A 126,419-nucleotide genomic window follows, 5' to 3' on the forward strand; every position below is an offset into this window, starting at 1 on the left:
GCCAAATTCCAAGCCTCTATAAACTTTCCAAGCCCCTCAAAAGCCACTTCATCTTTCATTTTGAACCGTGTTGCCACCAGGGTGCGCCGTTCAGTTTAAAGTCACAATTTTTGCACTGAAGCATCACGAGGGACTGATGGTGATATTCACCGCTTTTGATGTGGCCACGATGAACCTGTGAAAATCAGTACAACAAAATTAAAGCCATGACATTTCCTGTTGCCACTAGGTGGCGCTGTCCGTATTTCCGACAATGGGCACATCAATCTGTTCAGGGCGGGTCTGACATCATGCCTGTAAAGTCTGGTACTGATCAGACTGGATTTCATTGAGTTATACTAATGTGTTTCTTCATGGCGTGACATCAAAGTTCGCCATGCTGCTGGGGTCACACCCTTTCGCGAAAACTCACAGTTTTCACTGTAACCCAAGACCAACTCCTTAAGGCTTTCCTGGAGAAATTTGAGGCTGCAGATGTCACCCATCACTATACTGTACCCCAAAGTGTAAAACATGACATTTCCTGTTCCCACTAGGTGGCGCTGTCCTTGATGTCAAATATGGCAGTTGAAATATGTTCAGGGGTGGAGCCTTATCATATGTGTGCTCTTTGGTCCAGATCGGAACATGTATGACAGAATGAGAGGCAATAAGATTTTCATGGCGAGTCATCAAAATTCGCCATGGCGCCACGGCCTCATAGTATTGTGAAAACTCAAAAGCTCCGCAATTTAACATGGCCCAGGTGTGTAGTTGACACTGACCAAAGATGAAGCTTATACGACCAAATCCCAAGGAGGAGTTCGAAAAAGTTCGAGGCATGGAAATGGCAAAATTAGAGCCAAAATGTCACCTTCTCTTCCAAATGGCGGACTTCCTGTTGGGTTTGCGTCAATGGGCCCACAGACTTTTTTGTTCGTCTTGGCATGATACACATGTGTGCCAAATTTCATACATGTAGCTCAAATTATATGGTCGTAGGGCTGCATTTAACAAGGCATAGGTGGCGCTGTAGAGCAATTTCCCAGTGCTCATATGTAAAACCATTAAAATACAAAATTTTTCACCAGACCTGGCATGTCTGCAAAATTTCATGAGTTTTTGAGCATGTTTAGGCCCTCAAAAAGGCCCTTGTTTTGCCTGAATAATAATAATAATAATAAGAAACGGAGCAGATACAATAGGGCCTTCGCACTGTCGGTGCTCGGGCCCTAATTAAAGCTGCAAGCAGCGTTACGAGGGCCCTCGCACCCCCGGCGCGTCGAGCCAAGCCCAACACCTAAAACCAGCACCTCCGATCTGATGTCACATTGATGGAATTCATGCATTTAACCACCAGCTAACATTTCAACTCATTCATTCATGATTAGTTAGTCGTCCCACTAGGTGGCGCTCTAACCATTATGTACAAATGGCATAACAATCACTTCCGAGCTCGAGTCTCATCACACCTGAGACGTTTGGGAGAGATTGGACATTGTGTTTTTGAGTGACAGCAGATTACTGCTTTTTGGCGAGTGATTCAAACTCTAAGTGCCGCCATAACCACCCCGTTTCACTGAACGTAAAAAGCTTCGCAATTTAACATCACAAAGGTCTTTAGATTCCACACACTGGAGGTTGGTTCAATATGATGAAATCCCTTGGAGGAGTTCGTCAAAGAACGGTGCCTGGAAAGAGGGGAAAATGTTGCCAAAATTGCACATTAATTTTAAAATGGCTGACTTCCTGTTGGATTTGGGATATTGCACCAAGAGACTTTTTTGTACATCTTGATATCTCCTATAAGCTTACCAGGTTTCAGAATCATACATAGAACACAGAGTAGGGGCTGTGGTTTTGAAATTTTGTAGGGGGCGCTGTGGAGCCACTTCGCGCTATTCAATGAAAATGATCACATGCCAACAAAGCGTTCATCCATTTGGAGGTGTGTGCCAAATTTCAAGCCTCTATAAACTTGCCAAGACCCTCAAAAGCCACTTCATCTTTCATGTTGAACAGCGTTGCCACCAGGGTGCGCCGTTCAGTTTAAACTCACAATTTTTGCACTGAAGCATCACGAGGGACTGATGGTGATATTCACCGCTTTTGAGGTGGCCAAGATGAACCTGTGAAAATCAATACAACAAAATTAAAGCCATGACATTTCCTGTTGCCACTAGGTGGCGCTGTCCGTATTTCCGACAATGGGCACATCAATCTGTTCAGGGCGGGTCTGAGATCATGCCTGTAAAGTCTGGTACTGATCAGACTGGATTTCATTGAGTTATACTAATTTGTTTCTTCATGGCGTGACATCAAAGTTCGCCATGCTGCTGGGGTCACACCCTTTTGCGAAAAGTCACAGTTTTCACTGTAACCCAAGACCAACTCCTTAAGGCTTTCCTGGAGAAATTTGAGGCTGCAGATGTCACCCATCACTATACTGTACCCCAAAGTGTAAAACATGACATTTCCTGTTCCCACTAGGTGGCGCTGTCCTTGATGTCAAATATGGCAGTTGAAATATGTTCAGGGGTGGAGCCTTATCATATGTGTGCTCTTTGGTCCAGATCGGAACATGTATGACAGAATGAGAGGCAATAAGATTTTCATGGCGAGTCATCGAAATTCGCCATGGCGCCACAGCCTCATAGTATTGTGAAAACTCAAAAGCTCCGCAATTTAACATGGCACAAGGGTGTAGTTGACACTGTCCAAATTTGAAGTTTATAGGACCAAATCCCAAGGAGGAGTTCGTTAAAGTACAAGGCATGGAAACGGTAAAATCAGAGCCAAAATGTCACCTTCAATCCAAAATGGCGGACTTCCTGTTGGGTTTAGGACATTGCCATAATATACTTTTTTGTTCGACTCTGAACGTTATATAGGTGTACCGACTTTCAAACGTGTAGGTCATACCCATACCGGGGGCTCGCGTTTTTCATTTTTCTAGGTGGCGCTACTGAGCTAATTTTCCCTGGCCATGTCTGAGAACATTAAAATACGTAAATTTTCACCAGACCTGACGCGTGTGCAAAATTTCATGAGTTTTCGAGCATGTTTAGGCCCTCAAACGGCCAATTCATTTGCCGAAATAATAATAATAATAATAATAATAATAATAATAATAATAATAATAATAAACAGAGCAATTACAATAGGGCCTTCGCACTGTCAGTGCTCGGGCCCTAATAATAATAATAATAATAATAATAATAAACAGAGCAATTACAATAGGGCCTTCGCACTGTCAGTGCTCGGGCCCTAATAATAATAAGAAACGGAGCAGATACAATAGGGCCTTCGCACTCTCAGTGCTCGGGCCCTAATTAAAGCTGCAAGCAGCGTTATGAGGGCCCTCGCACCCCCGGCACGTCGAGCCACTGCCAACACCTCAAACCGGCACGTCCGATGTGATGTCACATTGATGGATTTCATGCTTTTAATCACCAGCTAACATTTCATCTTATTCAACCAGGATTATAGTCATGCCACTAGGTGGCGCTCTAACCATTATTGACAAATAGCATAACAAACATTTCCGAGCTCGAGTCTCATCACACCTGCGACCTTTGGGAGAGATTGGACATTGTGTTTTTTAGTGACAGCAGATTACTGCTTTTTGCGAGTGATTGAAACTCTACGTGCCGCCATGACCACCCCGTTTCCCTGAACGGAAAAAGCTTCGCAATTTAACATCACAAAGGTCTTTAGATTCTACACACTGAAGAATGCTTCAATATGATGAAATCCCTTGGAGGAGTTCGTCAAAGTATGAGGCCTGAAAAGGGGGGAAAATGTCATCAAAATTACACATTAATTTTAAAATGGCTGACTTCCTGTTGGATTTGGGATATTGCTCCAAGAGACTTTTTTGTACATCTTGATATCTTACACAAGCTTACCAAGTGTCAGACTCATAGATGAAACACAGAGCAGGGGCTGATGTTTTGAAATATTGTAGGGGGCGCTGTGGAGCCATTTTGCGCTATTCAAGGAAAATGGTTACATAACAACAATGCCTTCATCCATTTGGAGGTGTGTGCCAAATTTCAAGCCTCTATAAACTTTCCAAGCCCCTCAAAAGCCACTTCATCTTTCATGATGAACCGCGTTGCCACCAGGGTGCGCCGTACAGTTTAAAGTCACAATTTTTGCACTGAAGCATCACGAGGGACTGATGGTGATATTCACCGCTTTTGAGGTGGCCACGATCAACCTGTGAAAATCAGTACAACAAAATTAAAGCCATGACATTTCCTGTTGCCACTAGGTGGCGCTGTCCGTATTTCCGACAATGGGCACATCAATCTGTTCAGGGCGGGTCTGACATCATGCCTGTAAAGTCTGGTACTGATCAGACTGGATTTCATTGAGTTATACTAATTTGTTTCTTCATGGCATGACATCAAAGTTCGCCATGCTGCTGGGGTCACACCCTTTCGCGAAAAGTCACAGTTTTCACTGTAACCCAAGACCAACTCCTTAAGGCTTTCCTGGAGAAATTTGAGGCTGCAGATGTCACCCATCACAATACTGTACCCCAAAGTGTAAAACATGACATTCCCTGTTCCCACTAGGTGGCGCTGTCCCTGATGTAAAATATGGCAGTTGAAATATGTTCAGGGATGGAGCCTTATCATATGTGTTCACTTTGGTCAAGGTCAGAAAATCTATGACAGAATGAGAGGCAATAAGATTTTCATGGCGAGTCATCGAAATTCGCCATGGCGCCACGGCCTCATGGTATTGTGAAAACTCAAAAGCTCCGCAATTTAACATGGCATAAGGGTGTAGTTGGCACTGACCAAATATGAAGGTTATGAAATCAAACCCCAAGGAGGAGTTCGTCAAAGTTCGAGGCATGGAAATGGTAAAATCAGAGCCAAAATGTCACCTTCAATCCAAAATGGCGGACTTCCTGTTGGGTTTAGGACATTGCCATAATAGACTTTTTTGTTCGACTCTGAACATTATATAGGTGTACCGACTTTCAAACATGTAGGTCATACCCATATCGGGGGCTCGCGTTTTTCATTTTTCTAGGTGGCGCTACTGAGCTAATTTTCCCTGGCCATGTCTAAGAACATTAAAATACGTAAATTTTCACCAGACCTGACGCGTGTGCAAAATTTCATGAGTTTTCGAGCATGTTTAGGCCCTCAAACGGCCAATTCATTTGCCGAAATAATAATAATAATAATAATAATAATAATAATAATAATAATAAACAGAGCAATTACAATAGGGCCTTCGCACTGTCAGTGCTCGGGCCCTAATAATAATAATAATAATAATAATAATAATAATAATAAACAGAGCAATTACAATAGGGCCTTCGCACTGTCAGTGCTCGGGCCCTAATAATAAGAAACGGAGCAGATACAATAGGGCCTTCGCACTCTCGGTGCTCGGGCCCTAATAATAATAAGAAACGGAGCAGATACAATAGGGCCTTCGCACTCTCAGTGCTCGGGCCCTAATAAGAAACGGAGCAGATACAATAGGGCCTTCGCACTCTCAGTGCTCGGGCCCTAATAATAATAAGAAACGGAGCAGATACAATAGGGCCTTCGCACTCTCGGTGCTCGGGCCCTAATAATAATAATAATAATAATAATAAACAGAGCAATTACAATAGGGCCTTCGCACTGTCAGTGCTCGGGCCCTAATTAAAAAAAAAAACCCTCACCGAAAGCTGTTTCCCCGTCCTTCCCAGGCCTTTACTGCAGCCACCTTCGGTTGCTGCTTGTTTGTGCGTCTCTGCTTGTCAGGTTTGTCTCCAGCAGTGTAGAGACGCGTTATTAAGTAACTACAGTAACTACGTTATTATTGTGGTAACGAGCACGATAACTAGTTATTATGCCAAAATCAATAACGCGTTTATCGTTACTGGGATATAGGGTCGTTATTCGTGTGTTGCGTTCGGTTTACCTCGGAAATCGGAATACGAACCTGGGAATGATGTCACACTCGAGTAAACGGCGTTCTGGTTAGTCTCGTCAGAGAAGCCGGGATTTCAATATGGCGACGCCTTCGAAAACGGTTGTTTTTCTAGCCCTCTACAAAGACAAATTACTACTAAACACATATTCAGCTCATCTGAAGTCTGGATTTACCTACATCTTCCTAGTCGGAAGGCCGAATTTCCGAGTTCAGAGCACAATCGAAAGCACCACGACTGCAGTTTCCGTGTTGGACGTAAAAAGCGCACGTGACGCTATGACGTAGGCTAGAATCTTAGACCACTGAAGCACTTAATCTACCATCATATTTTACTTATCTACATGGCCCGACTGGAGGAAATATTATTTTGGTTAAATATTGACTATTTGTGAGGCTGAAAATACTTGTTATTTATTTTATTTCTCTTTGTGAGGCTGAAAATCCTTTTAAGTTTGCCCGTCAGTACTGAACTGACGGGCAAACTTGCACAGTTGATGCAGTTCAGCTGTTTTCAGTTAAGTTTACAAAGAATGGACAAACTGTGTGACTAACTGTGTTTATGTTGAACCATTTTTGCACTATTTTGATACTTACAGCTCGTAAATGGTCTGAGGCATAGTTTAATGTTGGCACTGCTAAAAGTATACTTTCTACCCATTTCAATGGCAAAAATAAATATGCCTTTCAAAAGTTTCAACACACTGTATGTCGTGTTTTGCGATCCACTGCTGCTTCCTAGTGATACTACGTACGATTACAGTACTGCTGCATCAACCCCAAAATGATGTGTTTGCATTTATAGACGTTTGAAACAATAGAAATAGATTAAAAGAGAACGATAAAAAGTGACACATAAAACAAACATTGTTCATTTCCAATTTAGTTTCATTCCTTTCATCATTAACTTGCACTCACACTACTACACTGCCATTTTAGGTTCAGGCCATTGGGTGGCACAGTGCACTTGTGGCAGGATAGTGCTAACATGTAAGCAAGCTGGCATCCTTGCTGGGTATTCAGTTAGTCGAGCAACACATTAATAAGAGAATTCTGAGTAAAACCAAAGTTACTTTCCCTAGTAACTAGTTACTCTGAAAGTAACGAGTAAGTAACCGAGTTCAAAATGTCTTCAAACCCATGCCCCAAAGGCACTCTGTAACTTAGTTCAGCATGAATCTACAGATCAGAAAAGGAGATCATCTTAAATAATCTCAGTGTCTCTTGTTGATCTGTTGTGAGGCCAAAATGTTTATGAAGATGATCTTTATTAGCCATTACACTAAAGTTTTCAGAAAGCACTTCCATTTGCAGAAGAAGTCAATTTTGCTCGTTTTACCTTCAAAGTCAGAAAATGACACCATAAATGGCTCCTGAGTGAAGGAACATACACATGTCTGCACAAATTAGACTCATTTGATAACTCAAATAATTTATACAAAACGGGGTCCTGGTGTATCAGGAGTGTGATCTCCAGCCTCAGAGCATCATCGTTTGAATTAACAATTGTTCGTCCAAAAACGTTAAGAAACTGTAGCCCTTGTACAAGTACATCCAGGTACATAAAGTCACAATGTGTGCTCAAATAACGGTTGAATAAAACACATTTCATGCTGACAAACACAGTGCCGTACAAAATGACAGCAGTATAAGAAGAACAGCAAGACTAAAAAATATTTTTGATATAAAACACCCTAGAAACACGCTCTAAATAAAAAGCTACCAAAATGGCGACATCCAGTTCATGAGTGTTTTTCAGCTGCGTGGGTAATTTTTCAATTCTGTACACTGAGTAAAAAAAAAAAAATTAAGAAAGAAATGAAGCAAAAACTACAAAAACAGTACATAGCACTTCAATTTAAACACATTACTCTTTCACATTAAAATTTGTGTTTTACTTCCGAGTTTGAAAGTATATAGGCACAGTAATTTCATCCGTGAGCCATGTTTCGTCAACACCGTCCCCCTTGTCCTTCCCGGCTCTGCTTTACTTCTCGGACAAGGTCGCGGTCTCTCTTTTCCAGATGCCACTGTGGAGCCACGAGCTGCCAAACATCAAAAAAATAGCGGGCTCTCAGTCGCAGCTGAAGTGAGCTTTCTTTTAAAAAAATTATCAGGTCAGTAAGACAATAAAACATCACTTAACTATTCTCAAGAGTCTCCCGGATGGCAACCAGGAATATTCATACAAAGATGCCGCCTGTTATGCAGGAATATTCCAACTCTGAAGGGTTTCATTCCAAAGCTCTGTGTTGAACGCACATATTTTGTCTGAATTTCAGCACAATTAAGATACTCCTAAATCTCTATTTACAGGCACACACAAGAACATCTTGGTGCATACTTGTTTTAAACATTTGGGGTATATTAAATAGTCACATTTACACTTTGATAGAATGGTACGAGGATCGGCCACAACATTAAAACCAGACAGGTGAAGTGAACAACATTGATCATCTTGTTATAATTTTCAGCAGGAAGATTTTAAATTTACTTTGAAACCCACCCACTCATCTGTTTTCGGGTCCGGGTCAGAGCTTCTAGCAATTCCAGGAAGCTCTGACCCGCTACATGGTAATGGCGTTTCCCGATGGCCGCGTTCTCCCACAAAAAGTGCTCATAAGCATATGAAGAAGCGCAGAAAACAACCAACGGTACTCAGTTTGGGACAACAGACACCTGAAGAGACCATAGAAGAGTAGTCCCTCCTCTTAAAGGGTCTCAATCCGAACTCTCAATCCAAATCGAGCCCAACTCAAAACCTACAGAAAACATGCAGCAATCCGAGGACCTGCAGCAGGGCAGATCCGTGAAGGTTTTCATGGCTCAAGAGGGTCGTGCACATTATTCAGCTGGTGGTTTTAATGATGTAGCTGACCAGGTTATATAAATGTGTGCATATATACCAAATTTATTATTCAAAATTTTTTTTCTCCAATAGAGACATTTAGAGAAACAAGTTCATTATCATAACCACTGAGGCTTTGACAAAAGTCTGTATACGAATTTCTCATCTTTCTATAATCATGTTTAGACATGAATGTAAATAATGTTCACAACTCCAATATTTGCCCAAAATCCGTTAAAGATTTAAGTCTAAAATATGGCCTCTTTTTCAAAGAAAAGCCGAGACGATGAAAAAAGCGTGATGGCTGATTTCCAGTTTCAGAGTCACGTGGTTTGACTGTCATGACTGACTGAGACACCGGAACAGAAGTCAGCCACTGTTTTCTTAATTTTATGATCAGTACCTGTACTGCTGGACCTCAGTGATCATTTTGTTCTAATAAATACTGACAAATAGGGCTTAAAAAAGATATTACTTTGAATCTTCTTGTCAGTATTGCAGCAGATCAAGAAAACTCTGAATTCTTACACATCTGTAAGTTTAACACATGAACGGACTTAAATAATGTTGTTCGGTTAGTTTTACTTTCATGCCAGGAGTTAAACTGTAAAGAGCGGTTTAATTAAATATTTTACAGCTGCAGCAGAGAACCTGTCAGTGCCATCTTCCTCTGGGCATGTCCACATCGGGCACCAGGTCTTCATTCAGATAAATCTACTTGGTTTGTATCTCTGCTGACACCTGTATTTGTATTTAATCGGGATAAGTAAACCTTTTTTGTTTTCCTTCAAAAAAATGACCAGCTCTGCATATTAGATACCTCATTTTGGAGTGAAACTCTTCGACCTGTGATGTGGCAGAAAACAGGAAATATACAGAATAATATCAAGTTAGCACCATCAGTGCAGCAAAAGGCATTCGACTCGTGGAGGCTTGGCCTGGTTCCACTCATGGCTGGAAGTAGAGGACTTCGCGGTGTTGTTTAGCTCTGTGATAAACTCGTCCGGATCTGACGAGTTCTGATGAGGTGTGAAAGCTCTGGGACGTCCCCTATTTCTTCAAACACTGGTACATCAATGCTCGTGGATTCAACACGTAGCGCTCGGAGTTGAGCAACTTGGTGAGATTCTGTGGCACGTGGGGCCGGGGCGCCATGTAGGACATGCCGGGGCTCACCGCCATCACCTCGGCAATCTTCTTCTTCATCTCACTTATCTCCCTGTCCTGCTTCATCACCTTATCTGTCAGAGGAAGGTGTAGATGTAAGGAGATAGATACTGAATGAGCTGCAACGCATAGGATTTCTGTTATTTCTGCACTCGAATGTAAGCTGAGCAAGATTTTCTCTGTCCGTGCAAAATCCCCTTAATCTTAACCTTAAACTCAAATCGAGGTAATAAGCTAGATGGATTATTCAAAGAAGACTTTATCTGAGCAGAAGTAGTCTAAACTCATCGCTAAGATTTGTGGTATCAAGGGTGTTATCTACATTTGGCTGAAATTCCCCACAAGGAGGAGAAGTGGTCGTGTGAGGTCTGACAACTGAAATGTTAAAACACCCTCTATTAAACCACAAAATCATTGGGTTTAATTTAATGGATTTTTGGTCGAATGCCTGAAATCAGATCTGCAGTTTAGCACAGCTCTGACATTTCTCCAGCCCTGAGACTGGCAGTAGGATTACAGTAGCCTGTCACCTCTAGAGGCTAGGGTTATGTCTCCACCTGCTCTCAAACTGGGAACATTTCACATGTTAAGTGAATGTGTTAACCACTACACCACAGAGCCACTTTCATAGTCTCTCACTAACCATTAAAAGCATTTGCCAAAGACAATACAAAGGAAAAAATTAAGCTAGTGCAAAACTTTTTCTTTCTAATGGCCAGGAGGGGAATGCACGGTGAACAGCTCTCAGCAGCCTCGCTCTGTCACCTCAGCACACACTTTCTGATGTATATGCAGTCTCAACTGATAGTTTCAGGTCGTACTGATGAAACAAGAAGTTCACTTTGTAAATAAAGGTCCATGTTAGAGTCAGACAGCAGCATCATCCATGGTACGCTCAGAGGCTTGACCATCTGGTACCCTCAGTTTTTCAGGCAGATCAACCTTGAGGTTAAGGTAACAGGGATTTGAACACCTACTGTATCTTGGACGTCTATGCTGACAACAATACCCCATCAGCCTTTTACGACTGATGGGTAAAAAGCTGAAATGCCAAAACTGCTTCAAATCGGGACTTCATTAACCAATCGGTAACATCATGGCTGCATCCATCTTTTATACTTTCTATGCTACTGACAAGTGGCTTAAAGGAAGATTACAGAAGTTCTTGGGGATAATACGCCTCATCGTATTATCCTAATCATACGCAGTGGCACTGATGAAGCCATGTAAGCATGGTCTAGTAGTTTGTATATTACTTAACATTAGCTTTTTACTACTGCCAATTCGATTCAAGCTTCCAAAATACAACATATAAACAAAAGTACTGGAGCAACTACACACTACACCTACAGGAACTGCTCAGCAATGGAAACCCATGCCATGAAGCTCCCACTATCACTAAGCTCTTTAGAACAGCTCATTCTTTCTTTTACAATTGCTTGTAAAGGCAATGTCACTGAACAAAAACTGAACTCAAAGATTATGAGGTGTGGCCCAATACTATTGTCTATGTAATTTATCATAACTGGCATCAATTTGTGAAGAATTTGTTTCCAAATGTTTTTCTGTATTTAGTGATAACCCAAAAGTAATCAATTTGGCTTCTTTTTTTTTTTTTTGAGGGAACCACGACAATGCTAAAAGAAAAACATTAAATAAACAATTTTTAAAAATCCCAGCAGTCACACGGTGGTGCTGTTCAATCCGACTCACAATTTGCCCCACATATCATAGTTTACTTTTCCTTGACAGTAATTTCTAATCTAATGGCAGTTTGCAGATCAAACTGAAGAAGGGGAAAAAACACAGTGATGTAAATCAGGGATGTCAAACTGATTTTACAGTCCGTTTAAAGCATATCATATTTGATACATGCGTTTTTGAGACTTTTACATCATCAGTATGATTTTTAACTAATTAATATATAACATTTTTCCCCAGAGGGTTGACTAAACACTTCATTTTCAAACAAATTGAATTTTCTGGCATTTATGTCATGGTTCAGGATTTAACGGATTAAGTGTGAATAATTTTAACTAGACACCGAATCCCTCAGAGATCTTAATATAAGAAAAACGGTAGATCTTCTACATGATAAAGAAATTGCTGAAAGTCATCTGACGACTCTTTGAGCATAAACTGTAAGAAATAAATGTATAAAATTACAGAAGAAATTCTGGTTAGTCACTGTCCAGACTGTCCTGTAATTATAAAATAGGTTTTGCTAAGTCACAGAAAATATATTTTCTTTTGGTTTTACATTAATGTGGACCCCTTTCTGTCATTTAATAGTTTATCTATCACTTAAGTACTTTGGTGTCGTATGAATGCCAGTGGGGGAGGTCTTTATCTATATGAAAAACCTGTAAAACCTCTGAAAATACAATAAAAGTCCCAAATTTATGTCATAGTATCCTTCACATTTTCCAAAGCTGTCAGGTGGGTTTGACACCCCTGATCTAAATTAATATCAGAAATAAGTATATCAACCTTGGGCGATTTCTAGCTGTCTGCGGGCATCTCCCAGCGCAGAGAAGAGGTCCAGTTTGATGCGAGTCTCAGCGCTCAGGTTGTACTCCAGATGTTGAGCCTTTTCCTGCATGGCTGACAAAGTGGACAGCAGCATATCTGTCTCTTTTTCCACACAGCGGTACTTTCCCAAAGCCTGAGTCCAGAGAACACATTAGCGGTAAGAATAAGTGCAAAACATCAAAATGCCAGTAGTAATTCCTGCAGCGACCACCTGTGGGAGTTGGTGCTTTGGTTTCCTGAGTATCTTTTTCTTTTTTTTGTATTTCAGACAGGCACAGTTTACGCTCAGAAAACCAATGCACCACACACATAATTACTTCCAAACAGTGATGACGGCCAGCCAGCCATTCAAAAAACATAAAATCCGCAGCACATTATCATTAAGATATTTTGAAAGATGACTCTTTCTAGGTTAACAATTTGCCTTTTGTGAAAGGTGATAAAAAAGTGTAATGTTTTTATGAAAGACCTGGCTTCTAGTACAGCATGCTCCATGGAAAGTATGCCACTAAAATGACATCAAATACCACACAGAACCACAATTTACACACCTAATGTCACACAAAAACACCCATACAGTAATGCTGCATACTGATGTGATGACAGAGTGCATTATGGTGACTGCAGGCCAAAATAAAATGGATTACAAAAAAAATGCTCAAGTTCCTCAATGAAAACCATTCTGTTTTCTTAGGGAGTTAAACACACAAAAATCAGAAACAGCAAATCAAACGGCAAAAGAAGGACTTCATGACCAAACTGAGGACAACCGAGCACTGGATCACTTGAGACTCACAGACACTTAAATGCACAAGTTCATTCCCAAATAGAGTAAAAAGATACCTCAACATCACTCTCTAGATCTACCACACGACTGTCTTTCACTTGATACTCCAGTTGTAGTTGTTTGTACTCTGTCTCTAGCTCTTTAACCTTTTTCCTTAACATTTGGGTTTCACAGTGTTCCTGCCTGGTGTGGGAAACGGAGAAAATGAGAGCGTTTGAGCAGTGACAGAGAGGCTTTGGCGGGAACTGAAGACCAGTTTCCACAGAAAGAAACAGAACATTTGATTTGCATTATAAACACTGCTGTTTTCTCTTTCAATTATTTTGAACACACACACAAGAGATTTCTTTAAAAGAAGTAACTGCTTATGGTAAATTAAAGAATCATCTGTTTTCTTGCAGAGAATTAGAGGAAAAGATCAATGTCACTCTTGGTTAGCTTAGAGCTAAGACAGGAACGCGGGAAAAGCAGCTAGCTCGGCTTTGTTCGAAGATAGCATACGCTCTTTGGCCACTCAAGTACGCCTGTTCAACAGCTCATTAGTGCAAATATCTCATCAGCCAATCACATGGAAGCAACTCAGTTCATTCAAGCTGGCAGATACATTCAAAGAGATCAGAATGAAGAATAAAAGCGATTAAAGTCACTTTGTTTATAGCACAGCGAATGGTGCCTGTATTTCAGAAAGTGATGATCTACTGGAATTTTCCCACACAACCATCTCTAGGGTTTACAGAGAATATCAAGAAGAGAAAATATCCAGTCAGTGGCACTTGTTTTTTAAAACGTGTCAACCCTGTATTGGACTATTTCTTGGCTAACCTTTAGCGAAAGAATGCCAAATTAAACGGTAAAGTGTCGGTTAGCATGGTTTTGGTCCCACAGGTTTCAAGACTGGTAAATGTATTCCCAACCAGTTGGTGAGTGGTTGTAAAGCTGTTCACAAAGGATGCTGCACTGAAAACCTCTTTCAATTGCTTTGATTACTAGCAGGTTGCCATGGTCGCCCCTAGTTTACATGGAAGTCGCTGACTTGCCTGCAAATGCTGGATAACTATTTACTGTGCTGTAGTGGAACTTCAAAAACTGCGACATAACCCAGAAATGGAGTTCAGTGACTTTCTAAGAAAATGTTGTAACAACATATGTTGACCCAACATGTATTTATGTTTCTAGGGAGGTTACACCATAGGCTGCAGTATAAGATTTCAGTGGAGGTTGCAGTTACGACATACCTATGGCACAGACGTCCTGCTGAATCATAATTCTTGCTGTAAGGATGACCGTGGCAATCTGTGAGCAACCAAAGCAGCTGCAAGGTAGTTTTCGTTGTAGCACTCTCTTTGCAACCGATTTCACTGACCGACTCCCAGCAACTTCATGCTGAGCAGTTAAGGAATACACATTTTTACTTAGCAAGTGCTGGTTGCCAGAGGGCCACCGGCTGGTCTCTGGGCCTGCGTGACTGAGGCTTAAGGTCTAAGTGATGACTGGCAGCCTTCTTAACCTCTGAACAACGCAAGGCTAACTGGCTAAGGAAGGCTACTCAAAATAATGTTAATCTCCTCATCTAACTCTCAACAAGAAAGCAAGTAAACATCATTTAAACCAAATGTTTGGCCGCATGCTTACAGCAACATTTAACTCAGAGCATGTTTCAGGAAATATAAGAGGGAATTTAAAAGTGTGGGTTACCTGTTTGTTAGACTCCGTGCTGTGCTCGCCGCCTCCTCCAGTTTTTGAGCCTGAAGCTCAGCCAACTGCTTCTCAGCAGAGAGTCTGGCCTCTGCCTCTGCTCTGGTCTTCTTCTCCAGCATCACACAAGTCTGCTTGTCCCTCTGCTTGTTTTTAGTTAGGCACAGAATCCTGAAGGGATGACATTAAAGTGGTTTTAAATAAGTTGCAGAAAAAGAGCAGCAATATGTGGGTTACTGCCACATGCAAATGGACTCGTTTGAGATCAGCGTCAAGCATACTTCAAAAACAGACATAAATGTTAAACAGGTTTCTTATCATCCTTGTAGTTGTTGTAGTCACTGGAGAGCACCTTCCTTTAAAAAAACTGGAGCATGGCTTATCAAAGCTGGTGGTGCTGATCAAAACTGCATAACATGCTCTTCTCAAATGCGATTTTATAGCCTTTGGCTGCTGGACGTGGCTTTGATGTGGTAAATGTGTTAGGAGTACCTCTGTAGTGGGATAAAATAACTAACTGAGCCTCCCTCCCCCCATTTTTTTTTAGCTCTAAATGTGCTTAGAGTGATAATCTGAGTCACATATTGGAGGAAAAGGAGGAGTGGAAACATAATTTGCATAAAAAAACATAAAAAAGTAGATACTGTGGCAACGTACAGGTAATAAAAATGGTTTGTGTGACAAAGCAGGTCTGCAGCAGTGCAGCTGATCAGCAAAGTCAGTGATCTCATCATATTCTCTTTTATATAGTGATATACTATACTTCATTCATACAGCACATTCACCTGATCTGATATTGTAGCTTTACACACAAACCTTTTCTTTTTCTTGTGCAGGTTTTTAATTCTACAGTGACAGTTAAGTTCAAATCTTTTGCTTTGTTTCATGGACAGAAGAAACAATTTCATTGTCACTTTAGGTTTGGATAAGATGGGATAAACATTTTTTCATATTTACTGACAGTAGCTACAGTATTTTAAGTACTATAAAATCCGGTTTTGTGTGATAACAACTGGACACTCACTTGCTCTGGAGAAGCATGTTGGACTGTCTGAGCAGGGAAACCTCTGGTCTAAGGCTCCTCTCGCTGTTGGTCAGGTTGCAGATGTGACTTCGAAGCTCCTGTTCGGTCTGCCTGCTCGACTGCAGCTCACTCTTCAGCCTCCTCAGCTCCTGCTCCAGCCTTCAAGATAAAAAACAACATTTTAGCACTGCTGTAAGCATCACCCGAGTCAAGCTTAGCTAAATACTTACTTGCTTGTCTGTTCAGTGTGGTAACTCTGAGCTGCTGTGGCACTCTTTTCTGCTGCATCCCTGTTGGGGCTGACTGTTTTGGAGCTAGACCTGTGTTTCTTCTCAGTCCTTCCCGCAGGAGGTGAAGGAGTATTTGAGCTGCTTCTTCTGACTTTTGGTGAGGAGTTCTTAGCTGCTCGCGTTGCTTTGCTCCCGTGCTCCTCTTGAGGTAGATTTTCTGGAGTTGTTGATGATTCCGGTCCTCCTGTGCTGCTGTGCAGCAGATCTTTGGACTCACCCACACTGGGTTTGGATGATGACGACGATGACGATGGTGGCCGGCGGTTTGGTTCGGCTGACCTCACCTCCTGTGACCCTTTCTCTGTTGCTCTCTCCTCACTGCGGATCTGGAGGCAGTCCACGGTGTGTGCCTCATCTTGGGCCAGCACAGCACCGTTCTGACACTGATACTGACTCGACTCAGGCTTGACTTTCCATTTGGAGGCTGTAAAATCAAAACAGGTCAGTTTTAGGAGTCTACTATGGAGCTCAGAAACATCTAGGATGAGTAAACATTTATGGCTATCCTCACTTTGGTATGAACTAACATTTAAAACTTTAAACAGGGCCAGCATCAGTCACTAGAATTACTTATTAATCACAATGAATTCTCACTGACTTAACCCAACCAAAATATTTGCCTGCAGTCCTTTCACTGATCCTATGGAGTGATAAATAGGTTCTCCACTGCTTTGCACAGTTTACACCAGGGATGTGTCAAATCCATTTTACATCATGGGGCACACACAGCCCACTTTGATCTTAAGTGCACCCGAAACACCCCTTTCTGTCAGTGTAAAGAAGTTTAAATACACATTTAATCCCTCAGATACCTTAATATAAGAAAAACTGTGTTTTTCTTATATTAAGAAAATCTCAGTTCTTCTATATGATAAAGAAATGTTGCTATAGTGAAAAAAAGTCACTTGACAACTCTTTGAGCTTAAATTGTAAGAAAAACATGTGTGAAATTACAGAAATCATTCTAATGAATGCCAGTGGGGGAGGTCTTTATCCATAGGAAAAGCTGTAAAACTTTTTAAAAGTCCAGCATAAGCTGGTTGAGAAAATGGGTGGATTTATGACGGGGACCACATTTTTTCATATTAGCATTATGTTGTTTTCAGTAAGACACGAAAGAAATAATTTGCTCTGTAAAGTGTGGGGTTATAAATTAAGATTCTTATTTAGACTTACTTTGGCCACCACAGGATTTTGAACCACAGTGGTTTCGACTTGCATCTTTTATATACAGTCCAAATCTCACCAGTACTGACTAGTAATGTGTGCCGAGTTTGTAATTAGTAAAATAGCCAGAAAATGAAAACATGGGGAGACATGACTGTTTAAAAAAAAAAAAAAAAGCAAACAAAATCTACAACTTAAAATGTCAAATGTATTTTTTATAATGCACGTATTGAAATTTTTTTTTGTCAAAATTGTTTTAAAAATGTCAATTTTTGCACCTTTGCTTCTTATTCCTTTCCCTTCATCTCTGTCCATGTTAGTTTCTCCCCCTATCATGTAATTACCATATTAAACGATACATTTATACATCGGTATGCAGCACTTATCTATTTTCAGAAGCACTCTGAAATATTTTGATAGCACAAAGCGTCAAACAGTTGCAGTAACAAGAAGATTGCTTACTTTGTTGTGCCAGCAGCAACACATCATGTTCTAGGAGGTTATTAAATACAGTTTCAGCTTGGGACTTTTACTGTCTGCGTCTTCTCAGCGAACTGACTCACAAATGTATGTTGTAATCACCTGACTGAGTGGCTCCATAAGTGGAGACTGTAATAAACTGTCAGCTTGAAAACAAGAACGACCGAAACCAAAAGAAGAGTGAAAAACCCTCCAGATAGTAAGAATGGTAGGTAGATGGTGCAGGTGCACAGACTCACTGCTGCTGCCATCTGTGCCTGTCTTGGGATAAACCTGCAGGCCTGGGGGGAGCGAGTGCTGAAGGAGGTGCATGTGGAAGTCATTCTCACTCTGCACTGCTTTCTGTATGCGCAGCTTAAAGATGTTGGTGAAGTAGCAGGTGGCATCAAACCCCAGATAAACTACAGGATATCCAATACTGAAAGTGAATACAAGGCAGTTAGAATAGAATAGAACAGCCCTTTATTGTCATTGTACATGTACAAGGAAATTGTGGGTGCTCCACATTAACTGTGCCGGAATAAATTATAAATATTAGAAAGTAGTCAGTATATAATATTTCAGTGATGAAATATTAAATACTAAATCTAAACTTTATACATTTTGTATCAAATAAACATACCAGTGAGCGGCAAAAAGATGGGACAGGTTGGCATGTGAGGTTTTAAGGTCTTTGAGTCGAAGTGAAGCCTCTGTGTACACGAGCAGGATCCACAGAGACACAGTTGATATACAGATGCCCTTCTCTGAGGAAAAATAATCAGATGAGAAGAAAATTACTAATAAATTTAAATAAGAGAATATTTTTAATTTTATGAGATGAAGAAAGTTGGGCAGATTTTGCCAAGTGGATGATAATTGTCATACTCACCTGTGTGCCATATGTAATTGAATAACACATAGGTGCTCGCCACAAAGAACAGCCAGTGCAAAGGAACAAAAATTAAACAAAAGATGTCCAGAGTGAAGGCAGCGCAAACAAAAACAACACAAATAACCTGCAAACAAAAAGGGAAAGAAAGAAAAACAACAACAACAACAGGAAAGTAAAATGTGAGTAATTCACTGAAAATAGAAGAAAAGCCATGTTCTTGTTCACTGCGTGAAGCCTACTACGCATCACTAGCTGGCTTATCATCATCAGGGCCAGTGCACAGAATATGAAATCACACACAGCAGGAGTCCTCACCAGCCCATGGCAGTGGAAAGTGGTGTACACGCTCCCAAAGAAGAGCCAGCACGGCCACAGGTACTCCAGTCTGAATTCAAGGATGAAGTCTGCCAGCAGCACCAGTGTCCACATCACCATAAACTTCAGGAAGGTGTACGCGCTATAAAGACATGCAGACATTATTAAAAAGAAGAAGGAAAAAATCAATCCTCCTTCATTATTATTATTTCACTTTGAGCTCATGGCAAACAAACGTGCCTCTTCCTCTGAATCCAGTAAATAAAGGCTGTCAGATAAAGCACCAGATACTCACACACAGCCCAGTATGAGACCAAACTGCAAAAACGGCATTAACCTCTAATTGAGCCAGCTGTGTCTTAAAAATACAGTCCTTCCTTTTAAGCAGGGCCACTATAACAAGAACAATGACTGTTCCCTCATTTTATTAGGCAGCCGCAAGCCAAACAGGAGCTGTGGTTTTCCTCCTTTGTTCTGCTCATCCATAGGCTGCTATCACATCACCCCTTCTTTGTTTGGTAACCATGGCAATATTTCATCTGGAGGAGAGAGGGAGCACCACAGCATCCTTCTGCAAGTCGACAACAGCCTTTTAATTTTACTTATAAAGAATGCATTTCAATTAATCTCACTTGTATTTATATTATAACTAACTGCTAACTGTGCAGGTTGTTCTACAAAAAATTAAAAAATAAATTAGAATCAGCTGGGAGAGGGCTTTTAAACAGCATATTAAATCCATCCTAGAAGCCCAATATAGTCTTTTTTATTATCTTATTCTCCTTGAGTAGCATGCTTAATTGGCCTAATAAAACTCCCAAGCAGAGCTGATGTAACTTTAGTTCTCTATATGATGTTATTGAAATAGCGCCCTTTATTGTATTTAGCACTATCACTAAATATAATTACCAAACAAGCTAGTGAAGTGTAAAGGAATCACCACAGCGTCTTTAATTCTCCAATCAAGTTCTTATCTGCTTTGTAGTATTTCCAGTAGTGTAATTCAATTATATGTGTTTGTGTTTGTGTGAAATCACTGCACACAAAGAGCAAGAAATATAATATGTGACTGGCACACAAAATAAAATAGGACGTCTAAATCTCAAAAATAAACACAATCTCTTGCATGTGTTGTTTTTTGTGGAAAGAAAGAAAGAAAGAAAGAAAGAAAGAAAGAAAGAAAGAAAGAAAGAAAGAAAGAAAGGTGCACAATGAACAGAAAAAGTGGTGTTCCGTTCTTATTTGCGTGTCTTTTCTTGTCTGGACTCAGTCTAGACGCTTCCAGATTTTGTGTGCCAAATAAGCCAAAGAGGAATGCGCGTTTGTTTCTATTTTTCCAAAGGACGAATGGAAATAAATAAACAAAACGCAATGTGGCCGTGTTAATTTCACGCGCGATTAAGAGTGGGGGATAGAGCAGGCAGTGAGAACGCAGATGAGACGAAAGTAGGCCGACGTCAACTTGCACAGCTTCTGTTTTTATTCTGTAAACAAGGCGGGCTGAAGTAACCCGGTGCAACATTTGCGCCTTAATTCCGCCGCACTGAGGCTAATCAAAGCGCCACGCTGGCTCATTTAGGATGTGAGGGGCGGATGGAGGTGATGGGATGCGAGTCAGACAGGTGAGCGGGATGACGACGGCTGAAATCTACACAAAGACGGCCACCACAACAAAAGCAGCCGCCGGGCGCCGCGGCTCGCTACCTTTCAGACAGCTTCTCCGTGATTTTCAGCTTTTTCATCTTCCGTAGCCTGTTCGCGTCCACATAACGTTTCTTCATCTTATGGCTTCTGCTCCCCGCGTGCTGACGTTGGACACACTGCAGCAGAGGCGACAGCGACGGGGGATAAACGACAGAGCCGAGAGGAAAGACAAAACAGCCCGGCTCCCTCTTTGTGGATGAGGATGCTCACTTCAACCTGTGATGATGTCTGCGAGCAAATGTAGAGGACCGACACTTCTGCGCATGCTCAGTGGAGGTTGTACCTACAAGCGTTTATCGCAGAAGGGGAGCAAATCAACACACTGTACACATGTGTTCTGTTAATTATGACACACACTGCACAAAAATACTAACCGGGCTCATTATAAGTTCGATAATAAAGGTAATTATCATTCAACTCTCAGTTTTTTAGTCTCTTTCAGTTCCTTGATTTGGCTTTAAACTGCATAACTTTACTGTTTCAATCCAAAGCGTGTCAAACATCAGGTCCGGGGACCCGGCAAAGACTCCTGTGCAGCCCACTGGACAGTTTGGGAAAATGTGATGGAGGGACTTCTAACTGTATTATAGCTTTCAGGAACTCCCCCTGCAGTAATTAAGTGAGAGATAAACACCGTCTACTATAGAAATTGCTTTTTTGTTTAGTTTGTTTTGTTTTGTTTTTGTTGTTTTTTTTATTTTGGGGGGGGGGGGGGGGGGAACGGGACCTTGTTGAAATAAAAGCACGAGATTTTCTGCCAATTAACAAAAACTTCCGTTTTTTAATTAGCTACAGGACAGGCTGGGCAATAAGCTATTACAACTTTTTTTGTAATTGTATACAGTATCTTACAATGAAAGCTCCAAAAGTTGTGCTGGAAGATGATTTTCATTTACTACAGCAGCATGTCTTTGTCATGTAGAAAATACGGTTGAGACTGCATTACCTTTTTATATTAAAATATCTGAAGGATTAAATGTGGAGTCTACACTGATTTTTGCTGTTTTCACTGGTCTGGTCTACTTAATATAAAACTGATGTTAAATGAGTTGACAGGTGAGACGTTAATTTGTTATAGCAACATTAAGTTAAACGCAAGTAACTTAAATGTCTGTGAAGGTTCTCACAGAGCTCATTGTGAAACCTGGACCCACCCTATCGTGTGGTTTCCTGAGGTCAGATGGCCCAGGGTGTGAGTGGGCGTTAAGGCGTCTGGGAAGGGATCTCAAAACTGGATTATAGATGGCAGACAGATACAAACACACCCTATCACACGATAGGGTGTGTTTGTATCTGTCTGCCTGTCTGATCCTCTACCTAATCACATTAGGTAGAGGATCATCAAGGGGTCCTTTGTCCCTCTTTGGGGGGATACTCCCACTGGGTTTAAATCTGGGACTCTCCACCATTTGACCTTTAAAACTGAAGAAGCTTCTCGGATGAGAGGTGAAACATCTTCAAGCAACTTAAAGAAGTCCAGACGCTTTTCTTTCAAAACTCCTTAGACTAAGTAACTTAAATACACTCCTCGACTGATCTGAAAACGTGAACATCAAGTCAGTTAAACTTCAGGAAATCACTCAGTCTAGTAAGGAAATATAAAACAATGTGAATTTGTTTCACCTGCGTGGATGTGAATGAAAGTGACAACAAGTGCACTGTAGAGGCAAACCGTGAAATGGACACAGTGGACCTGCATGTTTATTACACACTTTGCCATGCTATCCGGTTGACCTGGTGCTAGGAATGGTCAGCAATCTGTCAGCAGGGAAATGGAGTAAAGTGACTGCTAAACCATTTCTGCTTTGGGAAGTTTTCTTTCTTGTTGCCTCTGTGAGAAAGAAATACTTTAACTTCATTTAAATGTAATGTTTGGAGATTTTGTAATTTAAAAAAAAAACAATACACAAACAAAACAGGGAGATGCAAATAAATGACACAGAAACCATTTAAACAGTAGAAAATCTGACCATGTAGAGCATGTTTTGTAGTGAATGGTCTTTACAGCTAGTTTTTATTCATAAGTCTGAATACAGGAACACATTTTGTGCTCCACTGAAATGTTATGAAACAAGTGTTTACACTGCAAGGGAGTATATTTATTTTTCCTCAACAGAAATAAACCTGTTTTTTCAAGTAAGATAAGATTACTTTTGTGGAAAGAAATGCAGAAAGTAGAGGAAATAAAAGAGAAAGACTCCCCCTAAATGGTTGTGAATTGAATCATGATGACTGGATATACCACAGATGTAATTTGCCATACGTTGACCAACACCCTGTGTTTGATATATCATTAGCTTGCAGTATTGTTATTACAATTTCTTCATATTTTATTGTATGAATTGTGTGTTTTTGCTTCAAAGGAGAAGTTTGCGGATCTGACCAGTTCTCCATAAGCTGACAAGGATATAGAGAGGAGAAATATTATCAATGCTCTTAATCGCATTTGAATTTTGTAATACCATTTATAGTCATGTTAAAAAGGTCTTCACGGGATTTCATGCAGTTCTGTGGAAAACTAAATAGATACCATGATTCAGTATTTTACAGCAGTAAATTGGAGCAATAGTTTCCTGTATGACTTTATCAGTTACATCATTGCAGAGGAATTTTGGCCTTTGATAATGTTGATAATTATGATTTGCTTCATTGACATTTGGAGACATTGATTTATGCATTGCTCTCTTTAGGTCCCACCACAGCATTTGGACTTTGACTAAACCATCACATCACATTGATTGTTTTCTTGTCCAGATGTTCTGTTGTAGATTTGCTGCTGTGATTGAGATCACTGTCCTGTCACATGTCCCCAATTTTTTCAGAGCTCTTTCCAAAGTCAGTAAGGTTTCGATAAAAGTCAAACAATTTGGCGTCTAAGGTTTAAAATTATGGTGAAAGGGTTTTTATTTGTGACTCACAGACGTGAAGTGATTGACTGTTTTGAAAAAGGTGATATGAGTGTCTTTTGCGCGGATGAGATTGCGCTATGAAAAAAGTCTTTTTCAAAGCATCGAAACATATGGAGAAAAATTCTAACACAGAGCTGCATGTTTCAGACTAGACAAACTGCCAAAACCTCTGCTTTTACATGGATGGTCACATTTGTTAAAGTTCAGTTAGAATTCATTTGATTAGCAGCACCTGGCTAATTATCCTTTTATTTCCCGTGGAAGCAGTAAGGATGCACTTAAAGAGGACTTTAATGCAATCTTCTGTTTGATATTCAAAATTACAGCAAAAGGAAACTATGCATAGAAAAAGAAAATAAACACAGGGGTGCAGTGAAAACACACACATGCGATCCACAGACATGGTAAATGGCCTGTATTTGTATAGCGCTTTACTTAGTCCCTAAGGACCCCAAAGAGCTTTACACTACATTCAGTCATCCACCCATTCACACACTGGTGATGGCAGCCACATTGTAGCCACAGCCACCCTGACAGAGGCGAGGCTGCCGGACACTGGCGCTACCGGGCCCTCTGACCACCACCAGTAGGCAACCAGGTGAAGTGTCTTGCCCAAGGACACAACAACCGAGACTGTCGGAGCCGGGGCTTGAACCAGCAACTTTCTGATTACAAGACAAACTGCCAACTCTTGCGCCACGATCGCCCCACATGACCAAGGACTTGTCCCATGTGCGAATCGAAGCAGGTGTGGTTATTCTCTCATTAGTCCTTGAATTTGTCTGTTTGTTTCACTCATGTCTAAGTGGTCCTGCCTGTATAAATCACACATGTGGGGGTCTTGGAGGGTGACAGGTAACCGCGATGATGTACAGCTCTACCCTGCTGTGCGCTCTGGAGTATTCGTGTAATAATTTCAAATATGCGATTGACATGAGTTAATAACGTTTCCTCTGAAAAACCTGCTTATTACAGCTTTAACAGAGCTTGCAATAAGCATAAACAAAAGAGTTTTGCAGACAACAATGTGTTATTTAAACATTAAAGATTAAATGGCCATTCTTCTGCTCTGCTCTCCAAAGAGATGGAACAAGGCTGGGGCCAGTGCTGAGAAATAGGACGATACTTGATCCATTAGTCACAGGCCAGCCAGTAAGTTCCTGTTTCTTTGACTGTTTTAATGTAGTAACTAGGAATCAGTCATTTTTTTAAGTAGTCGAAGGGCACATACAGAAAATCACAGAAGCATGCAAATAGCAGCACATTATAAAATCCTTATAGTTGGACAAATAAAAAAAAAAATTAACCTTGTTTCTTGTGACATTTTGTTGGCCTAAGTTTTAGTGTTATTTCATTTAGTCTTTTTTTCTGTACTGTAATCATGTTTCATTTATTTGACCGTTTTCTGAAGGGGCGTGTCGTCGTCATCAATTTCTTAGATTTCACAAGGCAAGACAGCAAATTTCCTTTGGGTTCTTAATGTGAGCACTCATTCATTTTGGGATTTAAAAAGTGTCACCACACTGATTAAACTATCTCACTCCTCCTCTTAGCCAGCGGCTGTGGGGAAAATCTGTACATGTCCAGCTTTCAGAACACCTGGAGCAACGTAATCCAGACTTAGAACGACGAGGTGAAGGACTTCAGCTATGGAGTGGGATCTATCAATGGAGGAGTGATGGGACACTAAACACAGGTTCTTCTCCACCTTCTTCTTTGGGCTGCTCCCTTTAGGAATCGCCACAGTAGATCATCTGCCTCCATCTCGTCCTATCAATTCCATCCTCTTCTGTCACACCAACCCTTCTTCCTTCTTCACTACACCCATGAACCTTCTCTGAGGTCTTCCTCTTTTCTTCCTGTCAGGCAGCTCCATCTTCAAAACCCTTTGTCAAGTATATCCTGCATCCTTCCCCTGCACATGTCCAAGTCATCTCAGTCTCACCTCTCTAACTTTATCTCTAAAACCCTGAAACAGACATATCCCCCTGATGCATTGATTTCTAATCATGTCCATCCTGGTCACTCCAAATGAAAATCTTAACACCTCCTGTCTTTTTGTCCAAGCCACCATCACTAAACCATACATCGTATCAGGTCTCACTACCAACTTGTAAAATTTATTTTTTAGTCTTGCTACTATCCTCCACAGGTACTGTTTTATATAAATATAGAGACATATAGTATATATAGTATAACTCAGGCACCCTTACTTGAGGTAATGCCACTGGATATATGTGTCCTTCCACAGGTGGTTTGGCACAAGTCCAATCAGATCAGCTGTGCTATGGCCTGCTGTCCCAACTCCAAATACAAGTACTTCTATGTCTGCCAATGCTGCCCACCATGAGTATAAAGCTTCCTGTAGTGATGATGTTTCTTAAAATTTTATTCACTTCAAATGATTGTTGAAGAGTAATTTGCAGTAAATGGATCCAAATGCTTTGGAGCATCATGCAATACAAAATGAATTTGGAAGCAAAAGTAAAATATAATTTCCTTTATTTTACCCTGAATGCATTCATTTTCTCTTTCGTTATTATCTTTGTATTGTGAAACCTGTTCAGCTACTCTACTGAGTGCTTTCTTATACACACAATAATGAAATTATCATTAGAAGCAAAGGTGATGGGTGAAATGCGAGCAACTTGCATCTACTTCAAACACGGCTTGAGGAAAATAGTGACAACTTTGGGCTGATATCAAGTGTTTGCTGTAATGTTTAGTATTTGATGGTCTGACCTACAAGGTCCCTAGAAGAAGGGACCTTCCTGCGGTGACTGCCCCAACGCCTGTAAAAACAAACTATGCAGTAAGTAGCATCCAATCAGAATATAATTTGTACAATTTATTCATGATCACAGATTAGCTCTACTTTGAGCAGTTGCTAAACAATGACAAAATAAATATTCTTAAATGGTGAGGAAGGTTACAAAATATATTATATGGTTTATGCTACTGTTTAATGCTTCTGTATCAGTCTGATGAGTACATTGACTGTTGCGAAGTGAAGCAACAGTGGCGCTACAATCACCCAACTGTGACTTTGTGGTTTCCCACTTCTTGCGAGTGCACCAATCAGATCATCTAAATGCCAAATATCTGCTGATTGGTCAGCTTCAATAAAGATATGCTTATTAAAAACTTGCATTTGTGTTGTGTCTCTTAGCTTGGTCACCTAAAATTGCTACATACAAAAAAGTCAACTTGTTATGCTTTTATAGAGTAAATTGTCTATTTGATGTGTTCAGTAATTAGCAGAGATTGAAGAGGAAATTTACTTTGGTCTATGCTCCTACTTTTCTGCATCTGAGGCTGAGAGTGCTTCTCCTCAGGGGTCAACCCCACATGTCCCAGCTACACAGCAGGTTCCTGGTTCACATAAGGTTGTGTCTGTGTGAGGCAGGCTCATGCAGTCTACCAATGAGGAGCACAGATAGAGCTACAGACTCATATGGTTGGAATTCATCCCAACTGGATCCTTTTTTTCTTGCCTTGAGTTTCCACTTTTCACTAAGTGGCGGGTGTTTTCGTTTCAGCCCATCAAACTTTCCATTCCAACTTAAACATTAGATTTCCTATTGCCCGCATTGTCGCACGGACTGCCATTGTGTGAAAATTAGTTCCCTTTCCATACGATAACAAACTTGTTTTATTGAAAATAAACACTTGGACCACATTTCTGTAACCTTGAGCGCATGCCAAAAAAAGCCTCTATGCTCATCCCCAACCTTATAAACAGTACATTGCACAATGATTGAAACTAGCACCACTGAATGAATAATGGGCCTGAAGGTCAGTTCATTGATCATTAATAATGATCAATGAACTGCAGGGCTGGGGAAACCTGCAGTCAGCTAAGACTGAAGAAGTCATTTGGATGAGTGACGAAACACTTCTCCCACTGAAAATGTCACGTCCAGATGAACAAAATCAACCTTTTGGGAACGATTTGAACTATGGTTTAACATCTCCACTTGTATCCTCCAGCCGCCCTACTGCTACTGAAAAAACACCAGTTACTCACCTGCTTGCCCTGCCTCTCCACTGTTACTCTACATTAGACCAACATTTTTGCAGAGCTCTTTTCAAAGTCACTAAGGTTTTGATAGAAATCAATTTGATGTCTAAGTCTTAAAAAGTAGGTGAAAGAGTTTCCATTTGTGAATCACAGAGCTGAAGTGATTGACTGATTTGGCATATTTTGAAAACGGTGATCTGAGCATCTTTTGCACAGGTGAGTTTGCGTTATGAGAACAGCCTTTACTGTTTCGAGAACTGCATTGAGAGTGGTGAGAATGATGTTCCTTGTCATGGTCCTGGGTCATGGGACACAGTGTTTTGAGTTTCACTGTATTTTATTATTCATTCATGTTCTAGTTTCATTTTAGCTTATTTAGTTAATATTTATTATGCCTAGGTTGCTGTTATTGTTCGTTGTTTAGTAGATTCCCCTTGTGTCTTCACCCTTGTGTTTTGGTCTCCCTTGCCCTTTATGTTGTCATGTCTGCATCTCGTCATGTTTACTGTTTATTTTGAAAGTCTTGTTTCCATGTTCATTGTGTTTTGGCTCACTTCCCCTGTGGCGTCATAATGTTCATTCTAGTCAGCTGTTTCCTCATATGTCTCCACTTCCCCTGATCACCTCATGTGTGTATTTAAGTCTTTTGTCTCTTACTGTTCATTGTCAGGTTGTCTGCCTATATTTCCCCATGTTAGTCATAGTCAAAGTCATAGTCAAAGTTATAGTCTTGTCTTACTTGTCGGGTTTAGTTTTTCTTTATTCATGAGGTTCATGTTTGTGTAGTCCTCCTCTTGATTTTGGTTTTGATTCTTGTCACAGCCCAAATAAAGGTTCGCTTCTTGTTTAACTTCAGTTCAGTTCTCCCGTGTCTGCTTTTTGGGTCCGTACCTTAAACTCAGCGGTTGCCCAGCCGTGACAGTTCCTGATTGGAGAAAAACAATAGAGAAAAAATATAAACTGACAAAACCTCTGCTTTTATATGGTTGGTCACGTTTGTTAAAGTTGACTTAGACTGTATTTGATTAGCAGCACCTAGCTAATTATCCTCTTACTTCTAGTGGAAGCAGTAAGTATGCACTTAATGAGGAGTTTAATATGATCTTCGATACCCATCATCCAGATGGATGGCAAAACAACTAGTAGCTCAGTGTTCCAACATTTGGTAGAAGTAACTGTTTTCATAGCTTGAGATCAATGAGGTACCACACAAATGTTACCGCAAGGGGGAGTCAGGACGACAGGTCATGGGCAGATATGATCACCCCCACCCAACATTGGGTAACACGGCCCAAGTACGATGGAAGAAACAACATTAAGTGGGAGAGTAACTAACCTAAAAGATAGGATCATGGCGAAGGTTTCAATCTGGACCCTCCGCAACCGGCTACCAATATTACGTGAAGTACCCTCTGAAGGTCTACTAGAAGATGTGAATACAGCACTAAGGACAAACCCTACTGCACAGAAACTAGTCAGCTGATCTACACCACAGTAACAGTGATCCGTGAGATGCTTGGCTACAAGATGAACAGCCACAAGGAGCAGTACCCTCCATGGAGAAGGAGACTAGAGGCCAAGATCAAGGTAGCACAGAGGGAAGTTAACCAACTATCACAGTTGCAGAAAGGTGCAATGAAGAAGGTGCCTTGGTACCCGAGGCCTTGGAAACTGCCAAACAAAGACTCACACCCAGGCGCTTGAAGAGGTATACCAGAGAGATAGAGCCCAGAAGAACAAACCAGCTCTACCCCACAGAACCATCTAAGGTGTACTCCCAGTAGCAGGAGAACAATATGAGAACAGCCTCACCAATGTTGGAGATGGAGCAAAACTGAAATAGCATATAGGAGAAGGACACAATCCATAATCGCGATGCTCAGTGGCTAGTGGATGTAAGAGCAGAACACAGGAATCTCCCTAACAGGGTCCAGTAACCATCACATTGACAAACATCCCAGGAAAGGTCTCCGGTATGAAGAGTTGGACAGCACCAGGTCCCGCCATGATTCATGCCTACTGGTTGAAGAAGCTGACTGCACTCCTTGAGTGTATGGCAGAATGGCTAACTGAAGGTTGGACTGTCCAGATCCCTAAGGATCCCCAGAAGAGACCCTCACCATCTAACGACTGGCCAATAACCTGCCTCAGTACCACATGGAAGCTCCTGCAACATGTAGAAGATGGTAAAACAGGCAAATGCTGAGAAATGGGCCAATACCTGCTCCATGAGTCACAGTCCTGCCAGTAACGGAACGATCAGCAGTAAGTTCCTGTTTCTTTGACTGCTTTAATCCAGTAACCACAAGGAATCAGTCATTTTGAATCAGTAGTACAACCATGCATGGAAAAAACACAGAAGCATGCAAATAGCAGCACATAATGAATCCTTACATGTTGGACAGAAAAAAAAAATCCTTATTTCTCGTTTTGTTGGTCTAGGTTTAACTGGTATTTTATGTTTGTCTTTTTTCTGTACCGATGTAATCATGTTTCCTTTATTGTTTTATGAAGGGGCCCTTCGTCGTCATCACTTTCCTAGATTTCACGAGGCAAGACAGCAAATTTCCTTCGAGTTCTTAATGTGAGCACTCACACTTGACTTCACGAAGACGATGAAGATGAATTTTCTTTGATGAGTGATCTCGAACTGAGCATTCATTTGTTTTGGGATTTAAAAAGTGTCACCACACTGATTAAACTATCGTACAGGTCCAGCTTTCAGAACACCTGGAGCAACGTAATCCAGACTTAGAACGACGAGGTGAAGGACTTCAGCTATGGAGTGGGATCTATCAATGGAGGAGTGGTGGGACACTAAACACAGGTTCTTCTCCACCTTCTTCTCTGGGCTGCTCCCTTTAGGAGTCGCCACAGTAGATCATCTGCCTCCATCTCGTCCTATCAATTCCATCCTCTTCTGTCACACCAACCCTTCTTCCTTCTTCACTACACCCATGAACCTTCTCTGAGGTCTTCCTCTTTTCCTCCTGTCAGGCAGCTCCATCTTCAAAACCCTTTGTCCAGTATACCTTGTATCCTTCCCCTGCACATGTCCAACTTTATCTCTAAACCCCTTGTTTTTTTGGATAAAAAAATATTTTTATGCTTTTGTTTTATGCTTCTTTATCACAGTAACTGTCCCAAACTGAAGCAACAGTGGAGCTCCAACTACCCAACTGTGACTTTGTGGTTTCCCACTTCTTGCAAGTGCGCCAATCAGATTATCTAAATCCCACAAACGTGCTGACTGGTCAGCTTCAACAAACATATGCTTATTAAAAACATGCATTCGTGTTGTGTCTTCCCAGCTTTGTTCCCTTAAACCGCCATATGAAAAATGTAAAATTTTTATGCTCTAGGAGAGTAAATTGTTTGCTTGATGTGTAATTAGCAGAGATTAAAGAAGAAACTTACTTTGGTGGTCAACTCTGAGGACAAGCACTGCTGTTAGCCCAAGGGCCGTTAGCATTTAACTTTATAGCAGGGTTAAACTTGCAGAGAGTAAGAGGAGCAGACCCAATAGGGTGCATTTCTTAAGAGTGATCACAAAAAGAATTCAATAAGAAAAATTCATAGTTTGACCAGTACTAGTATTTCTAATTAGCCTTCTATATTTAAAAAAAAAAAACTTGTTTAAAATAATAACTGGCTGAATAAACCATAAATTACGATATCAAATAAGTTTTTATAAAACCTCCGCTAACACACTCACAATGAGTTAATGATTAAATATATAAATAAATGTGCATTTAAACACTTTGCTAATCACTTTCTTTATAAATAATGAACATGAACACATTATTTATGAGCTCATTAATGAAAAAGAAACATGTATTTCCCTCGCCACATATTATCAGAGGTGTGGACTCGAGTCACATGACTTGGACTCGAGTCAGACTCGAGTCATTAATTTTATGACTTTAGACTTGACTTGAAAAAATGTTCTAAGACTTGTGACTTGACTTGGACTTTTACACCAATGACTTGGGACTTGAATTGGACTTGAACCGGTTTACTTGAAAAGACTTGATATTTTACCCCAAATATAAAATTTAACATGCATATTATATAGAGATTGAAAATGTGACGTCATTCACGGGTAGAACCGCAAAGGATTCTGGGAACTCGTGGCAAGCGGTACTAGCGCACGCAGGCTTTCAATTGAAATCAGTTATACAGCGATAAAAAGAAACACAAAAATGTCAAGAAGCTGTTGTATTATTAACTGCAATAGCCGGTCGCATGACAGCCACGGGAAGCCGACGGGTAAAGAGATCGGTTGTTATCGGATTACGTCGTTGAAGAGAAATTGTTCGAGCCATGTTTCCGAAGTAACAAAGACTCGACGGATGGCCTGGATTGCAGCCATTCAAAGACCAAATATAACGTCCCAGAACACTCCAGCTCACAGGTTAGTCTGCTCCAAGCATTTACACGAAGGTCAGTGTTTTTTAGTAGTTAATACGTCATTTTCATAACATAATTAGTGATATAGGTTACAAGCAAGTCTGGCGCTGAACAGAAATTGTCGCGCTATGCTCCTTTATTTATTGTGCATAAATAGTGAATTGTCCTGACACAATATTGCGTTTCGCTTCTGTTATTATGGTACATTGACAAAAACATATACTTTTATTCACAGGATAAAACAGGTTTTTTGTATCACTAATTGCCCAGTACGATTACAGCATACAATATTATTGTCACTGCTACATTTCTGTGATGCTACCAGAAATTATTTCCACTACTAATTAATTACCGTTGAGCTCAAAGGTCCTATTAATAAACGGTTAAGGAATGTGTATTTATGACGACGATTTGTGAGACTGGTAAACTTATGATAGGTACGAATGTCTTTCGTTCTACACGGTGCGTTTCAAGGTCCTGCACCCATCCGTCGGTAAACTGTACCTGGGCTTGTTGCAGTGACCTGAAGTTACTAAACTTCATGAGTGTATGCACTCACTCCAAGAACCGTATGATTATAAATATGCATATAAATATGCTAAGATGAGATAGCTGACTTCATCTAACTAGCAAATGTTGTCCAGGCTACGTTGGTGATACAGTTTTTTTTTAATGTGTATGATATTTTTGTCATGCGATTTTAAAGCCGGTCCTACAACCGCATCCAAGAATAACATGCAGCTTATCTCAGAACTGTCGGTGAAAATTATTCTTGGAGCTAGGTTTAATTGAGCTGCATTTTAAAGAGGTGCAATTTCACAATTTGTGTATATTTTCTAAGTTCACTATTTTGTCATGTGTTGAGAAAAACACAGATTAAAAAATTACATGGTCTAATATTTACATTTAGCATAACTGCAACATTATTTTTTCGTTTTTTTTGAATGACTCGAAAGGACTTGAAATTCAAAGTTTCAGACTTGTGACTTGACTCGGACTTTTACACCAGTGACTTGAGACTCGACTCTGACTTGCCTGACATTACTTGAGACTTGACTTGAGACTTGAGGATAAAGACTTGAGACTTACTTGAGACTTGCAAAACAATGACTTGGTCCCACCTCTGCATATTATGTACTAAGGATGAGTAATGCTTTACCAATGATGGATTAAGCATTTACTAATGCCTTATTATTGCTTAATGTCATTGTTGTGACGTGTTACTGGTTCACACATGTCTGAGTGGTACTGGCTCTATAAATGAGACCTGCGGGCTCTTGCAGTCATTGACAGTCTTAGATTAAACAATGACGTTTTACACTTTTCTTCTGCTGTGCGCTCTGGGCCTCACTGCAGTCCTTCAGGTGCCTGGCACCTTGGGGGTAAGTAAAGTCATATATCCTCTTTAAAGTTGTTTTCATTTGGTTATTTCTTCATTTTTGAGCAATAATTTTTTTACCATTATTTTTTCTCTCATCTCTGAAAATCACATCTGAAGCAGGGTGAGTGTGGCAGTTATTCATACATAAATCTTGACCGATATGAACTATATTTAATCTCTCATTCAAGGTGTTAATTTGCTTTTAATGCTTTCATTTAGTGACCACTACGACTGAGAAGAATGAGATTGTGAACAAGCACAATACTCTGAGGGGGAATGTTCAGCCTACTGCGAGCAACATGTTGAAGATGGTAAAACTCAGAAGTTATAATGTTAATGCTTTGCACAACTAACATTATACTGTTGTGTCATGTTCAGCTTAATAATGAAAGCACACAGCACTTTTTTGTGTACACATTTGTTTTTATCTACATGTTCTGATTTAACGGGCCGTCTTGTCCTCTGCTCCCTGCAGAACTGGAACAATGAGTCTGAAGCCACTGCTCAGAGATGGGCTAACACCTGCTCCATGAAGCATAGTCCTGCCAGCGACAGAGTGATCAACAGTAAGTTCCTCATTACTCCTCGCGCCTTACAAAAAAACACCACAAAAGCACAGAAAAAAAAGCACTTTTGTGTTTGTTTTTTACATGTTTAACTGTTTTGTTTTTTTACTTTTAAGTTTATAAAGTGATGTGGAAGTACATTTTAGATATATTTATGGCAGCGCGGTTTAATTAACTCAGTTGTATTTGTGTTTGCTTTTGTCCCGAAGGTAAGAAATGTCAGATTGAGAGTGGCACGGCAGTGCAATACGGAAAAACAGGGAAAGATGCATATAACAGCACATTATGAATCACTATCTTAACAGTTTGGTTTGTTAACATTTTGTAATTCTTTTCTGTTTGTTTCTCTAAGTTTTAGAAAGTGTTATTTTTCTGAACTGCCATCATCATCTTTCATTTATTGGGCAATATTTTGCAAAGATGCTTTTCTCAAGTCCTTTGATTTCACAAGATGATGATGATGATGATGATGATGAATTTTCTTTGATGAGTGATCTCGAACTGAGCATTCATTTGTTTTGGGATTTAAAAAGTCTCACCAACCTGATTAAACTATCTCACTCCTCCTCTTAGCCAGCGGCTGTGGGGAAAATCTGTACATGTCCAGCTTTCAGAACACCTGGAGCAACGCAATCCAGTCCTGGTATGACGAGGTGAAGGACTTCAGCTATGGCGTGGGATCTATCAATGGAGGAGTGGTGGGACACTACACACAGGTACAGTGATACATATACATGCACTTAACTAAAAGTGATTCTTAAGCCCAAACCCTGGCTTTAAAAACATTTGTATTTTGTCTCTCTGTGCAGGTTGTTTGGTACAGGTCTAATCAGATCGGCTGTGCTATGGCCTACTGTCCCAACTCTGCTTACAAGTACTTCTACGTCTGCCATTACTGCCCACCGTACGTATATAGCATCTTACCATAATGATGTGTTGTATAAAATGGCATATTTTAATCTTTTGAACGTCCTCTTTTGTCTGCAACCTGTATCAGTATTATTTGTACATTTTAGACCCTCATAAGCTAAGTCATTAGTGATTCTAATATACAATGATGAAATGATCACTAGGAGCAGTGATTGAATTGCAATTCCTTCAAGAAGAATATGTGGATTTTGTCATTCATTTAATGCACAGAAATTTGCATATAATTTGTCATTAAATTGTATTTCAGAGTTGCTTTGAGTTCTCATAGGATAACAGTGACATGTTTGGGATGACATCCAGCGTTAGTGTTTGCTGTGATTTTTAATATTTGATGGTCTGACCTACAATTACAGTGGAAACTACCAGTTAACCCAACCCTACAAGAAAGGACCCTCCTGCGGTGACTGTCCCAACGCCTGTGAAAACAACCTGTGCAGTAAGTAGAAATATCCTATAGGAATATAATAGTTGTAAACAAGGTGAGATATACATGTTTCTGTTTTGCAGACCTTTAGGGACATTTCAATGTAAGCCTTTGATAAAGTAATATATTGTGTAAAGATGAAGTTACATTGGTTCTGTGTGCACCACATACAATAAAGTTGCACGCAACAACAGTCAGCTTAAGGCACTTTATATTGTAGGTTAAAGACACTACAATAATACAGTGGGGATTATATGCATAAATTTTGTTACAGCACTTTCAGAATGGCATCCACTTTAATTAAATGTATTAACCAATGTTATCAATAAATGATCAGACAGAAGAGGGTTTTCAGGGATTAGTGTTAAATGTTCAGCTCTTATGCTTTTTATGTGAGAACAAGATCCAGAGTGTGATTAAAGTAATCTTTTACATTCTGAGAAAAGCAAATTGAGTCTAATATTGGAGTGAATGTAGTGTTGGAGCTGTCATTTTCGGGTATCTAAATGGATGTTAAAATCATCCACAACAATTATTTTATCTGAACTAAGCACCAAATTTAATGGATCATCTTATAGCTAAATTTATTTTAGCTGATAAACAAAGCTAAACTAAAACTGTTGTCTCCTCACCAACTTAATGCTTATTATGTTCTTTATGCTTTTCTCTCTCTCGCAGCCAACCCCTGTCCCTTCTCTGATAAGTACAGTAACTGTCCCCAGCTGAAGCAGCAGTCGGGCTGCAACAACCCAACTGTTGCCTCTTGGTGCCCCGCCTCCTGTAAATGCACCAATCAGATTATCTAAATGCCCCATGTCCAAATGTGTACTGATTGGTCAGCTTCAATAAAGATATGCATAACAAAAACCTGCGTTTGTGATGTGCATTCAGAATCAGAAATCAGAAAGGGTTTTATTGCCAAATGTTGAGCAGGTTTACAACATTAGGAAATTGCTGCGGTGCTTCAGTGCAAACATACTGTCATAAATTCCAGTTCTTCTTACCTATCTAACCACCATATGCTGTTAGTGAGTAAATGGTCTGTTTGACTGGGTCAGTAATTAGCAGAGATTAAAAAGGAAATTTACTTTGGCACACTATTTCTGAGGAAAAACACTGCCGGCAGGAGCAGATGCCCTTTGACTTTACGTGAGGTGTAAACTCACAGAGAGGAAGAGGAGCAGGGTGGATTTGGCAGAGGTTAGGAGGAAATACAAAAAAAAACCAACACAAACTTGAGCCAAGAAACATCCACAGTTTGAGACCGCATCTGATAGCAGTGATTAATTATGATATACACCACAAGTAGAATTTTAGATTTTTTTCTTTTATATTTAAGTGCCTTGATTTAAGTGGTTAGATTATAATTAGATTATTTTGTATTTATCAAATACAAAATAATGGGCCATTTGTCGCAGGATCTTTCAAGTATTTTTGACTTTCAAGTTTTGTTTTTGTGGTTTTAATTATTCTTTTTGATTCTTGAGTGTTCTTCTGAGTTCCTGGTTGCATTAGAGGTTATTGTTCCTTCCTCTTGTCCCAGTACTTCTGTATTAGGGTCATCCATGTGTCTGTGTTTCCCTGTTTAGTTATCTCTTCTCACGTCCCACTTTATTGTGATAGTTAGTCGTCCCTTGAGTCTTGCTCTTGGTCTTACTTCCCTTTTCTCATCCGCCATGATTTAGTTCAGCTGTGTCTTGCTTTCCCCTTTTGTCTCCACCTCCCTGCTTGCTCTTCTGTGTGGGTACAGATAAATAGTGCTGTCCTCCCATTAGTCGTTTGTCAGAGCTTTTGTTTGCATGCACTTAGTGTTTCCTGATTTCGTGTGGTCCTTTAACTTTGTACGTAGTTTACTTTTTCCTTTCAAACTTTGTTTCACATTTCTCCCTTGCCCTTTATGTTATTTTCTCTGGACATTTTTTTAACAGCCAAAATAAACTCGTCACTTTTTGTTACAGCTCGCCTTTTTCCCCTTTTTCGCATTTTGGGTCTAAAACTCCATTACTGACAGACTGTGACAGTATTGTGCATTTACATATGACTTTAAAAGTTTTAAAGGTCGCCCAACTGATATAATCAATAAAATAGTACGCTAATGATGTAATAGCTCATACAGCTTACAATCTATCACACATTTTTCTTTGAGGAGTACAGAAAAAGGTCTCATTCACCACCAAATTAAAGTGTTTAAATTCAGGAGCATGGATAAAGACTGAGTACTAACCACAGCCATGTCAATTATCTTACTGGTATTAGCATAATGGCAAAAGGAAGACCTCATCCATATCATCCCAAAAGTACCACTTTGTCCATGATCAAGACCAGCAAAATAATAATCATCACCATCTAGCAGGTGGTAGGGCTGGAGTCTTTGTAAGAATTAAAGAGAGAGAATGATGTGAGAGCGGGCCGGGTTTCTTTCAATTCTAAGTTTCCATTTTAGCACATAACAAAAGATGCTGTCGGCCACTAAGCATCTTTAGAACCAAAACCTTCATGATATGCCACCAAAGCATTTCTTGATGTTATCCGATTGACACCGAGCATTATTTTATTGGCTTGTAGCTTCCATCTAGAATTATCATTGAAAAGAAGAGACTCGTCAAAAATATATCAACAGGGTGGGAATAGCAGATATAGGATTGTGAATGTTGAAAAGCATCCTTCAGGTTTTTCACTCATAAATACAGAATGTTATGCTGATCATGTTGGTGAACCGGATTTCTGGCCTGTCATTGCCAATCAAGACCCAGTGCCATGGTACTAGCTTTTGACCAGACCTAACCTAGCTTAAGACATAATTATGCTGTAATCCAACTTACGTATAGATGGCAGAAAGGAGCACACAAACACTCATTTTCTAAACATAATAATCCAAACTGGCATATTCAGGAGTAGCGCAAAACAACAGATATGACCTTGACCTCAAGCATAGTTTATTTAAAGACCATTTGGGTGATCATTGTGTGCAAGTTTTAATAAAAGTTGACCACTACTCTGGGAGAAGTGGGGATTCCTGTGAATTGTGGATGGATGGACAACAGATGACATCCTTCAGGCAAATGAGCTAAAATGTATTTTGAAAAAAGTGCTACTTTGGCTCTGATGCGTCTCTGTGTTTGTTGTGGCTGATCTAGTCTAAAGCAACAGAAGTCTATCTGGCTCTGAATTATGAAAGCATACACATGTTCATCATTAGCAAGATATAGGTATAGCTTAGTTTTAAATGACAACTTCCCCGCTGTATTGGCCCTGAAAATAGCATCACATCCAGAGAAGGCGGGATTAAATTGTCAATACAGACTTATCCCTCCATGACCAGTTGGATACCATCATTTTCTTTCAGATTGCATGCTTTTACTTTAACTGCTCATTTGAAAAAGAAATGCTCTTACTTTCCCACATGCAAGGCTGAGAGAGAGTGCTTCTCCTCAGGGGTCAACTCCACATGTCCCAGCTACACAGCAGGTTCCTGGTTCACATAAGGTTGTGTCTGTGTGAGGCAGGCTCATGCAGTCTACCAATGAGGAGCACAGATAGATCTACAGGCTCGTCTGGTTGGAATTCATCCCAACTGGATCCTTTTTTTCTTGCCTTGAGTTTCCACTTTTCACTAAGTGGCGGGTGTGTTTATTCCAGCTCATAAAATAGTCCAATCCAACTTACACATTAGATTTCCTATTGCTGCCTTGTCGCACGGACTGCCATTGTTTGGAAATTAGTTCCCTTTCCATGCAATAACAAACTTCTTTCATTGAAAATAAACAATTGGACTGCACTTTTATAACACTGAGCGTAAGCCAAAAAGTCCTCTCTGCTCACATCACAGCATATGGGATTCAAACCAAAAGCTGTAAGACAGATGAGTGAACTACCTGAAGTGAGCAAACGGGGGAGCTGCAAGGAGTTTCTATTCCCCCAGCAGAGGGGTGATAAGGGGATGAGTTTTTCCTCTGCCAGCGGGTGCAACGATAGCAGAGGTCTTCTGGTTTGGTCGGACTCGATAAGCCCTGTCTTGCCATCCTGTGGGGCTTATCAGCTGCAGCAGCGAGTCTCAACAGTTAGTCCCACAGCCAGAAAATGTTTACAGCTTTGGCGTCGGTTTGTCTTCCTGAAATGCAGATTGTGTAAAACAGAAATAATTACATGTTTGTTAAAGCATGTTTGTTGTTGAGTTTATTCATATCTATAATTAGCCATGGTGGATTTTGCTGCATAAGATAAATTCATTCTCTATAGTCATTTTATCTAAACTTGCATGGGCTGAGTTAAAATCAGACAGCTTATGTTAACACAGCTAAAATAGCTTGCTACATCTGCTCCAACAGACAGCTTTGCTGCATGTGTAGCAAACAAGAAAGGTTACATTTCCCTTGTTATTTCTTTTAATAAACCAGTGATGGGAGGGGAATAAGTTGACGGAAGCACAGAAGAGACATTTTAATAGGCAGGAAGACACATACATCAGTCTGTCCAGAGACTGTCCAGCCCTTATCTCGCCACATCAAATACAGTCCCTTTGGATTAGAAACAGGATGCCTAAAAAAGAACCGAGTGCATCTGAACCTGACAAAAGATCTCGAGATTCAGTGCAACAAATTAGTATTGCATTCCTCCAACTTACTTGAAAACTAAGATTAAACAATACACACACAAAAAATTAATACTTTTCCCTCACAGACATGAAGCAATAATATTATTAAAATGAAAATGAAATATTTCAAATTAAAGGTTTATTCATTTCAATACTTAATCAGTGAGGAAAATATGCTTGCTATAAACTGAACGTTTGACCAAATTTAACATTTTTCTCTGTACTTGTGTAGCAAAGTGACTTGGAAAATTTACACAATATGATCATATTCTTTGAGTGCATGCAGAGAGAAAGTAACATCCAAAAGTTAAACGCTTTACTGCGTGTCTGTCATTACTGTCGAAACCATGAAGTGGTTATTGTTCATGTTCGTTATTCATGTTGTTTAAAAAGACAAAAATATATGAAATAAAAGGTTTTTTTCCCCAGTATGTTCCTTGAGTTTATCTCAAATTGGGCTGAAAATTAAACATCTCCAGTAAATGAAAAGTTTTCATTTCAAGAATTGGACATTTAAAGTGTACTTTAGTATTATGCATCACTTGTAGCAGTATTAGTAGCATTAAAAATGCAGTTAATGCATTAACTGAACTTCTGGGACAGGCATCTTTGTCTGAGCTGTGATGTCAGGTGCTTGGCTGAAGGAACTCAGTGCAGACATTAATCCAAGTCACTCCTCTTCATTCACGTAGCATCACTATTTTATGTACTTATATTCACATCTCTTACTTGAAGAGCAGCTTTGTGTTGAGAACTATTTTCCCTCCATGACCTTTTCAGCAAAGGCCTCAAACGCACAGCACACCACGCTCAAGTATCACCTGTAGGAAGTGAGCTCCCGCTACACGAACAGTTAGGAAGGCCTCTAATGAAAGCAGAGCACTCGAATTGTGCCACTTCCTTCCTTTCACTGAGTGCCATTAGATGCGGAACAACAAAGCTTGCTGGCAAGCTCCTGACCTTGCTCTTAAGCTTTCAACACAGAAAACAAGAGGAGATCTGAAGCAAAGCTCTCTGAGAACAGCTCTCCTCTGTCACATGCCAGATCACTGACAGATCACTTTTATCGATAAATACTTGAAAGAAGGAGCGCTATAGCATGGTAAACACTGTATTTCTAATCTGTATGCAGTAGTGGGTGCTGCACTAACTTCCCTTTATTGTCCTGAAAGGTTCAAAAACTGTTGTTTTATGATGAGTGCAAAAACTGAGCTCCACCCTATTAAATATAACAGGCCTGGTTCATTTGATAAATTAGCAGGCGGGTGGTGTTCGTTCTCACTGATAGCCATACTCACGCCAATGAGTACATTAGATGTACATTAAGCAAACACTTGGAGAAGAGATCCAAACAAGCTGCAGAGGAAAGGGTTAAACATGGGTGTATCCCAAACAGAATACAGGGCAAAACACGCAAAGCTGCAAAAATAAAATCAAGAGCGAGAAAAATACACAACATATCGATGATGTGGTCATAGCATTTTAAATAAAATGTGTTTATAGTTGTAGAATAAAAACGTAGAGCTCTCCAATGAGGCACCTTCATTGAGGCATTATAAAATATCCATTTTGTGTTCATTATTTTAACAGTTTAAATTCATTATTAAGAGCAACACATGTGCCTGCACATCTTTTCAGGGTTTGGTGTGTTTATAATATTTTTAAATCTTCTGTTTTTCTGTTTCATTTTCTTAACATTTCCTTCATCTGGTGCTGATTATGTAAAAAAGGTTAGAGCAGAGTGGGGAATTTGCAGGAAGTAGTAGAACACAATATGCACACGCATGCATACAAATATATAGTACAATGTGGAGTCTAGACACTGATGGTGGAGAAGATGAAACCTGAGGCTTGGATGGAGCTCTGACTGACTGGGGTTAGGTGGAGGTGGGGAGGAAGTGTGTTGCATGACTGAGATTCTGAAAAGGAGAATGATGAGAACACATGGTGATGTTGTGTGTGTGTGTGTGTGTGTGTGTGTGTGTGTGTGTGTGTGTGTGTGTGTGTGTGTGTGTGTGTGTGTGTGTGTCTCGAGTTCATTTTGAGCTGCAGATGTTAGGTTCTAAGGTAAGTGTATGTGTGACAGACTCAGAGTAAATTGCAGGGTGTGTGTCTGCAGCAGTGAGGCTCACGTATGTATTTGGATCTCTATAATCTATAATCTTGGGCGACCGTGGCTCAGGGGGTTGGGACTCGCATCTGTAACCGGAAGGTCACCGGTTCGATCCCTGGGCTCTCTGTCCTGGCTGTTGTGTCCTTGGGCAAGACGCCTTAACGCCATCTGACCTCAGGAATTCGCATGATAAGGTGGGGCCAGGTTTCACAATGAACACACCCGAAACTCTGGCTGATTGGGACCCACACCCAGTTTCACACCTTGGCTCAGACGATTAGAGGATCATCAGGGGGTCCTTTTGTCCCTCTGTGGGGGGTTACTCCCACTAGGTTATATCTGGGACTCTCCACCATTTGACCTTAGAACTGAAGAAGCTTCTCGGATGAGAGATGAAACGTCTTCAAGCAACTTAAAGAAGTCCAGACGCTTTTCTTTGCAAGCTCCTTTGACTACGATGACCTGGATGACTGAGAACCTTCACAGACATCTTATTTCTTAGTATGATCATCTGATTCCTCGTGTGAGAGTCTTTGTGGGATTTGTGGACTATAAAAAAAACATAAGACAGAATTGTCAGATCAAAATCAATTTTCTCTTTCAAAGTCACTGAAAAGCCATATGTTCATTTATCACAGTGTACCATGCCAAGAAGTGTTGCAGGACTTCAAAGAAATCTTATTAAATGATGTTATCAGATTTTTGTGCGAGAGTCTGAAAAATTACTCAGCTTAGAAGTGAAAAAAAAAACCCTGTAGTTTTGCTATTTGAAGTACCAATCAAGTGTGACTCCTCCAAGAGCAGCTCAGTCTCCACAGGCTGTAATGTTTAACGTCCAACTTTAGAATGGAAATGCACATGCTCGTGCAAAAACAGTTTTGTTCTCTTATTAACAAGAATTTCCCGAATAAAGTATGCCTTTTCTTATCTTACATTTTTCCTTCATACCGAGTGTTATTTTTCTGTAACTCATTTTGAATTGTTAAGGCTTGCAGATATGTATTATTACAGGCAGGACTGTTTGAAATGAAATGCAGGCGTGGGTCTGCTGGGCTTCACCTCCACTAATTCAAGTGACTGAAATGAACCATTGTGTTTGTGGTAACTGCACCTTTTGGCCTTGTGTTATCCAGTCATACTTTGGACTGCTGAGGTGTTATTTTTATTAACAAAACATATGAGAAGTCTTTGTTGCAGTTTTGGTGAGGGAAATTCTACTATTTTATTCTAGTGCTAAGTAGTGGTTGCTGAGTGGTGCTAAATAGTAGCACATATTGCTACTATATGGCTATTATTATAAAGCTAAAGTCATGATTTCAACACAGCACTTCACAAAACAGAGGGTGGCTGTCTGTCTTATGGTTCTCACACCCTCTCTGTGGCACTTGTGCCTCACCAAACATTAGTTTCTGCATAACATTACACATTTCCTGAAATATATTCCTGCACGAAATTATAGACAACTGATATTTGAGAACTGTGACAGAACCATTTACCTGTCCTGGTGTGTATCCATAAAGTATAACACCCTGACAAAAACTGCATGAGAGCAACATTTTCTCCAGAGCACCAGTCTCACTGCAGCACTCTGGGTACCCCCCACCCACTCGGCTCTTGGCCTTAATAATAAATAAGCCTCACAGGTCTTTACATCTGCTTATCTCTGCTGCCACAATAATCTGACACAGACATTTGCCGGGCCTGACATTTACACAGAAACCTGGGAGAGCAGTGCTCCTTCTCATCCTGTGAATCTGCTTGGTATTAGCTGGTGTCAGACAGATGCACTGCCGAAATCCATAAGCTTCGCTCAGGAATGGCTTGTTCGTGCATGGGGTCGATCACTCACGGTTCATTATTTCAGTGAGCAGCAGATGCATTCCTAGTACAGCAGTTGTGTGATGTGAGAGTTTGAAAGGTCAAGTCTTCCTGGAAAGACTGGCAACTGTGTCGAGTGTTTCCACTTGTAAATATTCTTTCTCACTGCAGAACGATGGACTTCAAATTGTTCATGAACGGTCTAATAACCCTTTCCAGATCGATGAGCAGCAACAGTTGCTTATTATTGCCAATGTCCTTACTCCTTCGCACAACACTAAAAATCAACACCGCTCACACACAGTTTGGTTCAACTTATGTTAAATTCTGCATTTTATTTAATTTTTAAACATAAAAAGTTAATTCAGGAACTACTACTTCAACAAGCTCCAGGATCTCAGACGAGATTTCAAAATTCCAGGTTGCGTCTACGTTCCAGATTACAATATTGCAGAAGACGATCTGGAGGAAGCTTGGCGATAAACTAGAAAAAGAAGCAAAGACAGACTGAGTGTTGCAGTCGATAAAAAAACATCACGAGCCAGAAGAAATTCCTCATATGTTTCAGATTATATTCTGTGGCTGTATCGTGCTGAAGGAGAAAATATATATGTATTTACTGTGACAGTCTAAATCTCATAGGGAATATAAATGACAAGATGGAGAAAGATTCATAGCAGGTAATTATTTCTATAGTTGCATAATCAGAGCCCTCCTCTCACCGCTGAGTACTCTACACTAAAAACTACTGCCAAGTGTCATCATAAATTTCAAATTTATTGTTCTCTCACAACCAGCTACAGCTTTTAAAACAGCATGTATTTCACCACAGGCATGTGAAGCATTCTCATTGTCCTCTACAGATATATGATGACAATTTAAAGCACAGTTTAGTTATATTACTTAACATGAAAAACATAAAACACTATTCTCTTACTGCAGCAGTGGTACTGGTTGTATGTGGTGTTTCCATGCTCTCTCTGGGCACTCCAGATTCCTCCCATGGTCCAAAACACCTGGGATAGGCTCCCTCCACCCCAGCCCCCGAGCAGTATCTCCCTCACTAGCAATCTCAATGCAGAGCAATTGAGTTGAAATTCTGCAATGAGTCACAATGCAAAATCTCCACACTCTGTGATCGAACTCCAAGATGACAACACATGGAAACAATCAGAGACTTCTAAGAACATTTGGGAGTGGAGAGGATGGAGCGGGCTGCCTGCAGTCATGATCTCTACCCCAATGAGGTCAGCTTGGACTGTTCATGCCAGACTGACCAGCGCAACCAGATTGGCTAACTTGCAACCAATACTGGTTGAATGCCATCCCACAGCAGGTGTATGACCAAGCTGGCGACCGGCACAAGGATGAGGTTCCAGGTTGTTGTGGTGGTGTATGGTTCCTCAACATGCTGCTGAAGCCCCTGCTTGTTAAATGAATAAATTATTAAACTGCTAATGTGGTTTGTTACTTTAGATTTCAATCCTCCAATTCAATAAAGGACACCAAACAAGAGTCAAGAGCAGAATAGGTCGTGTGGAAGAAAAGATTTGCCGAGTGTTTCATGGGGGCAACCCCCATACTCAACTCTGCTGCTCAGCCCACAAATGCATTTTCCTTACAAATTTAGGAGGAAATAAAAAAAACTGTCCAGCAGTTTAAGATTTGGTGCCAAGAAGCACCGTTACAACAAAAGAAACAATCGACTAAACACAAATTTCCTTACTTTTCGTGATGCGCTTCTTTGAATAACTAGTCCCATGACAAATAGTCGCAAACAACCCTCACGAGAAACTGTCCGTAGCATTGCAAGTATTCAACATTAAAAATGCCACAGTTTTAACGTTGCCCACTGGCTGAGAATAACTGGCTGTTACTATACCCACAACCACAGCCTCTTGGCTATCTTACACATAAATCATCATTGTACGCACACATACATATAAATAGAACATTCTAAGAAAAAGCAAAGTATTTGCACATCGAGCAGTGTGTACAACTCAAACACGGCTTGTTAGATTTGGAATAAACTGTGACTGGCTTTCACTGCTTTGACACAAGGCGTGTGACACAAACTGTGATGAGTACACATGTGGACACATTTGGTATATATTTAACACATGTCCTAGAAGATTAATTAAAGGGAAACTGATGTAACGTTCCTCTGTTTTCACCGGCTGCCAAACAATTCTGCAAACTGTAAATGTTTTCATTGATTCTGAGTTTTAATAATTAAGTTGCTGGTTACATCATAGGTCCTCTCAGCTGTGTAGTCTGTGGTGCTGTTTGCGTGACAAGTCCTTTTCTCTGTTTTCCTCTCCGTACTACATCTCTATCATGCTTAAAAAAGCCTCTTTACATCCTGTGCACTGAAAGCCCACTCCCCATGTTGTTTGGGCTGGGATGTTTTCTCATTTTGCACCCCCCCCCCCCTTCCATTCTTGCTATTTCTATGGGACGTCCTGGGTTGTGGCCCAATCATTTTAGTTTTTATTAAGATGTGGTGATAGTCTGGCAGGTTGATTGCCCGCATGGAGATGCATGAGGAAAGGGTGCGGCAAAGGCCTGTAATTAGGCATCATTTAAAGAAACCCGTGCTAGATAAAGCAATTACCACATCACTGTAGGGAGGCCATAGTACATTGGGATGTACTGCAGAGGAAGCTCTAGCTATCAAAGTATTTCTTCCAACAATAATATCGCAGCAATTCCTTTCAAGCTGGGCAGTTTATATATAAGGATAATCAGAATAGAACAGGGGTGATATTGAATGCCCTTTGACGCATCTCCACTTGCTGCTGTCTCTGCTATGCATGCAATTAGCTTGACATTTAAAAGGCAAAAAGAAGAATGTGGCTTAGCACCGACTTTACGAGAACAAGCCTGGCTCCTGACATGTCACCCGTCGCTCCGTTTGAATGCATTTCTCATCGTTTTCTGCACCAGAAGAAATGTCAAACTTTAATAGAGTTTTAACATATATTTAATGCTTGCACTGGCCTATTATCAGATGCTGCTGGTGTTATCTTTGTAATTGAGGAAACTAGAAAGCAAAGCAAAGATTTATCTATGTATGTGAGCAAACAGAAGAAGTCCCACGGCACTGCAAAGCAACCCCCACCCCTCTGCTGGCTTTCTGCAGCTGGCCTGTTACACATACTCCCTCGAATAGACCGCGTACTGTGTGTGCAAACAGTACACATGGCTTGAAAAAACTTTGTGGAAATAATGAAGTCAAACTTACTATAGAGTACACCTGCTTTCTTCTGGTCACTGATAAACTTGCACATTTAAAAATAATCTTTATTTGCATTCAAGATAAAGCTAAAAATCAAACTGATCTGCAATGTGCTTACATTGAAAGTGAAATTTCTATGAGCCTTCTGGGTTTAAAAATGCTGACCCCTCTTGAACAGCCGTGCCTCTTTAAAACTGCCTTGAGAGGCTAAGTTGCTGTTCATCTTTCCAAGTGCCGTTTCCCTCTATCGCATTTTGCACATGTGGTTAGGTCCATCGGCATAAATTCAGTATATTCGCTCGTCTGTCCGCACTCTCTTGGGACTGATGCCTGCTTTGCTTCCCATGGTAACATGATAAGCACACATGGTACCAAATCCTGCCCACACCTGTTAAACATTCAAACTGAGCGATGCAGCTATCATCATCTGCAGTTGTCTGTAAAGATTTTGAAGTACTGTACTTTAATTACTATGAAGAGGCCAGAACTGATTGACATCAAAGTATTTTTTCTTATCAAGCTCTTATCTGAAAAGCCATTTTGGCCCCATGCTATAGTTTCTGTCTGACCTCACTTTGGTCCTCCGGGTTATAAATTCACCCTACACTACCGAGATGCTATGAAGCCCATAACTGCTCTTTACTTAAATAACATTAAGTGCCACCACAACATAAACATGATGAGAGTTTATGATTGTCCTTGATTGCTAGCATCCAACATGCTGATTACCCGCCTGAACAGGCTTCCCTCCAAGTGGGCTTATCAGGGCGTACAACTGTTTCTCAGCTCTAGCCACAGGAAACGAGCAGTGGGGTGCAGACAGGGGACTGTGGTGAAAAAGTAGCTCGAGATGGAGAGAATGAGCATCCACGCTATCTCCCTTAAATAATGTTAGAAATTATATGGTGAGACCAAGGACTTCGGTGGAGGTAATGGTGCAGAAGGACGGTGATGTTTGTCAGGATATTTCACTACAGTAAAGTGTCAGAAAATTGTAGGCAGGATTAAGGATGGCAGTTTTTTTAACTACTACAGTTTTTTAAACCTCCTAGTGATTGCTTTGGTTGCTAGCAGGTTGCCCGGGCTTTGTTGTATCACTAAATATACCTCGTAATTTATTGAAGTCAGAGTCTCTAGTTGGAAATAAAAACTTTTCAAAATCTGAACAGTCAAAGAAAATACAATAAAAGCATAAAGACACTAATTCAATTCTAACAGCTGGTTCAAATGCTTTTTTTAAACAAGTGAAATGATCTCATCGCCTAGGAAAGCAGTTATTTTAAAATGAACCGTAAGGAGTACAGAATATTTCTCTTTTTAGGTCTTTGAAATAAGAGGAGACCAGATCCTCTCTCCTCTCATCTTTAACTTGAATAGACACTCACTGAGTGTCTGAAGTGGACCTCTTCTTTGACACAGTACCCCCTGCTACTGTTGTCCCATTAAAAGGCTGTGGTTGCATATAGACCTAATGACATATGTAGAGCAGGACTGCAACACTGAAACACTTTTTGCTTTTGGAATACGAGTTCTTTTAAAATAACTCACTGCACAGGATTTTAATACATTATGAATCTAAGGAAATTTCAGTTTAATGTAAATTTCTGAGTAGTGACAGATTTGTAACAGATGCCAGCACATTTGTGATTTTTGCTGATTTATCACAATTAACTGTTATATTATCACAAACAGATTGCATCTCATTTCCAGCATGGCCCCATTCAATTACATACCGATAGCAGTCATACTCTTGGCGCACCAAAATCACTTTAAAGACAGCAACAGTCATGTGAGCTTGTAGATCTGGTCCTAGTCTTCAAAGCAACCATTTGATAATGTTCCTTAACTCTGAACACTGTCTTCTCTAGATCTGCATTCTTATTACACTATTCCTAATATAAGCTAGAAATTGTAATCACCCAGTGTCCTTGTCACTAATAGATTGCAGCTTTCATTTACCTGCTTCAGCTACATTTACAGACAAACTGTTCTTTTTATTCAATGTAATATTTTTACCTTCCAGTTTTTTGGTATTCTGGGTTTTACAGGCAGAACTGACCTGCAGCGCTGCTCTTACCATGAAACAGATTAAAAACAGAAACAGTACAACAAATGTTTCCCAGTGGATGCACTAGCTTCAGAAAAGACTTTAAAGTATCACAGCTGCCTCACAGAGCGTAAAGGTCAGCGCTGACTTCAGAAATTCTCCTCGATTTCTTCATCAGACCTCATAAATCCAGATGGGTTACTACAGATGCTGCACATGCAAATCTCTTTGGATATCAGGCACATTTCCGTGCAAAGCTGCATGTGAAGTTGCATACACGCTACATTCAAACATCAAAGATTGATTGCTTTGACTTATGAGGTGAAAAGATCTGGGTTTTGTCTGTCACACTAATGGTCTCTGTTCCTAATCAGTCACACGCATATGGAGGAATCTTCTGTATGCCGGAATGCGGTGTTGCTCCCCTGACTGTCAAACAAAGTATGTAACTTTGCATGAAGTCGGTGTAAGGAGAGTAATCATCATGATTACATAAAGGTCTTATCTTAACTGATGGTAAGTTCTTTTACAGGGGGTGCAGAATTATTAGGCAAGTTGTATTATTGAGAAATAATTTTATTATTGACATTACACATTATACATTTCTGACATTCAAAAACAAAACAAAAACAAATCAGCGACCAATATAGCCACCTTTCTTTGCAAGGACACTCAAAAGCCTGCCATCCATGGATTCTGTCAGTGTCTTGATCTGTTCACCATCAACATTGCGTGCAGCAGCAACCACAGCCTCCCAGACACTGTTCAGAGAGGTGTACTGTTTTCCCTCCTTGTAAATCTCACATTTGATGATGGACCACAGGTTCTCAATGGGGTTCAGATCAGGTGTTTTTCTTCTTTTATACCCTTTCTTGCCAGCCACGCTGTGGAGTACTTGGACGCGTGTGATGGAGCATTGTCCTGCATGAAAATCATGTTTTTCTTGAAGGATGCAGACTTCTTCCTGTACCACTGCTTGAAGAAGGTGTCTTCCAGAAACTGGCAGTAGGACTGGGAGTTGAGCTTGACTCCATCCTCAACCCGAAAAGGCCCCACAAGCTCATCTTTGATGATACCAGCCCAAACCAGTACTCCACCTCCACCTTGCTGGCGTCTGAGTCGGACTGGAGCTCTCTGCCCTTTACCAATCCAGCCACGGGCCCATCCATCTGGCCCATCAAGACTCACTCTCATTTCATCAGTCCATAAAACCTTAGAAAAACCAGTCTTGAGATATTTCTTGGCCCAGTCTTGACGTTTCAGCTTGTGTGTCTTGTTCAGTGGTGGTCGTCTTTCAGCCTTTCTTACCTTGGCCATGTCTCTGAGTATTGCACACCTTGTGCTCTTGGGCACTCCAGTGATGTTGCAGCTCTGAAATATGGCCAAACTGGTGGCAAGTGGCATCTTGGCAGCTGCACGCTTGACTTTTCTCAGTTCATGGGCAGTTATTTTGCGCCTTGGTTTTTCCACATGCTTCTTGCGACCCTGTTGACTATTTTGAATGAAACGCTTGATTGTTCGATGATCACGCTTCAGAAGCTTTGTAATTTTGAGACTGCTGCATCCCTCTGCAAGATATCTCACTATTTTTGACTTTTCTGAGCCTGTCAAGTCCTTCTTTTGACCCATTTTGCCAAAGGAAAGGACGTTGCCTAATAATTATGCACACCTGATATAGCGTGTTGATGTCATTAGACCACACCCCTTCTCATTACAGAGATGCACATCACCTAATATGCTTAATTGGTAGTAGGCTTTCGAGCCTATACAGCTTGGAGTAAGACAACATGCATGAAGAGGATGATGTGGACAAAATACTCATTTGCCTAATAATTCTGCACTCCCTGTACAATAACAATGGATGGAGAGGTGATCTTTGCATGGCAAAGCCCAATAAAAGCATCAGTTCAGAATAATTCAGGTTTATTTATGTAGTGTCAGTTCACAATGACTATGAATAATAAATATAGGCTTAGAACAACACATATTGCATTGTGTTATTATTTGACAGAAATTACCCCAAAAAGCAGAAGCAGTGTGTGAAAAACTAAGGCATCTCATGACTCAACTTGTAGCTTGTTGAACAACCTTTAGCAGCAATAGCCCGGAGTAATCATTTCCTCTATGACTTTATCAGTCTCTCTCATCACTGTGGAGGAATTGTGGCCGACTCTTATTTACAACACTGTCCCTGTTCATTGAAGCGTCCAGGCATTAGTTTATGTACAGCTCCCTTAAGGTCCCACCACAGCATTTCAATCAGGGTGAGGTCCAAGTTCATGACTGGCTCATTGCAACGCCTTGATTCGTTCCTTTTTCGATCATTCTGTTGCAGGTTTGCAGCTGTGCTTCATATCACTGTCCCACAGTGTGACCCAGTTTCAGCCAGGCTTTAGCTGCCAGACAGATGGCCTCACATTTGACTCTAGGATACTTTATTATACGGAGTTCAAGGTCGACTCAGTGACCACAGTAAATTTTGTTAAAAAAATAACGACACTGTGTAATGTGCTGTGATATGATACGATAAGGATTAATCCTTTTTTTCCTATTATGTCCCGAAATGTAAAAACCCTCTGGTTTTACAATTGAAAGGAGGTGCACTTTCTTTTGACCATGACTATAAGCATCAAGTGGCAGCATGCCAGACAGTAGAAGATAAAGATTTTCTATCAATGGGAAGATTTTTTTTTCTTGCTTTAAAAACCGTTCACTGCAAAAGTGATGTAAAACTACATTTTGCCTCGAGGTGTAGAGTTCATTCAAAAAGCTACTATTAGGAATGTAACTATATGCATTATATATGATATACTGCGCTTTTATACCCTATTATACTCCCACAGTTGACTTAGTACAACTCAGTACATCAAAAGACTCATTTCTCTTGTCTCTACCTCTAGCTAGCTCGAAGCAAGCCTCATTTTCTTGGTGTCTTTCTGGATGTCGTGTTTATTGGCAGGTCTTCGTGCAGGGTCTGTCTGGTGAAGCTCAACGCTGGTTTTCATAAAGTGTGCCCAACCTATTCCCACCTCCTTCTTCCGAATTTGATTTCTGCTGTTTCCACAAGTTAATGTTGCTGATGTTGTCTGGCAAATGGATGTCTTCAGTATTCAAGATTGTGTATAGGGTAAGGACCTCTATCCTGTAAAACATTTCTTTGCAACAGAAACGTCAAAAAGAAAACATTTCAAGCATAGCATAATCCAAAAAAATACATTAACAGGAATGGATATGTACAGGGAGTTTTTATGTTTTGAAATTAAAATGGTTTTATGATTCAAAAGGGAGCAATTAAAAAAGTTGTTTTGTCTCAACCTACTCTGTTTACTGCACATCAAGCAATCAAGAAATCTAATTTCATGGTGTTTTCTAACTTTGAAGTAAACATTTATTCATCGAAACAAAAGAAAAAAGTTCAAATGCGAGAATGAACCTCCAAATCTAACTTTGACTTTTACATATGGGCTTTCCAAGAATGTCCTGAAACAGAAACCTACGGCAAATTGGAGTAGTGATTAATCATCCAAGTCCTTCCCGCTTTGATCCCGTACACTGAGTCGTGCTGCCATTATAGGAAAAAAAGAAAAGACTCCCGTCTCTGACACATGGATCAAACGAACAGAGTATCAGCTGGTTTGAAAGCAGAACAAGGAGCTCTGTGAAGTCATTTATGTTGCATAACAGTTCATGAGGATCCGAGACAAAAGGAGCCAATTTAGCCCTGATGTCTTGTTTATTTTCCACAAATCTGCATTTTACGGCGGGGTTGTGGCTGAGGAAAGATAAATGGCTTAATGGCTTTCCTGGAATGCGAAGTTCACAGGAAGGCTAGATTAAAACTGATTTTTGCAGATACAAGAATGCTTTCCTTTGCTTTCAACTTTAATGTTCAAAGTTTATCCGTTTTTGTGAGCCTTAACAAGCCAACACATTCCTTTGGAGAAATAACAACAGCATTTGTTTGATGAAATCGCCAACGTATTCCATATAAACCTGAGCGACTTGCAAAGTGCAAAAAACGTGATCTTGAACGCCTCACAGATTTGCTGATACAGATAAAATCTTATTGTGCTTTAACTACAAGTGCTTTTCATGCGGTTTTCACAACATGAACAGAGAGAAACAAACAGTCTAACTTTTATTCGGCTTCAGTTTCACAAGTATACGCAATCATGGAGCGCTTAAAGTCTAACAGAGGAGGTTATATGGATGGAAGAAGCATCAGTTTCACCATTTTAGAGTTTCTCCTTCAAAGGGTAGCAACCATTCATGGGTCATAATAAATCTGTATGTTCACAGTGATGTAAATAAATTCACTACGAGCAAACAATTTAATTCAAAGACACTCGCTTGGGGCCCAGCTTTAAAGAAACAAATACATATAATGAAAAAGTCATTAAAAATGAATTCTTCCACATATTTAACGTGTTTATTGTTTACTTGCAGCTCACACTTGAGCATCCCTGTGGCTTGCACCAAGTGTAAAATAATAGTAATAGTAAGATAAACAACTGCACATCACGACAGAATTATTAGCTAAATTTTAAAATTTCATGTGTAAGTATTTCCCGTCCTTCCATCCATCCATTTATCTTCTGCTTACACGATGATGAGTCGAGAAGCCAGCAGCCTAAGCAGAGAAGCCCAGACTTGCCTCTCCCCAGCCTCCTCCTCCAGCTTATCCAGGGGAACACCAAGGCGTTCCCAGACTACGAGAGATACAATCTCCACAGCGTGTCTTGGATATCCTCACCTCACCCATCCTAGTGAGATGCCCGCGAACCACCGGAACTTCCTCCTTTTGATGTGGAAGAGTAGTGGCTCTACTTTGAGCCCTTCTCTAACAACTGAAGTCCTCACCCTATCGCTAAGGGAGAGGCCAGCCACCCTTTAAAGAAAGCTCATTTCTGTATTGTCACTCTTATGGTTACAAAGCTCGTGACCATAGGTAAGGGTAGGAACGTAGGTCGCCCAGTAAATCCACAGGTTTGCTTTTATGCTCAGCTCTCTCCTCACCACAATAAACCAGCACAGCATTTACATCACTGCAGATGCGCCTAAGTATTTCCTGAGTGCTGTTAAACGGGGAAAACTTGTCTGTCTTTTTTTTATTTTATTTATTTTATGATTTTTTTAAGGCTATATAAAGTCTGATGACAGCCACTGTGAAATGAAATTATACAAATAAAACTAATTTGTGCTGAAAGTTCAGTTCTCCATGCATTGTAATTTTAAAGCAAACTTCTTATCACAGTATGGATACTTAAGCCCTGCGTGGAGTCATGAGGCTTACTCTCCTACACATGCAAAGTTACACACTTTGTTCGATGGTCAGGGGAACAGCACCACATTCCTGCATCTAGAGGATTCCTCTGGATAAAGAGCAACATATTGTGCAGCTTTGCACACAAATGAGCAAAAACTTATCCACCCATATCTTGTTTTTTAAAAGTCATTAAAGATCTTTGCGGTCATTTCACTCTGGAAACAGCACACTTCAAAGAAATCATTAAAAGCCCCAAATTACCATAGCATTCATACAGATGATGTCTGGATATGAACATCTTCGGTAGGCTAAGCTTTACAAATGTTGTGATGTAATTTTTCAAAAGAAAGCAAATATTGTATTTTCTCAAGCTTATTTAGTTAGATATCCAGAGCAGACAAGCATGATATCATCTTTACCCATAAGGCCTCAACCTTTGTCTAATCACTAGATCAAACACTGGCACTAAATTAAAGACTCCTGGGGATAGTCGCTGTGAAATGTGAGATTGAGAGAATGTACTGTTATCGAAAAGTAAACAGTTCTCACGCTCTCTGAAAATGCCGACGGACTAGAGCCAAGTGAGAAAAAGCTAATCCTCAGAGTTCAAAGCAATCAAGTTAATATATTTTATGTCTTAAAATGTTTTCAGATTGGAGCTTCATTTCTCCAGGGTCCAGAGTTACACTGGGAAAAATCTGTACATAAAATGGACACAGCCGAGTAGCTTATTTTTTTTCAATAACTAAAATCCAGAAAAAGAATTTAAGTCACAACAGCAGTCGCCTCAAGTCGCTTTATATTGTAAGGTAAGACCCTACAATATGAAGAGAAAACCCCAAGAATTAAATGACCACCTCAGAGCAACCACTTCTCAACGGTGGGAAGGAAAAACTCCCTTTAAACAGGAAGAAACCTCCAACAGGACCAGGCTCGGGGAGGGGCCATTTGATGCAACTGGTTGGGGGGTGATGGGAGAAATAAGAAAAAGAAATAAGATAAAAGAAAAAGAAATTACGACAAGAAGAAGCTGGTGTGAGAGAGTACTCGTCACTGCCATGAATGAATGGCTACAGGTGGTATGAGGGGCCGTACAAGCCAAAATTCTTTCTTTCACTTTCACACACATACATTCTTTCTTCACATACATATACTTAAATTTTTATTCTCATATTTACACATATTTAACATGCATAATGCAATATTATGCTCTCTTATACATGTGTTGTCATTCATGCAAATAACATATGTATGTAAGAAGAGAGTGCATGCATGTCTGAAGAAAATATATGTATGCAAGAGAATAATGTATGTGTATGAAAAAGTATAGTGGAAACATAAGGAGTAGTGGAAATGGAAGGTAGAGTGTCTGCACGGCTGTGATTGGCTGAGAAGCACGAGCCGGTTACTTTCAGGTGTCTAACAGCATGGACGGGGGAGAAGAAACTTGAGTACTTCAGCAAGCTTTGCAATATCAGTCTTTTCGATATCAGACCCAGAAACACTTTGGCAACTGAAACCACCGATCAAGGAAAAGGTAAGAACAAAACAGGATGCTACTTATCTGCACATTTGCCAAATACAAAATATTAAATATGCTTTGCTGATTTAGCAACACACTTTGGTACAACATTTTAGCACTAGCTAATTCGTTCAGATAAGCATCCACATTAAAAACAGTAAAGGCCATGATGTTTATTTAAATATTAGTGGCACTATTTGTACTTGTGACCCAAATGTAAGTTGATGCGTACTTTGATATTATTTATACTAAATTATCTTTATTAATGTGGGAGGTGGTAGCTACATTAGCTTGAAGAAGAAGACTGAAGAAGGATGAGTGACGAAACGTTTTCCCCACTGAAAACGCTACATCCAGATGAACAAAATCAACTTTTAGGGTATGAAAATATAAAAATTAAAATAAAACTTTGTGAAAGTGTAAGTATATGTATGTGGAGAAGAATGCATGTGTGTGAAAGTGAAAGAAGGATTTTTGGCTTGTTTGGCACCTCATATCTTTCTCTGGTTTCATAAGCAGTCAGTAAAAAAAAAAAATCAGTCATCCATTTAAGGACTGTGATGTATTCAGTTCTTAACTATTTCTCTCATTGTCAACGAATCTTGACGATCAAAACAAACAAAAAAATCGGTAGCTTCTCTTTAAATTTGTTCAATACGTTCGAATATATTGTTTAAGTTATAATGTCATTTTCATTACTACTACTAATTTAACCACAATGCTAGTAAAGAAAACACAATGGCTTTGACCAGCTTCATTGCTTGGTTCTTCTGGGTTAGGTCTGGGCATGTCAAATAAGTTTTCCAAGTGTATTCCATTTTTTGGTTCAAGAGTGACTTCCTGCTTAAGGATGAACTTCCTGTGTTACAAAATGCATACACGTGAATGTCAGAATGCATGTATGCAAAAGGATGAATATTGGGATTGTATGTATATGTGAGTAAAGGAGTACAAATATCTATGCGTTGAAAAATAAAGAGTATATATATGCACGAGTAGAAATGGCTGCACCTGTAAGGGTAATAAATGTATGTCAGCATAAAAATATGTAGCATTAATAAAAAATAGAATATGTGTGAAAGGAAAATTAATGTATGAGTGAATATACATGTATACACATTTTCACTGCAATGTTGACCCTGTGCTAACTTGCATATGACAAATAAAGCTGAAACCGATATGAAATAAGAAGAAGAGTGTACAAAGATGACAATACATGTACACATGTGTGACAATATCTGTATATGAAAGAACAATATATTTACACAAGAGTGACATAACAAACTTTAGCTTGTATGGCCACTCATAAAATGGACCACAAAACCCCATATATTTTTTCAAATTTACCAAATAGCTCACTATACCTCTCCCCACTTAAACAGCTTTGTTAGAAAGCCAGAGTTAAATTCTACATCGAACACCAATGGAATATTTAGTCAGTGCAAGCAGAGCAGTCTCAGCAGTGCAGCAGTGTTTCTGATATCTATCAAAGTGATTTCCCAAAGGGTCAGGGTTAAAAAAAAAAAAAAAAAAAACGCTCACTGCTCTCAGTTCTAAAAGAAGTAGAAATGTGTTGCTGGCAGTGATTTTCTGCTAGTTCATAAAGCCCCTGGCACAGTTGGAGGGCCTCTGGCCTCAGGTAATTTGGTGAAGAGTCTCAGATTGTCACCACACTCTCAGTGGGAGCCACTTAAAGGATCAGCGCCTGCGGCTCAATCTGAACCACTGTAAGCTCGGATGGTTTGTAGTGGGAAAGCAAGCACAGGGCATTTATGCTGTATGTAAGACTGACTAAACAGCTGATGGTAAAGCACTGAAAAACCCTGCTACCCTGACAAAGAAGCATTATAATTTTTAAGATTGTTTTGTTTTCTCCCAGCTCCCAGTTCTTGTTAAAAGAACTGGAAGGTTCATGAAGGACACTGAGTCAGACACACTCATAAACTCTCATAAACAACATATTATTCTAACCATAACGCATTGTATTGACGAACAGTTAAATGACTATTTTAAATCTTTGGTGGGAATAAGAAAAATCCTCCAAACAGCGTAAAGATGAAAGACTATATTTTCATAGTTAAATACTTGTAGAACACTTTAATAAACACACCAATGCTCCTCTGTATATCAGAGACAGATTTTTACTCTCTACTGCGTTAGTTTACCTGGAGGTTTAATTATCTTGGGATGGTTTGGTTCTCAAATATGAACATGTACACACTGGTCACATTGTTAGGGACAACTGTTCAACTGCTTGTGAACCCAAATTTCTAATCGACCCGCTGAAGTTCAAACTAAGCATCAGAATGAGAAAAAACACGATTAAAGTGACTTTGAACGAGATATAGTTGTTTCAAAAATTGCCGATCTACCATCTCCAGGGAGCAGTTGGAGATCAAGGGAGGATGGGCATTCTCCCTTGATCATATCTGAATGCACAACATGTTCAACCTCGAAGCAGACTGGCTACAGCTGCAGAAGGCACCACTCTTGTAAGGTAAGAACAGGAAGCTGATGGGATAATTTGCATAAACGCAATAATATTGGAAAACAGAAGATTGGAAAAGCACCAACTGAGCATTATTTAAACACCACAGCTATCTGAGTATTGTTTTCCGTCCACATCCAACCCTTTATCACCCCAGTGTACCCATCTTCTGATGTCTGCTTCAAGCAGGATAACACAAAATGTCACCAATCATTTTAAACTGGTTTCTTGAAGATGATGGTGAGTTTATTGAACTCAAATGGCCTCCACAGCCACCAGCTCCAACTCAGTACTAGCAAAGTATTTAACAAAGTGGTTGGTGAGTGCATGTGAGATACTTGTCGGATGCTTGATACATCCGCTTGAAGACGCTTGAACTCCTTGGTTGAGTATTTAATAAGCAGTTAATGTCATTGTATGTTGATATTAATAAGTGCTTGTCTTCAATGCTGAGATATTTATATCATAACACCTGTTTTTTGTGTTGAAAATTGGTACGTGTCTTTTGATATACCAACCTCAACATCTCGGGAGAAGTCACTTACAACAGAACAAGCTGCTGTTAACCAAAACGTTGATACACATTTATATGTGTTTACAACTACATTAGAGAGCACAATAAAGTGCTCACTAAATGTTTACACACTGCTAAATGGCGAGGGGTGGAAAACAAAGTGTTCCTGGCTCTAATCTAATCTCATCTAATCTAATTTAGAGAAAATGTGGGACAGCTAAGTCACAAAATTTAGTATTATTAATAACATGATGTTACACAAGTTCAAATCAAATCAAATCAAATCACTTTTATTGTCACATCACATGTGCAGGCACACTGGCACAGCACATGCGAGTGAAATTCTTGTGTGCGAGCCCCACAAGCAACAGAGATGTGCAAACACAACAACACAAACGAGCAAAATACAAGAATGGCCAACCTGAAACTAATAAATATATGTACAATATATAATAGTGTATGCATTTCTGGATGTGTATACTAAATATTTTCCTACGTGTGTGTGTGTGTATGCACATTTTTACAAATTAAATAGTTAAAAAAAAAATTTAAAAAAAATAAATAAATAATAATAATAATAATAATAATAATAATAATAATAATAATAATAATAATAATAAAATATATAAAATATACAGAGTTGAATATGTGCAAAACAAGTGGCATTTATATACAGTGTGGAGTGCATAATGTTGAAGTTCCAGTAGTGAAGCTGAGGTGTCTATGACGTGTTCAGCAGTCTGATGGCCTGATGGAAAAAGCTGTCTCTCAGTCTGCTGGTACGGGACCGGATGCTGCAGAACCTCCTTCCTGATGGAAGCAGTCTGAACAGTTTATGGCTGGGGTGACTGGAGTCCTTGATGATCCTCCCCGCTTTCCTCAGGCACCGCTTCCTGTAGATGTCTTGGAGGGAGGGAAGCTCACCTCCAATTATCCGTTCAGAGCACCGCACTACTCGCTGGAGAGCTTTGCAGTTGTAGGCGGTGCTGTTGCCATACCAGGTGGTGATGCATCCAGTGAGGATGCTCTCAATGGCACAGTGATAGAAGGTCCTGAGGATGCGGGGGGCTCATGCCGAATCTTTTCAGTCTCCTGAGAAAGAAGTTCAGTCATTGTAGATGTTTTCTTGTATTAAATTAAAGGAATTGTACAATTTGATTTTCCACGTGATTACCACTTGTTATGTAGTTTATTTTAGTGACACTTTGAGGGTGTTACCAAAGCGTAGATGATTACAAATAAATTACAACAAATCCACCACAACCTTTTCTTTCTACACATTTTGTGACAATATTTCTGTATATTTTGTATTTGTATCATTGTATCTGAAAATGCAGGTGCATCAGTAAAAACACAACAAAGAAAAATAAAAAATAAGCAGCATATTAGCAGTAAATAATTAGTATCCCCTTCTATAAAAGCACGTCTTATTTGCACATTAGATTTGCATTTTCTGCTGCTGTATTTCAAGACATAAAATGATGAGTGCAAATGTTAAGTACACAGTTAAGTTAAGTAAACAAACATGCAGTAAGTTTGACAGCGCAAAATGAGTGGGAAGGAGCAGTCATTGAGTCTTTTCATGTCCGCTCATTGGCTGGGTGTCATTACGTTTGTGTTTTGTTTTGCCCCCTCCGGCATCCACAGAGGAAACCCATCCCTCGTGAGCAAAGTGCACGACGGAGGGGGTGCTCACCACCGAGGCCCTGGTCTTCTGCCTTGTCATTGGTCACGGCAAAACCTACATCAGTTTAAAACCAGACACCACTTTCTTCACACAGCACAACCCCCTAAAAAGAGAGCTGAGGAGGGAGAGGCTGCACGAGAGATAAGCAGAGTTGGTCTCAGGATGCCTGCATATGCCACCAACATGAGGACAAAGTTCCCCATCATAGCCTTGATTTTGGAGATTATCACCATCATCCTATTTGCGGTATTTGTCGTCTATGATGATGGGGAACATGGACACCATGACTCACACGACACCCACAATAACACTGACCATAAATTGGAGCCTATGGACCTCTACCCCAGTAAGTCTACCTGGAGCCGCATGTGTGTTGAGACTGCATCTAAAAAAAAATTTAGACTAAAAGCAGAAAATATTAGTGACACTGAAATTTTACAGAAAACAAGATGACAAACATTTTGCTTGTTTCTCATAAAAATAGCAAAGTAAACGAAATTTCCACATTTATTTTTACTTTCTTTTTCTTGAATAAAATAAATTCTATTTTAGGGGTCTAGTTAATCAATCAGTCGCTTGCAAACATCAATTGGAGGTTGTTTGCAGCGCAGGTCAACTAAATGCAATAAAAGGAGTCATGGGGTTGAATTCTCATCTGTCACAAGGTCTAATCAAACACATGCAGCTGAGAAGACAAGTGAATCCTGTTGGGAAAGGTGGAGGTCACATGTGATTTCATTACTGTGTCCAAAAAAGGCTCATAAAGGACAGTCAGGTTGAAGCTGGAGGTTTTGTGCTGCATTCAAATTGATATTTTTCAAGTTATCCTGCAGTAGCTTTAGCATTTTTTGTGAGCTCTGAGCGGTTTCTACAGTTTAGCGGCTTCTTTGCAGCTTGTGCACTTATCTGCATTCAGATAGCTGCTGTTTTACTGCGTGAGTGCCTGCTCACGATTGGGTGGGGCGGTTGTGACACCCAAGAGATTAGCTCAGCATTGAAGCTGACCATATCTTCTGCTTCACATGGGATGTTTAAGTCACATACGTTGACTATCAAGAAATAAATTCTGAAGTAAAGATCACATTTAAGGCTAGACTCTGCTGTGAACTCTGCTGTGTCTTTTCTGCACAAAACTTATGTTATCTTTGTAACACTCCATTAATTCCCAGTTAGTCATAAAGGAGTAAAAAATATGCAGTGATTTATCTTCAAAAGTTCAGAAGGGATACTTGTTTTTGGAATAACAGGCCCAGAGCTAAAACTTTTGCAAAATTTTAATTATGCTTGATAATCTAAAACCATTAGCATTTAAACTGGGACTGCACAATGTTAGAAAGCATGAGGCTTGGGGTTGCATGCTGAAAGAGATCCATTATCTCACACATCCCAGACTTCTGCAATTACAAGCTCAAAGGACAACAAATAAGCAGTTAAAACATGCAATTTGCAGAAGTAAAATTGTGGTCTAGTATGAAAAAATACCTCAAAAATGTTGTAATTGTGACTTTTTGTCTTTCATTTCTTCTTAAAGAGTGATTAATATGCTAAATTAAACATTAAAGTAAAGGAAGAGTTTGACTTAATACTTTGTAAAATGAAATAATTATTCATCTTTTTTTTGCATGGCTTGAAAAAAAAGGCTGCACAGTTGCACCTGAGGTGTCTCTCGCTTGTCTTGGTTCAGCCAGTTCTTCAGAGGATTCGCGTTACCTAACATCTAGGCGTGGTGCCAGTCACTGTGGCTGCTTTCCAGTTTTATCTCATCCCCGTCCCCCATCTACTGTTCTACAAAGAGAGCAATTCTGACTCACCCAGCTGAGAAACAGAGAGGGGTAAAAGTGCAAGTTCAGGGGCAAAAAGATTTTCTTCAAAACAGCTTCATGGAGATAAGCTTAGTCAGATGTCTACACATCAGCTTGCAGGTGCAGATGTCTTCAAAATGCTGATTGTTACTGCTAATTAAGACTGAAATGGAAAGATGTGACTCTCTTGTGGTGTTTGGTTTTGATGTTGAACTGTCAGAACTTGGAGCGTTTTTATTATAATAGAGCACACAGTAATCAGATGTTGAGCTATCAGGGCTTTTAAGCACATATACAGATTCCTGACTAAAGCAGATGTGAGTGGGTTTGTATGTTTCCCAAATACCCAAGGATGTGTTAGAAATTTGCTGACATTCTATATGCAGAAACAGTTTATGGAAATAGATGTGGATGAATTTAATCTCCCCCATTATCGCCATTTGAAAGCTGCTGCTTACAAAATAATGTACTCTGATGTAAATGGCGCATGGGAGCCTGACGCTTTAAACAGCTTTAACGCACCTACGTCTGAGTTTGGGCTTTTTAGTCTAGGGGATAAAATCAAAATGTTGAGATTGAGTTCACATTCAACCTCTATTTTTACTTTTCAAAATGCTAAATCATGATAAATAATACTTCAAACTTTTAACATAAATGTCTATCTACAAAATATGAAGCAGATGATACTTTTATAGTATAATACAAGGCCACAGCTAGGAAAGGCTGATCTTGCCTTAGCACAAAGACTGGAAACAACTAATCTGACTCTTTTACAAGTCAACAAAAATCTCCAAAGTTTAATGTTTAACACATTTTATGTAAGTGTAAAAACAACATGTTGTCAGACTGTTTCTTGGCAGCGTATAGTAACATCCTCCAGTCTTTGCCATTTGTCTGATAAACTACTGACAACTTTGTGGTAATAACACTTCAGCCATTAAACAGATGAGATGTAAAATAAAGAATTTTAGAGGCTTAAACTGGCAGATCTTTTTTGCTTTTCTTTAGAGAGTTCAAAGTTGGTCTTCTCCATTTTCAGTCTTTGTGCTAAGCTAAGCGAAAAGGCTGCTTTATATATTACACATGAACACAGCAGAACCACAGACTGTATATAAAAGATGGGCACACTCACATTGTTTCTGCTCTCATTATGTTGAAGCTGTAATTTTAGCATTTTGGCTAAATGCTAATAGAGACAACAACTAGAGAAAACTGTCTGTAGCTCTTTTTCTAGAGACAGACTAGACTATAGTTGGATGCAAAAATAGAGTCCTAAACTATCAGCTAAACTTCATAACCTTGGTTAGCAAGTTGCATTCATAATGTATACAGAAGCATAGTGCAGACATAGTAGACAGGTAGCTGCTAACTGGTGTTGAGAGACGAATGTGCAATACCACATAACAGGCTTTTCAAAGCTACCAACACCAAAAACATGGTCAAGAGGTCTAGTCCAGTGATGCTAATTAGCCTAGTGAAGCTTAGCAGACAGCCATTCACTGTCCAGCTGTTTATATCAGCACATCAGGCAGTTAGAATAGCCACACCCCTAAATAAACTCACCCACTCTCTTCTATCCATACACCAAAACCTTATTTGTACCATGCTGTAAGCATGTTTACTTTCACTGTGAAGTTCAACATTTTAAAACTAGCTTTCAGATTCTGCCACCAGTGGCCAGCAGAGGAACTGCAGGTGTTTTTTGCACTTGTTTTAAGTCATTTAAGTACTCATAACTAACTAAGAACAAACAAACTGAGAAACAGCTGTAAAAGTATTCTTTAAGGCTGCAACACAGTGTGTCCTGTCTAGACAATAACAGACACAATGTGTGCTCATTATGAACTAAGGAAATTAGTCTATTGTTTCCCAGCCTACACATACATACAGCTTGATATATTTTCCACATGTAAATCATAGCACGCTTAAAACCTTAAGGGAAAAAGAAGTCTCCCTTCCTGCCATGATGATGACTCAAATCCCCCTAAAATGTATTTGGCCTTAATCCAGACTCATCTATCCTCACTTATCAAAAAATTATATATATATATATATATGTGCGTGTGTGTGTGTGTGTGTGTGTGTGTGTGTGTGTGTGTGTGTGTGTGTGTGTGTGTGTGTGTGTGTGTGTGTGTGTGTGTGTGTGTGTGTGTGTGTAATCAAACAGGGGATATAAGATGAGCAAACTCCAAACCTTGCTGCCTTTTTCAGTCTAACGGCTGACAAAAAGAGATAAGAGTGCACAAAGCATCCCCTCCCTTTGAGACATCTTAAGTTTAGACTTATTAGCATCATATGCACTTAATAGAAAAGCACAAGCCCATAACCCCAACAGGGACAGTGGGGGTATTTTCTCAGCATGCCATTCATAGTGTGATTGAATTGCTTTTCCACCTGACAGGTCACAGCTGACAATGAGGCCACTGTGGACAGAAATGAATCCTGAGAAGTCCAGCTACTTCTCAATAAGTCATTTAAACCACAAAGTTAAAAAAAAAAAAAAAAAACATACCACTGTGAGCAGCAGGGTCGCAGCAAATACTTTACTTTGAACTTAATAAGTGTTTCATTCAATTCAATTATAAGACCACATTCAACTGAGGTTAAAGTGGGACTAGCTAACACAGCATTAACTGACCTCCCTTCTCATGTCCCCAGTGTTTCAGGACGTCCACGTGATGATCTTCATCGGCTTCGGGTTCCTGATGACATTTCTCAAGAGATACGGGTTCAGCAGCGTGGGCATCAACTTGCTCCTGGCTGCCTTCGGCCTGCAGTGGGGCCTCCTCATGCAGGGCATCTGGCACCTGGAAGGGGGCAAGATTAAAGTCAGCATTTTGAAGTATGGCTTTCTTCGCTGCACATATCGCTTTTCAAAAACAACTGCTATAAGAAAAATGCACATGGCTGGCTGTAGGTTTGGGGTTGCTGTCATGATGCAAGTCCCTAAGACTTGCACAGCCTTCTACATCATTACCAAGTACATGCTAAATAAAGCCAATTCCTGCACATGACAAGCTCTAATAGATCACAGATGATGTCTGTTGATGTTTTTTCTAATAACTTTTGTTCTCACTCCTGCAGAATAATCAATGCAGATTTCAGCACAGCTACGGTCCTGATTTCATTTGGCGCCGTTCTGGGTAAAACCAGCCCTGTGCAGCTCCTCATCATGACCATACTGGAGATCACCATCTTTTCCGTCAATGAGCATCTGGTGGTTGCTATCATGAAAGTGAGTTCATAGTAGCAAGTGCATGTGTGTCCATGAACTGAGCAAAAAAACATAAATCCCCACATAACAACCATGAATATTCACTGTTTTATCAAACACTACTGTGGGTCTATCATGCCTTTCTCTTCAACAGGCTAGTGATGTTGGAGCATCTATGATCATCCATGCTTACGGAGCCTACTTTGGCTTGGCAGTGGCTCGAGTACTTTACAGACCAGGTTTAAGAAATGGACATGAGAACGATGGATCTGTTTATCACTCTGATATGTTTGCTATGATCGGTAAGAGAGCACAGAAAATAATTCTGTGATCATATATTAAAATGTGTTTACAGAGATAGTTTTCCCTTCTTTCCCGTGACTTTCCCTCCCTGGTGCATCACTGGCCTCCAATGGAAGTCAGACTTATGCCATCTAGTGGACACAGACAGCTGTGCAGCATGGACCTTGACATTTCCGTTTTTAACATCCTCTTCTACAGGAACCATCTTCTTGTGGATGTTCTGGCCCAGCTTTAACTCAGCCATCGCTGAACCACCGTTGAGCTACACTCAGCTCACTGCAGTGATCAACACCTACCTCTCCCTGGCCGCCTGCGTGCTCTCTGCCTATGCCATCTCCAGCCTGGTGGAGCACAAAGGAAAACTGGACATGGTCCGGCAACTTTACTCTAATAGTTATGACAGTGACAGTTCACAGAGTTAAAAGCAGAAATTCAGTCATACACTTGTCTTTATGTCTTTCTACTGCACAGGTGCACATTCAGAACGCCACCTTGGCTGGTGGTGTTGCAGTGGGAACATGTGCTGACATGAGCATCGGGCCATTTGGAGCCATGCTGATTGGGCTCGTAGCTGGCATTATCTCCACCCTGGGATTCAAATACCTAAATGTGAGTCAAAGGAAAGACAACTGGTACAACCTGGTACAGGCTGAATCTGAATTAGCAATGTGTACTTTTGTTGGTGACTAAAAATCCCCTGTCATTCCTTCTCTGCAGCCTATACTGGCATCCAACCTGGGTATCCAGGATACCTGCGGTGTCCACAATCTGCATGGCTTGCCTGGCATCCTGGGTGGGCTGGCTGGAATTGTGGCTGCAGCTTTGGGGAAAAAAGACGGGTAATAGTCACCTCACGCACTAAAAATCTCACCACAGTATTATAATAACCCATATATACGCACACATAAAAGCAACATGGCTTTGACACGATTTACTTCATTTAAAAGTCACTTCTTCTCATCCTGTCTCCTTAGTGCTAGCGCTACCATGCAAGCTGCTGCCTTGGGTTCATCCCTCGGGTTCGCTTTGGTTGGGGGTACTATTACAGGTGGGAAGAGGAGATTAATAAAACTATAAATGTTACACCCAACGGCCAAATTGCTCAATGGAAAGACATTGAGGTTTAGAAAAGGGTGATCAAACATTCATTTTCTTCTTTAAGGTCTAATAATGAAGTTGCCTTTCTGGGGACAACCTCCAGACCAGAACTGCTTCGATGACTCTCTTTACTGGGAGGTAAGAAATCCCATTCCTCATAAATATTATCTTCAGGTCTCTGACTGTCTGGTGCGAGTGGCAGAAGGCAGATTTGTTTATTCAAGTTATTAACTCAGATAGACTTGGTTCATATATCAGTATAAGTAGAGAAAAAGTGAGCACATCCAGGCACAAAAACTACACATACCTGACAAACACCGTGTTTTAATAATTAAAGTATTAAATTAGAGCCAAATAATAACCAGTCAATCAGTATATCATTAGATACAGATTTTAATTCACAGAAACACATTGTGCATATCATGCATGTCCATAAATGCATTGTGCATTTGTTTGAACTGTATTTTGCTTGCCTGGTGACCATTTATGCCACAGACAAATAATTTGCATTGCTCGTTTTCCAGGTTCCTAATGAGGAGGAAGAGAACGAGGAGAGCCTGGCTCACGGAGATCAATCAAAGCACAAAGCAGATGTTTAAACAATTGCCCACGATTTTGCCTTAGCTATAAATGAAGACGTTTTTTAAAAAGTCACAGTTCAGCTCCACCACAAGACCAAATATCAGTTTGTTGATGCAGGATTTGCTTAAACGTGGTGCTTATTCCATTTCTGAACAGCGAACCACGCACAGAGTTATTTTCATCATAGTAAAGTTTGAATTTGTATCGGAAAGAGCACTTAAACATTTCCGCATAAAAGCTAAAAAAAAAAAAAAATATATATATATATATATATATATATATATATATATATATATATATATTTAAATTTGGTTAAAACTTCAGGGATTTTTTTTTTTTTTACACTTTGATTTATATTCACGAACCGCTCCACAGCTTCACTGCTGACACGCTTGTATAAGCTCTTTTTTTTTTTTCATTTTATATGATAAAAAAACATAAAAGCATGTTTACTATATGATTACAGTGTGTATTTTTCTTATACATTATATTTTTCTGTAGAAGCTCGAGCAGAAAAACTGCGCTTTGACCTCACTGGAGCCCAGTCCTCATGTGAGAGGTTAAGTCAGGCATTGTAAAAACCAGCAGTGTGGCTCTGAAGTGTGCAGGGACAGCCGTATGATATTACTGCAACTAATAAACCTTCCTAGCATTTTCTATCTTTCTGAGCGCAGCTGTAGAAAAGTTGATTGGCTGTCACTGGGTGAGCTGGGGTTTGTTTTTCACTCTGTTTTCTGTTCAGAGCAAATGTATTCCTACATGTACATACAGTTTAGATCTTAGACATGGACATGGTCAGTTTTATCAAAGCTTTAAACATAGCAACTGGTACTGAATATTTTTCAGATATTATTCAAACAGTATAAAAGGAAGCTACCTACTGATATCCAGTGCCACGATGGCAACAAACAAACTGTCATACCATAGATAGTATCATAATATCCACCATTTTTCTTTCCTCTATTGCTGTGAAATTTGTGCACTGTGCACTCCCTCAATCTAGATTTTGAACAGCATGACGGCAAAGCACTGCAGGACAGGTTAAAACACGGGACTGAGCGCTAGATAAAACTGACTTAATGATTTTCTTGTTTTTTCTCAAATGATCTATGATGCTCACACTAAAATGCATCATGATTTTGTATTTTTATACAGCTAACATGAGCTCTTATTTGTATGGTATACTATTACTGTCATAATAAACATGTTTTTGTACAGTTTTTGTGGTTATTTTAAAGCATGTTTCAATTATTTCAAGTTCTCAGTTTAACTAAAGAAATGTTATGGGAGGATTTTTTTGTTTTGTTTTGTTTTTTGTCTTGGATTTTTGCCCTCCTCTGTATAAGCAATGAGAGACAGAGCATAATTTTAATTCTACACAATATGACCAAGTTAAATGATTACCAGAATGACATCAGTGCATAATCTGACTCTTCGATGGGTGCATGGCTCAATTATAACTGCAATTTCTCCGTTTCTTATTGATTTCTTTGATGGATCGCCATGAAATTTTGTTCAGACATCCATCACTCATCACTGGACCTGCAATACACACAATATACATGAGCTCTGCAGAGCCCACTACATGAGCTGAATTATTCGTATTAGAGACAACTAAACAAACAAACATCTGAAAATAAATGCATGGAAATTTTTATTAGGGGTCACAGAAGAAGATCATCTTCTTCAATCTCACCTTATCCATAGTACCTTCCTCTGTCACACAAAACCCTCTACGTGTGTCTTTGTTAGCGCCACCACCTCCAAACCAACTATCATAGCAGGTCTCACTTTTTATGAAACTTCCCCTTCACTCCTGCCACTATCCTTCTTTTGCAAATCACTACTAATACTCATCTCCACCTACTCCACAATGTCTGCGTGCTCTTCTTGCTTGGGATGGTTGACCCCAGGTATTTAAATTCATCCACCTTCGCTCTTACTCCTCCTTTCTTCTTCACCTTCCCATTCACGCACGCATTCTATCTCACTTCTTCTGACTTTCATTGCTCTTCTCTACAGAGCATAAGTCCACCTCTCCAGGCTTTCTTCCAACTACTTTGTACTCTCACTATAGATCACAGTGTCGTCTCCTGCCTGACCTCATCTGTCACCCTGTCTATCACCACTGCAAACAAAAAGGGATTCAGAGCCGATTTTTGATGCAATCACACCTCCACCTTGAACCCATATGTTACTCCTACTGCACATCTCACCACTGCGTTGCTGTCCTCATGCAGTGTGGGATGAACACAGCGTTTGTGTGGGACAAAGAGAGACACGTTCACAATGCTGGGATGTTGTGAAATATATAATATAGAATGCAACTTTTTTAACATTCTTACTAAGGAAATATAATAATAATAATAATAATAATAATAATAATAATAATAATAATAATAATAATAATAATAATAATAATAATATGATAAAAGAAGGTCAAGTTTATTCTCATTTATCACTTGTGATAGTTGCTGTATTCGAATATAGCTGCTTTTCTCACTGGTAACAGTCTTGGTAGTTTGGCATACCTGTTTTAAACAAATTATGACTCAGACATATTATGTCAATTCACATTATATTTTCTCCTGTGCAAAATTGAAATACATGTCTAGCAGGAGAAAAAATGACCAAAGATTTTCAATGATATTCATCAAAATCTGCAAAGCTGTAGCTTGCAACCTTCTTTAGTGCACATAGCATTTTCTTGATTTTATTTTATTCATCTAATTAGAATAAAAAGCCTTCTTTTCACATACACTGCGTAAAAAGGCGAATTTTAGATGTATCTCCCACAGGACCTGTTAAAATGTGGAACACTCTCTCAAGATATGGGAGAGGAGGACAAGGAATAAAAATATACTTGTCTGCCATTCCTGTTTTCTAATGAAGCATCACAGTTCCTCTCTTGTTAACCTATCATAAGCTTTCTCTAGACCACTTATTGATTAAATTATATTCAAAACTCCTTCTCTTTATTTAAATATAATAGTATAGTAGTATGTTTTCATCGAGCAAACACAAGCAGTACGAATACTCTGCAATGAATAATATCTCTGTCGCCACTGGGGGGCGCTGTGATAGCTTTCGGTTCTTCTCGCGCCTTTGTTTTGAAAGTAGCTTGTACCGGTGCATCATGGGATACAAAATGTTTCCTAAGGTAGCTAACTAGTGCTAATTTACCGGAGATAACTGGTTATAAACTCACAGTTTACGCCTTCTTAAATTTTTTGTAGATAGAAAATATTAATATAATTTTAACTGCACCCAACTGTCGCTATGGTGAGTACAAAAGCTCAGGTTTAATAGCTTATAGCGGGTTTTTTTTTTAGCTGTAGCTCTGTAAACGTAGCACTGTGCAACGTTTTTGTATATCCATATCTCCGTATTTTTCCATTTATTTGGGGTTTTGTTATTCGTAGCTTTGCCAGCTTATCCAGGAGCTTTAAAGGGTGACCTGTTTCTTGTCACACACAAAACCCGCACATATACACACACGCAACACAAGCAATAATGATTTCTCTGCGTTTGCAGTCGGCAGAAGCGGACTGTAGAGTGTCCACCTCCTCCAGCTCCAGGAAGGATGAAAGGAAAAGATCCAGAAGCACAGGCAAGTTTCCCCCCAGTGCTTACCGGTTGCGCTTTCATTTTATTTATTTTTATTAGAGTTAACAGCCGAAGACACGTGACGTTACGGCTGGACATAGATAAATAAATGAATAGATACTTAATTGATCTCAAGGGAAATTATAGCAGCCGACAGTGTAAAACAGTGTCTCATGTTGGTGACTGGGGATCAAAGAGTGGACTGATTGTTGCTGAGAAGAAGGAAAACTGACTGTTAAATTAGTGTTTACCTATTATGTTTACTAGTAGAATAGTAGATGCAACATATCGCTCCAAATCTATTAAAAATTTGACTGAAAGTCTTCATTTTTTGTGAAGATATAGCAGCAAAAATACATAAAAAAGACTGAGTTCACATTAGCAGAAAAACAATAAAACAGGACACATTTCCTTTATGTTTCACTGCACCTAGAGCTATATAAATGCTTAAAAATAGTAAAAACCAGAGTACAAACTATGTTTGTGTATGTCATATTCAAAATTACACCTTAGTAACCAATTATACTACCTTCCAGACACTGTCAGTCAAGGGAAATGATGAATGGCTGCATTTGTAATTTTGTAAATATGGCTTACGTTAGTTTATTGTGTAATTACATTTTTGTTTTGCCCCTTTTTTTTCAGGAAGAGAAAAAAGGAGGCGGAAACGCAGCCGTAGCAGATCTTCCTCATCATCCTCTTCCAGCTCATCATCATCGTCTTCGTCTGCATCGTCATCTTCATCGTCATCTTCGGGTTCTTCACGGTCATCCAGCCGAAGTCGCAGCAGCTCTAGCAGTAGTGGTAAGTGTGCACTAAATGTCTGAAATGTATCTAAAGAGTCTTTTTTTTCCTGAAGTTTCTCATCACAGTGCTGATATCTGTTTGGATTCAGCTTAGTGTGTTATTTCTGTTCCTGTTAGACTCTCGCAGTAAATCCAGAAAACAGTCCAAGAAAAGGAGAAAGGAGAAACATAAAAAAGTAATTTACTGTTCATTTGTTAGCTTATATTGCCAAAGAATTTTTAAGCCCCAAGAAAACTGAATTATGCTTTTTTCTTTTCTCTCCAGAAAGGGAAGAAAGAGAAACGGTCTAAACGTAAGAAAGAAAAGAAGTCAAAAGGAGAGGAGGACAGCTCAGGACCTGTGCAGATCTCCAAGGTAGGAAAACATTCAGCAAAAACCTTTACATGTTTCTGTTAGACGAGTGTGTTATATTGGTGCATTATATCATGTAAATATATTCATGCATTTGCAAACATTTCTTTCACAGGAAGAATAGAGTGATTCATTTTTAAGATTACGGACTAGCACTTTAATCATTAGGTGTTCTCACAATGGCCAAAGATGAATTATAGAATAAGTCTATTCATCTTTATTCTTAGAATAAAACATGCAACAATTTCTACTCATCCTCCTCATCTTTGAGGTGGGAATAACAAAGCACACAAGCACCTGTCCAAATGAAGCTCGCCTCACCATAAAGTCCCCTCCAAAATCCTATAGACCATAAAGGACTTCTAATATCAAAACCATCCATAATAGGTGGTAATATTCTTCATTTTACAACTTTGTTTTTAAAGAGTTCTGACTCCAGCCTGGCTAATATGACAGGCATTTTAAAGTCAGAACACCCAAACGTTTTATTCTTTAATTGTTTTGATCCATATTTCTTCATACTGTTAATGCGGGTGTGCATCTTCGCGTTTTCCGACATTTTTATTCCATCCTTAACTTGGCTTTTATTTTGAAAATTGACCTCATTCTTTATTCTTTTCCTGTACCTGACTTCCTGCCATCCTCATACGCCATGTGCAGCTTCCATGCATAATAAACCCAGTGCTGTGTTAAGCATCACAGAACAAACAGCTGTTTCTGGGGCATGCTGTGGTGCATTTCTTCAAATTGCAAGTGTTGTCTTGAGTACAGTCTGTGTTTGCATTGATATTGGAATGTGATAGTGCCTGTCTGGCATTTTCCTGGGATTAGTTAGAAGTTGAACTGATAAGATTCTTTAAAATTAAATGTGTTTTTCTTTCAGTATTTGAAGGACAGGAAAAAGGGCAAATACAGCATGATTTCAGGGAAGAAGATAAAGATGAAAGTAAAGAAATCAAAGAAAGACAAACAGGTAAGCAATCAGATGTGCCTTTTTGTAGTTTATAGATTGTTTGTTTGGTTTTTTTTTTCACTTGTCTTATGTGTGCTTTGTTTTCTTACAGCGAGACAAAAATCGAGCAGAGCTTCTGGAGTTCTTGAACTCTACCCTGTAATCCCGCTGTGAACACCGGTCCTGTTTGTCAGGCCCAGACACCTCAGCAGATCTCAGGAAAAAATAAAAGCAGAGTTTTCTGAGAAGGAAAAGATGACTGTAAATTGAGTTGCCACAGAGAGGCAGCAGCAACGTTGCCGGAGTGCAGGAGGAGATATTTCTGTGGGCAAAACAAGAAGCAGTCACACCGCAGGCTCATGATGTACGCGGTGTTATTATTAAGCAGTTGGGTAAGGTCATCTGTGGTCCACCAGATGGAAATAAAGTTGCTCACCTGCCTCTGACTTCTCAGATTTGCTCGCAGTTTGTCATCTCTTTCAAAAAAAGAACTCCCTAATTAGGTCGCAACATACCATTTCACAAAATACAGAATTCATTCAGTAATTGGTTCAGAAAAGATATGGGCTTAGATCTATATGTGTCTTCCATGTGTGAAGCTGGCTCCAACATTACCCACAGTGTATCTCAGCCACCGGCAGCCTGGTCGGAGTCTCACGTAGCAACAAAAAGAGGACTGATCAAGTCACACCCTCTGATTTTCTTTTTTAATAAACCTGATTTAAAGATTTGAAAACAGACTTTGCTGTTCTTCTTTCAGCTCTTAGTTACTTTCCCCATTCATAGCAGTCTTTCTACATTTAGAAAGGTTTCGTACGTTCATTTTCTGCTTGTAGCTGATGAGAATTGCGGTTGCAAAAGTGCAAGTCTGATTGTGTGTTGAAATAAGTTTTTAACATGTATATTATGTTAAAAATGCGAATCGACTCTGTATTGTTGAATTATTATAGTAAGTCTTATTCATAACCATTTATTCTCTCATGAACAATGTTTCAAAATCAGTTATTTTTATTGTATTGACATATAAAAACACAGACACTGTCAGTTCCTCTTGTATGGAGATAATGTCAAGATGTTTATGGATGATGGATGAAACCTTTTATGTATTGCTGAATAATGGTGGGTGACAAATGGAGCAGAAACAGCAATTAAAGTGCGTCAAAGCTTTTACTTTGATCTGACAGCCTTTGATGATTAATTCCTCTTCCCCCAACCCCTCCCCTCCAACATCCTCTTGCAAATAAAGAGCACAGGAAGAGAGCTTTCAGTTCACCGACCTTGGATGATGAATTATGTTCCTGGGTCCTTCTGTGCAGTTCAGGAGGGAACGTGTGACTCACCTTCTCATTGGATTAAGTCATTTGTTTTAAGACTGTTTTCCTTCTATACAAAAACTGTATGAACAAAATTTATAGCCCAGCCCTGCCTGTGTAGTCTGACCTAGCACCAAGTTTCTCCTCCCAATAAACAGCAGTTTAAATTAGATTAATTTCCCTATTAGGCTACATTAAAAAGCCCTCAGTGCTTAGATGCCAAATCTCTGCAAAATGAAAGAGGCATCACTTCAAGTAGTGATAATCTCATGAAAATTCTTTCAAGTACGGAAAAATATTTAAAATATGATAAACTAGAAAAAAGACACTTCAGATAAGAGAGTAAAGCAGGGTCAAATGCTGATTGGTACTGTACTGTAAAACCAGGCGGACAGATGGACTCATCCTCTCTCCTGGTGCAAAAGTGGACACTGCTACAAAGCATTAGTCCTACTGAAACGTCATTATCATCATCATCACCATCTCTGTCCCGTGAACTCCCGCATCAAACAATCTTACTGCTGCCGGTTCCTTTGTATCTAAAGTCAGGCATGCTCCACACTCTCTGCATCTTCTCGTCCTTGTCCATCCCTCTCTCCACGTCCTCTGACACGGTTTTGAGGTCGCTTAGACCCGCCCCTTCAGCTGCAGCAGTGGTCAGGCCCACTGTGCTTCCAAACGGGTTGATCTTGATCCGCGATCTAAAGTTCATGAGGGAAACGCTCATGGCACGTTTGTTGTTCCACTGGCGAGCAAGTCGCTCCGCCTCCTGCTCCTCCTTCAGGTGATCCAGAGCCTCCATGAGGACAGAGCGAAACAGACCAGAAACTTCATGCACTTCGGGCTCATTGGCCTGCATGGCCTCCCTGAACCTGTGCAAAGAAATGAAACAGTGATTGTGTGGTTGTCAGTGCGATGGTTTTGTAATTGGCTTTTTTCTTTTGGTTGTTTTGTGCACCCTTTCTACAAAAAGACGCCATTAAAAATGTTTTTCATTTAAAAAATATGAACATTATTAGCAATTAGCTTCTAACTAACTCATACAACAAGTTTGAATCATTTAGAGTCACATTTCCCACCTCTATATACTTGTTAGGTTCAGATGCTTGTAAACAAAAACATCAAATCAGCTAATCGCACGGAAGCAGCTCAGTGCATTTAGGAATGGAGACTTCATAGAGACGACCTGCTGAAGCTCAAACTGAACATCAAAAGGGGCAAAAGAAAGGAGATTTGCTACAAGACAGACTGGTCTAAGTATTTCAGAAACTGCTAATCTGCTGGGATTTTCCCGCACAACTATCTAACAAGCAGATTTATTAGATGAAATCTGAGCATTGTGAGATAACAAATGGTGGAACCTAGGTTTTTTGTCTTGTGTCCTTAATGAGTCCAGTGGAGTGACAGCAGATGCCTTTTAATACAAACGTGCTCACATTATAACACCTGCTTGCTCTTCTAGCTGTGAATCACTTGAGATCCTCAAAGCAGGACTGTCTATATATATGCTTTGCTTTTTTTTTCTTTTCTTTTTTAAGTAAAGTGCACGTGTGAAAGCGACTATGGTCAAATGATCTGATAAAAGGATGCTGGTCAGAACTAACGCTGGAACTGCAGTCAGTTAATGAGCATCATTATCTACTAGCAAATTCTGTGTTTCTTTTGTCGGTACGTTCGATAAATGAAATCTTTCACACGTCCCATGACATGTAATGCTCAGAGCCATCTTAACCTGCCTGTAACAGATGAGGATCCACGTGATGGCAAATGTTCCTCCTCTGCCAACAAGTGCCTGAGGCCCTAACAAACCTTTAAATAGAAAACCTGGGAACCAGTTGCTCAGTAAGTACTTCAAACTGACTCATAATTGGCCTTTTGATCAACTCATGCTAGCTCAGATTTAGCATCTCTGATGTTGCTTTTATGATTCCAAAAATAGAATTTTAGAAATACAGTAAAATATTCCTATTAAGGATACAATTTAGTTTGGCAAGAAATTTTAAAAGAAACGGAAATCCATCCTTAGGGCTTCATATGTCATGATCCTGGGCTGACTTCTCAACCCTAGTAATCTCACTCAATTATAATAAATACTAGTTAAATGTATTATCTAAGGTAAGATGTTCAAAAACGTGTTATTAATGTGTTTGGCTGGCACAAAACTTTTCTTTTCGGTTGTAAAACAGATTAAAAATTAACCAACTTTACCAATAGAGTCAATCAGTTTCATTTTATGTATGAAATTGAGTAAGTTTAATATAAATTTAAAGATGACACTTTTAACAATTCCACAGAAATCAGACTCACCAGACAGAATATCTAACCTAAAACTGCTTGTTTAAAAAAAAAAAAAAACAACACTTATTTTGGGGCGGGGGGATCTCCCAGTTGCCCTGTGGCAGCTGGAACAGGCCCCAGTCTCCCTTCTAACTTGAACTGGACAAAAATGGATGAATAAATGCAATTTTACTTTGTTAAATACACTTTATAGTAAGACAGCTGAGTACTTTGCCAACATGAGGCAAACTGAGATTGTAAAAACATGGTAATCTTGGTCCCTGCTGTGTTGGTGACTTCCACTTACCATTTAGCACCTCACCTCTTACTCACATTAACGCTGTTAAACTCTAACAAGGCACCTGGAGCCTCTGCAGCTTTCTACGAACAGACGCTAAGATGAGTTCAGGAAGTCTCTGTCGGAGATTAAATGGCTTTGAATGCACCAGAGCATTAAAGTCACGCGTCAAATAATAATAATAATAATGGATACTTTATTGATCCCCATGGGGAAATTACTTGTTTTTCTCTGCATTTGACCCATTCACTCAGTGAAGCAGTGGGCAGCCCACTAAGCAGGCGCCCGGGGAGCAGTGTGTAGGGACGGTACCTTGCTCAGGGGTACCTCAGGGTAGCCGTTAAGTGGATTCGAACCGCCGACCTTCCGATCATGGGGCGACCACTTTACCTACTGAGCTATCCCTGCCCATGACGGAGAAGCTGGCCATCTTATCAGTTTGCCTCACAAAACCTTCCCCTGGTCTGTGCCAAAGAAGACGCTTAAGTGTGTCTCGTAAAAGTGTTAACACAAACAGAATTAGGGAGGGGTTATAGTTGGTTACAGACACAGACCAGTAGCCATTCCTGTTATAAGTTTTTGAAGACCACCAGAGTGCCTCGTGCCTAGTTGATGCAATGTAGTCTCAAACTGTCACAAAAGATTTTGTTGTCTTAAAAGGAATCAACACAGTCAGCGACAATACTCAGGTCAGTGTGGATTTTAAATGATACTCAGTTGGTACTAAAGGGTCTAAACTGTGCCAAAAAATAAGCCTCATGCATTACACCACCAGGAGTTTAAACACTGATACAAGGAAAGATGAAACTATGCTTTCTGACCCTACTATCTGAATAATGTACCAGAAATCAGGACAGGAGTGGCACTCAATGTGGTCTTCTGCTGCTGTAGCCCACCTGCTTCAAGGTTTAGCGTGATGAATAACAAGGTGTATTCAGCATGGTTGCATAACCATCAGCTTGAAGTCCAATCATTCTCCTCTGAACTGCCGTTCACTGGATATTTTGTCTATCCAGTTTAAATATCTCCACTCTGATGCTCAATTTGAACTTCAGCAGGTTGTCTTGAACATGTCTACCTTTCTAAATGCATGAAGTGTCCAGTGGGTGTGTCTATAAATACCTGAGCGGGAAAAATTAAAAAAAAGGCCAGATCCAACTTAGCCTCTAGTACTTAGGAAGCATGCTAACACAGCAGTCCCCAACCCCCCGGGCCATGTGAGTCGTTTGGTACCGGCAGAGAGTTGAGGCTCGGGTGTGAAATTTATGTTTTTTAGGGTTTTATCGGTTTTTATCGTTGCTGTTCCCCCACTGTCTGTTATGAATAAATCTTCTTTTTTTGGTACCGGTTCTGGTTTTATTTTGTTATTTATCCGCAGCACCTTACAGGCCAGTCCGTGAAAATATTGTCGGACATAAACTGGTCCGTGGTGCAAAAAAGGTTGAAGACCGCTGTGCTAACACACAAAACCAAAATAGCAGTAAACTTTGTACCACATTGGCTTGTTAGCATTGCCATGTTGGTTATGGGTATTGTTACAAAAAATAAATACAATTATATATTTAAATACATTCTTACAACATTGGTGATCTTATCTTTCAACTCGAAGCACAAATCTTTTTCTAATAAATAAAGCTAAGGTTAGCATGCTTGCTAGCTAAATAGCTTTATTTATTCATTGCACTGTGTGAATGTATGTGATTGTGCTGTCATTATTATCCAGTGTTAAATAATGTGTCAATAAATTTAATCTCTGAGTTCTTTTTTTCTTCTTCTTCTTCTTAGAGAATAGAAGCTAACTTGTAGCTATCCTCATTCATTTCATAAGTAGTCATGAGATAGTAGCTCTGAAGTCAAACTGTCTTCACATTTAACAAAATTAAAGTAGATTTTTGTCGACAAGGAAACAATATGGTATGCTGCTAAACTGCTATAGTGATTTTCATCTCACGCCTACTCACTATCACCTTACTTGAGTATGACCAGCCCACAACAGGATGGGGGCACCTTGGCACAGAGGTCCTCCAGGCCAAGCCTCTCGCCTGTACTGATGTTGTAGGTGGACCGGGGCGTGCTGGCTAGCCAGCTGTAGTCGACCCCAGTCTTTGTGCGTCGGTACTCGTTCTCCCTCTCTCGCTGCTGCTTCTCAGACTCCTTCAGCTGCCAGCTGAACTCGAGCATCAGGGTGTCGGTGACCACGTCGGCCGGGTCCCGGCGGGGAGTCCGGTAATACGGCTCGTTCCAGCTGAACCAGGAGGCCATGGCCATCCTTCACTGTTCACTGATGAGGGGAAATGACAACCAGACTTCAAGTTTATTTCTGAAAGGCTGTGTCTGTGAGAACAGAGCATTCATTCAAACAGGGAACAAAGTCAAAATCAGCCTAATCCCAGATTAGCTGAACTGAGCCCACATCAGCTGACGACTCAGCTGACGCTCTTTTATGCATCCAATTGGCAATACAGGTTGCGCTATTTAATCTGCATTAACCTGCCAGTTCCTGGACATCTGCAAGCCACTTTGCAACCCACCTCTGTTGCCTGCTCTGCTCTGTGAACATTTTCGCTTCTGCTGTCCCAGAGCCACACTGCCAAACTTGAATTATAGCAGATGGAAATAACATTCTTATTCTCAATCGAGTGATAAATAAATAAATAAATAATGTGTTTAGAAAGAGACACGCTTGAAATGTTTAATTAGAATCTGTGGATGTTTGAAAATGGTACCAATAAAACATAACAGACAGCACAGAGTTGACCTGCAACGAGTTTTAATGAACATTCATTTTGTAAAACAAAGCATCCTCTGAAGTGTGTTCGATATCTGCATATTTTTCAAAAAGACAACATCCACCATGCTGCGTCGGCTCTTTGTTCTGCAGGTGTCATATCCGCTCCAAAGGATCTCTATTCAAGCCCATCAATAGTGGGCCTTTTGTTAGCTTGTATTAAAAAGCACAGCTGTGCAGGCCACTGATTCATGTGTCGTGAGTCATTATTCAGGATTTTAAAGCATTGATTTTACATGATGGGACTTTGGCACCTTTTTTTTCTAAATGAAAAACACTGTTTCCGATTCACAGCTTTAAAGCTTACAAATCTAAGTCCCATTTTTAGTGGTTTTTCTAGTATAGCTGTTGTTTTCAGCATGACCAGCCCCTTTAATGCTTGACCACAGTGTTTTTATGGTAGGTTAATCTATTTACATGCTGGAGGTATCTTCTGGGCCACATCAGTTGTACATGCGCCTCCAGGTGCTGTGGCTACAATAAAACATGCGCTGAGAAAAGGTTTCACAACAGAGCGATGGAGTGAGATTACAGCCATACCTCGACCCCAAGTGTCCAGCACTTTAACCCCTAAAAATGGAGCAAGTAAAATAGTCACTGCATCAGTATGTTTTACATCAGGAAGGATAAAGGCTGCATTTTTCAATCTATCAAGTAATCTGAACACAAAACAATCTGATAGCATCTTCTTTTTAATCAGAAGTCCAAAATATTAAACTTGCTAGGAAGTAAAGTCAGAAAAAATAAAAATAAAAATAGGTGAGTCTTTTAAAGAGAAATGACATAAACTAAAACCACAAAATAACCAAGCATTGAAAGACCTGTAATCTCAGGTTGTTTTTGTAATATTTGTTAATAAATGACCTAAAAGATCACTGGATTTCCAGCCATTGTCAATTAATTTCTCTGTCAATAGCAACCATTTAAACTGACCACTCCTTTCAGCCCTGAATTGGAGACTGGTCTGCTGCTCTCTTTCAGGACTCCAAATCTGAGTGATTTCTTATTTATAAGTGGCGTGAATACCAGAAAAAAAATACATGCTTTCTTGAAGTCAGTTTTTTCAGCCTTTATTTTGAACCAGCTTGTTGCTTCAAAGAATGCCTTACCTCTTCCTTGTTTCTGAAGTTTTCTTTGGTCTCCACAAGATATAAAATCACCGTAGAGCCGGACAGTAAAAGTCCTCAGAAAGCAGAAGAGCTGGGTGGATGTCGAAGAGACTGGCTGAATGAAACGCAGAGAGAAGAGAGGAGAAATGGTTTTTCTCTCGCCTCCTCTTCCATCCTCTCTCAGCATTATCGCCACCTCTCGCTCTCCCCTCCTCCTCCCAGGAGCCTCTCTGGCCTGCCTTTACTTGTTGCAGGAGGTTGGGGGCACCATCTCCAATGGGAGCCGTTGGATCATGGCCCCTGATGAAGTGCTTATGTAGCTCTTTACGATCCGCCGTTGCCATAGAGACACTTGTAAGCCTATTTGTCCACAATAAGCTCCATCAGCTGAAAAGGGAGCCTGAGAGCGATGAAGAGGCAGATAAACAGGACAGAGTGGGTTGAGCAGCGAGAAGGAAAGAGGAAGACAAATCAAAGAATGTTGTTCGGAGGACAGTGTTAGTGGCGTGGGAGCTCGGCGGTGCACGGACAACACATGCGGGAGGTCATCCTGTGTAAATGAACAAATTAACTTCCCACAGATAATGGGAGTCACTGGGTTACAGTGGATGGTCCTGAATTTTTGGAGGGGAGGAAATGTGCTAATTACAGGAGGAAATGTTTGTCAGTGTGTGTGATGCACAGGATAGAGTCCAGACTTAATGTGCAGTTGTTGTGTAGGAGGAAATCAAGGTTTGTTGGCTTATTCTGTGTGTAGGTGTGAGTAGCAGCAGCAGCAGCAGCAGCAACAGCAACAGCAGCTAACCTCTGACAGTTTCCTTCTGTGCATTCTCACTCCAACCTTAAAATCCTCATCACCCTTCCATTACAGCACAACACCATCCTCCTCTTTAGCGATACACCGCTAAATAAAATGCTGGATGAACCGCGACCTCTGTTTAGTCACTGCAGAAGAATCCATTACTGAGAATGCTCACTAAGTAAAACAAGAGAAACATTTATATTCACTGCTGCATCTTCTAATGATAACATGGTGACACCAATATAAAAAGAAATAAAATAAAAGCTCTAAATGTGTCACAATATTTATGGTTCATAAAAATATTGCAGCAAACAATTCAAGCAGGTCTGAAAAGTACTCTTTTTTCACAGTGACATGACAGTAAGTTGGCGTAAACAATACTCACTGTGAATACATGCATTACTACATCTATTATTTCTTGCTATTACAACAGAAACAGGGGATTGAATTTAGAAAGTGTTGTGTCCTAAGTGCCTGGCTAAATGTAAAAAAAAAATTGTAATCATGTTGAGGAACTATTGAGGAAGTCAAAAATCAAAAAATCAAAAGATTATGTAGTTAACATTTCCCATTTACTTACCTGTCATTGTATACACTTTATCTATCTCATATCCAGAATCATCAGTTAGCCCAGCATGGATGTCTTTGAACTATGGGAGGACACGAGAGCATCTGGAGGAAACATGCAGGCACAAGGATAACGTACAGGCTGCACACAGAAAGGGCCCTCGAGTTGGTAGTGCTAACCACTATACAGCTGCTGTAGTGATGCCAGCCATGAAAACTCAAAATGTATTCATAAGAATCCTGTGGGCAACACTTGGCAATGGTGGGGAGGAAGAACTCCCTTTGAACAGGCTTCAGGCAGAACACAGATTATAGAGAGACTGTTAACAATAAATCACAGCTTAAGCTAATATCGTATCAAGGGATAGCATTTCCCATCATGCCATGAGGCTTAAAGATAAAGATGAGATGGTTTAGCAAGCTGCACCCAAAGACCATATGGGTGCATTACACAGTCCCAGGGGCCTGCTAATGAGCAAGATCCAAATAAAATCCTAGAATTTTACACACAGTCAGTCAGTATAATTATATGGCAAACAATATGGCATAGAAAACGGTATTATTTGTAAGATAAAGGCATTATAAATACTCCAAAAGGAATCAAAAGCACAACCCAGTTACTCCAGTTAGCAGAAGTGAAGCAAAGCAGAGAGCTAGTAGCTACAGCCACTTGTATCGGCATCCACCAGTCATCCAATAATAAGACTTAGTACAATTTCACCAGGAGATTTCAGAAACTGTTTTTGTTTTTTGTAGAAAACTGAGCATTTTAACATGAGCTGAGCTCAGAAAGAAGGCTCAAAACTCACGAAACTGTTCTTTCTTATATGCATGCCACAATGTGCCCCAAAAGTATGTAACAATCTATATAATGACACAGTGTTAAATTAAGAAAGTAAATCTGTCATGTGAATAAGTATGCAGTCACTGCGTTAAGAGTATGAATATAAAACACAAAGAGCTTTTTCAGTCGCCCAGGCAGCTGAAGACATTTATCCTCCGTGCAGATAGAGTGAAAGTGTGTAGGGGGAGGGTGCATTGTCTGGATTGGAACTCAGCCACAGTCTCCTCAGCCCTGCCTGATCGGGTGTGGTGCATCTCTAACCAGGTCAGCTCCACTCACCTGTTTCCTGGAAGAGAGATAAAGACAGTGCGAACAAGGAGAACAAGAGTTCACATAATTCAAGTCTGTCTGCAGTCAGCACACACATCATATGAAAGAAGTATGACATGCTGCAGCACTTCCTTGTGTTTCTGTAGCGTTTTTACGAAGGCGCTGTAAAATGAAGAGGAAGTATTTTTCTGTAAATAAGTTACAAAGTGATTTTTTTAAACAGGACAGATTATTACACCAAGCAAAACTATGGTTAAAGTGCATAGACTCTACACTTTTAGAAAGTATACGGCTCCTTTACTGGAATGATGAACAATAATTGTCGGTAACACTTTATAATACAGCCTGTCACTTAATTCTCCTGTAATTAAATTGAATATCAGGGTATTATATTTGAAATTACAATGCAATTATATTTATCTGCAAATACTTAAAGGTAGGTGCACTAGAAATAGGGGTAATAGATCAGATTATTACAGGAAACAAAAACTATTAATCCATCCATCCATTCGCTTCCACTTATCCTTTTCAGGGTCGCAGGGGGCGCTGGAGCCTATCCCAGCTGTCATAGGGCGAAAGGCGGGGTACACCCTGGACAGGTCGCCAGTCTGTCGCAGGGTTAACACATAGACACAGACAGCCATTCGCACTCACATTCACAACTATGAGCAATTAAGAGTTTCCAATTACCTAAAAGTGTTTTTAATGTAGCTCTTAAGTCAAGTGGGCACTCTGACCATTTTCTTTTTGTACATGGTCTAATCTGTTTAATAATAGTAAACTACAACCTAAAGATCCTGTGTCACCTACAGCTCATGATTAAGTGATATTGATCAGTCAAAGTCTCTATACTGCCTAATTTCCCTTGAGTTTTTATTAAAACATGAATCTAAGGTGGGTTTTCAATCAAAAGCTGCACATGCACTGAGTTTTCGGGCACTTCTTTACAAATAGAAGATGTAATATAACACAGGATGAAGGCACTGAATACTTCCAAACATCCAACACAATTGTGTCATGGTTTCAGTCTGTCTGGCTGGATTGAGGCCTCCACTATCCAAAGGTAGTCTCTCTGCCACAGTTTGAAGGTGACAGATGGGCAGGTAAGCTCTCACTGTAATCCAACCAGATGACAGTTTTAATCCTCTAAAGTGATTCCCTCCATCCGCCCCATGTTAAACTCAGAGTGAGCGGCGGCAGGGCTCGGACAGTGCGTCACCGGCACGGAGTTCATTTGGACGGTTTGGCAGATTTGATGTGTGATCTGACGCATCTCACTTCTGGGTAGCAAACTGGTTAGACTCACACTGTCTGCATTTGCACCTAGTCGCAAACAATTACCAGGCGGGTGAAAATTGCTTCAGTGGGACAGCGTGGTGTTTTTCTGGGAAAATAGGCTCTTGAATGGGTTTCCGTGACTGCCCGAGCATGTTTTGCACTAAATGATCAGAAAGATTCCATCAAAACCAGTCAGGATGTGCATTTAAAAAGAAACCATTCCACATTTTGCACAATTCATTCATCATGCTTATTTTAGCATGAAGACTGGTACTGTGCTGGTAGCTATGGGGTCCTAATGAGAGCTTTGCAGGCTTATTTTAATGTGTTGTTTTATCTAAACTGTGAAGCACTTTGTAACTGAGTGTTTTTTTAAAGTGCTACACAAATTATATTGTTGTTGTTTTAAATATATGCCCTAAATATGTGGGCTACTCTTGTTTACTGTGCTGCTACTGGTCACAATAATATAAGGAAGCTCTTTGGTAAAGTGAAACAGTGAAAAAACAGTGAAAAACATCAAATGCAGAGGGTTGTTTGTTAGTCTTTATTTTAGCTGTCATAGGGCCAGAAGTAGGTTATACCCTTGACAGGTTGCCAGTCCATTTCAGGGCCAAGAAACACAACCATTCACACTCATAGTCTATTTGGAATCAACAGCTAACTTAACCGACATGCTTTTGAACTGTGGGAGGAAGTCCAGTTTGAACCCGCACAGACATGGGGAAAATATGTAAACTTCACTCAGATTCAAATCCGGGGCCTAACGATGCTAACCCCTTCATCCATCCTAAAAAACAGACAAACCAAAAAGCCTTTTCTTGGTGTTTCCCGTTTTTACACAGATCATTTTTCAGGCCTAAACTGTTCCTTGTAAATTTCCTGTTCATGCTCTGTTATGTTATTATTTCAACAGGTGGCAATTCACTGCAAACAGCTCGGCATCAAGCATCAAAAATCTTTTTGCCATTCTAGTAAATTTGCTTTGATTACTAAGAGTGAACAAGGTGGTTTCATTCTACAGCTGACCGTGATAAATAAACCTCTTAAGCTCCGTGAGGTGAACAGGACACGGCAAATGTAGACAGTGAGTCAGAGTGACTCAAGCAGGGGATTGATTGCAGGAAGCCTGGAAAACAATACTGAGAAGGACATCATGCTCCAGTGAGGCAGCTGGTCGCACTCTGGTCATTTTCATGTATATACTGGGATTTGCATAAATCCACTCAAGTTCTCACTCAGTTTTATCCATGTTAAAATCTGCATTTAAATACTTTGTAATGCTTTGAAGTTCCTTTGTGCTAAAGTGGCCTGCATCTAAAGTGATTTTATACTGAAGCATTTTAGCAGTCTACTTATAATCACAATGAAACCAGATGATTAAGTTTTAAGTTCCTCTTAGAGCCTCATGCTTTTGCAATACCCAAACCCACCACAAGGGGGAAGAAGCTGACCACGTTAGCTGCCGAGAGGCTTCATATACATCCCGCATAAGCTCGTTTATTTCTTTATCTTTGCAAGAACGTCGGGTTTGCTTGTAAAATAGTCACCACAGGTTTTGGGTGGAGAAAAACGGGAGCAGATGGAGCAAGCTGTTTTGTTTTGAGAACTCATGCTTGACATTCTTGAGATGAAAAGCCTGAAAAGTTGGACCAAACAAACAACAGGCAGCCTCACCTGCTGAACAAACATTATTCCACATGCATGAACGCATTCCTGAACTATCAACACAAATGAAAGGGGCGAGGAGGACTTGTTATCTGTTAACGGAGGGACGTGTGCAGAAATGTCACACTAACCTTCAGAGCTCGTTGCGCATTAAAGTGAAGTGTCATGGTCAGACACGGTGCTGTCAGCCTCTTTTCCACACGCGTCGGGCTTTGTGCGCTCCACACTGAAGTAAACTGAGTAAGAGTCACATGATGAGCCGAGCACAAAACACTGGCACTGACGTCAGAGGTCCGTTCCTCTGACACTGACTTTTTGTCTTTTTTTTCAGATATTTTCTCTGTTCCGTGATAAATATCCAGCTTGTGATTTCCCAAAACGGTTTGATCTCGCCACAGTCTTGTATTATCTCCCAAGTGACAATCTAAACTCTGGTCTCATAATCTGACCTTGAGCCGTGACTTTTATTTACTGGTGTGAAAATGCCCCCAAACTCTAACTTCAGCAAAGGTTTAGTGGATAACCTTTAGTTGTTGCTTAAGTCTACAGAGGGTCTTAAGCTTTGTGAAGCGCGAGTCTTCACAATCTATTGTGTTAAAGACTAGAGCATAGAAAGATAACTGCAATACATGCTTACAATACACATATAATCTAGAAATATGCCAGGCCTGAGGCCTTAACTCATTTAGCTTCTAACTGCATTTTAGTCTACTTGGTAACAGATGACCGGAGTCAATAACCAGCCCTCAGACACCTTGAAGGCTTGAAGTTATTACCTTGTTTGGAAGGTGTTATAGAAATGAGAAGTTCTATGTCTGTTTATAGCCATCTAAGATGTACCATTTACTGTAACTAACGTCTTTAACCTATTTTTGCCTTGGAGGGGCGGATACCTCACTGCTTTTAAAGTGTTCACAACATGTATTTTTGTCAGAAGACATATGCTGATGTTTTCTCCTGTGTGTTAATAAACTCATCGTTTGATTGCACTTTTCTGGGGCCTCCGTGGTTTGTTTCACTGCTCGGCATTGATTGATTTCGCGACACTCACTTAAAGTAAACAAGGCATCTCATTAAAGAAGACATCATCAGGATGGCAGCATCTGTTGTTCCCTTTTTTGATATTTTGAGGCATATTTTTGTTGCAAATTTTAAAAGCAGGTTCTTCACTGTGAAAAGATTTTTAAATGAATGGAGGACTTGGTAAGGGTTTCTGTAAACCAAAGGCAAGAAAAGTAATGAAGAACTGCGATGCAGAAAAATCCACTTATCAGAGGGCCTTGGTCCTGCTATCATGGCATTTCATTGTTTCTTTTATTCAATCCACCTTCTTCATTGTATGACGCAAACTTTTGATTATTTTGTAACCCTACAGCCCTGGAAGAAAGGACATGTTATCAGACTTCTGCCTGGAAGTGAAATTGGCCTGACAGCAATGTCCCAAACTGCCCTCTGCTGTGACAATGGGGAAGGAAATGCAGGGCAGATCACATGAGAGCGGAGACTTAGGGAAAAAAAAACTCCAAAATGCTGACATCCCCATTTTCATTGGCCTTTGTCCAGCGGCCCATTTTACTAGAAAAGCCTCTGTGGGGTGTGTGGATTGTGGAGTGTGTACTAAGGTCAGTGAATCTGTGCTGCGACGTGAATGCTCTCATAGATCATCGCAGTCAGAGGAGGTGGAAAAGAAGCCATAAAGAAACTTTAAAATCAAGCAAAAATAATAATAATTAAACCGTTTACAGGTACAAGATACATCACACAAGTATTTAATGAAATATTTTTTTATTCATATTCCAGTGCAAAATTACACGTTTAGGGGATTACTTGAACTGATGGTATAACACCAGTCCTTTGCATTTATGGTAACCTTCATGAAACATTTCTTAACTTTAACTGTACAGCTCTTTAACACCATTGTGCAAAAGTCTTCTGCCTAAAAAACGGTTTTAAAAAAGGCATCTAACTTAAGGGATGAACCACTGTGGTGTCTATACATGATTGATTGCTTAGCAAAAGAACGAATATTAAATATTATCGTTATGCACTTTGTTACTAAGCATCTCTGTGTCGCATCATTTGTTACCATTTCTTAGAATCTATGAAAAGTGTCAAGTTTTACAGGCATAAAACTATATTTTTGTACAACAAGGTGATTCTCAGTGAGCTTTTGGACAGATATTTGGGATCTCCACATTATGTGCAGTGTCTCAAAATAAATAAATTTAAAAAATAAGAAACCTGGACAAGGAAAAAAATGGGAATCAGTCATGGATCGGCCTCCTCAGAGCAGAGTCAGATCATCTTGACAAAAATGGAACAAAAGGCAGCCGACATCCAAAGAAGAGAATTATTCCTGAAGACTGCTGAAAAAAAGACAAGACTGATTGTGTTGAAGGAGGTAATATCAAATTTTGACTTTCATTTCAAGCTCTTTCTGTTTTGTACCTTAATTACTTGAATTTTGGGTGCATGTTTGCGTGTTTCAATAAATCGTTCCCATTTTCTTAGCAAAATATAAAGAATTGAGGGATGGCTCATGATTTTGCACAGTACTGTATATAAAAGATGGAAATACCTACAATGAAATCACCTGTAGGTTTGTGAAACTTGGCTTTGAAACCTTAATTTTAGTACTATGGCCACCGCCATGCTGTTTTGTTTTGTCTTTTGTTTTGTTCATGTGTCTGTGACATTACTGTCACAGACACATGAACCTGCTAACTAGTGCCAAGTAAGAAAAAATAAAATTTCACTTACTTAAACTTGAGGACTGATGTTTTAGGTGGTCTGTTAGGACAAGTAACCGCACAGGAAGCAACGCTTGTCAGGTAACTTTATTAAAAATACTACAAAGGTACAAACACAGCTTCTTGCCAGACCCACTGATACCTGTAAGTGCTAAACTACTTAAACCTGTATTGACTGACAAGACAGTACAAAGTTTAACATGGTAAAACATACACTAGACACCTATACATCACACATCACTTTTCCATCCAAATTCAATCAAAATAATCATGTTTCTTTCCTCATTTTTCTTTTCCTCATCATCTCTTTAGAGAAACATCTGGCTCCATTATCCTTTTTTTGCGCACCAGGGACTTGTAGACTGTCAAACTGCTGTTTGAATCTGTGACGTTAAAAAAAAAAAAAAGCTGTGCGTGAAAAGCACTAAAGTGGGCTGAAAAACAAAGTGTCAAAACATTTGGTTACAGCTGAGGGGAACCGCAGAGGTGTGGGTGTGCTGAAAGCGACACCTTTAACCATCTACATCTAGCTCTCAAAACAGCTCTGTCAACAACATGTCCGAAAAAACACGAGCAAGACTAGTGATGAATTACTTTACAAAAACATGTTATGTAAAACAAATCCCAGCGTTCCCTGTTCACCGGTCTGCACTGAGATCGGCCTGCCAGCTTACAGTCGGCTAGTCAGCTTGGCATGGCCACCCTGAGGCGTGATTTGCTGGCTGTCACGGCCATATTGCAATGGCAGATGGGTAGAAATGTAATGAAACGAAAGAATAAAATCCTCCATGAAAACTGGAGTTCACCTTCTGTGCAGAATGATCTCTCTTAAGCCTGGGTGTTGGCAAATTACTGGCTAATTGATTTAGTCTATATTCAAAGTCTAGGGGAAAGCATTTGTTTTCAGAAAAGCAATAGTGCACAATAAATGTATCTACATTTGATTGACAATAACATCCATAAATTAAATTATTATTATATAGCTTTTACCCTTTGTCACTTTCCTCTGTTGTGGTTTATTTACTTTCACAACTGAGCGAACATTGTTGCACAAAATGTGGAAAATGAGAGGGAACATTTCTGTTACTATAACTACTACAATTCACTATAACTCTGATCAACGAATAATACCAGCTAATTCCAGCTTAGCACTGAAAAACACAAAGAACTTGTACCTGGTGCTTTGAATAAATACTGTTTCTAGTCTGAAAGTACTGATGGTTATTTTCTAAGCAGTCAAAGATACACTGCAGGTTTGTTGGAAATAATGTCTTTAGCATCAATGTTCAGTGAACTGACTTTGGTGTCTTTATTGTGCAGTCAAAAAGAAACCAGCTCCCTCAGGCTGGATGGAGAGCGCTGGTGAACTTCAGTTTTTAGGCCTCCTCAGGGATCTGTTGGGATCAGATTCAGACTCTGACTAGACTACTCCCAGATTTCCTGATAGAAAAACTTGTTCTAAACCTTCAGCCCAACCAAAGGTCCTCGGCACCTTTTGGCTAACTCCCCATTGGCTGTCAGGTACCTTTAGAAGTCAGACTGGTGGAGTATGTCACGTCCAATCAGTCACAGCAGACGGATTTTCCTTCCCCCTGTCACCAAGTGCTTGCTTAAAGGAGGTCGGCTGATTGGTGGGATTTTTTTTCTAATATTGTAGGCTCTTTATCTCACAATATAAAGCACCTTGAGGTGACTGTTCTGATGTTACTCATAGAGACCACTGGGTCTGACCCCAGCCACACTGAGCTAGACTGTGGTTGGTTCTAATCTTCTTCTGTGTAACCAAATCCAATAAATTTGGTTATTACTGATTAAATGATTGAATAATTTAACAATAATTGGTTATCATTAGCTCACAGCTTACCCAGCATACATGAAAATACCAACAAAGAGAACATCCCTTCAATACAAATTCGAGGGTAAAAGGGTGTACTCTGTTGTCATTGGTAGATCAGCTTTTAATTTATCCTTACCATAAAAGTGTTCAAGTCCAGATCTGCAGTAACTTCTCCAAATGGAGGACACTGCAGTCGTTTTCCCTCCAGAATGCCTTTCATCATAAATAATTTAAAAGACTTAATGTCCTTCAAGAATAAATGAGATGTACAAGACTATAATATGCCGGAGCGCTGGTACATGGAGAGGTTTTTATCCATGTACCAGGTCTCATCTTTGATTGTTTTTCTGTGTTGCTGTCGAATATTGAGCAAAGTCAATTTTAAACTGGGTTTGAAATATAGCAAAATGTGGAATTCACTGAATCTGTGTGTGTGTGTGTGTGTGTGTGTGTGTGTGTGTGTGTGTGTGTGTGTGTGGGAGGGGAGCATATTAAAGCCTCTTCAGTCAGGGATAGTCCTTCCGTCGTGAGCTTGCTGGTTCTCACACACGGTGATGATAGCTTGCGCGTGTGTCAGTCGGGGGAGGAGGGAGGTACGCGGTGTCCAACAGCAGATCATACCTGTGTGTTTGTTTCCAAAGATAATGTTTGTGAATCATCACAAATCTGTGAGCTGGAGGCGGAGAACGTCAGGAGAAAAGGAAGCGCGGCTAAGATTGCGTAACAGCAAAAGTCTGTTTGCAGCTTCATCGTGACGTGCGACAAAATGCAGAGGAGTAAATGTTCTAGCCTGATTTAATTATCACCAAACAGTTACATGATTCAAAACAACTTTATTGATCAGTGACAGGCAAGCTGGGGAAACTAGCTGGTCATTGCTTCTGCAGTCATAGCTTGGGGCCTCCCCACTGAATAGGTCAGGTTTCTCTGACGTGACTGATTAACTCACATAAAAAGGAAGTGCCGGAGTGGAGGGGGGGTTACAAAGCAGCTTGCAGAGTCAAGCTGAAGCAATTTAAACAGCACAGCCCATATGAGATTTGCCAACAACACATGTAGAAGAGTGCTGAGCAGTCAGCTGATGTGGGCGGACACTGAGATCAGCTGATCTTGACTAGATTGCTGGCTGAGAATGACTTTCCATGTTCAGTTTATATGCCGTTTATAAATGGAAATAGCCTATTAATAACATTTTATTGTCTTTTATGTCACTGACTTTATGATATATTCAATACAATATAAAGGAGTTGACTTTCAATCAAATTAAATTAGTTTAGGTTAAAAAAAAATCCATGTAACCGTATTAAAGTTTGGATTTTGCTGTTGTTAATAGTGTGTATAGTCTATTAATTCTTTTTACAAAATCAAACTGGGACACGATTACATTTAATCTATCCATTCTTGCTCAGTTTTTGAGATTTTCTGGTCCTTGGGAACTTCACACTTAAAGCCTAGCTGAATAAAGCTGCATAATAGGTGACGGTTCATGAGGCTGACAACAGTTTAGTAAAAAGAGATGGTAATAAAACTAACACAAATATAGAAACAGAGAACCACCTTTATTAAAACACGACTGTAACTTCAATCAGGTCAACTTAGTGCAGTAGTAGGATAACAGGATTTTGCATTAAAATGATGGGATTATGATTTTAACTCAAATAAAAGTAGCTAATATTTAACTGTCCTGTGTCCTCAGATCTTATAGAGATGATAAGCTGTTGCAGTGTCCGCATGCTGAAATGCTGAGCAGCCGTTACATGAGTCTATGAGCATAAGACATTAAAAGAGGAATCTTCCCTTTATGCAGATTGCATGATAGAGGACGGGGAGAGTGAGTGTTTGCTCTCTTCTCTTCCTATCATGCTGTTTATCAGTGAGGAATTATTTAACGCTGGGTTGAACCCGATCAACTCTGCGATCAAAGTCTGAGAGGCTGGCCAGTGAGGCCGTACAGTGCGAGCGTCAGTGAAACATTAACCGAGTGTTTTCCCTACATCTTTCTTCAACAGCCGTGAGAACAATCCAAGATTCAATTTGCTACTTTCTCCACTTTCAGTTTTTCAATTGTTTCACAAGATCTGAAACTGGGTACACAATCCAAAATCGATAGAATAAAAACACAGTAAAAAAGTATAAATGCATCTGTGCTTTGATGAAACAGCATGTCTTGACCTTTTTTCTGTTGTCCACATCTCCACAACATCAGCATTTCAGCAGCGCTGATAAAACTTTTCAGTCTACGTGTCAGCACGATAAACTGGAGATAACTTCCACGAGAAATCGATTTTTGACCTTTGAATTTGTTGCTTGACCAAAAAGAAGAAAATCAAAGCACTCCTCTTGTTAGATTCTTTCTGCAGACTAATACAGTCACATGATTTTAAAACTATATCACCGCTGTTAACACACAGCTGCAACAGCTGTATTTCATATGTCCTATTTTCAGACATGAGGATACTGTTTCAATTTCGTCATTATAACTTCCTTGTCTCCTCCCTGTAGTTGTGACATTACTTTCAACCTGTGCACTGCACTGCAGGCATGCACTCCTGCTGTGGTGCAGACCTGTTTATGATGTTATACAACTGAGTGCTTTGTCCCTGTTTCTCACCTTTATATTAATGTCAGAGTCCATGCTTAACTTCTGATGTCACTGGGAAAAGACACACATAGAGGGATTCCTTCTTTTAGTAGTTAGCTGTCATTATGGTCTCATTATGTGTTTTATTCTACTTTTGCTTCAACTTTTTTAAAACGGGGAAGATTTGTTTTTAAATGCCACTAAAAATCTGCACTTTGTCTTACTTTGTTATTTGTGAAAGTGTCTTTCGTGAGGTTTAAATGAAGCGCAAGTTCCACTTTAGGTTGACAAGGAAAATGTTACCTCTTTTACACAAATGCCTCTTTTGATGAATGACTTAGCACTTCTCTAAGGAGAGGAAACAAGAAAAGAAGAAATGATTTTAAAAAGCTGAAAGCTATTTTAACTTTGATCAGTAAATATGTGTAGGTAAATATGATTACATCGTAATTTCAGATGTAATCAACAAAAATTCTGTTTAATTCAAGGGGTGTTAAACCCTTCATCACCCTTGTGTATCTCCTCTTTGTAATTTTTGGCTTTGCGTCTGTGGCGTCAAGATCCAGCAGTTCTTCAGCTTATCCCTCACAGTTGTTTGTCAGAAACATATCAGCTGATTTCATTAAACTTGTGTGATCTTTGTGTGTTGAAAACTCCTTTTATGCCCTGTTTATACCCCACACTTGTTCCTGGACCACTCTGAGAGGCTTGTTGCCGACAGAAGTTGTTTTTTTTTTTCTTTCTTCTTCATTAGAGTCATTTTCCACTCATTTGAGAGTTGCCCTGAAGGGGCAGAATATGCCTCTCGTGTCTCTTCGGTGCATGTTGACTGAGGACAGATATTTTCTAGAGCACAGATTTGCTGGCTGCAGGCGGTAACCTGACAGCACACAGCCACAGTTAGATTGTGGTGCCTTACTTTGAGGCCACAGGCGTGTAAATGGTTACATTGTAGATGTTATTTGTTGTCTTTTAACAGTATATTCCAATTTATATAATATTTATTCAATTTCTTTTTACCTTTTAATGGGAAATTGGACCATTGTGGTGGTTCCATTTTACTCACAAAGATCAGTTTGGGGTTTTCTTCGTCTCAGGATCATCATCTGAGTAACATTCCTGCACTGTTAATCTCTCTAAGATGGACAGGCCCTTTGTGGCTACAGGCCTGCCATGTGATTAAAGAGAGAAGCGTGAGAGAGGACATTCTAGTGGTGAAATCCAGGGAGATTTCTAAGTGATTCCCTTGCTTTCACTGCCTGAGCAATAGGTTTGGATCTCATGTCATGTTCATTTTCTACCTGGGAGGTCTCTGACTCACTCTGATGAATCCCCGGAAGCGTGGGCACTGATGAACTGGTTTGTTCGGTATGCACTGCATTGCTTTCCTTTCTTTGCTTTCGTTTTTTTTTTAACATTGTATAGATAGAAATGTCAAAATCAGCAATTCAAATAAGGGCATAAACTTGTGCTATGCACAAGCACAGCTGGGAAATGGTCTCGGGTTCAGTTTAGTTTACATTATCTGAACCCACTGGTAGATTTGGTCTGCAGTTCACAAGTCATATATCATGTGTGCATTTTCAAACCTAATAAGCATAGATACAATATAATGCACATATTGTATAATTTGCACATAATTCACATTCAAAGAGTGAAGTAAAATTCATCTACAACAATATGAGAGGCAGAAAAATTATTTCAAGTTATTTATGCTAAAGGTGGCTGTACAAGCTGCTGAATCATGGTATGTAGTTTTTTTTCTCACCAGGCTGCACATACTCCTGCAGAGATTTTCTTTATCACAGAACTGTAAATCAATTTCTTTTTAAGTCATCATCTCATATTTACAGCCTAGCAACACACCCAAAACCACCCTGATCTGTCACATTTACTCAAAACAGACTCCCTCAGTAATCAAAGTTCTGCTTTTTTCACCAAAAATCCAGGTTTCAGTTCATAATATCTGAAAGGAACCCATGCCACAAGTGTGCTGTTACTCTGGCAGTCTGTTGTATCAGTCTGCTGAATGACTTGAACCAAAATAATGCATTGCTGCTGTTCGGGTTTCAGTTTAAAAACACCCCAAAGAGGCTCAAAACATCAGCAGGCCCGGAGGGGAATCGTTTCTGACCTGAGCTTGGACAACAGGTGGAGTCTCTGTGGTTTTGGCCTCCTGTCGAAGTCGCTTTCCCATTCTTCTGCTTACAAAGCATCAACTGCAGGACCTGACTGATGACTTGCTGGCTAATAGACATCCAGCCTTGAACAGGTGCTGCTGTAACCTGATGTTATTCAACTCACCTGTCACTGGTTTTACTGATACGGCTGACTGAGCATGGTCATTTATCAGCTCAGCTGTATGTGCAGCAATAGTTTTAAAGTTAAAAATGTTTCCTAACATGAATTTATTTGCCCGATTTATTTGCCCACTGGCTTCTAATCACTACATTGTTTTGTTTTGTAGTGAACCACGGCTAACGGACCTAGAATAGTAAGATTTACTAGTGAAGAAGCCTCGAGGTTAACATTTAAACCTTTAACACTTTAGTCACCAAAATAATTTGGTAGCTGCAGGCCTAAGCTATACTTAAGTTATACTTAAGCCTCAAGCCTTAAATAATAGCTCCTTTCATTTTGATTAAAAAAAAAAAAGGACAGGACATTTATGTAGCAATAACCAGTCACTGGATAGAGCCAGGCTGCTTGTTTTCTTCCCTAGTTTCCTGCCGTTATGCTAAGCTAAATTAACCAACTGCTATGTGGGTTAATAACAACCAGCCTTCATTATTGAAATAAGTGCATTTAAAAATGCAGAAATGCTTCTTTTGCATCTTTAGATCCTGAGATTTTGTTTTTCATTTCTGACCCTTATAATTACTGTTTTTGAGAAACTATGACTGTATTGTTTTTTGTTGTAAACTTATTGTCCTTATATGGTGTCACAATTTAAATGGAAATTAGCAGAAAGATGCTTGGTTTTTATTTGAGATAATAACTCAGGCGAGAAATATATTTCTCCGTGGCTGAAACGAGCTTCCATAGAGTCACAACATTAACTGCTTGTGCTGGATTTAAGCTCTGTTACATTGTTAGCTGCTATTCCAGTGTATATACTGATATTACTACACACATAGTAATAACCTTCCCTAAATTATTCCATAATTTACTCTGACATCTTAGTACTCTGCACCATTACACAAATGAATATCATATAGCACGTGTTGCTATTGTCTGTAAAGAAAAATCAATTGCTTCATCAGCTGATTGCAGTGACTTTGTGTCAGTGACCTCTGTGGGTGGCTGATATATATACTTTGCACTTTGCTTTCTAGTGTTAGGTGATAATATTTTGAGACAAACCTTTCTTTTAGTAAAAGGATTTTTGCATCACAGAACCAAAGTAGTAAACAGAATATTTCTTTAAATCCAGATGTTCTTATATTCTTAAGCAGCCTTAAGAAAAAAACATCACAACACAACAGCTTTAAACTGCTGTTAAATGAGCCTCTGTGTTTTTCACAGATTTCCGTTGCTTATCTCAGTGATACGGATGAGATGGAAACACACACAAGCCACAGAGTAGAGGATTGTTGTATTCAGGGGGCTGCAGGAGAACACCTGACTTAAACCCAAGAGTACATAATGAGAGACAACCACAGCACGAGCCCCTTTCTGTCCATGTGAAAGGATCCAGTGAGAGCCTCATGCTTGTTGCCCTTGGAATGCCCCTGGGTCTCTTACATAAGGCCTCTCGGGCCAGCGGCAGCCACATATTCAGTCAGCAGCCTCTCCAGACTTCCATAGAAACCCAGTTGCAGACGGAGGCCAGGATTCCCTGCTGCGAACCGTGGAGAAGAGTTGTGAAACACTGCAATTATGGACTTATGTAACTGCACAAGTCACTCAGAGAGATTTACGGCTAACCGTTATCACTGTTTAGGTAGTTGAGGTTTCTGGAGCTGGATAGAGGACATAAGCCACAAATATCCGCTTGGCCTTACAAGCTACATGAACGTGCACGGGTCTTTACACACAGCGGGCTTGTAAATGTCTCTTTCTGTGTTAATTTGACTTTAACTGATGGCTGTGACACAGAAAGATTTAGATTTCAAAGCACAAGTTTAGAAAATACTTAATTGTTGCTTAAAACTCTTTTCTATATCCTCACTGAGATTCTTTTTGAGTGACAGCTTTTTACCTTTTTTTTCCCCTTAACCTCAGCAGCAAACCCACATGCACCACTTGTTTCACCTTGTGCTTCTTTGTGGGTGTTTTGTGCATTTGAAAGTTCTCACAAGTCTTTTTCTGTGGTCATTTCAGTCTTCTTTCGCAGGTTTGCTTCACTTCGTGCTTGTTTTCCGTTTGTGTTTGTTTGATTGACATGTTAAGTTAACTTGGAGCTGATCCAGGGTTACTGGACAATTTCCTGACTGAGGTAGGATTATCTAGGGCAGCAAAGGCACCCCTGGGCACTCCTTTGGTCCTTCTCTGCAGCAGGGAAAAGCTGAAAGGTGCTCTGGCTTTTGCCATTACCACCTTCCACCTTCTGTAATTTACTAACTTTTTAAAAAGTGGTGCTCTATGTAAAAATGTACATTTGAAAAGCTGGAGAAAGTAAGAATGAGACTAACTTGGGTTCTTCAGCTTTAACGAACATGTTTTGCTTTAATTTCACAATAACACACTAGACAGGTACTTTAGGTATATATGTCAATACAGTGGCATGCAGAAGTGTGGATAATTTGCAAAATAGTTTAGGTTACTGTGAACAGCTAAGCAAACAGAGGATGGATTGATCTCCAGAAGGCAGAAAATTATAGATTTTTAACATTTTACGCAAGATTTGACCTCACAAATAATTTTTACTAAAGTCTCAGACCTTAATTTGCTTTTAGGTCTATGGCTTATTCGCGATAACTGGGAAAAGTTGTGAGTTTCATATTTTAAAGCTTTATACACTCTGATATTGCTCCTCTAAGGCGCTCCATAGCAGTCTGGAGATTAAAACAAGTGGTGCCCACTCAGGAGGAGAGAGCAAAGCATTTTCAGATAGTTGATCCTGAAGTCTGCAAAGAATTTAAGGTATACTGGAAATGCAGCTCAGGTGCGAAAGACAAGGAAAACTTTGACCTTTGGGAAGATTTATCAGAGGCTGGAGACGTTGTGCACCGACCTCCTGCGCCGTGAAACGTGCAAATATGACTCATTGGAGAGTCAGCAGACGAAACTCATCAGGCCAAATAAGCAAAGGTATGCTTGGGGGAAAAAAATGGATAAGGACTTTCATTAGAAGAATACTTGTTCAACTGTTAAGCATGGGGATGGCTTTGACCATGCTGTGCTGCAGCCAGTCCTGCAATCACTGGTGAAAAGAAGAGTGGATTGATTTAAATACCGGCAAACACTGGACAAAAAGATCTGAAGATGAAGTGCAGACTTCTGACAGTTTTCCAAGACCCTCACAGTCAACCAACAGAAAAAAGTGACCATGCAGAGGGTAAACCTATTATTCACACACTTTAAAAATAAGTCCATTAACCATTATTTGCCTTTTGGAAATAAGGTAATTGTTTATTAACTAGTCACAGGAAGTCATGTTGACCAGCAGTGGACAAACTTTTGCATGCCACCATACAGTTCAAAAACACATCAGCTGATTCATCATAACTAAAATAAAAAAAACAAACGAAAAAAAAAAAACCACCACACGCACGCACACACACTTGTTTTCGATTTGCACATAGAGCTCAAGTCATAAAAGAGTAAAAGTGACCAAACATTACAAATGGAAAAAAAATACATATCCCAGAACACATTTCTATAATGCAAAATAAATCAAAGAGTGGAAATCCAAAACTCATCAACAGGTCAACTTCACACGGTATCTGTGCTGATGAGGGGAAAAGTCGAAACAAATTCAAAGGCCACTGTATGGACTTCAGTTCAGCAAACAACCAGCTCGGCTCAGCTGTCCACAGCAGAGGACACACAGAGCTATATGATGAGTCATTCCCCCACACACTGTCATGAGTAATATAGTAGGATACCAGCAGACGCTGGTAAGCAGCAACTAGAGCTCTTAGTGGAGCTGTTAAAAAGTCGAACACCAGGTCTCAGTTTGGTCATGCAGACAACACAGAAGGTCCTGGATATATAGATATTTAAAATTAAAAAAAAAAAAAACCTCCCTCAGCATGGATTGTGACAAGGTGCCGAACACATTCATGAGGGTTTTTAAAACCCAACAGGCCAACAGAAAGCTTTCCGGTACAAATTCAGACGGAGGTTTCACTAAATGGCGAACAGTGCTCGTTTCTTTGCAACTCTCTGGCTTGCGAGGCATCGAAATTTAAGAATAAACGTTTATTTAATTAATTAGGTGACTGTGCCACTGCGAGAAGTCCTGTTACACCGAGTCGACTATGCTTAGTGCCATATTGCAACAGTTTTCTTTAATTAAAAGGCAAGGTGAGAGAGGTGTTGGTACGGCTTTTGTATCCAGCTAACGACTGCAATTAAATCCGAGTCAAGGCCAGACGAAAACGTCTGAGAAACAAAATCATTATAAAAACATCACACCTGGAAAAAAAACTGAATTCAGCATAGATGGTCTGTCAAAAGATTTCAAGAAGAGAGAAAAGAGAAAAAATAAATGTTTATCATCCAAACTAAACATTACAAACAGCATCTACAGAGAATAGATCATTTCTAATAACTTAGGTACATAAATTATTATGCAATACAATACTATTCCATCTGGAGGCCAGAGGGTAAAGAAAATAGGTCTGCTTGAAGCCTACACAAAAAAACAGGAAGGTAGACTCTTTTCCAGCAGGTCCATAGGCTAAATAAATAACCTAGTGATGTGTGTGCTGTGTGTCCATTTGGAGGAGGGAATGTCCCTCTGATCCCTTCGGTCCACTGAGAAGCTTTGGCACAGAAACACCATGAGACGAGATGAGACATCACAACACGGTGCTAATGACGCTCATGCAGGCCTTGATCCAGTACTAGTGGAGATGAGGTCAGTGCAACCCAACATGCATCGCAACCATACCCTCATACTGCCAGAGCCACAGACAACAAGGGAGGGACTGAGTGGCGGAGGAGAGGCTTGGGGGGGTTGAACTAATGCTCAATGTATGAACATGGGAGGGAGTGAAAGGGGTTCAGGCGTGTAGATGGGCAATAATCGAAAATAAAAGGACCTATCGGGGGAAATGATTAAGCCACAAAAAGTACAGCTTCCTGCAAATGATGATGATGTTTTTGCTCAAAGTGGAGGTTTTCTTGCTTCTCCTCTGCTCTTCTCCACACCCTTCATCTCACAGAGATGACTCCACTTCTCTGGCAATCCTGACCTCAGCCTCAGACCCAGGGCACACCTGAACTACGACCCCCGCCGCCTCTGAAGTCTCACTGATCACCTCCAGGTTTGAAGCGACTGCAGCCTTCTTGTCAGAGCCAGTGTTCTGTTTGTCCGCAGCGCCGCAGCATAGCTTGGGAGCGCACTGAGTCCGACAGGAGAGCTCGCACAGGGAGTCTCGAGACTCTGAGCTGAACGTGACAAACTCGGGCTGGATGGTGGTGGCGTGGATGCCCTCGTTGTGGAAGAAGTCCTTGATGCGTTTGGCCACCTCCATGTAAGATGTGGGGTCGTGGCATTTGATGTGCGCCGTGGCGATGATGCGGCTTCCGGCCAGCTGCCAGATGTGCAGCTCGTGGATGGCCAGGACGCCGTCCAGGCTCAGCAGACGCTCGTTGAGCCGGTGCATGTTGATCTGCTTGGGCACGGTCTGCAGCAGGATGAGGGCCGACTCTTTGAGGAGAGGGTAGGTAGTGTACAGCAGGATGCTCACCATGATGATGCACAGCGTGGGATCAAGGTAAAGAACCCAGCAGGGGCCGGCGAACTTCATGGTCGGCACAGTTGGACCCACGTGCAGATCGACAACGGTGTTGTTGTCATGGTAATGGTCAGCGGAGTGGCTGTTGACGCACGGATTCACGCACTTCTCACCTTTGATGCAGGGCTGCCACACAAAGGTGAATATTACAGCGTTGACCACTACGATGACGGAGCCCAGGGCGTCGCCCAGCACATGCAGGAAGACCCCGCGCATGTTGAGCTGCGATGACGAGTCGTGGTCGGGATCCATCTCCTCATAGTGGGTGTTTCCATTCATCTGCACCTCTGTGCTGCCTTTACAGCTGATTTCTAAAGATTAAAAAGGGAAAACAGAGATTAGTTTGGAACAGTTAAATAATCAAATGGACTTTGACACACAGGTTTCACACAAATTATATAGACCAGGGTTTATCCTACATAAAGAAGCATGTGTTTCCCACACACCCTGAAAGAAGATTTTATCTGGGGCTAACAGGTTTGTTAGTATTTAATATACTAAACCATAATAACACAGTTTAGGTTATCAAATTGTAAGAAATTGCAAGGACTAAGGTAACACAGTCCCTTTGTCTAGACTGACTGTACCCCCCACCCCACCCCACGGGCCCATTCTGAGCATGGGGACTATGCACACTGAATGATTGTTAATCATATAGTTAAGATGGGGGGGGAATCATGTCACCTGACAACAGAATTCTGTGCATTGTCCTGTTGTTTTTGGTCATGTGATAAGAAAACATGTATTCAGTTTTGAATAAAATTAAACCCCACTTTCCAACACCGTCAAAAACTCCCAGTGAACCCTACTCGGTTTTGTTTTTCTCCTGGTAAAAACTCTGGATGCCATCAAATGGCAGCCAGCTGTTAAATACAATGCCATTATTAAGAGCGAAAGGGGAAAAGTTCATGTGAAACTACATACAATGTTGCAGATTTCACTGCTGAAGACTTCATCTTGTGACTGAATCTGCGCTATATAACTGCCCAAGGCCACACTCAGGAAAACAACATGCCAGATGACCAAAGAAAAAAACCTAAACGCAGCAAAATGCTGCTCAGTAATTCACATTAGGCAAATTCAGTTAGTAATGGCAGGCAACACACTCTAAGCTGGGGCAACGGCACCTGAGCAACGATGGCTCGCTTCCATCCCAGGGACCAAGCTGGTCTATTCATCAGTGGCTAATGGTGTGTCTGGGGCTGTCGACTCCACAGCTACACTGATGTATGGCCCAGTAACAGCAATCAGTGCATGGAGGGGCGGGGGATATAACCCCCATTTATTGAAACTGGCAGGGTCTAACAGTGCGGGGGGAAGAATAAATGAGTTTCTGTATGTTTAACCCTTCAGTTAGACTGACCAGCAGAAAGGGCCACGGAAGCTCTCCAGTGCTGCTGTGAAACTTTTTAACTGACATGCAGACACCAACATGAGGTTATCAGTACAATCAACTTGTCTGGTAAGAAGCGTTTAATGTAACAAAAATGTATGGTGGACAAGCTGATTGTCCAGCTGCTGCCCCACTTTGGCCTTTGACCGGTTTTTCTTCCACTCAATACCTTGTAGAAGCACAATTAAATTAAGAAGAAGCTAAAATAAAAGCTGCCTGTATGCAGATGAGTTTGTTTTGCTTCTGATTCCTTGCTGATAGCTGACAGCCAGGTGAGTGTAAAGGGGGGGGCACCTACTTCACTGCATTTATTTTTAAGCTTTAGTTACTAATTATTTAGCAGATAAGGTAACTCACTAAGCCAGGGGTGCCCAATCCCGGTCCTCGAGAGCTACCGTCCTGCAGCTTTTAGATGCATCCTTGTTCCCACACACCCAAATCAAATGAATGGCTTGTTATCAGGCCTTTGCCAAACATGATGGCATGCTGAAGAGGTAATCAAACCATTTGATTCAGCTGTGTTGGAGTAGGGATGCATCTAAAAGCTGCAGGATAGTAGCTCTTGAGGACTGGGATTGGGCAGCCCTGCACTAAGCTCTTCAGGGGGTCAGGAGACTTTACAAGGATCCCACTATAAGTTTTAAATACCGGCCCAAGCTACAGTCAGTGTGGAAATTCAGGTAAAAACTTAAAATCGAGTTCAGTTTGACTCAGCTGTGTCAGTCAGAAACTTCTCGTTATCATTATTTAGAAGCCAGAGTGAAACCTGAGGCTTTACCCAGGAATGTCACCAACACGGAGACCATGTTTCCAAGGATAGAATAACCCAACAAATATGAGACGCCAAACACATATGTCAAGAAAAACCCCAATACGGATTAGTCACTTGGGCAGTTCTCAGGGCAGGCTGATGCACTGTTACACAATCTGGAGTGCTAACAGTGAAGATAAAGACTGGCACATGTATCCAGATTAATGGTGAGATAGTGAGGGTGGACTGTCCATTTCAAAACTAAAGCACCAACAACTCATTGCTCACCATTTCTTGGTCTCCCATCGCCTGGGCTGTTGTGATTTCCCACCAAGTTGTTGGTCTCCTCTCCCGAAGACCCGTTTCCAGCCTTCGAGTTCTTGCTCGTTTTGCCCCGCTTATTCTTACTCCCATGAGAGTGCCCTCCGTGAGAGTGTCCGTGGCCTCCGCCCGCGTGGCCGTGGAACAAGCAGAGCCCCAGCAGGTTAACCAGAAGCCCCGCGGCACCGACCCCGGCCACCACCACTGGAGACTCGATCTCGTGGGGCTCGGTGAAACGCTCGACCGCCTCCAGGACGATGGTGAAGCACAGCGCCGTGAGAAAGACGGCATTGACCAGAGCCCCCATCACCTCCGCTCGGATCCAGCCGAAGGTGTTCTTGTTGGTCGCCTGGGTTTTTTCCGCGAACCGAACCGCCACTAGAGCCACGACGAGTGCGATGACATCCGACAGCATATGGAAGGAGTCCGACAGCATTGACAGGGACGAGGTCATCCGACTGACCACCACTTCCACGATGAAAAACCCAAAAGTCAATGATAGCATGCACAGCAGCCGGGCACGATTGGGTTCGCAAGCCATTTTTCCTTCCTCACAGTCGATTCAAGTTTAAGTTAGCGTTGAAGAAATCAGCAGGTTTGAGAAAGCCCAAGAAATCCCCACGACATCCGCTGGTTGGCTTTCCCGTTTAACTCCGGGCTACGTTAAGCTAGCTTGGCTCCCTGAGACAATACGATCGCTGGTAATATCATCCGCGTAAAACACTCTTATTCGGCGACGGCAGCAACACTCGGCTATATCTGAGGACAAACACACACCGAATCAATTGGCGATTAAAAAATGATTCAGCAACCGTATAAATACCAGCACCTTCCTCGCTCGTTTTGCCGACGAGCTCCGCTTTGCAGACGGCTGAAACTTTGCACCCGAGCCGGTAAACTTTCCACACGGAACACGGCACATAGCGGGACACGCCTACTACGATTTCCGTTGGTCGACGAGCTACAGAGAGGAACGTAATTGGTCACGTTCTGCAACTCTTGCAAGTAGGCGGCGCAAAGAAGCCAAACAACGGTGGTTGCTACGCACGCTAATGGCAATTGTAATATCGCGATGAGGTCCGTAACTGATTCGTAAATCTTGGCGTTTCAGCTGAAACCAGGTGACTGCGAAGAATCACAGAAACTGAGCCCTTATCAGTAAAAACACTTTTTTATACAATCAGTGGTCTTTACTCAGCTTTTAATCACGGAAAAATCCCTAAATTTACTGATGTTCCAACTACACACTATAATTGCTTCCTTTATTTTATATTTTATTTTCCAAATGTCCGTATACTTACGCTGTAAAATGATTTAATTTTACATTAAGTTAAATAGTTGCCCCCCCCCCTCCAAGAAAAAACCAACCAAACAAGCAAACACAAAAAAACTCAGTAATCAAGCCAGTAAGCTACCAGCTTCAATGGAAATAAAGACAGATGTAACAATAAATTACATCTAATCTGCTACTTACTCAAAGCAAAGGCTTGTTTGCAAATTGCATTTTAATATCTTTTCATGGAAAAGTGATGACCCCTTGTGGGAGCTAGTGTTATATAAAAACAATTCCATTACTATGAAAATGATCAGCCCAGCCTGTAACTTCTCTTTTTCATATACATCTATTGCTACGCTAGTGTGAAAAACCACAGGAGAAACTAGTTTTGGCCCAACTTAGACCCACTACAGTCTGTATACATATGAAATATAGCATATTGCATAACAGCCCTGTGATAGACCCCAGGGCAGATTCTTTTTTTGTGGCCGGGCAAACAGATTTATCCCTGTTAAAGTAACATAGACAGCTGTAATGTCTCTAGGCAACAAACAAGAGAAGCACACATTTCCCCACAAACTGAGTGGAGTAAGAATTCCTCATTTATCAGTCATGTTTGCTTGTTGATATATCAAGTATACACATATTAGAGCAGGGGTGGGGAACTCCAGGCCTCAAGAGCTGGTGTCCTGCAGGTTTCTCACCCTGGGTCATCACACCTGAATCAAATGATTAATTCATTACCAGGCCTCTGGGGAACTTCGAGACATGTTAAGGAAGTAATTTGGCCACTTAAATCAGCTGTGTTGGATTAAGGACATATCTAACACCTACAGGACACCGGCCCTCGAGGCCTAGAGTTCAACACCTGTGATCTAGACCCTCTACACCACTTACTGTACAGGCAGCAGAACATCTTCTCTAACTGAAGGATTCAGTTCCACTGCCACCAGAACACCTCTCAGACCACATCCTCTTTCCTTCTATAATACAGCATATCTGTTTGGCAGATACTAAAATTATTACATCATTTCAACTGCTATATAAAAAAAAACAAAAAAAAACAAAAAAACCCAAATGGTATAGAACAAGTATTTATCATCACATCATGCCTACTTTAATGTAGTAATGAATATAATCACTTTGTTTATTGACGTCACAGGATCATGTCATTCCACATAGTCTCCCTTCTTCTAGAGATGTCTCTAAAGAAGGTCTACAGCCATAAATACAGCAAAAAACTATACACAGTACATTGATAATCGCATTAGCTGCCCAAGATAACACACTCACTCATCAGGCTACATAAAAATAAGACAGTAACACACACACACACACATTCACTGCACTTCCACAGCTACACATGAACATTTTCATCCAGTTGTTATGACTCCAGGCCTTCAGAAGCTTTCATGGTCACACCTGTGCGATCAGCGCAGGCCGAGGATTTGCCTGCTCTTGAGCTGGCACATCTTCTCCATTTCACTCAGAGCTTTGCTCCGCTGGGCCGCTGCCTGCAGCCTCTTCAGCAGCACCAGCTCCTGGGACGGCGCGCTCTGCAGAGCATCGGGCCGCTGGTTCTCTTTGCTCTCGCCAGCAAAGTGGACCTTCTTCTTACCCGGAGAGAGGTTCTCCGCATCTAGACCAAAACAGTCACGTAAACTTGTTAACAAATCACAATCTCAACAGCTGTGATTCTGAGGTGTGTCGTGTGAGCTTTTAGAACTGCAACTTTTTAAAAATAATTTCTTTATTGTTGTATAAAAAAAAATAAAATACATTTGATCCAAAGTCATTCACATTGTCGACACATGCGTTAAAACACACGTTAAAAGTAAACTGCTCAGCTCTGGTCTTGGTTCAGTAAGTTCAGAAGTCTTTGCTGGATTCCCATACCTATGTCTTTGTCATAGATCGGTGTCGTGTCCCTGTGGTGCTGTAGGCGGCTGTAATTCTTCAGCAAACTCTCCGCTCTGAAGCGGTTGATTCAAAATAAAGGGAAAAAAATTAAAATCAGCTGGAAAGACTGCCAAAGAATGGTTAGAATGAAAAAAAATGAATTGCTTAAATCATTTCTATCTTAAAAGTTTTTTTTACCGCACGAGCTTCTCATTTGCAAGTCGTTCACGAACACACAGCTCCTGCTCTCTTCCTGTAATTAAAAGACAAAAATGGACAGTTTCAGTTTGGGAATTTATCCCTCACTTTTCAAGAAAGTACACCCTCTTTCAAGTCTAAACACCAGGACATCCCTCAGAGGGTCTTAAAAATCAGGTAATATTTAAAAGGTTTCATTATGTCTGCACATGTAAAATCTTAGAATGAAAAGAGGAGGCATTTTATCATAGCTGTGTGTGACTAACAATCTCTTATTTCCACATATTTCTGGACACACACACACACACACACACACACACACACACACACACACACAGAGCTAGGAGCTGTAGGTGTAGAAGTAGGTCATCGTTTGGTTGCGACACCCCAAGCAACATGAACAAACCTGTTCCATCCACACAGGTTTCTTCAACTACACTTCCACCCTCTTAGCAAGATGTACCTAGTACTTTCTATGGTATTACTCAACTTTACTTATTGCTGCCAATGTGAAAACAAGTCCATAAACATGAGATAATACTGATGAGTCCTCTTTGCAGAAGAGGATGTTCCTGTTAGAAGTAGCCTCTTCAAACTGATGTAAATCAAATATTTCTCTACTAAAAATACAATACACAGTTTTTCTAATTTCTCCCAAAATCTAGGCCAGACTACAGCAACACTGACAGACATATGCTTGAGGTATGTGCGGCTCAAAGCAGGGCTTAAAAAGGTCTTACTCTCCAGCTGCTCCTCACGTTCTTTCAGTGCTTGTTCTCGGTCCCGCAGCGCCTGCTCCTTCAGTCTGATCTCCGTGGCCGAGGCGTGCGCCGTCTCTGCCGGTTTGTGGAGAGGAACATCAGAATCAGCTGATCTCCTTTGGAGTCGCGACTGTGCCTTCCTCTGCTCCTCAGCAACCGCCTCGCTCAGCAGGCTGCTCTGGAGAATAGATTCTACAGAAGGTCTCAAATAGTCCTGCCAAGAGAAGGGGCCCATAAATGAAACATAAATAGCCTTTTTTGTTCCTGCCAATGTGGTGCTAGTGTCGCTGCCACTGCCAGTGGTTTCATTTTGAGAACTAGTTCCCATTTCCACAAGTTTGAGGTCCAGTTATTATGTAATGCTGCTAGCAGAGGCTAGGGTAATATCTGTTGGCACTTTAAGGGTGGAAATGCCCCGAACCCATTCCAGATCAGACGCCAGCATCACGTCGGTGCAAAACCTTAGACCGCATAAAAGATGGATGTAGCCACCATGACATCCCAATCCACATGTCAAGTGTCCTTGGACAAGATACTGAACAACAAATTGGCCCAGTTCAGGATCTACCGAAGAGTGAGCAAGCGTGAGAAAGTTAGAAAAAGCACCTAAAGGCACCGTATGAATGTGTGTGAGAATGGGTGAATGTGGGTGGTGGTAAAAAGTGCTTAGAGTGCTCATTTAACTAGAATTTACAAAATTAACTTCACGTTTTATTCAGTGACCTAAAACTAGCACTTGAGTCCATAAAGTCATGGGAAAGTAGTTACTGAGGGCCAGTTTGCCATGGAAGGCACTAAAACTAGAGCAGTTGCCCCCTGCAGGCTGTTAGAAAGAATGCAAGGTTTGAAGTATTTCTGCACAGACTTCCCCTCTTCCAGATGTGGACACATGGTCCATCTTTTATACCATCTAAAATAATCAGATAGCTCAGGCACCATATCATGTAAATTTTAAAAATAAATTCAATTCCAACCTTTAAGTTGAGCATTTTGCCGAGCAGAGTGTTCAGCTCCTCAGAGTACCGGTACGGGATCCTTCTGAATTTGCCCTCTCTGATCTTTTCTGCCAGCTCTTTTTGGTTGTAAGCAGTAAAAGGAGGCCTGGAGAGGAAAAAGAAAAATGCAGGAAAAACTGCAAGATCTGCTGCCTAACAGTTTGCAGTGGGGAAATCAGCTAAAGTGGAACAGCTGGAAAACTTACGATAAGGCACAGAGTTCGTAGAGCAGACATCCCAGAGACCAAATATCAGACTTCTCGTTGTATGACATCCGGTTTATTTGTTCCTGACAGAAAAAAAAAAAAGAGATTATATTTGTCCCCATTTTTTTTTAATCATGAAGTAAAACAAAGATTAACAAACAAGAATAAAATCAAAAGTTCAGGCAAGGAAAGTTGTAAGCTCAGATTAAACACTTCAAACTCCAGCAGCATGAAGCCACTCACTGGAGACATGTAGTACGGCGTCCCGACAAACGTCTTTGCAAAGCTGGTGTCATGGTTCAGGATCCTCGCCAGGCCAAAGTCGCCCAGTTTGACATTCTGCTTGATGTCGAGGAAGATGTTGGCTGGTTTCAGGTCCCGATGAAGGACTGTGGCCCTGCCGTCACTCCGCCTGTGACACTCCTTCAGGGCCAACGTGAGCTGGGCCATGACTCGCAGGATGAACTGCTCCTCCAAATAGCGCCTGTCAAGGTAAAAAAAAACACATGCATACACCGATGAAGGGAAAGGATTCACCAGCATGCAACCGTCAGTATCATTTAGCATTCAACCCCACCTCTCCTTGATGCAGCGGCTGATGAGACTGGATAGGTCGCCGCCTTCGCAGTACTCCATGACAATGTACAGAGTGGTGTTTGTCCGGTCTATGATGCGGTCGTAGTACCTCACTATATTTGGGTGTTTGAGCTCCCTCAGCAGGTTCACCTCTGACACCAGCATCTGCTTCTCACCCTCTGCCATGGTGCCATAATCCAGCTCCTTCCACACCAGGATCTACGATACAAACCAGCTTTGAATTAACCAGAATTACAGAGATAAAAGTCAAAGAACCGTGGTTATCTGAATCAGAGATCAGAGAATGTCCTTCCATAAAGGCCAGTGTCGTAAGAAGACAAGTGGAAGCTATGGAAAAGTAAAGCTAACTCGGGCAACTTGTCTTTATTCTAGAACACGGGTGGGGGAACGCTAGGCTTCAAGGGCTGGTGTCCTGCAGGTTTTAGATGTGTCCTTGATCCAACACAGCTGATTCAAATGGCTAAATGACCTCATCAACATGTCTCCAAGTTCTCCAGAGGCCTGGTAATGAACTAATCATTTGATTCAGGTGTGTTGATCCAGGGTGATATCTAAAACCTGCAGAACACCAGCCCTTGAGGCTTGAGTTCCCAACTCCTGCCCTAGAAGAATAGAATAGAATTCAACTTTATTGTCATTGCACATGCACAGGGCAACGAAATGCAGTTTGCATCCATCCAGAAGTGCTTTAGTGATATAGATATATTACAATATATATTAGCAATAATATAGATGTGAGTATATTACAGAAATGGGTCTATTATGGTATGTTATAATGTACACGGTATGAAGTATGTTGTGAATATTGTATAACTATAAGTATGTACAGGCTGTAGTGAGTACAAGCTATGTACAGGCTATGAACAGGATATAAATATGAAAAACTATACAGAATATGAAATAAATAACTTTACAGAAATCTGAGATATACAGCTATACAGAAATGGGAACTATGCAAGTTGTAAACAGTTGTAGGATTAAAGATTATCGAATGTACAGAATGATTATTTACACAGAGCTATACAGTAGTGCAGTTAAGATAAGTGAGGGTGTAGATAGTTTCTAGAGAGGCTATATAAAGTGCTAGTGGTTGTGAGTGGTGGTTCAGTCCATGTTATTATTGTGTGTTTGAGGGTACAGTTGTCCATTGTGGGTAGGGATGGGTATCGTTTAGGTTTTATCCGATACCGGTGCCAAATCGGTACTTTTGAAACGGTGCCGGTGCTTAAACGGTGCTCGAACCGGTGCTTAAAGAATGGAGAACACAAACTTTGTCCAAAAACCTCTCATGTTCAGCTGTTTCCCACTTTTTCTTTGGTCATTTTAGCCTTTTTGTCCAGGGTGAAGGGAGTATCTGCCATCAAACAAGAGGACAGCCGCATGTAGCTATGATGATGTTTGCTAGTTCACCTTACATGCATTAATGTAATAACGTGGTTAGCCTACTCAACGTAAATTACACTCGAACAACATTAAGCGACTCACGCAGAGAAGAACGGCTGCTGCTGCATCATCATCCTCATCATTTCTGCTACACTGGCAGGGCTAGTGTAGCCTCCGACCACAACTCTTCATATTCATGAAGCAGATGTGAGGAAGCAGTTTAAGAATCTGAATGCTCGGAAAGCTCCCGGCCCAGACGGTGTGTCTCCTGCCACCCTCAGACACTGTGCAAACGAGCTGGCCCCAGTGTTTTCTGGCATCTTCAACTCCTCACTGCAGGCATGTCATGTGCCTGCCTGCTTCAAGTCCTCTACCATAATCCCTGTCCCCAAGAAACCTAGGATCACTGGACTAAATGACTACAGACCCGTGGCTCTGACATCTGTGGTCATGAAGTCATTTGAGCGCCTAGTTCTCTCCCATCTCAAGACCCTCACGGCCCCCCTCCTGGACCCCCTGCAGTTTGCATATAGAGCCAACAGGTCTGTAGACGACGCCATCAACATGGCCCTACACTTCATCCTGCAGCATCTGGACTCCCCAGGAACCTACGCCAGGATCCTGTTTGTGGACTTCAGCTCTGCCTTCAACACCATCCTTCCAGACCATCTCCGAGACAAGCTTTCCCAGATGAATGTGCCTGATCCCATCTGCCGGTGGATCACTGACTTCCTGACGGACAGGAAGCAGCACGTGAGGCTGGGGAAGAATGTCTCGGACTCCCGGACCATCAGCACCGGCTCCCCTCAGGGCTGTGTTCTTTCTCCTCTGCTCTTCTCCCTGTACACCAACTGCTGCACCTCCACCCACCAGTCTGTCAAGCTAATCAAGTTTGCAGATGACACCACCGTTATTGGACTCATCTCGGACGGGGACGAGTCTGCCTACAGGAGAGAGGTTGAACGTCTGGTGTCCTGGTGCAGCCACAACAACCTGGTGCTGAATGCCCAGAAGACAGTGGAGATTATTGTGGACTTCAGGAAGCACACAGCCCCACTCCCCCCCATCATCCTGACTGACACCCCCATCACCTCTGTTGACTCATTCCGCTTCCTGGGTACCACCATCACCCAGGACCTGAAGTGGGAGCCCACCATCACCTCCGTCATCAAGAAAGCCCAGCAGAGGATGTACTTCCTGAGGCAGCTGAAGAAATTCAACCTGCCAACACGGACGATGATGCAATTCTACACCGCAATCATCGAGTCCATCCTCACCTCCTCCATCACCGTGTGGTACGCTGGAGCCACTGTCAGGGACAAACAGAGACTGCAGCGTGTTGTGCGCTCTGCTGAGAAGGTGATTGGCTGCAGACTCCCATCTCTGCAGGACCTGTACACCTCCAGGACACTGCGGCGTGCAGCCCGGATCTCAGCTGACCCTTCCCACCCTGGACACAGTCTGTTTGACCTGCTCCCCTCAGGCAGGAGGCTCCGGTCCATTCGCACCAGAACCTCTCGCCACAAGAACAGTTTCTTCCCCTCTGCTGTTGGACACATGAACAATAACCACATGACTGTCCCCGCCACTCACACATGACCCTACGCTGTGTCACTGCATCATTTCATGTCTGGCACTGATCACCACCTGCACTCATGTATATATCCTTCTACGTAGCACTCTTCATTCTTATTCTCATGTATATATCTAATGTATATCTCATGCACATATCTTTCTTTCTACATAGCACTTTAATTCTTATTGTTTGCACTGAAGCACCGCAGCAAATTCCTAATGTTGTAAACCTCAACATCTGGCAATAAACCCATTCTGATTCTGATTCTGATTCTGATTCTGATTCTAGGGGCCAGGACTCTCCTCTTCGTGTTTTTGGGGGATGTTGCTCCGGGTCCGATAACTGGCAACCCACCCAACGTGCACAGTGTGAGGTCTTGCAGCAAGCTATCAAATACGGCGCATTTCTCGGCTTTTAAAAAAAACGCTATGCGTCGCCAGGTGTTTCATCGGATTCGAGGTGTTACCTCCTTTGACAGTATCACAGTATCAGCTTAAAGCACTTGTTGCTGCTGAGTTTGCATATTTTGCTGTGAAGTACAGCCAGACTTTTGACCGCTTCGCCTTGGGCATTTTTAATCTGTAGCTCTGCTCTAACTGAACGTACGTACCTGGCCCCGCCTACTATCCTGGGAAACGTAAAATGATTGGCTAGAAGTGTATCACAGCTCAGGAAAAAAAAAGCACCGAAATAAAGCACCGAAATGTGCGCTGCTTTTCGGTCTGGTTACTACCGTTTATGTCAGAACCGGTGCCATCATGGCACCGGACACCGGTACCCATCCCTAATTGTGGGTGTGTGTATGTTCAGTCCATGAGTTTAATGTGGGTCAGATGTCAGGAGGCAGAGAAGGATAAACTGCATACAATGTCTTAATGTACAATCAAATGTATTATGTTATGAATTGAGTTATGAAATGCTCCTTAAAATAGGGACGGCATTTAAACACGTCACTGTTGCCAATGGCTATAAAACCAGAAAAACAGGCTTTACTGTCAGACACAAACGTAAATAATAACTGATTACAGCACAGCAGGAAGAGTATTAGGTAAATACAGGAATTTACACAATACAGACCTTAAAAAGGGCCTCTGGGGGGGTGACTATATAGCAAGGCCAATCACAATCAAGGATTTCGGCACCAGTATACTCTTGTGGGATATTGATCTGGGCCCTGTGCTCACTGTCTGAGAAGCCTTGGAGAACTTGTGCTGTCTGTAACATCATTCAGCATGACCAGTGTGGTGCTGGGTGAGTAAGGGTCTGTGGAGGTATATCCATGAAGGGACTGCCATTAGGTATTGGGATGAAATCCTGGGTTCCTCCTGCCATTCAAACTACTGGGTACATTTTGGCAAAATCTACACATTATTTTTTACTTTGAGTTTCAGGGTCTTTAAATTAAGCCCTCCAAAGGTAAATCATTTAATAATTTTCACTTTTGTCAAGGGATCTGGCATCATTTTATTGCTAATGCATTACACAGTCTATATGAGTGTAAATATCCAACATGTTTATCTCCCCATTGAGAGCTGATGTATTTTCAAAGTAACCCTTGACCCAAAGAAAGGAATTTCCTTCATTGGAATAATTAAGTTACCAACAACAACAAACGTTTAAAAAAAAAAAAAAAGATGAAGTCAGTAAAATAAAATAGTAAAACATAAATATCTAATATCAATATAAAAATTAACATAAAATATTAAGTCATTAATAACTGACCTTTTTAATCTAACGCTGCTCATTTTTAAGGTCCACATTATAAGCTAACAGCTTACATTTTCAAAATTTCTGTAACGCTACAGGCAGGTAGCTACTTGTTAGCGGTTTGAAATAAAGTTTATTGAGGTGGGGGGAGGAAAAAAAACATGACTGCGACAATATTGCCTCGCGGACTCACGGACAGCAGGTGAGTTTAACCCACAGGTATGCGGGAAGTGTGTTTTACTCACCTTTCTGTCAGCTTTTCTCTTTATTTTCTGGCACCTTCCATATGAACCGGAGCCTATAGTGTGCAGCACCTCGTAGTCCTCCACCCGGGACGGCATGCTGATTTGTAACCGATTCTAACGTTCAAAACTTACCGGACTGGCGTCACCGTCAGCTAACGGCAACGTAAATATAAACCGGAAGTAGTGTCCTTCAACACAGGCTCTCAGTTTAATCCTAAACCGCCTTTTATGTCTATGTATATGTTTAAATGGTCATTTCCTTATATTTCTTTCCTCTATCGTGTACTCGTGTGTTAACTACCAAAACAGGAAGTGATTACTCTCTGTTTAAATTGGTGCCGAAATCCTTGATTGTGATTGGCCTTGCTCGCGCAGCTGATTGGCAGCCGATTGGTCAGCGCAGAGACGCAACTTGTGAGGTTGCTAAGCGCCGGAGTACCGCGAGAGTTGAGCGGGTAGACGACGCGCAGGAGTTGTGCTCCACGAGGTGGCGCCAGAATCGCATGGTCCGGGTGAGCGCAACCGCGGGTTTGGGAGCCGGCATCTGCGCAGCGTGAAGGTAAACGGGGTCAGGAAATTCATTTATTCAGGAAAATTGAATTTTACGATGGTTGTATTTTTTTTATATACAAAAGACGGAACTGGGATTTGCCATTGATTTTGAAATGTATTTCTCTCTGAAGTGGAAGGAGATAGTATGCACAGTTTTTTTTTGTGTATATTGAAAAGAAGAATGCGGTTTTAGTAACGTGTGGCCCGACATATGAATGACACCTCAGCAGCACTGCCGGTTTTGAGCTCCCAATAAGATTACATTTCTCTTTCACAACCCAGCTTTATTAGAATTCATATATATAATACAATTGTAATTATAGGGAGAAAGATAAAACCCTTTTATACTGTTTTGCAGAGATATAGGGGGATCTAAAAATTGTCTTTTTAAAAAAAAGACACATAATAACAAAATGTAGTATTTCTTTAACTTTTTCTGCAGAATATTTATTGAAAATCATTGGAGAATTAATATATTTACTGGCAGTTTTTAGTGTTTATGTAATTCTGTTAGGTTAGTATGACATTGATTCTTTTATTTTCTACATGTAAGGTATGCACAATTTAAAATATGTAAAGACAAAAAATTTTTACTTGCTTGACAAAAGCTTCTGTTTACCTCTTGGGCTTGTCTTTTGTACTGGGGGACTGGGATTTATGGTTTTACAAGGAACAGCAGGAGTAGCTCTCTAGAATATTAATCATGCAAAGAAGGGAACAGCTCGATAAGATATCCATAACAAAGGATCGAGTAACATTTTTTTTAAGGCTATGTGGAATCATTGGAAAACCTAAATGAGGTCTGAAGCAGTCTGAACGATCAAATTAAAAACATGCATCTGTGTAAATGTTTGCCATCTCTGAAGTTGGGGGAGAATCATCTTCGGGGACACAAAAAGGTCACCGACTGTTAGTGCCCGAGACTGCATATGTTAAAAGCTGGTAGTCGTCTTATTGTCACTGGTCATTTGATTTGACCAGCAGGACCTCCTGAAGAGTCGCCATCTGAGAGCGGCAACACGAGCGACCTCTCACTCTGCTCTCACTTGCATATGTCCTACAGACAGTCTGCTCTGACCGACTGGCGCTGACGGAGAAGAGGGAGGGAAAAGAAAAAAAAAGGTGGTAGTGGCAACTCAAATTGCCATCCACATGTTTTTGTTTGTTTGTTTTTTACACAAACAAATAATAATAATAATAATAATAATAATAATTGTGGTACTGCACGAGGAAGGAATTATATCATATATATATATATATATATATATATATATATATATATATATATATATATATATATGGAAGGTCCTCATATCACATGTGTGAGGACAGGGAGACAGTGGTCAGGGTAAGAGTGACAGATGGGTTCAAGGTGGGGGTGGGATTACATCAGGGATCGGCTCTGAGCCCCTTCTTCTTGTTTGCTGTGGTGACAGACAGGTTGGCAGATGAGGTCGGGTAGCAGGGTCCGTGGACAATGATGTTTGCAGATGACATTGTGATCTATAGTAAAAGTAGGGAGCAGGTGGAGAAGATCCTGGAGAGGTGGAGGTATGCTTTGGAGAGAAGAGGAATAACGTAGTAGGTAGAAGTAGAAGCAAGACAGAATACATGTCTGTGAATGAGCGGGAGACAGGTGGAAAGGTGAAGCTACAAGAAGTAGAAACAGAAGAAGGTGGATGGTTTAAATATCTGGGCTTAGGTATGCAAAACCCAGGAGAGTCCTATTCTCGGTGTAAAGAGCATTGTCTTTAATTAAAGCAGGAAAAAATAAGAGCGAATCATTAGCAGACAAAGACCAAATTTTGGACGTTTTTTCAAGCTGACGGAATCATAACTGGACAATGTTTTTTACTTCAGCATTAAAGCTGAGTGTCAAAAATCACTCCAAGGTTTCGAGAGAACTGCTTGACATCTTTGGTCACTGAGCTATCCTTTCTGTGGACAAGATTTGAATTTTAGAAACTTATGAGATACTCAGCATTTGATATCACTTATAGGCATTTTTTATTATTTGTTTTTTGGAAAATGTGTTTGTGGCGTGATGTGTTTTTTGTATTTATTTATTTATTTATTTATTTTTAGATATTTTAGTCTAATTCACTTTGTCAAACAGGTTGTATTTATGTGATTTCTTGATTCAACAGGTCTGCCAGTAATCAGGACTGGGTGTAGCGAGTGAAACTGAATTCAGGTTTCCAAAGAAAAAGTAGTTAATCACAGTTAATGATTTAACAAGAGGGGCAAAGACTTTTTCACATAGGGCCAAGTAGGTTTAGATAGCTTTATTTCCCCTTAATCGATGAGGGAAAAAAAGCATGTTTTATTTACTCAGGTTATCTTTATCTAATATTAAAATTTGTTTGATGATTTCAGTGTGACCAACATAAAAAAAGGAAGAAGAAAAAAAGGAAAACAAAGTGGGCTAAGGATGGAGCCTTGAGGAATGCAACAATTAAAATTGGCAACAGAGACGCCACAGAAAAGGTTTTGTTCAATGAGTAGGAGCCTACGAACTTTTTTTTTTTTTAGAGCAGATCCCTTAATCCCAATTCATGATTTACTAAGAAATTGATTCAAAAACTGCATAATTTAATTCATTCCTCAGATTTCTTATCGATGTGATCTTGTTATCAGCCTATATTCTCATTTTCATAATTTTGACATCCACTTTAGTGATGGGTCGTTCGCGAACGAAATGGCTCTTAGAGCCGGGTCTTTGACGTGAACGACGCGCTCTCTCTCTCTCGCACTTTTTCCGCTTCACTCCGCATGCGAGCCTTGTGCTTTACGCTGGGCAGAGGGGGGAGGGGCGGTAGTTACACTGAGTAGCACAGGAACAGAGCCGGAGGGAGAGAGAGAGAAAGAGAGCCAGGGACAACAACGTCACATTAGAAAGGTATAGTAATCATCCACAACTATTTTCGGTTGCAGATGATAAAGGATTCAGAAAGTTTATTCATGCAGGCCCATATGACAGAGAATATGCATCTTCTTTTTGTTTTCATATTTTAATTGATATTTAATTGTGTTGTGGTTTGCAGTGTTTTGTGTTGTTTCACTTTAAATTTGTAAAAGGAAAAAGCTGAAGATTTAAATAGTTAAAAGTTGAAATGTGAATAGTTGATTTTTGTATTATATGATTTATTTATTACATTTTATGTGGAGTGAATAAATAAAAGTATATTTACGGTGGCCCCTAGAGACAAAGCACGTACAAACTTCAAATCACGTACAAACTCTGAAGCACGTACAAACCCTGAAGCACGTACAAACTCCAAAACACGTACAAACTCCAAAACACGTAAAAACACGTACAAACTCCGAAGCAAGTAAAAAGTCAGAAGCACATAAAAAGTCAGAAGCATATAGAAACTCAAAACACGTACAAAAGACAACAGAAGTGCTCCAGGATGCTGGGCGCAGTGTTGAGCTTTTGTTACCTAGTGGCTACACAAGCCAGCAAGTACCAACGACCGGATTTGGTGTGTGGTAGTAACAGGTAAATGAACTTTTTTTTTTTTTTAATTATTTGAATATATATGAATGCTTGTGTATAAATACACAAACAACACACATATGCTTTCAATTGTGTAATTTAAGTGATCTAGTAGCTCTGCTTTGGAAGTTCAGTTCATGCTAGAAATGTGTTTTGGAGTTTGTACGTGTTTTGTCTCTAGGGGCCACCGCATATATTTATATATAAACATATATAAATAAAACCACTTTTTTTAACGTTAGTAATTCCTTTTGTGCATAATTTTATATTATTGTTAATAATAAATTAATTAAAGCAACAAAACAACCTGAAGAGCCGGTTCAGAGCCGAAAGAGCCGGCTCTTTTTAGCGAGCCGAAACGAAAGAGCCCGATCTCTAAAAAGAGCCGGAAATCCCATCACTAATCCACTTCACTCAGAACATGGCTTGAATAAGATCTTCCTGTATTTTTATTTCAACTTTATTCATCACAAATAAATAAAAGTAACTGTCATAAATGTATTAAACAGAATTATATAGACTAAGATATGTAAGTGTGTTATAGAAACCAAAATTGTTTCAACACTGTAATAAAGTCAAATATATTTTTAAAAATAGAATAATGACAAAACAAGAATACCAAATATAGCTTAATAAGTAACAGTAAAAACATAAAATGTGGAACATAATACAGTAAGTGGATATGTTTTTGAACATATTTTAATTTAAAAAGCTAAAGCAATAAAATGTAATTAAATTAAAGGCTCGGAGGTTCAGTATACAGAAACTGTACAATGTGGTGCTAAAACACATTATTAAAAGGGTTTAAACTACATAAAAGGGAGGAAAAACATGAAAGAGACTGTGCAAGAAGCTTTTCTAAATCTAACAAAAGTAAAAAGTCAATTCAAATGAAATAAATGATAAATAATTTCAGAAAGACAAGACGCATGAATTATAGAGGTTTGGTTTTCTCTTGGTCCCTTTAATTTCCCTGCGTTCGATAAAAGCTGATTTCGGAGTTTAGCAGTGATGTGTGATCTTATAGAAATTAGTTGTTATACCATCTGGTCCCGGTGAGCGATCAGATGCCATGCTCTTAATAGCAAAATCAAATTCTTCTATAGTTAGGTCTTTATCACAAATTTCTCTAAAATTATCATCAATTACTGGAATCCAATTACTGATTTTGTCAAAGAAGGAGGTGACATTTTGTTCTGAGTATGAAGACTTATAAAGGTTACTGTAAAAAGTAAATACTTCATTTGAAATGCGTTTAGGGTCTGTACATTCCTCTCCGTTGATTATTAGGTTACATATTGAATTATATTCTTGTCTACGTTTTTCTAGATTGCAAAAATAGGCAGTGTTCTTTTCACCCTCTTTTATCCACTTGGCTTTGGGTCGCAAATAAGCAGCCTTGGCTCTATAAAGGTATATTTCGTCCAATTTAGATTGTAAATTATTAATTTTTCCTTTTTCTTCCTCAGTCCAATTCAATTTGCCATAAAGATTCATAAGTTCTTTTACTACATTTGATTCCTCTTCTTTCCTTTGTCTGTTTAACTTTTTACCAAATGCAATTGAGGTTTTTTTGATTCTAAATTTAAGATATTCCCATTTGAGTATCGGTGTATTGATGGCTTCATCATTCTGGATATCTAAAATTAATTTTTTAATAGAATTACAATACTCCTCATTTCTCAGCATCTGACAATTAAATTTCCAATAATCCTTAAATGTGTTGTTTTGGTCTTTGCTTTGTAGACTTAGAATAATGGCGCAATGGTCACTTAAGGGACTGTTAGAGATGACTGTTTCCTTAACATATTGTAAAATTGAGTTGGATACCAACCAATAATCAATATGTGACCTGCTTTGACCATTAGGTTTGTGCCAGGTGAATTGTTTTACATCTTCGTTTAACAATCTCCATACATCTATTAATTTAGTATCATTAGCGAATTTTTCAAATATTGGGTTTTTATGTTCTCTTGAAAATTTTGAAGGCCATCTATCCAACCATTCATCAGGAGTCACATTGAAATCACCTCCAACTACTATATAATCAGTAGGGAATTTGGTATAAAGTTCCTTTATAAGTGTAGAAATTTGATGCAGAAGGTTCTTATTCTCTTGATCATTGTTGTATCCATAAACATTAACCAAAATAATCAGAGTATTATCAGTATTTAACACACAGGCAACCCAATATCCATCTTTGTCTGCCATGTTGCACAAAAACCTACCAGGACATCTGTTGAAACAAATAGCAACCCCAGCCGACCTGTTTGTACCATGACTAAAAAAAAAATTTATCTCCCCATTGTTGTGACCAAAATTTCACATCAGATTTCTCAGAATGAGTTTCCTGGAGGAAAAAACAATTTGCCTGTTGCCCCTTGCAGAACAGAAAAACAGCTTTGCGCTTAATTGAGTCTTTAAGTCCCCTTGTGTTAAAGGGGAAAAAAAAAGAAATATTAGTTTTTAATTGGAACACATGAACAGCTTTAAAGAGGAAGTTTAGGAGATGGAGTAGGAAAATCTTGAGGTAAAAGTCCCATCATCCGAAATGTTCCACTGTATATTCCTTTCGTAGTCAGATGTCAGCCCATACCTGGAGTCTCTACCCTGATGCGTTTGCCTTCTATGAAACCAAAAGGGCCCCTGAAGCCTGCAGCCTTGCCTTCCTTCCGAGCCTGGTCGATTTTTGGCCACAATGCTTGTCTGGATCTCCAGTCCTCTGGGGTCAGGTCTTCAGCAAAGCGGATGCCTTCTTCTTTGCACACGGGAGAAGCCTTTGTTCGCCTCCAGATGTCATCTCTCACAGCACGTCTCACAAACAGAATAATGATTTGTCGATGCTTATTCTCCACCGCTCTTCCCACTCTGTGGACAACATCAACTGCTTCTTCCATCTTCATCTTTGGGTCCAGAGTAATCCTTCCTAGAAGTTCCACCACTTCTTCTCTGATATTTTCATTTGTTTTCTCCTTTTTCCCTTTGATACGGAGACACCATCTTCTTTTGTATCTTTCCTGGCTCAATACACGATCTTTAATATCGTCATTATCTTTTTTTGATTGATTCAATCTCTTATTCCAGGTGTTTTATTTTCTTTTTGCATTCTTGCAGCTCCTCTATATTAAACTGCACCGATTTAGCAATGGAAGCCAGCATGGCGCTATGTTGTTGAATTTGTTTGCTAACTTCGTCCATGCGGTCATCAACACGTTTTCCAAGACTCTCAATAGCTTTCAGTATAGTGTCAGTGGATGTGTTGGAGTCATTATCATTAGCTGTACCTTTTGCTTTTTTCTCCATATGTGGTTTCTCAGGAGTATTATCAGGGGTTGTTAACAGTCTGTCCCTCTTGTTGCTGCTGGAATTAGCTGTTTCCATCGGAGCTGGGTAGTCATGCTCGCTGTTTCTCTGGGTTGTAAAAGGGAGGTTTTTCACTGCCGGAGGTTTCGTGTTGTTGTTTTTCTTCATGTTCGGGCTGAAACGTCGTCAATATAGCTCAAAGGAGTGGATTTTATAACTTCAAGATTAAAACATCGGGACTTTAGTGAGGAGTTCAGACGGATGCGACTGCTCAGTCCGCCATGTTGCCCGGGCTCCCCAACAGGAAGTGATTGCTCTCTGAGCAAAATGCTCAACCTTTAAGTTGAGCATTTGTCATGTTTCGGCCGTGTGGCAGGCAGGATGAGGACCCAAATTGCAAACTCACAGACACGGGGGATAAACTCAAAATGCAGCTTTATTGCTGACAGGTGATAAACAATAACGATGATACAAAAGCAATGCAAAACTACACTAAACTGGGAAAAGCTAAAGTAACATATACCGGAAGACACGGGGAGAACCACACACGGCATGAGGGAGAACGCGACGCCGAACAGAGGGAGACTCAGACAGAAATACACAGAGGGTAAACGAGGAAAGTGGGCACACACGGGGAACACAGGTGACACTGATAATCATAACGAGACAGGGCGGGGTGAACTGAACATGATATGTACAGGCACAGAGGTTCAGACAGGAGGAGAGAGAGCACGGGGAAAACACAGACATAACGGGCTGGGGAAACATGAAACAACCACAAAGGGAGATGAGGGCTCATAAATACATAGAGGGCACACAGGGGGGAGAGAGAGCACGGGGAGAACTTAGACATAATGGGCAGGGGAAACATGGAATAAAACATAAGGAGAGACGAGGGCTCACAGATACACAGAGGGGCACACAGGGGGTAAAAGCCATGAAGGGAAAACACTTAGGGAACAACACAACAGGGCAACTCAGAAAACATGGCCTAAATAAGGAACGAAATACAAAAATACAAGGAACTAAGAATACTGGGCCCACATGGCCCAGGACGATGACAGCATTTTGCCGAGCAGAGTGTTCAGCTCCTCAGAGTACCGGTACGGGATCCTTCTGAATTTGCCCTCTCTGATCTTTTCTGCCAGCTCTTTTTGGTTGTAAGCAGTAAAAGGAGGCCTGGAGAGGAAAAAGAAAAATGCAGGAAAAACTGCAAGATCTGCTGCCTAACAGTTTGCAGTGGGGAAATCAGCTAAAGTGGAACAGCTGGAAAACTTACGATAAGGCACAGAGTTCGTAGAGCAGACATCCCAGAGACCAAATATCGGACTTCTCGTTGTATGACATCCGGTTTATTTGTTCCTGACAGAAAAAAAAAAGAGATTATTATATTTGTCCCCATTCTTTTTTTATCATGAAGTAAAACAAAGATTAACAAACAAGAATAAAATCAAAAGTTCAGGCAAGGAAAGTTGTAAACTCAGATTAAACGCTTCAAACTCCAGCAGCATGAAGCCACTCACTGGAGACATGTAGTACGGCGTCCCGACAAACGTCTTTGCAAAGCTGGTGTCATGGTTCAGGATCCTCGCCAGTCACTCCGCCTGTGTGTCCAGTGTAGAACTGGATCAGCAGCTCCTGTGGAAGACAGTACTTCCCCAGTTGTCTCAGGAAGTACATCCTCTGCTGGGTCTTTTTGAGGATGGAGTTGATGTTGGTCTCCCACTTCAGGTCCTGGGAGATGGTTGTACCCAGGAACTTGAAGGTCTTCACAGTTGACACAGGGCTGTCTGATATGGTGAGGGGGAGCAGAGTTGAGGGATGTCTCCTGAAGTCCACTGTCATCTCTATAGTCTTAAGAGTGTTCAGCTCCAGATTGTGCTGACTGCACCAGAGTACCAGCCGCTCAACTTCCTGCCGGTATGCAGACTCATCACCATCTTGAATGAGGCCAATGACAGTGGTGTCATTTGCAAACTTTAGGAGTTTGACAGCCGAGTTCTTGGAGGTGCAGTCGTTAGTGTAGAGGGAGAACAGTAGTGGTGAGAGGACACATCCTTGAGGGGCACCAATACTGAGGGACCGGGTTTCAGAGGTGATCTCCCCCAGCCTCACTTGTTGCTTTCTGTCTGTCAGGAAGCTGGTGATCCACTGACAGGTAGCTGGTGACACGCTGAGCTGGGAGAGTTTGGAGGAAAGAAGTTCAGGCACAATGGTGTTAAAAGCCGAACTAAAGTCCACAAACAGGACCCTGGCATAAGTTCCCGGGCGGTCAAGGTGTTGCAGGATGTAATGCAGCCCCATGTTCACTGCATCATCAACTGACCTGTTTGCCCGGTAGGCAAACTGCAGAGGGTCCAGCTGGTGGCCTGTAATGTCTTTCAGATGGGCTAACACCAGTCGTTCGAAGGATTTCATGACCACAGACGTCAAGGCGACAGGTCTGTAGTCATTCAGTCCTGTGATGGTGGGTTTCTTGGGAACAGGGATGATGGTGGAGCGTTTGAAGCAGGAGGGAACTTCACACAGCTCCAGGGATCTGTTGAAGATGCGAGTAAAGATGGGAGTCAGCTGTTCAGCACAGGTTTTGAGGCAGGAGGGTGAGACGCCATCTGGTCCGGGGGCTTTCCTGGGCTTCTGTTTCTGGAATAGTCGGCTCACATCCTGAGTGTGTATTCTTAGTTTCAGGGAGGAGGAAAGGGGGGTGAGAGGTGTGGTGGAGGTCGTTGAGTCTGGATTGGAGAGGGTGGTGGTGGTCGTTGAGTCTGGATTGGGGAGGGTGGGGGTGGTCGTTGAGTCTTGATTGGGGAGGGGCAGGGTGAAGGGGGGAGAGGTGGAAGGTGTGTTGGGGGTCAATGTCTGAAGCAATGTCCCTGGGGAGGGGAGGGTGGGGCGTGGGAGTCTGTCCGTCTCAAACCTGCAATAGAAAGTGTTTAACTCGTTGGCCAGGTCTTTGTTTGCTTCAATAGTGGGTGGGGGGCGTCTGTAGCTGGTGATTTCCTGCAGGCCCCTCCACACTGACGCAGGGTAATAATCTGGTCAGCCAGCTCGCACAGTGCGTTGTTCGCGTTGGCCTGTGGAGGGATGTAAACTCCGACCAGCATGAAGGAAGAAAACTCCCGCGGTGAATAAAAAGGTTTACAGTTGATGAAAAAACTTTCCAAGTGTGGGCTGCAGTGTTTCTGTAACACTGTGACATCAGTACACCAACCTTCATTAATGTAGAAGCAGACTCCACCACCCTTTGTTTTCCCTGAGAGCTCTGTTTCGCGGTCCGCCCGGTGAAGTTGGAAGCCCGGCAGATTTAAGACAGCTTCTGGGACTCGCTCACTGAGCCAGGTTTCAGTGAAGCAGAGGGCAGCAGAGCGTGCAAAGTCCTTGTTAGTCCGGTTTAAGAGCAGTAATTCGTCGACTTTGTTTGGAAGAGAGCGGAGATTCGCGAGGTGAATGGAGGGGAGTGCCGTGCGGAATCCTCGCCAACGTAGTTTCACCAGCGCACCGGCGCGACTCCCCCGTCTACGTCTTCTCCAGGAGCCACAGAGAGCTGCTGCGCCTCCAACTAAAATCTCCAAAAAACTTTCCGGGTTTGTGAAAAATGGATAAGAACTATAGTGAGACGACTGCCTGATGTTAAGCAGTTGATCTCTGGAGAAAGTGATGTGGTCTGAGTGACCAAAAGCGCAGAAAATAAACAAAAACTGTCACAGTCTGGCGAGGGCAGACTGTATGAATTGAAAAAGGACCCAAAATGCAGACTCCAAGGAACAGGGAACAAAACTTGAATGTTAACAAAAAGCGAGCCGTTTAATATGGCTGGAAAAAAAGGTACAAACAAAGGGCAAGGCAAACTGAAGCAAAATTAACACAAACCTAAACTGGGAAATCTAAACAAACAATAAGAAAAACCTAGACAAGAAACTTGGAAGCATGGCATAGGAAACATGGCGTGGACAACAGAACGACCTGACAATCACATACTGAAAACAGAGGACTTAAATACACAGGAGGTGATTA

At 40.6% G+C, this 126,419-nt stretch overlaps 7 protein-coding genes and 2 long non-coding RNA genes across 10 annotated transcripts; 3 read left to right on the top strand and 6 right to left on the bottom strand.

Moving 5' to 3' along the window:
* Nucleotides 1–7,174: 7,174 nt before the first annotated feature.
* Nucleotides 7,175–8,204, bottom strand: LOC145420496 (uncharacterized). The gene is made up of 2 exons (XR_013901818.1): nt 8,072–8,204; nt 7,175–7,970 (listed from the first exon to the last, which is right to left on the bottom strand). It is a non-coding gene; the product is annotated as an uncharacterized LOC145420496 (long non-coding RNA).
* A 1,343-nt stretch (nt 8,205–9,547) lies between these two features.
* On the bottom strand, nt 9,548–21,047 carry LOC113006718 (macoilin-1). Of its 2 annotated transcripts, none has more exons than XM_026142851.2 (11): nt 20,809–21,047; nt 19,105–19,246; nt 18,787–18,913; nt 18,538–18,661; nt 18,155–18,333; nt 16,209–16,692; nt 15,979–16,137; nt 14,955–15,125; nt 13,316–13,442; nt 12,431–12,605; nt 9,548–10,014 (listed from the first exon to the last, which is right to left on the bottom strand). In XM_026142851.2, exons 1-11 carry the CDS (start codon nt 20,883–20,885, stop codon nt 9,824–9,826), a joined length of 1,956 nt encoding a protein of 651 aa, XP_025998636.1. In that variant the 5' UTR covers nt 20,886–21,047; the 3' UTR covers nt 9,548–9,823. The 2 variants fall into 2 exon arrangements, 1 of the variants encoding a protein (XP_025998636.1); XR_013901817.1 differs by having other exon boundaries at nt 9,875–10,014; nt 12,431–12,544.
* Nucleotides 21,048–33,296: 12,249 nt separating this feature from the next.
* On the top strand, nt 33,297–36,311 carry LOC113037550 (cysteine-rich venom protein-like). The gene is made up of 7 exons (XM_026194777.2): nt 33,297–33,534; nt 33,749–33,840; nt 34,005–34,095; nt 34,669–34,811; nt 34,905–34,999; nt 35,379–35,461; nt 36,128–36,311. The coding sequence occupies exons 1-7, from the start codon at nt 33,456–33,458 to the stop codon at nt 36,253–36,255; spliced, it is 711 nt and encodes a 236-aa protein (XP_026050562.2). The 5' UTR covers nt 33,297–33,455; the 3' UTR covers nt 36,256–36,311.
* A 24,503-nt stretch (nt 36,312–60,814) lies between these two features.
* rhag (Rh associated glycoprotein) lies at nt 60,815–68,955 on the top strand. Its single transcript, XM_026142966.2, has 10 exons — nt 60,815–61,082; nt 65,197–65,380; nt 65,623–65,773; nt 65,907–66,054; nt 66,254–66,426; nt 66,527–66,664; nt 66,773–66,894; nt 67,030–67,103; nt 67,218–67,291; nt 67,678–68,955. The coding sequence occupies exons 1-10, from the start codon at nt 60,899–60,901 to the stop codon at nt 67,750–67,752; spliced, it is 1,323 nt and encodes a 440-aa protein (XP_025998751.2). The 5' UTR covers nt 60,815–60,898; the 3' UTR covers nt 67,753–68,955.
* Nucleotides 68,956–70,845: 1,890 nt separating this feature from the next.
* On the top strand, nt 70,846–74,627 carry LOC113006635 (uncharacterized). Its single transcript, XM_080289804.1, has 7 exons — nt 70,846–71,017; nt 71,270–71,349; nt 71,991–72,145; nt 72,265–72,323; nt 72,413–72,502; nt 73,383–73,472; nt 73,564–74,627. The coding sequence occupies exons 1-7, from the start codon at nt 71,015–71,017 to the stop codon at nt 73,612–73,614; spliced, it is 528 nt and encodes a 175-aa protein (XP_080145930.1). The 5' UTR covers nt 70,846–71,014; the 3' UTR covers nt 73,615–74,627.
* On the bottom strand, nt 74,438–81,468 carry rd3 (retinal degeneration 3, GUCY2D regulator). Its single transcript, XM_026142708.2, has 3 exons — nt 81,237–81,468; nt 79,312–79,620; nt 74,438–75,636 (listed from the first exon to the last, which is right to left on the bottom strand). Exons 2-3 carry the CDS (start codon nt 79,605–79,607, stop codon nt 75,270–75,272), a joined length of 663 nt encoding a protein of 220 aa, XP_025998493.1. The 5' UTR covers nt 79,608–79,620; nt 81,237–81,468; the 3' UTR covers nt 74,438–75,269.
* A 6,965-nt stretch (nt 81,469–88,433) lies between these two features.
* On the bottom strand, nt 88,434–89,573 carry LOC145420497 (uncharacterized). Its single transcript, XR_013901820.1, has 2 exons — nt 89,426–89,573; nt 88,434–89,031 (listed from the first exon to the last, which is right to left on the bottom strand). It is a non-coding gene; the product is annotated as an uncharacterized LOC145420497 (long non-coding RNA).
* Nucleotides 89,574–100,929: 11,356 nt separating this feature from the next.
* Nucleotides 100,930–105,095, bottom strand: slc30a1a (solute carrier family 30 member 1a). The gene is made up of 2 exons (XM_026143192.2): nt 104,176–105,095; nt 100,930–102,054 (listed from the first exon to the last, which is right to left on the bottom strand). The coding sequence occupies exons 1-2, from the start codon at nt 104,747–104,749 to the stop codon at nt 101,162–101,164; spliced, it is 1,467 nt and encodes a 488-aa protein (XP_025998977.1). The 5' UTR covers nt 104,750–105,095; the 3' UTR covers nt 100,930–101,161.
* Nucleotides 105,096–106,562: 1,467 nt separating this feature from the next.
* On the bottom strand, nt 106,563–115,367 carry nek2 (NIMA-related kinase 2). The gene is made up of 9 exons (XM_026142318.2): nt 115,052–115,367; nt 110,121–110,338; nt 109,787–110,027; nt 109,544–109,626; nt 109,317–109,443; nt 108,322–108,556; nt 107,582–107,636; nt 107,381–107,457; nt 106,563–107,123 (listed from the first exon to the last, which is right to left on the bottom strand). Exons 1-9 carry the CDS (start codon nt 115,145–115,147, stop codon nt 106,915–106,917), a joined length of 1,341 nt encoding a protein of 446 aa, XP_025998103.1. The 5' UTR covers nt 115,148–115,367; the 3' UTR covers nt 106,563–106,914.
* Nucleotides 115,368–126,419: the final 11,052 nt, after the last annotated feature.

This window comes from Astatotilapia calliptera, chromosome 15 (genome assembly GCF_964374335.1).
Source record: "Astatotilapia calliptera chromosome 15, fAstCal68.1, whole genome shotgun sequence".
NCBI classification, from domain to species: domain Eukaryota; kingdom Metazoa; phylum Chordata; class Actinopteri; order Cichliformes; family Cichlidae; genus Astatotilapia; species Astatotilapia calliptera.

What these genes read in the sequence shown, in the direction of transcription:
- LOC113006718 (XM_026142851.2), bottom strand. Translation starts at nt 20,885, where the DNA reads ATGAAGAAACGTTATGTGGACGCGAACAGGCTACGGAAGATGAAAAAG. An exon ending in CAATTACATATGGCACACAG is followed by an intron (nt 18,662 to 18,786) that starts GTGAGTATGACA and finishes ATTTTTCCTCAG; the next exon opens with AGAAGGGCATCTGTATATCA. An exon ending in ATCTAGAGAGTGATGTTGAG is followed by an intron (nt 12,606 to 13,315) that starts GTATCTTTTTAC and finishes CTCTGGACTCAG; the next exon opens with GCTTTGGGAAAGTACCGCTG.
- LOC113037550 (XM_026194777.2), top strand. Translation starts at nt 33,456, where the DNA reads ATGACGTTTTACACTTTTCTTCTGCTGTGCGCTCTGGGCCTCACTGCA. An exon ending in CGAGCAACATGTTGAAGATG is followed by an intron (nt 33,841 to 34,004) that starts GTAAAACTCAGA and finishes TGCTCCCTGCAG; the next exon opens with AACTGGAACAATGAGTCTGA. An exon ending in GTCTGCCATTACTGCCCACC is followed by an intron (nt 35,000 to 35,378) that starts GTACGTATATAG and finishes CTACAATTACAG; the next exon opens with TGGAAACTACCAGTTAACCC.
- rhag (XM_026142966.2), top strand. Translation starts at nt 60,899, where the DNA reads ATGCCTGCATATGCCACCAACATGAGGACAAAGTTCCCCATCATAGCC. An exon ending in GCCTATGGACCTCTACCCCA is followed by an intron (nt 61,083 to 65,196) that starts GTAAGTCTACCT and finishes TCATGTCCCCAG; the next exon opens with TGTTTCAGGACGTCCACGTG. An exon ending in ATTAAAGTCAGCATTTTGAA is followed by an intron (nt 65,381 to 65,622) that starts GTATGGCTTTCT and finishes TCACTCCTGCAG; the next exon opens with AATAATCAATGCAGATTTCA.
- LOC113006635 (XM_080289804.1), top strand. An exon ending in CAGCAGCTCTAGCAGTAGTG is followed by an intron (nt 72,146 to 72,264) that starts GTAAGTGTGCAC and finishes TGTTCCTGTTAG; the next exon opens with ACTCTCGCAGTAAATCCAGA. An exon ending in GAAAGGAGAAACATAAAAAA is followed by an intron (nt 72,324 to 72,412) that starts GTAATTTACTGT and finishes TTTTCTCTCCAG; the next exon opens with AAAGGGAAGAAAGAGAAACG.
- rd3 (XM_026142708.2), bottom strand. Translation starts at nt 79,607, where the DNA reads ATGGCCATGGCCTCCTGGTTCAGCTGGAACGAGCCGTATTACCGGACT. An exon ending in TGTGGGCTGGTCATACTCAA is followed by an intron (nt 75,637 to 79,311) that starts GTAAGGTGATAG and finishes TTCTTTGCACAG; the next exon opens with GTTCAGGGAGGCCATGCAGG.
- slc30a1a (XM_026143192.2), bottom strand. Translation starts at nt 104,749, where the DNA reads ATGGCTTGCGAACCCAATCGTGCCCGGCTGCTGTGCATGCTATCATTG. An exon ending in CGATGGGAGACCAAGAAATG is followed by an intron (nt 102,055 to 104,175) that starts GTGAGCAATGAG and finishes TTTAATCTTTAG; the next exon opens with AAATCAGCTGTAAAGGCAGC.
- nek2 (XM_026142318.2), bottom strand. Translation starts at nt 115,147, where the DNA reads ATGCCGTCCCGGGTGGAGGACTACGAGGTGCTGCACACTATAGGCTCC. An exon ending in AGCCGCTGCATCAAGGAGAG is followed by an intron (nt 110,028 to 110,120) that starts GTGGGGTTGAAT and finishes TTACCTTGACAG; the next exon opens with GCGCTATTTGGAGGAGCAGT. An exon ending in CGCCGTACTACATGTCTCCA is followed by an intron (nt 109,627 to 109,786) that starts GTGAGTGGCTTC and finishes TTTTTCTGTCAG; the next exon opens with GAACAAATAAACCGGATGTC.